Genomic DNA, 144,179 nt, shown 5'->3' on the forward strand with positions numbered 1-144,179 from the left:
GTGATGTACATATTTGTATTTAAAAAATAAAATAAAGAGGTTATTTTTCTATCAAGGGAGATATCACTTAACCTAGCATTTTGCCTTTTCTGTGACTGCTCTGAATTTCTGTGCTCACAGACCTTCAGGGGTACATCTACAGAGCAGGGCTTAACTCAAAATAAGGTATGCAAACTGAGCTACGTCAGTTGTGTAGCTTATTTTGAAATAGCTTATTTCGAAATTGGGAGCATCTACATAGCATCTATTTCAAAATAGAGCACTCTTCCTCCAACTTCCCTTATTCCTCATACAATGAGGGTTACAGCAATCGGAGTAAGAAGTCCTCCAGCTTGACAGAATTTCGACATCATTTCAAAATAACTGCCTGCTGTGTAGACATGGACTATGTTATTTTGAAATAACGCTAGTTATTTTGAACTAATGTTGCTGTGTAGACATACCCTAGGAAATTGCATGATGGTAACAGTCAAGTGCATAATTCTCACTTCTCAGATGAGAATGAGCTTCAATCTGCAAGGTAGTTGAAAATGGCCATACGCCAGTCTGATGTACATATATGTTTTATAAAATGATCCTGACAAGGAGGAAGGAACAGAGCTGTCCTTACCCATAGGCAGAATACACAGTTGTGTAGGGCACCTGAAAATTTAGGGCACCACTGGGTCTTAATGTCCACCCATCTTCCAATTCCTATTGCTGTTCTGTGGCTCTGCTTCCTCTAGAGAGGACTTAGTTAACTTAAAAGTGAAAGCCTGCTATAAGGAGAACACGGAACCTTTGAAAGAGCCATTCAAATGGCAATGAAGCCATTTAACAGGCATTTGCCAAGTCCAGGTATATACTGTCAGTTTTTGAATTTACTATGTTAGTCTACAGGAACTTAGTTTAAAATTTGTTTTAAAAATATTTCATTAGTGTGTTGCTGAAGATTATGAAATCACATCTCTCAAAGACTGTCATCGGGGATAGGGACGCCAATTTAACGGTATTGTGTAGGGCCCCATAAATCCTAAGGAAATCCCTGGGAAGGAGTGTGCCCAAGTGGATAGGGCACAAATCTCAGGAGATTTGGGTTGTAATCCCCATCTGCTGTTTCCACCCACTGTCCATTGTTTATGATCAACATCAGCTCTTTGGATCAAGGACTGCCTCTTCTTTTGAGTCTGAACAAAATAAATCTCCTATCACTGTAGGGACTTAATCTTGGTTATGTCCTCCAGGTGTCTACAAACAATTATTATTAAAACTAAGTTATAATAATAAATATAGAGATATATGGATTCATATACAGAATATATGTATCCATCCAAACATGTTACAATAGAAAGTAACATCTGCCATGTACCCTTGGTCAGGGCTCAAGTCCCGTTTGTCTTACCACAGATTTGGCCCGTAGACACCTATGCAAAAAGTACCATCAACGCAGCCTCCAAACATCAGTAACTACAACTGTGAATAACTCCTCCAGTGAATATGGCAATTTTTCCTCGCCTACATTATTATTATCATCAGCCAATCAGCTCTTTCAATACATAGATAATATTTAGGGAAGAGTTCCTTTGAGTATTTTCCTCAATCAAATCAACAATACACAGTGCAAAATACTAGTGTATTTGCTGCTTATTCACTCAGGTCACCCCAGTGGCTTCAACATTTGCTGGTACAAATAGCCCCTCTGAATCCAAAAGTACCACACGTGAGGATGACTTCCCCGAGTCAGAGTTTCAGTTTTAGACCTTGCTTGTTATTATACCAAGAGTTAATCTTGTGGAGACATTCATCTACATCTGAAGCCTGTCAAATATTATCATCCTGGTTACCTGTAAGTATGCCTTTCTTTCAGTAAATTATTATAATGCTGGAGAAATAAGTTTCTTTTTGTTTTAAACAAAAGCCATGTTCTGCTCTTGATTTTTGCCTTTCTTTTCTGAATGCAGCCTGCCCTGGATTTCATTAGACTACCGATGGTTTATTTAACGTTGGACTAATGGACCTTACGATGCGCTGGGACTGTTTTATAAACATCATTTGTGATGGCTTGAAAATAAATGTCGTTGTGCCAACATTTCAGACACAAGCCTTCCACTGACTGCAGTGCAAATTACATGATTGAGACTCCTCTTTCCTTGCTTAAGCAAAGATTTAGTACAGGATGGAACTCCCTTTGAATTAGTGAGGACATTTTGCCTGAGTAAGGACTACACAATCTGGCCCATTATTACTACAGAGGCTTCTGGAATCCTGTAACTCAGTACAAGACAGTCCCTAAATGAAGAGAAGGGAACTAAGAGCCCATTTCTTGCCTAACTATGTTCTTTACTGCCATAGCACGTGCTGGGCCATATATGTATGCAGGAACCCCAGTTGTGCTTCTTTTTATGTGTACTGCTTTAGTAGAGTGCAAACATGTTAAAAAGTTCACTTTCCCCTTTATAGGAGTCTATAAAAAAGCTCTTAAACTGGAGTCCTAGGGTTTCAGTGAGACAAATGAATGATCACCCTAGATGGAACAGTTCTTTCCTATGGATTAGTCACTTAGGTGTGAGAAATTTTAAGATGTTAATTCAATCTGGAGAATTCACTTGATTTTCGTGCTGTTTTCAAGCAATAATAAAGCCAGGAAGCAAACTTGATGCTGCCTGATAGAACAGACTGCGAGGCTCTACGAATAGATATCATTCGTCGATACCCGTTAGAGCTAAATTTTCAAATGTTTGCAGGCAATAAAGAATCTGTGTCCAGTTATAGTAGGCCCCGGGTGAAAATATTCACAATCAGCAATCATTCTAACCCCCACACAGTTACTCAAAACTCATTTTTGGTACAAGGTGATTAGGGGGTTTGACAGGGTTACGCTACAAGGATCCTGCTGCCATTTAAGTAAAATAGCCAATAACCTCATTGGTACAGAACCAGGCTGCAGATTACACTTAGGAATCATTTCAAGGGAGACAGATGGAACATGTGATTTCTGTAGATTATGCAACTGTGAGTGAAACCTTGTGAGTCACACTTTCAGGTGGGTACCTGTGTACCTATGCATCCATTTAATTGAAATCACAAACATTGCAGTTAAGCACATCAACACCCACACCCATTTGTGTGCTGAGCTTTGACTTGTGGATAACCCAGAGACCACCTCTTCTTCTCTTCACAGCCCTGAGATTGAAAGTCACCAGGGGCACACTTGCTAACAATTCTTAAATGCGACTGAAGACAGGACTTTCTCAGTGAAGGGCCCTTTTGTCTGGAACTCCCCAGCCCCACCTGCCCCACTGGTTCAGCACAACGCAGCATAATGCTTGTGTTCTCAGGCTTTGCTGGAAGGTGGGAAGACTGGTGAATGTGTGTGTATGTGAATGTGTGTGTGTGCACATGCACACAGTCTGTTAGAGACTGACCCTGTTCAGTGAGATGTTTCATTTAATTGATTCTTCCTGTTGAGAAATTCATGGCCAGAGTCAGGGGGGCAGGGTGGGTTTCCAAACTCCACCACTTCCCTTACTGTTTTCCTCTCGAATAATTTAATCAACGGTGTGGGGTCCCCAGAGATCCATGCAGCGCCAATCTCTCCTGTTCAGACTCCATGGCCTCTTGCCTTTGCTCGCTGCCTGGCAGGGTGGCTTCAGTGTGGAGTTCTCCAGAACAAAGGGGGCTCTATATCAAAGACAATGAAATCTTCGTCTCTTTTAGCTTTATGCGGCTGTACTGCTTGATGGCTAAGGGGGGTTATGTGGGTATCCCCTGGCATCACTCCTACCTTGTCCCAGTTCCCCCTCCCTCACACAGATGGGCACTCTGAGACAAGGAGATGGTGTGACAGAGGTACCTAACGCTCCTTCTTCCTGTTAGGAGGAATTTGGATGTAGAGTATGTTTTCTGAATCTGGGGTGGGGTGATAAGGAGATTCGGCCCAGAATTATGGACACACACTCAAAAGTTTGATGGGTGCAGTGTAGAAATCTTTACTATATATTTTAGAAATATACATCTGTCTGTCTACTCTCTGTGAGTCTGTTTGTTCAAGAACTGCTCCAAAACAGTAAGAGCTAGGACTACCAAATTTGGTATGCAGTTTTCTCTTATAATTTAAAACAAGGCCAGGGTTTGGTTGTACCAGGACAATGGGATGTGCCTGGAATTTGATTGTTTCTCATAAAATGGAAAGGGAGAGGTCTGGTAGGAGGGAGAATTATATTGTAGAATGACCACAGGGGAGCAGCAAGGGGCCAGAGCTGGGGACCGGGACAGCTATAACCTCGACAGGGGACGGGGATAAAATATCTTCTATATATTTCAGTGAGTTTGCTTGTTTGTATGTCTGCATATCTGTCTGTCGCGCAGTCGGGGAACATGCACCTCTCCTCCCGCTGTGCTTGCTGAAGCAGCCATGGACTGGTGCTTCTCACATGGCTCCAAGCTGCTGTAGTGACAGAGGGTTGGGATTGTCTCCTCTCCCTGGGGAAGCCTGCATACTGAACCCCTCATCCCCACCTCCCGCTACAGAACAATGATTAAATGAAGAAAAGGACCCAAACAACGCTGGGTAATATTTTAGTCTAAAAATAATTTTCAAAGGGAGTGGGTGAGTAAAGAGAAGAAAGGCCAATCATACAGTGCAAACTCTCAGTTGGGGTAAATCTGGATAGTGCCCATAAATCTAATCTCATTTGCACCAGCTGACGGTCTGACCCATGATATCCCAGTGGCTACGTCTACACTGGCATGATTTTCCAAAAATGCTTTTAACTGAAAACTTTTCCGTTAAAAGCATTTTCAGAAAAGCGCGTCTAGATTGGCAGGATGCTTTTCTGCAAAAGCACTTTTTGCGGAAAAGCGTCCGTGGCAAATCTAGACGTGCTTTTCCGCAAAAAAGCCCCGATCGCCATTTTCACGATCGGGGCTTTTTTTGTGGAAAACAGTACTGTGCTGTCTACACTGGCCCTTTTGCGCAAAAGTCTTTCGGAAAAAGACTTTTGCCAGAAAGGGAGCTGCATAGTATTTCCGGAAAAGCACTGATGATCTTACATAAGATCGTCAGTGCTTTTCCGGAAATTCAAGCGGCCAGTGTAGACTGCTGGCGAGTTTTTCCGGAAAAGCGGCTGATTTTCCGGAAAAACTTGCCAGTCTAGACACAGCCAGTGTGTTTACCATCACCAGATTCATTGTGAGAACAAACATCAGGAAAGGCTGTGTTAAAAAATAAAGGTCTGTAAATGAGGATCAGAACCCTAGCTCTCATCCTATCATCACCCCCATACTAGCCTAGTTTATTGAAGTCAGTGGGAGTTTTCTGTCTGATAGCACTGCAGGATTGGGGCTCTGTTGGTAAAAAAAAACAAAAAACCATTGTGTTTGTTGTTTCAAAATATGAAGAAAAAGCGTGGGCATCCAATTAGGAACAAACATGATCCAAGGGCTAGGAGAGCCCTGAAGGGATTCTCTTGTTACAGAAAAATCACAGTCTGAGGCGGTTTTAGTGCAAAGTGCTTGTCAAACCCATATTGCGTCCATTTAACAATTTTTATGCTGAGATCGATGGTAGCATCCTTCTGTTGCATTATACAGTCACAGAATCATCGACATGAAGAGCCGGCAGGGATCTTGAGAGGTCATCTAGTCCAGACCCTGAACTGAAGCAGGGCAAAGTAAACCTAGATCTAGACCAGGGCTATCACCTTTGGAAGCCCCAGGGGCCACAATGATACTCATAGCACATGCCGAGGGCCGCAACTTAAGTGTGGTTGCATATACATGCAGATATGTATGCAAACAGCTTCTTTCACACTGACAGGCATGAATACAAAGATGAAGGCAAGACTACACAACACACAGGCCCCATTTAAGTCAGTTCTGCTGATATTAATTAAATGCAATATTTACCCAATTTCTGCCCATATGACAGTACTTTTAATAAGCAATGACAGTGCAGGGATTTAACTACTAAAACGCATATCAACAGAAGACCGTTATATTGATTACTTTTTCATTTTGGCTCCCACCCATGGGTAACGTGTTGTACCCGCATAAATCCAAACCACACTGCGAGCTGCAAACAAATAGGCTTCAGCCTGCATACAGCCCACTGGCTGTGTGTTGAGTAGCCATGACCTAGACCATTCCAGACAGGTGTTTGTCCAACTTGTTCTTAAAAACACCCAGTGATAGGGATCCCACAGCCTCCATATTCCAGTGTTTAACTATATTTATACTTAAGAAGTTTCCCTAATATTAAATTAAATCTGCAATGAGGGAGATTTATGTTATGTCCCATCTCAGTCGTCTTTTCTCATAACTAAACACACTCAATATTTTTAACCTTTCCTCATAGGTCACGTTTTCTAAACCTTTGATCATTTGCGTTGCTTTCCTCTAGAAACTCACCAGTTTATCCGCAACATTCTTAAAGCATGGCAAACAAAATTGGAAACAGTGCTCTAGCTGAGGCCTCACCACTGTCAAGTTGAGTGGAACAATCACCTCCTGCATTGGTGCTGAAACTAGGAGTGTGGGGGGTGCTTTCACACCTCTGGCTTGAAGTGGTTTCCATTATATACAAGGTTAACAGTTTGGTTCAATGTCTCTAAGGAACCCCCTATTCAAATTGTTCCTGTATTACCTAACTCCTGTGTCTAAGACCATGTCTCCATTTACCGGAGGATAGTCACTATGGCAATGAATCTTTCAGGGTTTGATTTAACGGGTCTAGTAAAGACTCGCTAAATCGAATGCTGAGGATGCCCATCAACCACAGTACTCCTTGCAGTAAAGGAAGTCGATGGGAGAGATTTTCCCAGAGTCCTCTCACTGTGGGGTCTCCCCAGAAAAATGGATGCAAGGTATGTCCACTCCAGCTACACAATTCACATAGCTGAAGTTGCGTATCTTGCATCAATTTCCACTGCCACTGTAGGCCTGGCCTAACCTTCAACACTTCTGTTAACACATCCCCAGAATATTAGCCTTTTTAAAAAATACATAACATTGCTGATTCCTATTTAATCTACCTTGCACTATAATTCCCAGATCCTTTTCAGCAGTACTACTCCCTAGCTAGTTATTGCCCACTTTGAAGTTGTGTATTTGAATTTTCCTTCCTAAGCATGGCAAGTTGTGCTTCTCTTTATTGTGCATTTTAGAGCAGTTGTCTAATTTGTGAAGGCAGTTTTGAATTCTAATCCTGTCCTGTAGAGTGCTTGCGAACCCTCCCAGGTCGCTGACATCCATGCATTTTAAAACTGAGTGGGGAGAGAGCTTATACAATGCACTAATTAAAATACTGAACAGTACTGGACTATTTTCCCAGTAAGCTAGTTAGTGCCATGCAGGCTCTGAAGGAAGCGGGGTAGTGCAGTGACCTGCCATGGCCAGGGTCTCTGGACCAAGGGTGCCATTTTGGGAGTGAAGGATGGGCAGCAGCCATGCCTACTGGGACACAGCTTGCTTTTCTTCCCATTCCCTGGACTATTATGGAATGAAGGGAAAGCACTTGGATTCTGTGCATGCCTCTCACTCCTGGCTGGTGAAGGGAGGGGGCAGAGGAGTAAGTCACAGAATCTAAGTACTTTCCCCTCACTCCACATAGGGAAACAGGAAGAAAAGCAAGCCGTGTCCCAGTACGCATGGCTGCTGTCTCCCCATCTCCCCTGAAATGGCACCCTTACTCTGGACCTGGCTAGGACCCTACCATGGGCAGCGCAGTCCTGCTCTGGCCCCACCCTAATGGCCACAGCGCTCACTTGTCCCTCGGCAGCCTGGATCTGGGTGGCATTGAGAGATGGCTACCCAGCCCCGCCTCTTCAGTCTGAGGCCTCCTCACTTCTGGGAGCACAGAGCCGGCTTCCCCCCCCCCCACCTTACCCAGGGGCCTGGCAAGTCTGCTGTCTCCCCTGTTTGAATGTCTCTCACTGGTCACACTATCACGGATTTAAAAGTAGCCATTCTTCTACAAAGGAATTTCACTACCCAATTACAGAGGGAGACTCATGAACTGGAATTCATCTACAAATTTGACAGTTACACCCTGGGCTTGAATAAAGACTTAAACTGGTTAATGGACTATAAAGCCAATTTTTTTTGACATTCGCATTTTCACATCAAGAGCTATGGATGGGACACATCAGCCCATTTAATTAGCTTCATTAATACAGGTCCTACAATTGGCATGTACTTTTGCTTTTATATGTATCTTGGATTCTGTTCTTCCCATTCCAACTCACTAGATGAAGTGGGTTTTGCCCATGAAAGCTCATAATCCTATATATGTGTTAGTTTCTAAGGTACCACAGGACTACTTGTAATCTAAATATTCTGTAACTTGTTCTCTCTATATTTTGGCTTACAGTCCTTCCTTGTTAATTTTAATTGAGTCAAGTATCTGGATGCACATTAACTTTAAACACCTCTTTTCTACCTGAGCAGAGAGTCTATGACTTACTTCATCTTTCCCTTGCTCCTGATACATTTGCAGAACCTCTTCCTATAGCCTTTTATCTCTCTTGCTACATATAACTCATGTTTTCCCTTAACTTGTCTAGTTTTCCCTACTTACACTGTTCTTTTGTACTCGCAAGCAATTCATCCTTGTTCCTACTTTTTGGAAGATTCTTTTTCTATTTTCAAGTCATGAAAGAATTCCCATATTTGCCTCTTACTTCTTACCTGTCTTTCGCAATGGGAGAGCTTACAGTTGTGCCTATAGCATTGTCTCCTTGAGAAACTGTCAGCTCTCCTGAACCCCTTTAGCTCCTAGATTTTCTTCCCATGAAAATTTTTTTAAGCCCATTGTTCTTCTTGGATTGCTCTCATTCCTCTGCTTAGAAACATGAACCCTCTCGTTTCGTGTTTACTTTCACTCAAAATGCCTTCCATCCTCAGATTCACAACCAATTCCTCCTTGTCAGTTGGAATCAATTTTAAAATGGCTGCCTCCATGGTTACTTCTTACATTTTCTGAAACTGTTATCCCCAGTACATTCCAAGAACTTACTGGAAATTTAAGTTAAGCCACACTAGTTTCATACAGATGTTTGGGTAGTTAAGAGTCTCCCATTACTAGTTTTTGTTTTGGACATTTCTGTTTGTTCTAGAAATGCCTCCTGTATTCCTCTTCCTGATTTGATGGTCTCTAGTAGAGCCCAATTCCTCCCCTTTGATCTTTACCCAGAAATTGTCAACTGGCCTGCTTCTCACCTTGTTCTGATCTGAACAACTGTAGATATTCTTGAGGTACCACGTTACACTTTCGATTCCTGGTGAGACGTTAGCTCATCTACTAGTTTTCCTTCAATAAAGAGGCAAAGAAGGACTGGAATGAGGATCTGGAATCAATACTGCACTATATTTGTAATTGTGTTAAGTTTAATATTATTATTGATACACATTATGTGGATTTATGGTGGACACATGTATGCTCAGAATTTAAGGCAAGTGGCTGGTCTGAACAAACGTTAAGCACAGATGGGAAGGAAGAAGAAAACACTGATTTTCTCGTACTAGCACAAAGGAAGACAACCAGCCAGTTCTTGCTATGTTCCAAAACAGAATGATAATAGCGAAGAGATTGCCAGGTGCAATAATTCTCTGTCTTCTCATTTCTTTAGAGAAAGCCCATTAAGGAGCAACGAGCAAGAAAACAGAATACACCTTTGGTCCACTATTAAAATGATTCTTAAAAACCTAGGGGAAATTTTTCAGTCCTTGGTAATATTTTTGGGTGCTTAAAATGCCACAAAGGTCACAGGCCATTTGATCCTATATATTTCAGAAATGGTACTGGAGCACATATGTGATGAGGGGTTGCCATGGCAAATGGCTTTTGGCTCTATTTAAGGCAGAGTTTTATTGCACAGCAGAATAAATAAGCATGTTTAAGCCGCATACAGCAACTTGTTGGCACGTATGTTAATGCTCCCCTGGGCTGCAATAACTTAAGCACCCTCCCTTTTAAACATTTTTCAGCCCTTTTTTTTTCTTTTTTACTGACTACATGCATTTAGCATTAAGGTGAGGAATGCACCATTTCCACCCTGGTTTGAAGTAACTGAGGCAAAAAAAATGAGGACTGTATAATAAATCATAAAGGGACATTGTATGCATACAAAGGATGCAATTTTCTCTTTCCTAAAATACATGAGGCCAGGTAACATAATAGGCCCAATCCTGAAAGGATGTAATACCCAAAAAGCTGAATGGATTAAAACAAATAGTTTTGGATATTCATAGGGTGCAGCTTTAACACAGTCTGGGTGTCTTCACAAATCAAATGGGCCTTTAGCAGCATATTGAGCACGTTGGGGATACCTTTCCCATCCCTCTGTGAGGGCAGCGTTGGTCCCTCTGTGGCTGTACTCGACTCCTTACTCTCAGGGCAGCGTGGCCTAAAAGCTAGAGCCCATTACACTCTCCTCTGCCTCCGGGTAGTGTGGCCTGGCAGCCAGAGTCCAATTATACGTCCTTCTCTCTCAGCGTAGTGTGGCCTAAGAGCTAGAGTTGATTACTGTGCCCCTCTCTCTTGGGATAGTGGGACCTACTGGCCAAAGGAGTTGATATAATCCTACCTGTGGTCAGGGTTTTATGACCTAGTAGCCAGCAGCCGAACAATAGGTGTAGATCCACATATGGAGTTGGTGAGGTGGGGGTAAGGAGACCCAGGTCCTTCCTCTCCATCAGATTCCAGCCCAGGGCCCTGCAGCAGTGGAACTAGCTTGGTGGGGAATCCCATCGCAACACCGAGATCCCAGGGAACAATTCCCCACACTGGGATACTTCCAGTCTCTTCACCCCGGTCTGGGGGCTTTTCCTGCAGTCCCTCAGACTGGTTGCTATGGCTTGGTCCAACAGTGCCTCTTTCCCCAGCGGTAGTCAGCCCTGACTTAGCAGCTCCACAGGCCTGGAGCATGCCCAGCAAGGTTATGGGGGCAGAGCCTTCTCAGCCAGGTTAACTCTTTCAGGCTCAGTGCTGGATTGGTACGCCCCATCAAGGTGCATTTTCTGTCTTGTCAAACGGGGATCCTCGCCATGTTACTTCTGGGCCATTTCATTCCAGTGCAGTTACCCAGCTTTTACTATTTTATAAACTGCTTGTTACCCTCCTGATTCTGCGCCCAGTGATCCCCATAGAATCTGGAAGTGCAATCAGTGCATGTGTGTGTGCGTGGATGTGCACGTGCATGCACACCGGTGTAAGAGAGGAAAATCCATGCACTTAAGAGGATCCAGGCCTATGGTGCTTGAGGGTGAATACACGTTATAAATTAATACTTTATAATGAAAGCTTCAATTTTAAAAGAACGATTTGCTATTCCATTGGGCTTTGTTAACTGAGCGTGTCAAACTAATTTAGGGGGAGGCTTCTGCACGGGAGCGTTGATGCTAGCTCCCTCTTCTGTGAGCAGCAGTGACTTTTCTAGGTTGAAGAACTCTGGCGCTTCCAGCAATAGGTGACTCGGGTTAGCACCAGGAAGTGCGTTGCTCCCTGTGTCCCTGCCAAAAGTTTGATTGCTAAATAGGGTGCTCCCTCATCCTCCATCCCTGTTCCGCTGGGAGGGCCTTCCTGCACTCCCACCCCTCAGAGGCACGAGTTACTTATGCTTCCAGGAGTGGGCAAACAAACTTAAAAATCTCTTCTGTCTCATCTGTCCACATAATTTTTGTTAGCACATACAATAATTCAGATATAATCCTGTATTCAAGGTATCTGCCATATAAAATATGCCTTGCCCGTATTCCCCATAGTTTAACGAAGAATATGATTTCAATGTATTTTATCCTATCAAGGCTGGATTCAACTCTGACTGAGTCAATGGAACAACTCGGGAGATTTCAGTAGGATTGGCATCAGGTCCTTGGGGTCATCTGAATAGTATTGCTTACCTGAACTTTTTCACAGGTTCATTGTGAACTCCAGTTTGCTAAAGAACTGAATCCATTAAGGTGCGGTACTTCTATGTTGCTATTAAAAAAGGAGAAGAGACGAGATTTTCCTCCTATGGAATGTCTCCTGGACACAATCCATAGCTGAAGAACTACCATGTTCTTCCAGCTGTTTAGATTGGTGCTAATTAGAGGCTGGTGGAGCTGTCGCTGGCTGTTGACAAATATATTTCAACAAAGTTAGGTTAAGTGAAAGTTACTTAACATTAATCCAATCTTTGCGCAATATTCGTGTTTCACTTCAGAAGAATGTGCCAACAGGGATATGTACAATTTCTGACAATGTTCTGAAGCACCTCAAGGTGGAAATTTGCAAATAGGGCTACTGTAGAATGTAATGAGAAGCTGCAGCGCTTTCAATTATCCCATCTAGTCTGTCTCCTTGCAACTTGACTGACAGCTAATTATGCTGGTGCCATTTTTTTTTGGAAGTGGAATTTAATCTCCCAGATGGAAAGCAAATCAATCTTCCCATCCAGTACAGCTGAGGCATACTTTGGCTCAACTTTAATTTATTCTCCTAAGCCTAAAAAGACTAGTCATTTCAAGGTACAAAAATATCAAATTTCCTCTTTTAGCCAGGCTGGTGCAAAAGTGTGGAAGAGTGGGGATTTCTTAGGCTACACTGTGAAATGTTGTTACTATTTGTTTTAGAAAACAGCAATATCATCTGCCCTTGATTCCTATTTGTGAAATCCAGTAGAGAGCAAAGGCATTTATGAGCTGGCTGCTCGTGATAATGGTTAAACATGAGTTGTGGAGGCATTAAGTTGGATTCTATGGAGGAACGAACTAAATCTCTGAAGAGCAGAACACAAAAAGGAATTGGTGGCGATTTTCAAGTCTTTTAGTCAGTGTGCACTAGTCTAGTTCCCATTGGGTTTCATACTGGGGATATAAATGCAATCCTTCTACTTACCTGCACTCTTCAGGCCTATCAATTATGCTGTTTCTTCTGACTCGTTGCTTCAACTCTAGGTATTATTGCCTTCTGTAAAGAAATTTAGAGCAGTGCATCTGACTAGTTGCTGTAGACGGTGGGCCCAATCCTCAGGAATATTCAGCATCCGCAACTCCCCTGAACTTCGTATTTCATATTAGCAGAGCTCTCTCCTATTACTTCTGGAAACTAAGGCTGCACATCAGCTATTAGTAAGATTTCTTTCTGAAATCTTTATATATTTGGCTTACTAAGGAAGCCCTGCAGTGTTTCAGTCCACATCAGGTTTCTTGATGTTGCCTCACCTATTGTCTGTTACTTTTCAGCAGAAATTCTTCTCAGTTCCTAAACCAATTCTCAGTCTCACTAGACATATGCACAGGTGATGAGACATTTACAAAGAAAGAAGTGATGGTCGTAAGATCAGCAATTCAGATCTGATCAAGCTTTGCTCCAAAACAATGGGTCAGATTACAATCTGAGTCACAATTTCTGTGACTTCAGAGTAATTCTAGTCATGTCTGTGGGCTGAAACACGCTTTCCCCAATAAATATTTATAGACAGAGATAAATACTATCTATGTATAGTTTTAATATAGCGTGGTAACTGAGCCCTTAATGTGAGCGAGAGAGTTATTTATTATAACTATGGAATTTCAAACAACATATTCAAGCATTCATTGAATCCTTCCCCAGAGAGAGGTTTCTTTACCTCATGGTACTTAATTGGCATGTTGGTTCTGGGTGTGCTGTACCATATAAACACAACCTAAAAAAATAACTCAGGAGCCCCTCTCTGATATGCTCTCAGTTTGGAGACATTACATACATTTTTGTCAATTAATTATCTGATGTATAATCCCTGATCCTAATTGATCTAGTTGTGAGGTTAATAGAGATCAATGCTTGTTGACAGCGAGCAGAGGGAAGGGAAACAGTTGAAAGAGCTCAGTATACTCTGAAAATATCATTATGATGTAGCATGGATTTCTATTCATAATATCACTGTTAAAAAAGATGCTTACAGCAAGCTCTCAGGCCTTTCACATTTCTTTAAAAATGCACATAACAACCAACAGAAATCTAACACAGACTGGAAATAACCAGCTAAGCAAAACATTAAAAGAAAACCCATCATTCTCCCCATCTAACAGCCCTCCTTTCTCAAGCTCCTTTGAAAAGGTTCACTGTGGTCAACAAATTTCAACTATGTCAAGTCAGAAAGGTGAAGGTGAAAGTGAGGGTTTCTGGCCAAGTCACTCAGGGTGCATCTAGACTGTGGGATTTTTTTTTTTTTTGAAAAATGGCTGTTTTTCCAAAAAAAAAACTTCACTTACGTCCACACTGCTATTGCAGGGGGTTTTCCGACATTGGTAAACCTCATTCTACGAGGAAGAATGCCTTTTCCAAAAGAGCTCTTTCGGAAAAAGGCATATGTGGACGTGGAAGAGGTCTTTTTTCAAAAGAAAAGGTCTCCAGGAAAAAGCACAGGTGCCCTGGTGACTACTCCGTCCATAGTCATCACAGCTTAAATGCAAGATAGCATCCATTCAGTGTGGACGCTATTTTCGAAAAAAGCAGATGGCTTTTTCGATGTGCTTTGGCAGTGTGGACGCTCTCTTTCAGAAGTTTTTTTTTGGAAGAGCTCTTCTGGAAAAGCTTCTTTCGAAAGAAGCGTGCAGTCTAGATGTACCTTCAGCCAGGAGACCTTTGTTAATCATGCTGAGAGGGGCTCTAACTTTTGGACCAAATCTGATCTCAACTGCAGCAGCATAGCACAAGCAGAGAAGGGACCTTTCATGCAGAAAGACTGCAGGTAAGTTAGGGCTTTCCTAGGTTTAAAACTACAGCTCACACCTTCCCCAGGAAATCTAGGGGTGACCACTGCAAGTCAGAAAGCAATGCTCACAAAGCAAGGCTAAGCTCTTGTCCATACATATCCAGAGATCAGTGCTCTGGGGTTCAATTTAGCAAGTGTAGAAAAGACCCGCTAAATCAAATGCTGATGGCACCCACGCTGACCCCAGTACTCCACAGAATCACAAGGAGTAAGAGAAGTGAACAGGAGAGTTTTTCCCATAGACCTCCTGCAATGGGAACACCATGGAAATCTGACTTGAGGTGTGTCAACTCCAGCTATTCTGTTCTTGTAGCTGGAGTTGTGTATCTTAAGCCGACTTTCTCAAGTGGCCTAATGGTGAGATGCCTGGTTTTACAAGTGGGCTACTATACAGCACATTAGTGTCAGCATCAAATAGGTTTAGGATGTAGCCTCCAAATTGAATCTGTTTTCAAGGTTTAACCTGGACAGAGGTATGAATCCTGGAGATGAGCTCTGCATCTAAAAGACATGGCAGCAACTTCTGGGCTAAAGTGACTAAAAGCTGTCCTGTCCAACGCAGGTCTTCAGAAAGCAGTTGGAAATCTAACCTGATGCCTAAGTGGCAAACAAACAAGCTATGTCAGAACACACAGGCTACGTCTACACTGGCCCCTTTTCCGAAAGGGGCATGCTAATTTTAAACTTAATAGGGAAATCCGCGGGGGATTTAAATATCCCCCGCGGGATTTAAATAAAGATGTCCGCCGCTTTTTTCCGGCTTGTAGATAAGCCGGAAAAAAGCGTCTAGACTGGCCCGATCCTCCGGAATAAAGCCCTATTCCGGAGGATCACTTATTCCTACTTCGAAGTAGGAATAAGAGATCCTCCGGAATAGGGCTTTATTCCAGAGGATCGGGCCAGTCTAGACGCTTTTTTCCGGCTTATCTACAAGCCGGAAAAAAGCGGCGGACATCTTTATTTAAATCCCGCGGGGGATATTTAAATCCCCCGCGGATTTCCCTATTCTGAAGTTTAAAATTAGCATGCCCCTTTCGGAAAAGGGGCCAGTGTAGACGTAGCCACACAGTCTCCACCCTCTCTTCCATTTGCTTTTTCAACTCAAATATCACCTCTGTTTTCATCTGGATAGATCCTCAGCCACCTCACTTTCCTCCGTATCCTGGGCTCTCTCAAGATAGGATGTGCCATATTCCATTTGAACAGGATGTAAATGTGGGCCCATACCAAATCTTTAGCACAAAACATGTCCAAACACAGAGACCATTTCAGTCTAGATCCAGATGTCAACATTCAAGGCTCCCCACCTCTGTGATTTGATAAAATATATCAAGCCACTCTGTAGTCCTAAGTCAGAAGAGTGTTGTTACTGAACTCTATATTAATCATGACATATGGGGGGCTGTGTTTCATAGGCAGAAAGCATGCAGGAGAATACCAACAATTAAATCTGCTTGTCAATATCAGTCATATTCACACATTCCCAGTTCTGTTTCCAAAGAATCTTCCATTCCCTACTTGAGATTCCACTGTTTATGCATCCCAGGATTACATTAGCTCTTTTGGCCAGAGCATCACATCAGGAGCTCAGATTTTCTGCTCATTATCCCCTATGACTATCTGAATCTGTTGTGTGACTGATTCTCAGGCTAAAGCCCCAATCCTGCAAGTACAGGCTACATTCATTGCTCCTAGATGTATTCATTTACAATTAGCCATATTAAAATGCATACTTGCTTGTGTCCAAATAACTTAAGTATTCCAGATCGCTCTGAGTCAGTGGCCTGTCCTCTTCGTTATCTACCACTCCTTCAATGTTTGTGTTATCTGTGGACTTTTATCAGCACTGATATGTGTTCTTCCAGGTCATTGATAACAATATTAGAGTAGGCACAAGAACCAGTCTCAGGGCATGTCTAAACTACATCCCTCTTTCGAAAGAGGGATGTAAATTAGGCAGATTGAAAGTGCAAATTAAGTGTGAATTTAAATATCCCGTGCTTCATTTGCATAATCGCATCACAGCACTTTTTTGAAAAAGGGTATTTTGAAAGTGAAACCACTGTCTAGATGTGGTTCTTTAAAAAAAAATCACGCTTTTTTGAAGGATCCTGTATTCCTCGTTTTTGTCCCTTAAAAAAATTAATAACATTACCAAATTAATTTTAACTATTTAAAGTCTGTTGGGACATTTCAAACGTTTTATTGACATGACTTAGAATATGCTCATGGAAGAGGAAAGAACTAGGTTGGTACAAAAGTGTGTTCATCTCAGTACTGCCCAGTGTTCCATCTAATTTTTCCCATGCATGTGTGGAACAAATTTTATTATGCACATTGAGGAGTGTGTGAATGTTCACCACCAGTAGAATCACATGCTGCCAGCTGTGGGTGCTCTGTTAATCAGGTGGGTGGCACCTGAATCTCCCTGGGGTGGCCAGCCCAGCGCTCAGCTTACAGGGAACACTGGTACTGGCCCCAAGATAATTAATGTCAAAATTCCTAATGACTTCAATGAGTGCAACATCAGGTTCTGTAATTAGTATTGACTGGAGAGAATTAAAGAAAAGGGGAAATTTAGGCTAAAGTAACATGTGAGGGGAAATCTATCAACCTATGGAATTGTCCACCAAGGAAAGTAGTGGAAGACCAGTTATCTGGGACATGTTTAAAGCAGACAATCCAGTGAAAAATGTTTTCAAGGCAGAAATCTTCTGTTCACATGAAGACGGGACATTTTCCTATTAGAACTTTTTCACTGTGACTCAGTAACATCCTGTGTAATTCACAAAGGGCCAGATTACGATTCCCATTCTCATGATGAGGAGTGCCTGACTTCACAAACAGTTGCACTGAAATCAATAGGAGGTCAGGCAGTACTCATCTGGATATTAGATGCCAAGCCAAAGACAAACTAGCCTTTTATAATTGGACTCTTATTCCAGATTGTTCAGTAAACAGAAAAACATGTACTTGCCTTGATATTTTAGAAGTAATGGTATATGTAGGTTCACCACACTGGGGAGAAGAGGTATTTTAAGTAATTTTGAAACTATCTGATTTGTAATTGCAGTTGTATGTGCTGAATGAAAATGTTTGTGTTTTCAGTTCAGTTAGAAACATCATTTGCTCTGAAATCATTCAACGATTCTGGTGTTAAACATTACACTATATTAAACGTGGCAAAGAAAATGTGGCAATGGATGTTGTAAATATCACAAAGCACACAAATTTTGAAGTATACATATCAACTGGGATAAGGGAAGTCACAGACATACCTAATGTCCATGCAATTCACACTGACAAGTTCAACTTAGTCCTTGGCAACCAAACATCTAAATCAAATGTATTTTATGCATGTACTTATTGTTCAATCCTTTTAGTGACATCTAGTGGAGTCTGTACAAAATGCACTTCTAAAACAGTGATTAGAAGGAATGTGACTGCAGTAAGTAAAACATTTTATTTAAATCCCATACCAAGGGTTTTTTTCCCCCACTTTCACTTTCAATCTTTTTTTTTGAATGTGTAGCGTGCCACACTTAGGGAAAGATTAAAAACAACTAAACTTTCAATTATTTCTTTTTCTATCTTCAATTATCTACTTTATTTCTTCCCTCCATACTCTCCCACCTCCCACCCAAAAAATCACACTGAAAATGTATCCATTCTTCCTGAACCTTGTAACACTTATATAATCAGAATTACAAGCATACAGTGACAAAACACAAACGATCTTCAATAGAGGTCATATAACCATAAATTAGATCTGATAATTATTCAAATCCAATTCAAGCAGTATTAGATCCTGAGTTTGCTGAAGTCAGTAACAGCCATTCTGTCAATGGATTTAGATCAGGCCAGAATTGATTTGATGAAATCTGTTTCATCAGAAAATGTAATTCATGAACAAGGGTAAACAAATATTCTTTATAGAAGATAGACCAAATAAGCACAAATTTTCAAAGAAAAAAATCTTCTGACGCAGGGATAGAACTCCTATGACATTTAGTGTAGGTTTCCTATAACTTTTGACATTCCCCTCTCACCCTCAAAGTACAAACAAGTGATTGCTGTAAAGTAAGACTATCTACACTTGATTTGGGCCGTGTGAACAATATAACAAATGCAAACTGGATTAATGAGAAAGATTCATTTAAAAACTCTTTATATAAAATAGGTTAGTGTTCGCTTTCTGGAGCTACACTGGATTCTGTATATAGATTTTTAGAAACCAGTACTGATGATTAACAATGTACCTGCCTACCTCAAAAACACATTGGAACAGTGAGGGGGAGCTTCAAAAATAACAGCATGCTTTGGTTGAAATATTAGTGATAACTAAATGTCTACAGACTTTCAAGCTAAAAAAAACCCAAAAAACAAAAACTACAATGCAGTTAGGTTCTGCCTGGGAGACTTTTGAAGCACCCACCAGAAAATGAGACTGCTTATTTCAATGTACAAAGGCCTCATTTTCTAAAGCGTGGTACATCACTAGGGCACCTAAAATCAATGGGCACTGCAGATGTTCAGCAGTTCTGGACACGAGGTTTTAAGTATTCTGGTTTGGATTCTGGATGGAAGTCTAGTGCATCTTATCATCCATTCTACCCCCAAAACTATCGAGGTGCATCAAGCAAAGAATTAAAAAATAATTCAAACATGCCACCTGTAACAGTTCAAACATTTTACTAAATCAATTCACACAAATTCCAAATTGCAAATATAATTCAGGACGACAGGGCTGGGTTTTTTTTTGTCCCCCCCCCAGATTCATCATTAAGACAATAAACAAACAGATTAGTTTTGTAGCATGTGTGTTTTTTTTTTAAATGAAAGGAACGCCACGTGATGTATTGATAAAAGCACCACAACACAGTTACAAAATAGGGTCTGCCAGTTTCTTCCACAAGTAAAAGACTACAGACTGCTAACAACTCTCTGCATCAATCCATACTTCATTAAAATAAAATTATAAAAATCTCCTAGATTACACTAAAATTCAGACGATGCCTGGAATACAGTGCATTAATAGCAGTAATGCCAACTATCATCAGTGCCAACATAAAAACATTTTAGAAAGTAAAAAACCACCCAAAGAAAACCAAAGAAAACTTTATTCCCCTATATGAGCAAAATTTAAAATAAGGGGTGCTCTGCTTCACAATGAGTTTAAGGACTGGAGGAGGAAGGGAGTGGGTAAGAGGACTGCTATTTCGTAGCTTTCTAAGCTTAGTTGGCATCCAGCTTGGCCATTTCCTGCACATAAATCCCTATACTTTCGCTGTCAAAGAGCACAAAGTAGACTGTCTTGATTGAAGAGGACATTGTCGATACAAAATAGCTGGAGATGGCTTTCAGGATCAGCTGGGCAGCAGTTTGCTTGGGGAAGCCATTTCTAGGGGAGAGAAAGAAAGACGAAAATAAAAACGTGCATGGAAGCTTTCAAAAGACTAGCCTTGCACCTTGCAAACAATATCTAGGAAATCTCGTCTGTAGTATGGTTATTAAACCTCCAAAGCAAAAGTCTGCGAGTTCCAAATGGAATTTGGGTTTTAACACTTTTTTAGCTATTTAGACATAGAGCTCAAAAGCACCACTAATTAAAAAACAACAAATAGTCGGGTAGCACTTTATAGCCTTACAACACACGTACATTTCTGGAGAAAAATATTCCTAATATAATAATCATTTGCACTTTCACCCAAAGATCTTGAATCCCTCTTACACACCTTAATGAATTAAGCCTCACAAGGCTACCTACTCTCAATTTACCTGACAAATAGGAGGCCTAGTGAGGCCTCTCTGAAACTCAGAGTTAAAGTTATGCTACGCAGTAGGAGACGGGCATAAATGTGACACACATATCCATATAAATGAAACAGTACTTTGTTCCCTGCCTCCTATTTCTGCTCCTAAATTCTATAGTTACAGTAGTGGCATGGCTGGAAATGCCCAATTTTCAGAAAAATTGTGGAAAGCAGCAGCAAAGCTACTTTCTACTGGGGTGACTCTGATAGGCAAAAGGGGCTTGGCTGTCTGAAATCAAGATAATTTGAACCTTCTGCATTAGATTTGCTGAATTTGGTCCACAGTCTTCTAATGTAAACACAGATGTGCATAATAGCTATCTAGCAGCTGGATTAATCATCTGAAGCAGGTGAGAAAAGAAATGAAGAAGTAACGAGAAGAGCTGACTGGATGGAAGAAGTATTTTTACAGATATTCATGACACAGGAAACCGTAAAAATTATACTGACCAGCCATGGGTATTCAATGGTTTTACACTACACATTTGCACACATTTCAAACAAATGGTTTGCCCCACTCCAAGACACATCCTCTTCAGTATCTCTGGATTCCACTGCAATCCAATCTGTTTTATGAAAGCCATTTGGCCCTATAAAAATCTTCTAGAATTGGTCTAAAAAAACCCAACAACTCACAACCAAAACCAAAAGACAACCACATAATTACATTGCAACACCCAGAGAAGGCATCTCAGTGTTGGTGGTACTGACAAAATATATGACAAGTCTTCTGCAGTTGTATTGGGAAATATATACAAAAAAGCCAGTAACATTTTAAGCTCGCCTGGAAAAGACTGTTACCTGCTCCATAACTGGTGATCTTTGAGATGTATTGGTTATGTCCATTCCACAATAGGTGTGCGTGCTTACCACACGTACTGGCACTGAAAGCTTTTCCCCTACCAGCACCTGTAAGGGGAGCACTTCTAGCAACCCCTGAAGTAGTGCCTACCTGGAGTAGTATAAGGAGTACTGAGTGTTCTTCCCACCCTCAGTTCCTTTTTGCCATGGACTCCGACTGTGGGGAAAGAGGGCAGGATGGGGAATGGACACGAGCAACACATTGCAAAAAACTCCAGTTACAGAAAAGGTAACTCTTTTCTCTGAGTGCTTGCTCATGTCCATTCCATAATAGGTGACTACCAACAGTTTCCATCTGGGGTCTTACAACCCCGGGTCTTACAAATAAAGCAAGTCATCCAGGATTAATTGGATCAGAGCCTTTATTGGGGAGATGTAATGGTCTATCATGCAATGTGCAAACCTTGCCCGTTTAGTCATGTAGCTTTGGTGGGACAAGCATTCCTTGCTCTTGAGGAGAATGTGGCGAATGCACGCCAACCAGTCCTGTTCCTCTGGATTCAGCCATGCAGCATCCACATCGTGAGGTTGGGATAAAGGACACAGCCGTAGTCTTTGACAGGAAGTCCATGTGGAGTGGCAGTGGCCATGGGGGGGAGCAATGTCAGGCTCGACAGGGTTCCCAAACCAATGCTGACAGGCCCATGCCAGAGCTGTCATGACAACTGTGGTCTTGTTCTTCTTGATTTTCTGCAAGAATTTACTGATAAGCAGAAATGGGAGGGAACGTGAAAAACAGATCCCCTGTCTAGGACAAGCAGAAGGCATCTGAGAGGAAGTCCACACCTAAGCCCCATTTGGGGCAAAAAGAAGGCAATGTGGCTTTGCCTGGTAGCAAACATCTCCATCCAGGGAATACCCCACCACTGGAAGATGGAGTGAGAGACCTCTGCATGCAACGTCCACTCATGATAAGTCTCAGCTCAAGCAGTCTGCGAGGGAGTTCAGGTCTCCTGAGAGGTAATAAGCCTCCAGGTCAATCTCATGTGCGATACAGAGATCCCAGAGTATGAAGGTCTCCCAGCAGAAGGTCATGGAGCAGGCTCCTCTTTGTCTGTTGATATAAAACATTGAGGCCATCTGTGAGATGGGGACATAAAGCCTTGTACACGAGATGTACCATTCTGAGCTGTTTGACACTGATATGTAGGGCCATCTTGTCTAGGGACCACATGCTTTGGGGTCCTGGTATCCTTCAGATGGGTTCCCCAGACAAGGTTTGATGCATCTGACATGAATTTGACGATAGGAGTGTGGCGCTGGAATAGAGTACGTTCCCTCAGAACTGTCCACCACCGGAGGGAGGTAAGTATGAGATCTGGAACAGTGAGAACCTTGTCCAAGCAGTTCCCAGTCTGTGAGAAGCCCAATGCCAGCCACATCTGCAGTGGGCCCATGAGAAGTCTGGTGTGCTACGATGTAAGCACATGCCGCCATGTGCCTCAAGAGGTGCAAACAGGTTCTGGCTGACATTACCGGGAACTGTAAGACACTTTCAAGGAGGTGTGCCAGACCCTGGAACCTGTGTCCGGGGAGAGAAGCCTTGGAGGCATCCAATACTGCTCCTATGATTTCTGTTGTCTGTACTGGTACTAATGTGGATGTGTTTTAATTCACCAGCAGGCCTAGGGCTCTGTACTTGGATAGGAGGAGGGCGACACGGCTCCTCTCCTGATATGGAAAAATGTGGACGCCCCAACACCTGAGGTAAACTGCTACCACTGACATGCACTTGCTGCTGTTGTGAAGCCAAATAGGAAGACTGTGAACTGGCAGTGGTCATGACTTACCACAAAACAGAGAATGCATCCGTGGCCCTCAAAACTGGAGATGGGAAAGTATGCAACCTGAAGATGGAGTGTGGCATACCAGTCTCTAGGATCCAGGGAGGCGACGATTGAGGAAAGGGAAATCATGTGGAACTTCAGCCATGCTAAGTACTAGTTGAGGTGTCTCAGCTCAAGAATGGGCCTGAGCTCCCCTTTTTCCTCAGGGATCAGAAAGTACTGAGAGCAGAACCCCTTGTCTCTGAACTCAACTGGGACCACCTCCACAGCCCTCAAATGAAGGAGTTGGAACACCTTTTGTTCAAGTAGATGCTCATGAAAGGGGACCCTGATGAGGGATGGGAGGAAGGGGCAGGTATGGTGGGATGGAGAGTAACTGTAGGGAGTAGCCTTTGGAGATGACATTGAGTACCTAGCAGTTGGAGGTTATGAACACTTATGTTGGGGTAAAACAGAGGAGGTAGCCTGGATCTATTGTGCAGACTGGTTAAGTCACCCCGAAGCATTCCATCAAAATGGGTGCTTGCTAGCCTTGGGTGCTTGCTAGCCTGCTTGTCCTTGGATAAGCCCAGCTGCAGAGCTGACTGAGGTTGCTGGGAGAAGCACTTCTTATATAGCTTAAATAACGTATGCAAGGCTCCTGGTGGGGTTGGCTTCCCGGGGGAAAGGGAGGTCCACTGGGGCTTGAATTTGGCGCAGGAAGGGGGTGGGACATAAAGCATCATTCGTGAGTCCTTCAGGCCATGAAGCTTAACATCTGTCTGCTCTGCAAACAGGGCCTTGCCACTGAAGGGAAACTCCTGCAACAAGTTCTGGGCCTGGGATGAGAGGCCAGACAGAGGAAGCCATGACACTTTATTCATGGAGACCTTGGAGGTCATGGTCCAAGGAGCCCTGTCCGCTGCATCAGAGGCCATTTGGAGAGCTGCTCTGGCTGCTGCTGTACCGTTCTCCAGGGTGCCTGAAAGTCTTTCCTATCCACCTCCAAGAGGGAGGTCTCAAACCGACATGTTCTCTCATAAGTTGCAGTCATACCTCTCCAAGAGCTCCTGATGGTTTCCCATTCTCAGCTGAAAACTGTGGGATAAATACATTTTTTTACTTAAGAGGCCTGGTCTACAGGAGCTTTTATTTTTTAGGGATCACTGCAACCTTCCAGTGGCACTCCCTATCGTTCACAGCCTCCACCTCCAAGGAGTGGGGGCTGGGTAGGACTAAAGGTACTTGTGCGTTTTGACCTTTAGATGAAATACTTGTGTTCTGTCCACCTAGAGAGAGGGGGTCAGGGAGGATGGAGTTTTCCAGTGGACCTGGGATATGCATGCCAGCCCATCATGTAGTGGCAGTGCCACTCTGGATGCTGCTGCAGCTGAGACTATGTTGAACAGGGTATCTGAGGGCTCCTCTACCCTTACACTGAGGTTGGAAGTCACCCCTTTCAGCAGGTCCTGGTGGGCCTGGGAGTCTCCTGAGGCAAGGGAGGGGGAGGGGCCATGATTGTATCCTCCAGGGATGAGGAGGAAGGTCCCACATCTGGTATCCTGCCCACCACCATGGGTACCAGAGCTGTCCAGCATCTTGAAGATGTAGGGCCAAATTCACCCCTGACACTAACAGGTGCCACACAGCTTAGCACTGGGATTACACCTGCCTTGAATTTGGCCAATAAATACCATTTTATTCTTCCTCTTATTTTATGCTGCAAGAGGTAGGAAAGCTAGAAGACCAAGGCAGTTGCTTGTGCCATATACCACATATTACACATTAGCTTTACGAAACCTGCTCCGATAAGAGAGGAACAGTGCGTGCAATTTCATGTCATCAGTTTTGAAATATCCCAGGCTTACCTACAGCAGCGTACACAGTGTCTGTTAGAATGTATTTGATGGCAAGATAGTTTAGCTAGCTCACTGAGGCTCACCCCTACATAGGAGCAACACAATGGTGGTGCACAGCTGTCATGGGAGTTCTTGTCCACTTACACTCCTTGTTGCTAGTTTAGCAAAGAAAAGGGCACACAACAATTATGCTACTGAACTCCACCACTCCCTAACTCCCTTGCGGATGTTTCAGCTGGACACAAACTAGATAGGACTTCAAGCTATTTCTACTACATCAAAGAGCTATTTCTACAGGGCTACAGTAGGGGGTCCTATGCAAACTAGTGCGAGGAACAAAGCTAGTGCGAGGAACAAAGGAGTGTGATAGGGTGCACAGTTTTTGGCACACCCCAGGGATGTTGCTGCAGCCCACCCCAATGGTGTCCCAATTAGATGCCAAGACAGAATACAGAGGGATTTCTGGAGGTTTAAATCACAGGATTAAGAGAGCTCCAGGATTAGAAAGCACACTCTATTTTGACTTTAAACTCCTAGGGAGCAGGGACTGTAGGTTTTGTTCATTGTTTGTACAGCACCTAGCACCATGGTATCTTGGTCCATGGCTGGACCTTGTAAGTACCACAGTAATACAATTAAATACCAAGGAGGGATTCACATCAGCAAACTGAATCAATGCAAGACAGTTTATTTATGGTCATGTTAGAAAGAGCTGAGAGAGACATGAAAAGTGAGGTGCTGACCAGAAACCAGTTTAGGTGCTTTGGGGGAAACCGGAATTGCTTGTTTAGCTTTGTACTCGTCCTATTTTGAGCTTAATTCTTGTGGAGTTTTTTTGCCAAGCTGGGCGTCAATAGATTTAAAGTCACAGCTCTTGGAATAAAACCCCTTTTGGAGAAGGTGACTTTGTATTCACACTGAACCTCTACTGAACTGTTCTCCCTCACTGTTCTCCCCCAGGCCAAGCTAGAATGAGCTTAAGCCCCCTTTGCACAGCACCCCGACTTGTGCTCTCTGCAAGTTGGCTGCAGCTGAGCATTTCGATTTACTGATTGCCACAAGCAAGCTATTTTTATTTTATAAGCCCCTCAAAGTACAAAATGATTTATTGTAACTGCCCTCCTGTAATCCCATTCCTCAGCCATAAAAGAGAATGAAACTGTTTACATGGGTTTATTGGGTGATGCCTGTTTGGCAGATGTCTGTACCAGAACAGCTGCATGCATGTGCGGCCTTTGGCGCCTGTTGTCCTTAAAAGCTCTGTTTATTTTTTTATAAACATCTTACTTTATAAAACAACAATAGTGACAGAATTAACATATTCTCCTTTCCAGAAATGAATTGCTTTCCACTTACCCACTTTAATGAAAGAAAACACCTAGGCTACGTCTACACTGGCCCCTTTTCCGGAAGGGGCATGTAAATTTCACCAGTCGTCGTAGGGAAATCCGCGGGGGATTTAAATATCCCCCGCGGCATTTAAATAAAAATGTCCGCCGCTTTTTTCCGGCTTTTAAAAAAGCCGGAAAAGAGCGTCTAGACTGGCCCCGATCCTCCGGAAAAGGGCACTTTTTCCAGAGGATCGGGGCCAGTCTAGACGCTCTTTTCCGGCTTTTTTAAAAGCCGGAAAAAAGCGGCGGACATTTTTATTTAAATGCCGCGGGGGATATTTAAATCCCCCGCGGATTTCCCTACGACGACTGGTGAAATTTACATGCCCCTTCCGGAAAAGGGGCCAGTGTAGACGTAGCCCTAATGTGCACATGCTGAGAGAATAAACCACCAAAGCTTGTCTGTCAGATTTCACAATGTGAATGGAATGATTATTGTGGATTTCATTCTATTCGAAGGCAATACACTTACATGTCACAATGGCTTCTGCAACTCATCCAGCTAAGGGAATAAAGTTACCATATTCTGCTTTGTAAGGACTGCCATGTCTAGGAGTACACTTTGCTTAAACCTTGTTTTCTACAGTCTCCTTGAACCTGCATGATGTTACATCTCCTTAAAGTGACATACTCCATCATTCTTTCTGTATAAGCTATCAGCTTGTATTTTTAAATCTGCTATGATATCTCCCTTCTGTTTCAATCAAATGATAGGGATAATTTACATTTTATAGTGCATATTATCCTGAAGGATTCAACAGGGTTTTACACTGTAGGAAGGAAATGCAAGAATCAATTCCTCATTGAAAATAGAGAGCCTCTTCGAGGCGAGCCATGGGGGTATGTGGAGGTGTCCCAGCCCCTGGACTCCAGCCCAAGCCTCAAAGTCAAAAATTGAATTTTATAATCTCCCTCTTCCCCCAAATCTGAGCCCACAACCTGAATCATCTGGCACGGGCCAGACTTGGGTGTTTTATTGCCATATAGACATAGCTTAACTGTCTGAACCTTGATGCTTAGACTAACACTAAGCCAAGTCTTCTTGCTATAATATGACGTATTTGGAGATGGGGTTAACTACATGCTAAATCTTGGTAAAGTAGATTCCTTTTGTTTATTTTTCAAAGTTTTTGTCAGACTATTAAAAATGTGTTAAATTAAAATACAGTGAAAGGTTTGTTATCTAGCAGTCAGGGGGAATGGCAGTTTCTGATTAACTAAATGTGACGGATAACAAAGAAGCCCTTCCTGGCTCCGCTCCTGGGGAAGAAGCCTTCTCCGCAAGAGCGAGGCCAGCAGCCCATCCGGCACTCTGTCCCCAGCCAGTTAAAGTTTGAATTTAACTATGTGAACAGAGTTTTCCAGTTAACAGAGTGCCGGATAACAAAGTTTTTATTATATTTGAATGCACTGATAAAAATGCATTTTATTCACCCTAGGACATCTATGTACCTTATAATTCTGCAGGGATCAGTGTTAAACCTGCTCAAGTCTGAATTATGATTCACTGGAGTATTCCAACCGGGATTTACTGGCTGTATAAGTCTACAAGTGAAGGGCAATTTCATGAAAGAGATCTGAATTCAGTGGGTGAAGAATAAATCAATATTGTAACAATGGGAGTTACAGTCAGGACTGGAGGAAGTGCAGTTGAATTAAAAATTTGGCCTATGCAGTTACTTAACAGTTTGCATAACAATCTTACCTGCCGCTTCCAATTGAAGGAAATGCAATTGACTTCAGTTTCTTTTCATCTGCCAGAGCCAAGCAGTTCTTCACAGTCTTTTCCAGCAGCTCCTCACATTTGTCTGAACCCCAGCCTGGGCTATTACAGTGGATCACAAATTTAGCAGGCAGTCCATGGCCTGCACTGACAACCGCTAGTAAGAAACAGAAAGTAAAATTTAATTGCTTTCATCTTGTCAGGATTAAAAAAAGTAAAACAGTACATATGCGGAAGTGTGATTAAAACTACACACAGCTGACAGACACAGCTATAATCCCAGTGGATCCTTTAGCACACAAATCAAATAGCCTGAAGAGATAACATAATTACATAGACTGTTTTACATTTGCAACTGTGTTTTGTTGGGGTAATTTGTAAATTACAACTATAATAGATCTCAATGAACAGAGAGCAAAATCTATCACTGCCAGTTTAGAGGACACATAAATTTGTAGAGAGCACTTTATTGCAACTTTATTCTCATTTTATAAGATAATATGTTACAAAGCTGGGTAGTCTGTTGGTGTGTAAAACTGTTACAGGGCCACTATTGCTTTATTTGAATGTTACTGTCAAGTTACAGTAAGTGCCAAGATGTTGTTCTAGTCTCAGATTTACTACATTTGTGATCTTTAGAGGTTTGGTGTTAATGTACATTTTGCTGAGCCAGCTTTTGATTAGACTGCAGCACAAATGAGATCAAATGCAAAGATTATGATGTATCTATAAATTGAAAGTCAAAGCTACAGTTATTATACAACTGTTTTCTTTTATTCCCTGCCAATGAAGCACTCTGTTTCTAATTTAGTATGAGTGAGTCTATTTTGTCTAATTTAAGAGTTTTGGATTACTGTTACTCTCCCCGTGCTGTGTGTCACCTCATCTTTGATTACTGATACAATGTTGTTTTGTAGTTTACTTCTTTTGTTATTTAATGAGATGTTCAGTATGGATATATAGCATTTTATGTACTTTTTTATCCATTAGAGGGTATGACTTTGTGTGTGCCAGGGAATGGGACAGGTCATTTCATATGTTAATTACATGATGGCAGTCCAGCCCTAGCACAGAGATGCAAGGGACACAAGGACACCTCATAAATGTACTAGTGACAATCTTACATGCGCAGGGACTTCAGGGAGCGCAAATCATCCAAAAGGATGGGGCAGAAAGCAGAGCTTTCACTTTCCCTTGCACAGCTGGGAGCTTAGAGCCAGACTGCGTCTCTATTCTGCACCTGCAGTTCAGTGGTGGAAAATACAGGAATTTTATTTTACTTAACTTTGAGCCATTAAAAAATGGCTATTCATAGGCTCAAGTACAAATTTAGTCACAAACTTGAATAGCAGTTCACAGTCCGGCAGACATCTAATTGCATCTGTGGCTGAAAACATTTGTGCCCACAAAATTGTGGGAATGAAATGGGAACTTGCTTCTAACCATCAGACTGGCAAATGTTCTTATTTGCAAAGAATTCTCTGTTCTATTCTGGAATGTTTATGGAGCATTTTGTTATTACAATATGGTGGCAATAACTCCTGGAGCCATGTTATCGCATATGGATATTATTCCTGTAGGTGCTACAGAAAAGAGAAAATAGACCTTGGCATGTGGAATTCTGACTGCAGAAGGGTAAATTCTAAAGGGCAATGGAAACACAAGCATCTATGCACTTTGGGGCCAGCAGACCCTCAACATATTGTATAGCTTTAGTGCAAAGCAATTTTGTCATAATTAACTCTAAAAAGCTGGCAGATTCAGAATACAACATAAATCCAGAAAAACCTAATAAGGCCAGCTGACATCTCTAGGCAGTGGAATTTAATGTATCGTGCAACTCTGATGTGGCCCCTTCAGTACTTCTCTTCACTTGTAATATCTTCATTCCGCAAGAGGAGAATACTATGCTGACATGCCTCCCTAGTTTTACTATTTCAGAAATGGAGATAGTCTTATGATAAATCTATGGGGACTCTGGAGGATAGCTGTTAATTACCCAAAGCAATTTTCACTTATTTCAAATTCAGGTGCTCTGAAAGAAGTATTTTACAATATTCTCTAAAACATATAAGGTCTCTGTGCAGAATTCTGCTGTGGTTACACTTATATTCCAGGAAGTTTCCATTATGACACAAAACCCCTATATTTTAGTAGTTATTAATGGTTCACAATCCTGCTGGAAAGGCATAAAAAGTGGGGTTCCGCAGGGGTCTGTTTTGGGACCGGCTCTGTTCAATATCTTTATTGACAATTTAGATATTGGTATAGAAAGTACGCTTATTAAGTTTGCAGATGATATCAAGCTGGGAGGGGTTGCGACTAATCTGGAGGATAGGGTCATAATTCAAAATGACCTGGACAAATTGGAGAAATGGTCTGAGGTAAGTAGGATGAAGTTTAATAAAGACAAATGCAAAGTGCTCCACTTAGGAAGGAACAATCAGTTTCATACATACAGAATGGGAAGCGACTGTCTAGGAAAGAGTACGGCAGAAAGGGATCTAGGGGTTATAGTGGACAACAAGTTGAATATGAGTCAGCAGTGTGATGCTGTTGCAAAGAAAGCAAACATGATTCTGGGATGCATTAACATGTGTGTTGTGAGCAAGACATGAGAAGTCATTCTTCTGCTCTACTCTGCGCTGGTTAAGCCTCAGTTGGAGTATTGTGCTCAGTTCTGGGCACCACATTTCAAGAAAGATATGGAGAAATTGGAGAGGGTCCAGAGAAGAGCAATGAGAATGATTAAAGGTCTAGAGAACATGACCTATGAGGGAAAGCTGAAGGAATTAGGTTTGTTTAGTTTAGAAAAGAGAAGATTGAGGGGGGACATGATAGCAGTTTTCAGATATCTAAAAAGGTGTCATGAGGAGGAGGGAGAAAACTTGTTCATCTTGGCCTCTGGGGATAGAACAAGAAGCAATAGGCTTAAACTGCAGCAAGGGAGGTTTAGGTTGGACATTAGGAAAAAGTTCCTAACTGTCAGGATAGTCAAACACTGGAATAAATTGCCCAGTGTGGTTGTGGAATCTCCATCTCTGGAGATATTTAAGAGTAGGTTAGATTAATGTCTATCAGGGATGGTCTAGACATTATTTGGTCCTGCCATGAGGGCAGGGGACTGGACTCGATGACCTCTCGAGGTCCCTTCCTGTCCTAGTATTCTATGATATACAAGGGACATGACCAGTGAATACTTGTACCATGACTGATGCCTGATATTTTTTGTTGGTCAGTAGCTGGAAATGGCAATTCTTGCCTAGGTTGCCCCCAAGGCCCTACAATTGACGATTTGGAATGGAGAACTGTACTGAGCACAGTGTGTGGGGCTGGTTTGTACAGTAATAAAGAATATAGTAGAGTGCTGTAGTCGATCCAGACAAATGAGAATAGTTTATTCTATAATTTTCATGAAAAACGAACCATTAGTAACAAAGTAAACTGCATGTTTAAATGTATGTCTCCATTTTCACGTTTAAACAACTGAGACTAGTGCAGTGAGTGTGGTATGATAAAAACTGAACAACAACTGAAAGAAAAAAGTAAAAATAAATAGTCATAATTTTTCCTGTCATCACAAGCCATAAATTCTGTCCTAGTTGTAGTCAGTATTCATTAGGTAAACTGCAAGTACTGTATTTATTTTTACAGTGTAAACACAGATGGCAGAATCAGAGTTCTTTATTCACAACATATATAAAAACTTTTACAGATGGCCTAATATTATGTTTTGCAATTCATCAAACTTTATTGCCTATATATGAGATTTACTCATATTACTGAAATACTGATAACTGGGCATCAAAAATTCATAAACTGTTTTAAATAATCACATTCATACAGATGACTTAGACCCTAATTCAGCAACACCCGTAAGAAGATGCTTAAACTTTAAGCATGTTCTCATGTCTCATTAAAGTCAATGGAGTGTATGTATGTGCTTTGCTGAATAAGGACGGCACTGAAAATGTGTTTCATATTAAGCACGTTTCTCAGATGCTTAAATTCTTTGCTGTGTTTACGCCTTATAGAGCAAGACTATTATCTTTGAGGATAGATACACAGACGTGTATGATTTATCATGTACATCAATATATGTTTGTGAATAATGAACTTTTAGTTTTTGCTATCGCTACTACACTGCTCAATCATCACTTCAGGGAGGATTCTGTTTTTTTTTTTCTTTTGTTATTTTTATTTTTGAACACTCAAATGCTTAAAGTGTGCTGATGGGATTCATAGAGGAAGAGAGAAACCCTTCAAGTGTTATGTTAAAATGGGTACATTTGTGACTGAACTTTACACATTAAAACCAAATTTACAGTCAACTAGAAATCACAATGCATGCAGATGCTTTAATGGTCCATTTTCGGAGATTTAAGCCTCACCTCCTGCCACGTCCAAAGGCCCATTCTTTTTGCGAAGCTCAATGACGGCCTCCACAAATTCTTTGCCACCTTTCTTCTCCAAAGTGCTCCCTGAACAAAGACATTGTTTAGTTCACCCTTCTGTTCCTGAGCTTCTAAAGCAGACGTGGGATTCCTTGTTTTATGCGGTCATACAGCCTAGATTTTTCTGCCCAAACATATTTTTGGGGACTGCAAAGTAAGATCTAAACCTTTTGGGACTTTGGAGTTAACTAGTCATTTAAAAAATAAATCCCCCCAAGACCTCACATTGGTATCCCTTCCCTAACACTTATATTCTACTTCCAATATCAACGTATGTGGTGATGACCCTAGTTGCTTCCACACCATATAGCTCCTGGTAGCGTGCTGTGTTTCAGGAATACGTGCTAGTTAAATGATGACTGATGGATTTATAATTCTTCCCCTAGGAGTCAGTTCCCCTTTCTCTTAGAAATGCTTTTAAAGTGCAATTTGCCACAATAAGAACTTGAAACTCACCTGATCTTGATCCCTGACCCCAACTGGTGGCACCAGGAATGAAACAGTCTCGTGAGTGCAGCGGGCTGCTTTACTTGGCAACTGCCCAGCTTGTTGGGTCACCTTTAACCAAGAGGAAGAGCCTCAGAAATAAGGAGAATCTCTAAGGAACATACTCCTCCAATGAGCTTCTCTAACTACTGCTAAGGAACTGGACACTGTCGCTCTGGGAGGAAGAGAGCTGTACAGTGTGTCAGGGCAACAAAAGGTGCAGTCTACAGAGGCAGTCCAACGCGAAATGGTTTAGATCTTATTTTGCAGCTCTAGTTTCATACATTAATATAAAAATACCCCAAAAATCATTTTCCTAACTATGTATGCATCCCAAACCATTTAGCTCTGTGTACATTTATAAGATAGGAAAAGTAAGAAGTGGTATCAAAATTTCTGATTTGTGATATTACTTTGAAAATTGATTTAAAAAAATTTGAATTAGAAACTGTAATAGAGTTATACATTTATTTGGTGAAGCCCATTCCTTTTACTGCTCAGGAGGGGAAAAACGCATTTTCTGATGGAAATGCACATATTGTATGCTCAGTGAAGCAAAGACTCTCCTAAATGATTAATTTTGCTAAACATGGCTACAATTCTAAGAGCTAACAGCAGGACAGCAGCCTGTTTTCCTTTGAAATCACTAGACTTCTTTCAAAATTAATAGTTAAAAGTTTGTTAAATAACTATTGTCTATTGGATGTTTGGACTTTGATCCTGCTTTTGTTAAATGCAGTTTATTCTACTGAATTTGGTTGTGAACAATGCTAATACTTTTAGAATGTATGTTTCCTATGGTCTTTTGCTGTAACTAGCTGACACTATGCATTTTGTCCAAGTATGGACTGCACAATCTGACCTTATCATTCAGGATTTAAAGTGTTCAGAGTAATCATCTCAACTTTTCACCTCAATATTCTGGTCAGTTCATTTTCACAAGTGAGTGCAACTTTCTTGATTAACTTCATGATATCTCCCAAGTTACCTTAGATATGTTCCAAATGGCATATTTTTATAGCTATACTTGTAGAAGCAGAAGGACTCGGCGTCTGAGTCATCTGGGACTAAGGGGAGTTGCACCACTTGCGTAAAAGTGCTTGGAAGTATTATGCCTTTGAAAAACATATTGTGATAGGACAGGAAGATGGAGGTGGTTTGCTACTTAACAGAAACAGCTAGTGCTGTCCTCTGTGCAGCCACTCCAGCATGTGAAGGAATAGAGGAAAACTGGCTTTCACTCCACACAAAATACCCCATTTGAGGTTGCTGGTAAACTTTGACCAGAACTGGGACACACACTGTGCATGGACCCTGTACTGTCTAGCACAGCCACAGGAAAGAGGAGCCAAAATTAATCTGTATGGAATCTACAGACAGAAAAGGTACATTAGGTCATTGGATTGCACTTTGCCATTATATGTAGACTTGTTGTACATGTAAAGGCATTTTGTCTGGATTAGTTTTAATTATCTCAAGAGATGGAGTTTCTACCTCTTCTGATGAAGATTCATTTACTGTTAAAATAAATCTACAAAAACAATAATTTATTTAAAACTATGATTTAACTTTTCACATACCAATCCAAATATTATCTCCTGGTAGATGTGGTGAAAAGAAATTACACAGATCATTTCTGCATTTATTCCTAAATTAAATTTAGCCTTTTTAACTGAGTGACGTTGTATTTTTGCATTATATTTCACTACCTTTTTGTACAATCATTAGCTGTATCTATAAAAGACCATAACTGTATTTAGCCATTTTTCATTACATTGATAAGGTTCTTGGTGAAAGTCTAACTTCACAGCTTCAAGCTTAGTGGCTCATTTACTCACAGGCATGAATATGTGTTACTTCCATGAGAATACGGTCATTATCTCATGCTTTCCAAGCAGGCACGGGTATCAGTGTTGGAAAACAGCCTAAGTGGAAATTTAGGCTTGTAAAACTTTCAGGATAAACCCACAGTACATTTAATTGTTAGAAGGATGGTAAAAGTTAATAATTGGAAGCTAAGCATTTGTGCATTTTTATTCTTTCTTCCAGCAGTCAGATATAATTAGAATATACATTAAAATATGATTAGTTCAGTTTTCATAGAAGTTCCTGTGTCCACTAGTTTCAAAAGCATCTCTTCAAAAGGTCAGAGACAAGTACATTAGCTAGCTGAACCCTATATAATTTAGAAGTATATTATTCAAAGAAAATATTCTTACATTTTACTTTTGATACTTCAGCATGATTTACTTTAGCCAGCCAGTCTACAGCTGTACCAGCCCAGGCTGTTATCTCTGCTGCTCTATATAAGCTAAGCAGAATTGAGTTTGCCTGGACATTGCTTAGAAGAGAAGTCTCTCAGGAAAACCCAAGCTGTTGCAGGAAGTGCTAATCCTGTAGGATACACTCTTCCCTTCGAGCCAGTAATGAAGTAATGCCGGGCATATAGAAGCATTAAGAGGACAGTGGTGAGGTGATTAAGTTGGTAGGTAAAATGAGGTTGTGATCCTATTGTCACATTGTATTATTAGGGTAGGTTACTACGCTTAGCAGCAACTAAATGTCCAGTTCAAGTTCCAGTCCGAATAATTCCATTCTGCCTTAACTTTCCTAGGCAATTTCAATAAGATCTAATACTCTTTTGCTCCCTTTTCTATCTTCATTTCTATTCTAATATTTGAGAAATGCTTTAAAAGTAATTGAGATACAAGATGCTTATAAATGAATTATATTGCTACAAATAATGAGAGCTACACATGTGAATCTTAAGAATAAAAAAAATAAACTGGACTACATTAGTCATGTTGCCTTCCATGCATGCTCTTTTTGGTGTAGCATGTCTATGCATGTGTATATGAGAATACAGAGATCTCTCACTAGAGCCACAAATACAACTGGGCTGTATGTAAAACATGACAAACTGACTGAGCTTATGAGCTTAGCAATTCCGGATAAGCTATCCCCAAAATGTCAAATGTGAACACCTCACACTTAGGGGGAAGTGGGGAAACTCTATTTAAATAAAAAATCTGAGGATTTTGGCCCAACTTTATTCAATTTTAGGTAGGTACACAGCCAAAACAATCCTGTAGTACACTTTAATTGGGCACACATTGGCACCACACCTGTTTCCTTAACTTTCATTTTAATTGTGCAGTCTAATTTTGCTAAAAGTCTGATCTGTCCAATGACTGTGCACTTGCTTGTTTTTACAATCAGTCAGGACTGCTGGAAGCGAGAAAGGAATGCAGATCTGCATAGCTTGGACAAGCTTGTTGCTGCTGATTGACCATGCACACACATACAAACTCTGCAGCACTGAACTTTCCATTACCTACTTCACCACCGGTGTAGAAGTCAGAGTTTGTCGGGTGAACGACAGCATCACTGTCGATCGTGGCAATGTCAGCCTGTACAACTTGCAACTACAACAGGTAAACAAATGTATATCAACCACGTTGGACAGAGACCGAGGACAGGCTCTACATTTACACATGTACCAACGTCCATGTTTTCCTACCTTTAAATCTCCAAACCTTGTGCCAAAAAGAGTATTCTGAGTGGTGTGTGCAGGTATGTGTAAAGACGGCGGTGTAAAGAAGAGGAGGAGGAATGTTGAGTATGACATGTTTAAATAAATGTTTGGATGACAAACCAGAGCAATCACATGAAATCATTTTGAAAGTTTTAAAACCAGCTAAAAACCCCATTTCACGTTGCAGAAACCTATAATACCAGCACCCCACAGAGCATGACACTAAAATATGGTATCTGTTTAAAAAAAAATCTGGATCATCAAGTCAAACAAAATAATTAGTTTCTCCATTTTTTGCTACTGTCAAACTGGTAGGCTGTCACTTTTACATTTGCAAGTCTCATCATCTCATCAGCTTCTAAAAATAAAGTCACCTTCATGTTGGGGGGAGAGGAAGAACAGTGTATTTTCAGGCAGAGTTGTCTGGCATTTGCTTTTTTAAATAGAATGGAGTAATTTTTTTTAAATCCACATTTTATCTAATTGTTATATTCTTTTTAAAATATTTGTTTAAAAATAGAGACACGATGTAATATTTTACTTCCTATAGTCCATTTTTTAAAATAAGATAGTGTTTGAACAGGTAAAATATAAATATTATTCACACACACTAATATAATTAGATGAACACTGACTTACACTCACCCTTTTTATGTCTTTGTTCTGGTAATTTACATAAACACATTCATGTACAAAATGCAGTGAAAATGGAATTAAATTTACTAAATCCATTAAGGTGATCAGAAAAGTAATAAAAAGAGCAGGTTTAAAGCAGATATTTTAAATAGTATTACTTAAAGAGCATCTAGATCAGTGCTTTTTTTTAGTAGACTGACTTCTGCTGAAGAGTAATATTTTATGTGGAACAGAGTAGAAGCCATAAAAGCAATACACCATACAGTGTAATATATTTTCAAGTTTTATATTGCTATAAAATCAGCACTGGATTTCAACTGAATATGAAGGTGATGGAGAGGGGTAACTGAAGACTAATGAAAACATACAAACCAGATGATTGAGTTTAACATGAAATCAGAGCGAAAGACAATTTGGGGGATTATTTGATCATCCCTCTTTACTAATTTCTGTGCCTGCTTTAAAAAGAAGGGATTGCAGGTACAATGGAGAAACTGTTTATTTTGAAAGTAACCTGACAAAGAATATTTTGATCCTTAATGAATCCACATAAGAACCCCCCCTTAAAGTAGCTAACAGTCAATTATGAGCATTATGGAAAGGAATTTAGAGGACTTCTTATTTTAACTGGAATCATCTTGAAGACCATCTCTAATAATTATTATAACAATATTTGGATTGAGTATAAATCTTGCTTCTTTACTGAATTTTCCAGGTTCTACTTTCTTGAGTACTTAAGAATTTGAAGTTTTATTTTAATATTGAAGTCCAGGAGAATAAATTCTGGGTTCCATAATTTTCATGTGACTATTAGTTGTGTCAACCCATTCCCCATTTACCTAGGTCATCTTTAAGGTCAATGTCAGCATTGGTAGGATTGATAATGGCCTCCACCTCAAAGCCGGCTAAATTACTGATTTCACTGTGAATAAGGTTCAGCTGAAAAGAAAAGCATGAGGTGGGAAATAACAGGACAGCTGGGAAATCAGAGAAGCTGCAGAAAAGTAAGCTTTGCAACACAGATGGAAATAGCATCACTGCAAATAAATACGCAAAATAAAGTGCAGGTCATAAAAGGGGTTATTGGTCAAACAAAGAATCAATTTCAAAACACAAGACTCAAATATCATTCTGTTGGTGGATACGAAGTCAATGTTCTTGTTAATGAGCTCTGCTCTTACACAGTGTATGTTTTACGTTCAGAATTGTTTGGAATTCCAGTGTTGACATTATAAAGGATAAACTATTCCCCCTTGAACTCCTGGCTCAGACACTCTCATGACTTCTTAAGCATCAATTTAACCCTGGAATTCTTTTGACAGGCCAGAACTTTGAACAGTGTACGTGGTAATTTTAATGGGTCTCCCCTTCTTTGCTTAATTCATTAAGTGTGAAGATGGTTTTGAGAAATCAGGCATTTATTTCCAATGACATTGCTAGTCTTAAAAAAGAGGCATACTTCCTTTTCAATCATAGAAGCAGACATCATGATCTGTACCTTAGTATCTTAGATTTTCATTTGTCTAGGATTATCTTAGGTTAATAGAAGGGCTGGGGAAATAGCATCACTGAGTGAATTTAAGGCTCTGTCTGTATATCGGCAGTCTTCATGGTTTAGTGATGCATGCTTGTGCTGCAATTCAGTGGAATATTTTTTTTTGGGGGGAGGTCTATTTTTTATTATGGTCATATATTTTTTAGAAAATAATCTGCGTACAGTCTGAACTATATCTGTACAGGGCTGTCTGTTAGACATTCCCACAGCTATCTGTATTACAATATTAGGAAGATTTACCATTGGCATGTATCAAAGTGATGAAAATCAATTATATCATAGACATTTGGAAATTAACCTCATTTATATCTTAAGTTATTTAAAAAGGGAACTATCAAGTGAAATATCAGGAAATATAATTTCTCACTTCTAACAACATATGTTGAGCAAGACATATAAAGTGTTGCATTAAATTATAAGCCATGCTCATGTAAGAAATGTACATAATATCAAGAACAAAGAAGAGGTTCTTGAGATGTTCATCCCTATGGGCACTCCGCTGTAGGTGCACAGTGTGCTTCTCAAGCCTGGACTGGAGCTTTGCCACTAGCAATATAATTTGGCTCACACATGAACTTGATACAACCTCGTACTACACAACAATGGGATGCAGAGCAGTGTGGCTGAGCCATTCTCAGTTCTCCATCTCTAGTTGAATGCTCAACAAAGCAAAGCCAAAGGGAAAGCTGGCCCGTAATGGAACATCTTTGGGGGAACACATCCCAAAAAACCACACAGTTGAAAAGAAGTAAGTAACTTCTTCAAGTAGTGTTGCTTTGGTGCTCCAGTTCAGATGACTTCCAAGTAGTATGACCAGAGAGAGGAGGAACTATGTAACTGATTCTAATATTGAAGACAGTGCAGAAGTATCAAGCACTGCATCAGATCTGATTATGTGGACCAAAACACAGTGTTTGGAAAAAGTAGGCACTGAGGCTCATGCATTAGCTCTGCATATTACGGACGCTGGAATGTTGTTGATTAAAGCCGCAGATGTTGCCTGGCCTGATAAGGAGTGCTATTATCCACTGGGAATGTGGGGCTCCATCGCAGCAAGTGACAATACACTTAGAGATGCAGCCTTTGGGTACAAATCATGGACCCCTGGATCTTTCTGTGAGAGAGACAAACAGTCTAAGATGATCCCTGACATTGTTTGGTCCAGTCTAGTTAAAAGGCCAATGCCTGTCTCAGGTGTAAAGTATGATAGGAGGTCTCCAGGTGAGATTTATATGGTTTGGGAAAAAATACTGATCAGCGAAGATGCGAACTGACAACACTGTAGGTGAGAATTTTCGGTGCAGCCATAAAAAGACCTTGCCCTTGAAAAATACCATAAATGGGGGGGTCTGCCAGTCAGGCACCAATCTGCCTAGCCCTGCTAGTTGATATAATAGTTACTAGAAAAGCCATCTTCATAAATTAAGCAAGGCGCAGACTCCCATAGGGTGAAATGGAGGTCCATGAGATGTAAGGACTACGTTGAGATCCTAAGTAGTATCCTTAACCAGGAGGCAGAGATCCCTAAATCCTTAATATATCTTGAGAGCCCAGGGTGAGCAAATATGGAAAACACCTCTGGTGGGTGATGAAATGCTGATATTGCAACAATATGAGCCCTAATAGAGCTAATGAAGAAATCGGTGTTAGCAAAGTCTAGCAGGTAATCCAGGATGGCTACCAGTGAAGAGAATTCAGGCACATGCCTGTGACTGTAACATGACTGGTTAAATCTTTTCCATTTCTGAAATAATTAATTTGAGCCGACTCCTTTCTGATGTTTAAACATACCTGTTCTCTTACTGAGCCCTCTAGAAGCCATGCTAAGAAGGTGGAGGAACCCTACCTTTGGGTGAAGCATGTGACTTCCATTCTGGGAGATCAGATGAGAGACTGTAAGAAGCTCAAACACCAGTTGAATACATGGGTGAAGTAGGGAAAGATTCTAAGCATGTCTCAACCAGGTTAGTTCTATAAAGGAAAGTTCTGTCTTTTCCTGTCTAATTTTGTTAAGAACTCTTCGTATTAGTTGTGCTGGAGGGAATACGTAAAACAGGCCTTCTCTTCCAGGGAAGGAGAAAATCAGCCCCCCGATCATGGTGACCTAGGCCTCCTCTGGAGCATTCTTATTTTTGAATGTGGCAAACGGATCCACCTCTGAAGTCTCATCCTTTGGAATACTTTGTGAAGGATTTGAGTCCAACCCTCAATTCACAGTCCAGGGAGAAGCACCTGATGAGCAACTGTGATATTCTGTGTTTCAGGTAGGCAAACATCTGAGAAATGAATCTGATGGGTTATACACCAGTTCTATATCCACACAGTTTCAGTGAACAGGGAAGGAGATCTTGCTCCTCGTTTGTTGATACAGAACATGCCAGCGACATTGTCTGTCACGATCCCAATGGATTTGCCACTGTGAGAGGCAGCAACTGAAGGCAAATGTTCCTGATTCCTCTGAGTTCCAACATGTTGATAAGGAGAAGCGTTTCCCTATGTGATCATCAGCCCTGAGTTGTAAACAGTGTTCTGTGCAAGCTGTGGACTTGTGCAAAGGCTCAGGAGAGAATCCAATGCTGCCCTGCTGATGAGCAGTGTGCCCCTAGCTGGGTTTGGTTTCTACTGGTTCTATATTTGCACATTGCTCAGTGCACATTACAAAATTATTTTGCATGTGGATGGAAAGAATCTGCACATGGATGAAAAAGATGTGGGGGGACATTGCTTGTGAGAGTTTTGAGGTGTACTCCCTAACCTACAGTGATGTGTCTGTTGTCACAGTTACTGTTGAGGCTGGATGTGGGTAGAAGGAATGGCCATGGAGACATTGAATTTTCCCAGCCGCCTAGAGAGTTTGTCCAAGTTGCCTCTGGTTGAGCAACAGAACCTTCTGAACCATCCCTGAGAGCAGCAAAAAAGCAAAATCTTATACGATCGGTTACAAAGGTGAATGCTGGCATGTGACCTAGAGGCTGGAAACAGTTCCTTACTGTGGATCAGGGATTTCCTTGAATTGTCACGACCAGATCTGCCAAGGTTATGAATCTTTCCATGAGAAGGAAGGCTTTGGCTGCCAGTGAATTGAAGTTTGCCCTATAAATTGCATTCTCTGTACTGGAGGGAAGATGAGTTTTTTTACATTCAGCTGGAGAGCCAAGTCCTGGAAGAGAGCAAGAGCTGGCTGGGTGGAGGTCAGTACTGCTTTGTAAAACTGGACCTTGAGTAGTCAGTTGTTGAGATACAGGACAACTAAAACAGACTCTTATCAAAGGAAAGCAGCTGCTACCACTAGAACTTTGAGTACACTCTTTGAACTGAACAGTATGCAAAGGGAAGTACTTAGTATTGAAAATTCTCATGGCCCTGGCAAAATGCATGTATTTCCGGTGAGCTGGTAGAATCACTATGTGGAAAGAGGTGTCCTGTATGCTGATAGCTGAAAACCAATTTATTATAGCTGCCAGTGTCCCCATCCTGAATTTCTGAGACTTCACAAAATTTTTTTGTCATCTTAGATGTAATATGGTCTCCACCCTTCTTGGGCACGACAAAATACTTGGAGTAAAACCTTTTATTCTTGTGAAGGGATGGAATCAGTGCTATTGCTCCTGAATGAAGGACAGAATATATTTCTTAACTCAATATAGTCTTATTAGACGAGTCTTTGAAGAGGTACAGGAAAAGGGAGGGAGGTACATAAAGTGGATATTGTAGCCTGATGTGATAACCTTCAAGGTCTACCTGTGTGTTGTAATACACTAACAAGCCTGCTGCAAGCGGGAAAGGCAGTCTCCAAAAGTAGGAAGTTCAGTGAAGTTTGCAGCTTGTCTGAAATAGGAGAGGAAGAAATCAAACCCTTGACTAACCCTCAACATTCTTGTGATGACTGAGTACTTACTGAAAGAGGGGGAGGTGCTCTCTTCCTCTAGAATCTTTGTCCCTTTCTCGTAGGCCCAGCAGTCCAGTGAAATCCAGAGAACTGGGCCAGGCATGATCTCTGAGCAGCACAAGATCTGCAAAATCTCCTCTTGGTCTTACAAATTTATATATCCAAAGACCTCAGCATGGCCCTGGAGTCCTTCAGTATGTGTTGGGACTTCATCTGTAATGTCCAAGAAACACTTCTGATCAAACAGGAGGCACTCAGAAGTATTCTCATACTCTCCCGGAAACCTCAACAGCTGAAGCCGACAGATACATCCTGAGCCCCGGAGAGATGGATCTGGTGGCAGTGTCTGTAGCATATAAGGACCCTTGGAAAGAGGTTCTGGCTTAAACCTGATCCTCTGTGATGATGTCATGAAAGTGTTCTTTACGCTCATGTGTAAGAGGGTCAACAAAAGCAGCAAACTTCTTGTAATTTGTGAAGTCATACTTGGTCATGATCACCCAATAGTTTGAGATCTGAACTTAGAGGGTTGGAGATGAGTAAGCCTTTCAGCCAAAAAAGATCTAACCTCTTTGGGCCCTTATTGTACATAATGTTTGCCCCTCCAATTTACATCCACTATCATGGAAATAGGTGAGGGGTTGGGAAACAAAAATCCTGAGTTCCTGGGAGGAACAAAATATTTCTTACCCATCTATTTGCAAGTGGATGGGACAGTTACAGTAGTCTGACAGTCTTTTTTGGATGGACGAGAACTTCATTACCAGGCTGGTAGCTGTCGACTGCAGAATGTCCAGGAGCCAGTGCTCCAGAGGTATCTAAAGGGTGTCAGTCATCCTCTTCTAAAGATCCTGAAACTGACAAAAATCGTTGGCCATCAACAGTAGTGGAAGACTGCCTTGTGGGAGACAAGGAACAGAGGGATGATCTCCAAATCCAACCTAGTCTCCTATTCTTCAAAAGTCTCTGTGTTGTGGGCAGTGTTCCCTGTAAGCTGTGCACTTGGGAGACTGATTCAAATGCTGCCTACCTGATTAGCAAAGCTCCCACAGCCAGCAGCATGTGTTTCTACTAGTGGTGCACATCCATACAGGCCTGGAAGCAGATATCATTTATTCCACAAATGCTGAGGAAAAAAAATGAGAGGGAACACTGGTTGTGCATATGGTAGAGGAGACTGTGTAATTCTAGCACCTCAGTGCAATGGAGCTGGGGATCTGGAAATTATTGCCAGTATACCATTCAAAGACCCCAGTATGGCCTTTGAGGGAGCGGGGGTCCATCCAGGAGAGGGGATTGATTTCACCATTCTTGTCATGCTTGAGGACTCTTGTCAAAGTATGGGTTCCTGGATGGAGACAGAACTCTGCACTAATAAAGAGGAGGCTGATTCAATGTCAGAGAATCTTGTGGTACCAGGAACAATGGTAATCTGGAGATCGGGATCTTGGTAGAGAGAGGTTTTGTACCCATAAGCAGTGGGGCTCCAGCTCTCATAAAACTGACAAGTCCCTGAAGTAATGGAATTCCTGTGGTATCGAGTGGGTCGGTATCAATGCTGCAGTTGAGGTGGACAGTACCATTGATGTGGAGCATGTAGGTGTCTGGTGCTTTGATTTTCCCAGTACAGACTGTACCAAGTGAGAAGACATTGGTGATAAATCTGATGTAGATTTTGCCAATCTACAGGAGTATTTCCTGGGCTTCCCTGTCCTTCACAGACATTATTGAGGGCCTGCTGGAGCTATGCCTCTTTCAAGTGCTCAGGGATCTCCCAGCCCCACCAGTACCAGAAGAAAAGTCCTTTGCCACCATGGTACCAGCTGAGAGGTCAACGTCTCTGACACCATAAGGATATCATGCCTTTTTGGCAGCTGGTTCCTTTTTGTGGAAGAAGGAGCTCCTCTTCTTTGGAGCGTTCCTTAAGTCCTCTGCAATCTTCCCGCTCTTAGGTTAAAGGGGTGCTGAATCTTTTCAGACACAGATGTATGGGAAGGAGGGAGTATTGCCTAATCTGACTCAGAAGCAGGTTCAAGGGAATACTCCATTGATCTATGGTCTTTCGATTCTTCCCTGCTCCTCCATTTGGTCTTCTAATTCTTCCATGCTACATTTGAGAGGTTGGTGGAAATTGCCCTTTTGGGCAACATGAGACTCTTCAAAGCAACATATATTTGAGTGACTATTGCTGACCAGGACAGCTTCCTGACAAGAGGCAGCATTTGAAACCTAGAGCGCTAGGCATGCCCAGCCAAGCCAAATAGGCTCCCTATTTGGGTACAATCCCCTAAAATCCTCAAACTAATTCTAACTAAAACAACTGTAGAACACGCTGAGGCTTATAAAAGGTAAACATGCTAGAGGTCTGTCACAGGATGAGGCAGCAGAGAAGGGACTGCAGGGTGGTTTGGCTGTCAACTCTACAACACACTCAGTGTGCAGTGGTGCAGAGTGCATACACAGGCCAAACAGACACTGCTAATGAAACTCCCAAATCAAGGGTTCGAAAGGTGTATGCACTTTTGAAGTAGAACACCTTAGATATATTAATCAAAGAAGAATTAAAATTATACTACCATACCAGCAAGAGCATATTTGTAAAACAGAGCTCAGGGATACAATGTATTAGTGCAGCTCACTACTGAGCACAAGTTTTTTTTTTGGGGGGGGGGGGGGGGGGGGGAAGGGGTCTTGACTCCCCAAACTGCTCTATAGTCTGGGACAACTGAATATGGAATGTCAGATTCTGCCTCATGATGTACCCACTAGGGGTACAGAAAGAGTGGGGTACAGAAAGAGTGTAGTGAAGACAGCCTAAGTAGATGTGATCAGCATGGTGCTATCCATGAACCTAAAGAGACTTTTTTTAGTCTGACACTGCAGTACAGAAGGCCACCCAAATATGTATTTGAGCTAATTCTAAATTTCAATCAAATATTTATAACAAAAACTAATACATTTTTCATTTCCTCATATAAGTCCAGTTTTAATGCCTCCTTAAGTAAATGGAAAGCTTCATTTTGAATTCAATGGGTTTTGGATTTGACCTATGAAGTACTGTGTAACATTTCAGTTTAATCAAGTATATTGAGACCCAGAGACTACATCCACCAATTGCTGAAAATGGTCTGTTGTATTTTAATCCATGTTACTTAATTTTATCTGCACATCTTTTTCCGGTGTGAGAGTTAATTTACTGAGACGGAATATAGATGTTCCAATATAGTGAATGACTGATTTTGTGTAATGTATGATGTAGATGTCAGTAAAGTCAACAGGTCATTCCTAGAGATGTGCAAAATGTATAATTTTTCTGTGGAGTTTTTAACAAGAGCTATTATCATTTCATGTGATTATGCATATAGACACAGAAATTTTGCTTTTAAAAAACTTGCAAATACATAACTGTTTGGATGAACTGTAAGCAATCTTCATTCAAAAATTAGCATGCTTGAACATTTGTGCAAATATGGGCCTGTTTTTTACTTTGTAATAAAATCTGGAAAAGTTTGACTTTCAAATCGAATTTGAACCCGATAATATTTCACGCATTTAGTTACTGATTATTCACATTATCTAGTTTGAGTCTTCAGTATAACTACAAGCAACTGCTGTTTTTTTCCTTTTTAAATCAAATCAAACCAACAATGAAATAACTTTGTGTACACGGAAATAAAAAGCTGACCATATAGGATTTAAATTGTAATACACACCTGAGAATATATCTGTTTCATTTTAAATGTAACTCTTTTTGTTCCCTAGTTCCCAGATTTCTTGTGGGTTTTCCCCTCTTATTAACTCCAGACCTTTTTGGTTTTGGCGGGCCCTTTTCTGTTCATGCATTGTGTTTGTTATTAATGAAAGTCCCAAAGGAACTATAAAAAAATCTGTATACAAAAGACCCATCATCCATAGTTTTTTGCTTTTTATTGTGCAGCAATTAAATTCTTTTTGCTGAATTAGGCTCTTACTGTGCAGTGTAAAATAGCTGTCATATTTACGAAAGATTTCGTTGAGAATTAAATCCTGAGGACTAATGGCTCAATTTTACCGTTCAATATGTGAGCATGCATCATATCCTACATACAAGTATGCATATCAAACAAGAGAACTGATCCCTAAAGGGCCACATTTTTAAAGAGAGACACAAAGTGCACTTGCATGTGCAACACTGAATAGGCCCCTAATTAGTTAAGATTTAATTAGATGGATTAGTTAAAGTCTTCTTAGAAAACGGCAAGTACCACTGAAATGCTAAGTATTATTATTTGGGCAACCACTGCAGTTCTTACTTCAGGCCTCTGCAGTTTTGTCTGAGAAAGGACTAAGTAATTATCTAGCAGTTTAACTCATACAAAACTGGGATGCTTGCTTCAGGCTACTTTGAAGGCTCTTTGAAAAGCCAGACCCAGATGCTTACCACTATGTTTTACAATCCAGCAACAAGTCAACAATTCCAGAAAACAAGTGTTAGCCCCTCTAGTTAATGTACAGAATATTTTAATAAAGCCTGGGTTGCCACAGAGGATTCATCTATGGAATGCCACAGTAATTTTAAAACCAACTAGATTATTATTTTAAGGCTTGCATAATATTAATAAATAGATTTCTATGTGTTTAGAAAATGGCAACACCTCAATTTTTGAAAGCCTCTGAGTTTAAATGAAGCTTAATACGTCTGCTTAAAGATTTTGTTCAAAATCAACAATATGTTTTAGAAATGGACTGTACCCAAGCCTACTCTCTGTGCTACAACATACTCAGTAATTAAATCTTCTGGGGATACTGCAGTGACACAGCCCAGTTCTCGTTAGTGAAACCTTTCCTTTCTCCAAACATGGAGCCGGGAAAAGGGATTTTTCCCATTAAGGCATCATGGATGTCATGGTAGTAAGTACAGGATTACTTCTTTGCTTCCCTTTATGTCTGTCATAGTGCAGATTTTCAGATCTAGTGAATGTGCTTATAGAGCCATTCAGGGAGGAGAAGGGTTATTTGAAGGTTGTTGATTATGGGTTTTAGAGAAGAAAAGTAATCTTTTGGGCCTGTTATTTATTTGTAGTACTGTAGCGCTTGTTCTTATTACCAGTGAATAAATTAAATTTCTAAAAGGCAGTAACAGTAATCTGTATGATGCTTCGAATGTTTATACGGCGTATTTTTGTAAGAGAACCCAGAGCAATGAAATTTGCTTGAAATAAACTAAAATCAATCAATATTTGAGGAAGAATAGTCTCCATCACAAAATGTAATAAATACTAATGTTTTAAGACTCCTCTCATCCCTGTGAGGAACATATATATGCATCTCCATTTTACAGATGGCAAAACATATAATGTAAATCATTTTTTCTTTCTGTATATCAATAGCACAGTCAGAATTAGAACCCAAAAATCTTATTACCAATCCCTGAATACACTGCTTCCTCTAAGTATGATGGTAAATGCATTTTTAGAGAGATGAATAATTTGCCTTTTGTACAAAATTCCCATGACTCCTCTTTTCAACTTTTTTTAGACACCTCCCTTTTCCTCCCCTCCCCCCCCCACTCTCTGAAAATACTGGGCAGGAAAATTTCTAAAAGTTACAGTGTTCATCACATTGTTGGGTTTCATTAGGGATTTAAAATAAATATCTGCTGTGCCAAGAAAATCTAGAAAATTTAATTAATTAGGCAGTATCAGACTATGTCTGAATGTCTTTAAGACAAATATTTTAAATCAAGATTGGCTTTTTAAACAGCAGCTGCATGTAGAAAAGACTTAGAAGCATTTAACTGATTCCAAGATAATGCGCTACCTACAATTAATTTGTAAAATTTTCAGATTAAAGGAATTATTTGAAATTTCAATTTGTCAAGACAAACATCTTTAACAATAACAATTAGCTCCCAGTCTGTTAACCTGCTTGCCCTCTTCAATAAGTAGCTTAGCAACAGACATACTGTAACACACAGGAGCCTTTCTTATTCAATGGAGCCCATGCAGAACAGACCTAAAACCTAGAAGACAACAACGGTTGTTAACTCCCACTAAATCAGTGAGTTTTGAGGGATCAGCACTTCATTCTAGGTGCTCAGCATTCATAGATCAGGCCCAATGTTCTTCCCTTGTTTGTTCTTAAGACAGCAACAAAAATTTGATACGTTGGATTATTAGGAAAACACACTGAGGCATGGTTGAGCTGCTGAAAAAAAATTCTGGTGAATGCTTCTGAAAATATTCCTAAACCATGAGCGGAGGAAAAACTATTTTATCCTGTTTTCTTATGAAATGCATACATTAAAGAAGTGATAGCTTTGAAACACTACCATGCACTGAGCTTTCCATGTTTTGAGGCTTAAAAGGAATCCATGAAAAATCAAAGTAGTCCCCAAAATGTGCTGTTTCTTTTAGGAAAAATATCATCAACATAATAGATTTATTATTTGTCACTTCACATAAGGTAAAAATGACCAACTTAAAGATGGAGAGGAGGATTTAAGGAATTCTTAGATTCACAAATAATATGGCATTTTATAACCTTGATTTTTGCACTGAGCACTCGTGCTTTTCAAAACAGTTCTCTAATATGGGGCAAAAGCAAAATATGGCCTTTAATGCTCGTATGTCAACATGCATCCTCTCTATGTCAGCAGAAATGCACATTTTACTTGGGTTTTTCTTCATAGGAGGTGTAATTTGCATCATGTTTGCATTTTTTTTTTTTTGCCTTATGTGTGCTGTTAAAAATATGAGACAAGCAAACTCCCATTAATGTTATTGTGACCACGACTTGCCCCATCAAATACCAGCCACTGGAAAACAGCTCCTTTATGGATTTTTTTTTTGTGCTCAACTTATATGGGCATTTTTAAAATGTAACTTCAATTTGAAAATAAAGGAACACGACTGCTCCCTTTCGCTTGCCTAGGCAGCAACACTAGGCAAGGGAATTTAAGAGTGAGAGCAGCGAGCTGTTCTGTCCAGGAGTTAAAGCTGCTCCGAGGGAGAAAGGAGCATGGCTGCACGGAGTCCGAATGGCAGTATGCTCCCCGGGGAGCCATGTTCCACATGAATAAGGAACCAGTTGTCTGGGTTCTATTGCGTTGCTAGGTTGCACACTTTCACCGGCATAAGATTAGAAATCCCTCACCATTAAGGGGACAAAGGAAGGTAAACTCTGCAAAGTAACCCATTATATTTGTGATTCAAATCAAAACAGTGTCGGGGTCCAGAGCTGCTTATTGTTAATTACTGTTATCACTTAAGCGACCCAGTCATGGATCCAGACCCCATTGTGATAGTTGCTGTATAAACAGCAAACTAAACGCCAAAGAGCTTTCTCTCATTGAAATGGATAGCAAAATCCTACTATCTTGACATCAGGGTCAGGTATGTGATAGGATGACATTAATTCCTACTACAATATCCCTATTTTGAACAACAAAGAATTCCATATCAATTCCAAAAGAATTAAGGTGGTTGCCCTGTAGAGAGAATATTTAGTATACAAACTTTGCATTTTAACTAATCAAAATGCTTTAAAATTTGAATATTTTCAAAAACATTCCAATGGAAGCAGCCAATGTCTCCCCTTCAAATGACAATCTGACTGCAAGTGTAAATTGCAGGTAAAATACAGAAACCATCTGCAGAAAATAAAATAAAGTTGCTTGCATGCATAATGAACTTAGCAGACAAGCTGTGCAATAATAAATGGAGTACAGTCTCAATATGAAATAAAAATGAGGAGTCAAAGGAGACATTCCACGATGGGACAAAAATGATTTGTCACTTACAATTTACAATACAATGATTTAGCCACTAAATGATAAAAGAAAGATGCAGTATTACTTCAAAATAGTGTATTGCATAAGTTAAAGACAGGTTTCAAGAAGAGAGACCAGGTTCCTGAATTAACAATGTCTCTTCAAAGCACTATTTTAGCTTAAAAGCCTACCACACCCAATTCCCAAAGTATACTCAAAGGGCAAATAAAATTGTTGATATATAGCTTTTTATAAAAGTGTCATTTCTTATTGAACAACATTAGTTTTTGTACAAAATTAAGTATTTTAAATCGGCTTTGATTAAGTATTTTAAATTGGCCTGTATATCATTTATATTGGCAAGAAAGTGGACTGCCCTTTTGTTCTTAGCAAAATGTCATAATTGAGAGCATAGCTATAATAATTGTGCTGACTAATAAAAAAAAGAAGTGGAACATTTCATAGGGAAGCAAAATTTCACTGCATCAGAAAGTTCGGTTAATTATGTATATGAAGTCCATTTACTAAAAAAAGTTTTCAAAAATTATTTCAGGGGATTTTTTTTAATTAAAAAATGCATATCCAAATCTGCTCTGTACTGCACATGCCAATGAACTAGATTAATGATAATCAAGCACAGGACTTTCTTGGGGTGTATCTCCTAAGCATAACCACAAGATAGGTATCGGTTTATAATTGCACAAACATACCTTCTGGCCAAGGAAAAGACTTTTGGTAGACAAGACTGTGAATCCATCTGCAGGAGTACCTTCTGTTGTACTGTCAGCACTTGCTGATTTGCTGACTTCTCCCTGCTTCTTCTTGCAAAAATATAGTTAATTAGTTAACCAGAGGCTGAGAAATATGGTTCAATAATGCTGATAAAGATGGCTATGCCATACACACACCCATATTTATTATTTTATAAACAACAAATACAAACAATGGTATTGGAATCTGTCCTTTAGTCACATATGTGATGGATTAGGATTAACGTTTACAAAGGCAGTGCATCCAGAGGAGAAACGACCTCAATGATTTTATGACCACCAAGGTTCCTTCTTGCCTATGAAACCACATACATTAGAAAACTCATTAGTCTTCTAAAATTTCCCAAAATATTTTTAACAATTTTCTAAAAATGCAACTGCAGAAGGGAAATGTACCCATTTGCATGTGCAAGTGGATATTCTTGGCATTTCTAAGTATCTTCTTCACAGACAAAACCCTGTATCTGTACAAGAAAGTGGTCATTTGTGAATTTCACAGCTGTGTTTTTAGGCACCCATTTGAAAATCTGGCTGTTACTGTAAATAACATCAATAATGTACTTCATGATACCACATGCCTGACGAGGGGTGTTACAGGCACTGGCTGAAAAAATCAGTTTTTCAAACTTGGCCCCACACATCTTCTGTAACCTGAAGTAAAATTACAGGATTTATTCTAGCCATTTAACTGGATTATTCATCTAGAACAACATGAGTCTGGACTGCACCAAACTGTTGAATATAAATTAGAACTGTATCATTTTGAGGAAATGTCAATGATGGCAGTGAAACATTTACTGTATCAACTAGCTTAACTGCTGCCAAACTAAGAGGTAAGAATATTTTAATGAATATAAATAAAATAATGATAATGAATAATAATGTAATTTATCTGAAATAGGTTCTGTTTCCACAACTACAACAATATGCCTGCAAATCAAGCCTTTATTTGGGACACTATATTAAAACTTCTGTTGTGTTATACTCCCCACAAAAGTATATCATAGCATGTGAGTAAACAAATAAGATTGCAAAGATACAGGAGTAGATTTTTGTTTCTCGGAAATATAACCATACTTTATACAAATGCTTTGAAAATTTGATTTTCGTGGGTCCTATTTCAATTCCCCTGGGAGTTTATTGCTAGCCAAGCATTAGTATAGTAATCAGACAATGATGTTTATTGTGTGGAAGAAAAACAGAACCCCACAACAGATTTCCTGTTTTTGTAATAAAGAAAGAAAAAAATCCAGAATTACGGAAATTATTAGTGCACAGTTATTAGACGTTCTGCCTTCCAAATGCCAACAACTAGGTGTTTTACAGAAGAGAGAAAATTCAGTCATTCAAAAAGTTACTTAAAAATTAGGAGATAATCTGAACCTACATAACAGAGCATACAAAACAAAGATACTGCCTTTGTTGAACTCAGAAGACAACATTTTCAAATGGAGCACACTAAACACCTGTGAACTTTTGTCCACCCAGAATTCTGCATGTGCAATTTTTATCCATTTTTTTCCTCATGCACTAAACCTTTCCTATATGCACATGAATTAAAAATAAATTTCTAATCTCTATAAATTGAAATTCTAGTAAAAAGAGTTAAAAAATGAATTTCCCTATTTTATTACAAGAAACGATCTGGATGCCAGCCTTCCTCCTCCCTTCCTCTCTGAGATTTCTTTTTTCCTTCCTCAATTTTTGAAAGTAGTATATATTTAGCCTTTAGGAACTAAAGAAGTCTCCAGCTCAAAATTCAGAAAAGTTTTATTATAGAAACTGAAAAAATGAAGAATTAAAAAAAAAGTCTCTGCTTTTGCTGAAGAATCTGTAGGTAGACAAGCTAAACATCACAATTCCTCCATGCAGAAAGAAATCTAATGATTTGCTATGGTAGAATCCTATCTCCATTTCAAAGACAAAACAAAACTTCTCTCTGGATTTAAACAAATTCATTACATGAAAGGAACCTTATTAAATCTTTTTTTCCTCTTTTTAATGCTTGACTTTCAATGTTATTGATAAGATATACTAAAACCCTAGGAAAAATCCATGTAAATTTAATTTGCCCCCTTAGCCCACAGCAGATCACATGCACCTGTGCAACCACGGCACATCTGCCATTAGAGCAGCTATGTGAGACATCTGGATCTGCTAGCCACAATCTAGTCATTCCACAGCCACAAGTTCCACCTTCTCAGGCCTACAGAAACTGCCTCCACACAGAGGTTGCAATAGTCACAGCTTGAACAACTCAGAAATGCCAATTTGACAGACTTCCATGCTTTGAGAAACCTTGGGCAGAGGGTTGTTATTTGACCTTTGGTAATTTAAGTTAAAATTTAAGCTGCCGACCCTGAACTGGAAAATATCCCTTAGCGTATTTACTATATAGGTCTATGCTGTATAGAGACACACATATCTAGGTCTCTCTGATTCTCCCATTTTTAGCAGCTCCTGCCCTGCATGATTCAGATTTAATATATACATATTACTCTACCTTGGATTTCCTTGATCCTTTCTTGCCTCCTGCTTTCTTTGATATAGTTTTCTTCTGTGATGGGGACTTTGCCTTTTTAGCTGGAGGTGGAGTGATGATAGCTTCCAGTTTTCCTTTAGACCCCCGTTTCTTGGCCAGCAGCTCTGGGTGAATATTTGGTAATACACCTCCACTGGCTATGGTGACACCTTTCAATAGCTAAATGCAAATAAAATAGAAGATCATGAAATTCAGCATTTACATACTGATAAAGTGCAAGAAACTTTTATTATTATACACTGTAATCTGTCTGGTTTAGTCTTAACTATATAGATAGATCAATAAATATCTCCGAAGAGGAGAAACCTTTTCCACACAACATGAAGTTAGTTATATACTGAATTTAAACTGGACAGAAAATGTATAGATTCTTGCATGTTGCTATGTGCTCACACACCATTAATTTTTCACCGCTGCTGTCAAATATGCATAATGAAGACTAAATTATTCAGTTACAGATTTAGAGGGAAAATAGGACAGTCATATCTGGGGACTCAGGAGTGTTGCAGGGCACTGTGTGTTCAAAAGGGTGCCCTTATTCCATGTTGCAGGGAGTTCTTGGGTCACATGGGGACCATGTGAAGTTCTTGAACTCTGCATTTCCTTTAATATTCATAAAGTAAAGAGATTAACAGACAAGAATATATCTAGAAATGTTACAGTTAAAAACAATCTAAACTTTTAAAAACATGGAAACAGAACAAGCAGGAAAAGGTAGATAAATATTCAAATATACTCAGAGTCCATTAACTGAAAATACAGGAAATACACCCAGCTGCATATTCTAAAGATAGCCTTAACTCCATCCTCCAAATTATGCCTGGACTAGAACATCAAGATTTCTCTTCGATTTCAGAGTTCCTTTTATATTCCCCCATTTGATTTGTGCCAATTTATCTTTGCCCTCCCCCCCCAGGATCTTGAAGACAAGACTCCGCCTCACAAAGGGGGTGATGAATAGGGCAGTATTATGGGATTTCTAAACATTAAAGGAAGATGGGTGGGGTTGATAACGTTTGCAGTTAGTGGAACAGTGGACTGCAGAAGGCATATTTTCTTATTATGTGTTTGTACTAGGGATGTTAGATATCGGTAATAGAATAGTCATGTAACCACATGAAATCTTACCAGTTACATGACTATTTCATAGTCCCTGGGGGCAGCAGCCAGTGTGCTCCTGGCCCCATTCCCACGGAGCCCCTACCATCCCACGCTGCTGCCTCCATATCAGGGATGGTAGGGGGAGCTGGTGTGTGAGGGGAGCCAGTTTTAAAATTAGCTCTATGTGCAGACTGGCTGCCTGATGCCCCACGCTGCTGCCTCTGATACAGAGGCAGCAATGCAGGATGGCAGCAGCCCCTGTGCATGGGGGAGTCCGCATGGAACTCAGATCACCACCACAGGATAGGAGCTGCTGCCACAAAGCTGCTGCCTGGGCCTGCTGCAGACATAAGCTGCTCCACACTCCCCTGCCCTCCCCCCGCTACTACTGCTTCTGATGTTGATAGAGGCAGCAGTGGGGAAGGCGGGGGCAGATAGCACTGCAGAGCTGGTGATGTGGGGAAACGGCTTTTAAGTCGGCTACCCCCAGCACTGGCTCCTGCTCCCCCTTTTGTATCAGCAAGAGGGGAGGGAGATGATAGAGGCAGCAAGGGGAGAGGAATATATGTAGTCGAGGCTTATCGGTAAATCATATAGTCGATTATACGTTGACATCCCTAATTTGTACAAGACTTAATACAGCTGACTGTGATCCTGCCTAGTACTGGTGGGTGATAAATTCTAGTGCAAACAAATGATAACCAATAAATACTAGTTATGTCTGGCCCCCAAAGAGTTAAGAAAGTTTTAGAACAAAAAAGAAAAATACATAACTAGGATATTAACTCAAAGGAACGGACTGACAACTTCATAGGAGGCTTTATCTTGGTGTTTCACGACACACGTAGGTTATATCTCACAGAAGGCAACTGTTGTGTTGTCTCTTCTATGCCCTACACATTTTATTCACTGTAACATGTAATGAAGCTGAGTACTTCAACTAGTTACACCGTGAATGAATAAAAGAGCAGCTTCCCAGCGGCCGGCTCCAAAAGCAGAAGTCTTGAATTACAATTGGAAGGACAATGTAAGAAATCCTAAAGGTAATCCTAGAACTCATATAATGGAGATTTTTCTTACCTGATTTAATTCTTCATCATTTGCTACAGCCAACAGGATGTGTCTAGGAGTGACTCGACCCTTTTTGTTGTCCCTCGCTGCATTTCCAGCCAATTCAAGAATTTCCGCTAAGGGGAAAATAAACCCTTCTTAATTAAAATATGATACTTAAAACTCTATGGATGCTTGATGAACAGGGCTATAAGATGTCAATTCTCTAGCAGTTAAACATATATATTGGTCCAATAAAAAGATATTACCTGACCCATCTTATCTCTCTGGCACCAACATTGCTACAAGAACACTGCATATAAACAAACATTAAAGTACGAGAAGATTTACACAGCATTGCTCGGGTCCTTAATTCATTTTTTAAATAAAATGAAAATGTACGTGCTTCATATAAATTGCTTCTCTGGGGTGGGGCTGGTGATGAGAGGTTCAGTATGGTGGCTGCTTCAGGGTGAGAAGAACACCCCAGCCCTGTCTCACTATAGCAGTTTGGGGCCAGGTGAGAAACGCCTCTTCTTGGATGCTGCAGCTCTAGCAGGCAAAGCTGGAAGAGGGCTGCTTGCCTCCTTGGCTGGGGCAGTTCCATGTTTGTCTGTTCCCTGCGCTCTCCAGTCAGAGCGAGGTATAAAGCAAACTGCACTTACTCCTCTCTCCCTGATGAAGAGAAACAGTCAGCAATGACCCCATATGAATCAGGGGAGGTAGGAGCTTCAGACCCCTCCCACCTTCCCTAAAGGGTGCCATGGGGGTGGGAGGCTCAGAGTTTGGGGCAGTACCAGAGAGTGGTGGAGTGTGCCCCAAGCCATCTCCTTTCACTTTCTTGGTGATTGTCTCTTTTCTGTATGGGTTTCTGAGAAACAATACCATTCCAGGTACATCCTGTTTTTCTGGCATAACCAAACCCTTACCTTCCTTTAAGATATGGTAAGAGGAAGCTATTTACCAAATTTGGTGGTCCTAGCTCTCACCATTTAGGAAGAGTTCTGGAACAAACTGAAAGACACACTCACTCTCAAATATACAGTAGATTATATAACAACTTTTAAGAACTCTTTGCAACAATTGGTTAGGGAATGCAATATAAATCAGAAGTCGGCAATAAGCGGCCTGTGGGCCAGGAACAGTTTGCCGGGCCACCTGACATTTTATTTACCTGAATGTCTGCAGGTACAACCACTTGCAGTTCCCGCTGGCTGGGAACAGCAATCTGCTGCCAATAGGCACTGTGAGTGGGAGTACCTGCGGACGTGGAAATAATGAGTCTGGCGGTTTGACAGGGGCTGACCCTGGTAAACCAAGTCTGGCCTGTAAGCCGTTTATTGCCCACCTCTGATATAAATGTTAGAGAATGGACTCAAAGCTTGGAGGCATAGCACTGAAAGTTTCACAAAGTCAATTACTGCACTTACAGTGACTATTTCGCAATACATGCCACATATTTGAGATGAGTGTAACTCAAAGGGCTGGATTCAGATCTTTTCTTAATTTTACCCTAATGTAGCTCCTTTGAATCCAATGGAGCTCCTCCTAATTTGCACCAATGCAAGTGAGAGTAAGCCCAACATATTTTAAAGCGGTACTAAAAAGCGGTCTCATGAGAGACCGAACTCAAAAGTTCTTACTTGCTCTTTTTATATCAACACCAGTGAAGATTAAATGTCTGTGTGTAGTCCTATTATCTAAACTATATTTGTAGATCATGGCTGCCTAAATCAGAAACCCTGATTCCTGATTGTTGTGCTCCCAGAAATAATTTTTTGTACATTTTCTAGGATTTTTCTATTTCCAGCCTTCAAAGTACCATGTGTACATAAAACTGGAACTTTTTGCTGCCCTTCTGGGTGATGGCTTTTATTCCTTCTACATTTTTTTCATACTAGAATGAAATGTTCATTCAGTGTTTCTCATTTGTAGCGCCATTAGGTAGACATATAGATATTTAAATTAGGTTATAGGTAGGCAGGCAAAAACCTCTTTGCTGCAGCAGTGACAAGGATTTCTCTCCTCAAGGACAGGCTTCCCTCCAAGAGGAGAGATAACTGACACATCACATTTGTTCACTTCTAGAAGATTATCTCCTTAGAAGAGATTACCAATCATGTCAAATTGAATTTAGCTACACGATATATAATGGTTTCTTGATTGGAATTAGGGGGGATTAACTTGTTTCCGGGTAGCTGTCAACAACATGAAAGGCCAGCACTTTATCCACTAATTTATCTACCTTCAGCTTAAAAAGCTTCAGGCAAAAAAATGCAAGGGAATCAGGTGTAAACAAATAGACTGTGGGACACAAATACAGAAATTAGAGCAACCTGCTCATGCTTATCTGGTTCCACAAATACCATTGCTATCTCCCACATTTAGATTGTCAGTACTAAGAGAGATGAAAGACTCTGCTTCTCGAACACTGGTTTTGCAACCCTGTGAGTGGTAATCTTTGAAAAGGAGAAATTAAATGAAAACTTCTTTTTTTCAGTCTCACACACACAATTATATTAAAGAATATCAAGCAGTAGAGCTACTGTACTTGACTCTTTCCCTTAACATGTGACAATCAAAATGGATAAAAAACACAAATAAAAGTTTTAAAATGTAAGTCAAATAGTTTAAGACTAAATCTGTTTTAAATTAAATTTGAAATTATGATGACCTATATTAAGGTCTAAATTCAGCATCATCTATTAAAATAATTTAAATTAAAACATGGAAAATAATATTAAGCAGTACATATTCGGTTTTAAGTATTAAAGAAAGTAAAATCACTGAACCTGTGGGAAGACAATGACTAAGCACCTAGAACCAGTGTAAGTTAAGAAATCAACTCAGAGCTGTAAAAAAAAAAAAAAAAAAAAAAAAAAAAAAAAGCAGGAAATCTTGACCCTTCCAATGTAAGATAAAAAGTAGTCATACGAGACACCCACTAACTCTAAAAGCTTGAAGGACAGTTACCAAAAATAATTAGTGCAATTCGTTAACTGTAGATAATCTTTTTTTAAATAAATCAGTTAATTTAAAAACACAAAACATTATTTTTATAAACTTGGATAATTTTTTCTAATGTATTCTAAATTATAAAGCAGATGTATTTAATAATAAAATTTAAATGATATTTTAGTGTATTTTAACTGAATTTGAATTTCCATAGTGCTAGACATGAATCACAATTAAAAAAATTAAACATCAAGGAAATTAAAAAAAATGCACGATTCACCATTTTCTCACTTAATAAATGTAAAAATTAAGACTCCAAATAAAGGTAAATTAAGCTATACCTTTGCTTAAACAAATGTATATAACTATAGTATATTCTACTGGTTAGTAAAAAGCACCAAAACTAGTATAAAGGCTGTATTTAGTTGCAAACAAGTTTTTATGGTCACCTACTAATGAGAATCAACCTTTCTTTAGGAAAGTTACTAAAACATACAATTGCAAAACAAAATTAAAATAGGTGATTGAAATCAGTCCATGCTGCTAACAAATGAACTGAAGAGACAATGAGGCCGTTATATAAACATGCTTTAATGGGCACGTGAAAGCGAATAAAGACAGTATCCTGGAAATGAAAAAAAAAAATGTTAAAAAAAATTAAAGCTCTCATTATCTGATCCCTTTCCTCTAATACTGTATAAATCTTGAGAAATCAATACTAGATATCCACAGTCCATGGTTGTACAGTCTACCGATTTTAAATAAGACTCCACCAGCTACTTTTAATCACAACTTCCATGATAAGCCAGTTATGACACCTACTAGAAAACTTGTAACAGCTTTTGGCCTAATTATGATTCAGTTTCATCAATGATTTCAACAAATTTTCCAATATCCTCATGTTCTTAAGGAGTAGATTATTTGAGTGGTACAGACTAAGAATATACATGTCTTTGGACTTAGGTTTGGTGTTTCAGTATGAATTAATATATTTCATACAAACAATAACCAGTTAAAGAAATCAGAACTAGTAGAATAAAGCACCTCCCACAACTGGATGCACCGCCCAGATCTCCATAGAGCAGACTAAAGGCTGCATAATCCTCTTGTTATCCACCCACCATGAGCCAAAGTTCAGACATACAACACTTAAGTGCATCATTAGAGAATTCAAACATATATTGTGATATTAGAAAGCTGTTAAATTCCAAGGGATTCTGGTCTACGTGACACTCAGTGCATCCCACTGGATGCCTGCATCACTGTAGTAAAGAATAGAAACACCTCGATCCAGGCATAGTGATCCTTATTTGTGAGGGCATAGTGTTCACTGAAAAGCAAGGAAGAAATTCGCTGTAACATAGCATGCCACTTTTTGTTTGCTCCTTCCAACACCCTGACCTTCATCTCTTTACAACATCAGCCATGGCTAACACTTGTGTCATGTTATTTTCTGCATCAGATCAGCATAAGTATATAGACATGTCATTTTGTAACGAAAGAGCTCAGAAAGTGTTAGGCCTGTACACCATAGAGGAATATTTTATTTGGTCCTCATAAAACTAAAATGTCTGCCTCTCACAGTGGAGAACTGTTCTTGTAAGTGCTAAGCTCTCTTCCTTGGACAGGAAACTCATTTTGAAATTGCAGTTTTATAATGGTCCTTTAGGGAAGTTAAAGACGGTACCCCACTTCCTTTTCAGGCACAGAAGGCAAGGAGAAAGCTTTGCATTGGAGCAGAGGACCACAAAATGGGGGAGAGGAAATCTTTTCTGTTTGCTTCCATCTACTCCTCTCCCATCAATCCAGCAAGAAACTAGTGCTGCCAGTGTACTAAAATGGCCCATAGCACAGCAAAAGTAAGCTGCAAACAGAAGTTTCTTCTCAAGCACTGATGCCCACACCTCCCAGACCCTCATTTAATCTGAGAATTATCAATATTAAATGTAACCACCACAGGCAACAGCATAGGTGCCGGAACTAGAGGTACTGGGGGTGCTGCAGCACTCCCTTGCTTGTAGTGCTTCCCATTATATACAGGGTTGCAAGCTGGGTTCAGCAGCCCTCAGCACCCTACTATAAAAATTGTTCCAGCACCTCTGGGCAACAGAACATATCCAGTAAATACAATTCCTGAAGCCAGAGCCAAATTAAACCTCCAGATTACACCACCTCCAAACTTGAGGGGTCAAGAAAGTGCAAAACCTTTCTTGGATCCAATTATTTGGCTCGAGTCATTCTCTAACTTCCATTTCATGACAACTGTAAGTTGCTGGATTTCAATGTTTTACACAATTCTAAGTGATATGAAAACCTGGTCTTCTCTCCATAGGAAAATTAACCACATTTCTGAACTCTGGGGTTTCCATCTGAACTTCTATGTCAGGTCCATCTCCAATAGTAACCTACAGACAGATTTGAACCTGGGACCACTGTAGCTTAGTGAAGGAGCCTCTACCAACTGAGCAAAAAGCCAGCTGGCTCTCAGCAAGGATGTAGAGCTCTGTTGCTCTTATCTCTCGCTGCAAGTGGTGTAAGTGCCATTACATGGGACAGTGAACCGCACTGTGTGTGTGTGTGTGTGTGTGTGTGTGTGTGTGTGTGTGTGTTACACTAGGGATGTAAAATCCCATTTAATTAGTTAACCACTTACATGTTAAGATGGAACAGTTGTGCAATTTGGCCCAGGAATCCTGGTGGGCTAGGGGGGAGGGAGCTGTCCATTCCCATTCCCCAAGCTCTGCCCCTTCCTCCTACTACTGCACCCCCTTCTTCCCCGGCACTCTGTCGCCAGAGGATGTGGCTTCAGGGATTACTGGGGGATCCTGGTGCGGGGCGGTAGCAGCAGTCACCCTCCCTCCCAAATTCCCTGCAGAGAACATAGAGATTCATTCAGCTAGAAAAACAACAGAATTAGAGCAGCTTTCAAAAGGGAGGGTCAACAAACAGGACTGAGGCTTTAGCTAGATAATAACAAGAATAGCTGTGTTGCATAACTCAAGCATTTTGTTTCCAGATGGATAGTTACTATAGTAACATTATGTAAAGGGCCACAGGATGCTGTAAATCTGAGATATATCTTCTAACAGAAGCACACATCAAAATATTTATGGGGGGGTGGGGTTGTAGTAAGGTGGTGTTTAACACTTAAGAGACTAATTCCCTTACACATGCTAAGTGCAGTTAAAAAAAAAAAAGGTCCTGAGACATAAGACCCTGTATCAGAGGCCTGGGAGCTAAGGTAGTGGTCAAAGCTCTGCTGGCATAAAGCAATGTCAAGTTGTGAGCAAGAGGCAGGCCCTGCTCATAGCACCTGGCAAGAACAGGGATGATATTCCAAAAATGTATATATCAAAGTAGTGGTAGGCACAAGAATACACATGCAAACATTTCAGAACACCTCGATAACAACACATTCCCGCAAGATAACAGGAACACACTGACCCATCCTAAAGGTTGGATGATAGCATGATGGATCAAACCATTGTTGGATCAAACCAATAGGTACAAGACAATGGGTGGCACCCCAATAAGTCAGAGGTGAAAAATATAATTTGATTGCATCAGTGTATTGTTAGGCAAGGAAAGTACAATGGAAGTAAGACATCAGTTTGGATGTCATGTGGCTCTGGTTTTTAATGGTTGGTTATAAAGCAAAAGTGTGGAGTACCTTCAGTGGCAAGTTATAAAAATATGTTCATTTATCTGAAGTATACTTAGATTTTGTCCATTAAGATTTTTAAACAAAATGGGAGAAAATGGAGTCTTGCAAGTTGGAGAGTTTCTCTGAAATAAAACCCACCTACTGTATCAACTGAAAAAAAAATCCCTTGCAAAATTTAGAAATGGGTAAACGGAAAACTGGTCTGAACCTGTTCCTAAAACTGAACTAATTTTGGGGGCTATTAAGGTTTGCAAAGGTTCCGTTAAAAACAAGTTTATGAGAAAACAAAAAGGGTTGTTCACCTCTGCACTTCAGTCAAAGATAAGACCACAGGAAAAGCTGCTCTCTCGGCATTTCCTACTGAACCACAACCAAAGTATATTAGAAATCTTCATAGAAAATATGTTCTAGGATGATTTTCAGAATGATTTCTCATTCTATAAGGTACAGTTGAAACTCTGAACACCTGAAGACTCATCTAAACTCAACATTAGTAACCTCTTGAACACTTCACAAAATACTCACTTGAATTACAGGTTGAAACTCTGGAATCTGGACTTGCTTAGCCCGGCAACACCACTGGTCTGGCACAATCAAGATGACTCCATGGGTCCAGGAACACTGCCAGACTAGGGAGTTAAGAGAGCAGAGCCTGGGTGGCATCAAGCTGCTGGGCAGAGTGTGGCACTCCAGATGGCAGTGGGGCTGCTGGGGAGAACCCCTAGAAGAGCAAAGCTGCCAGGCGGAGCCTGGAGCCCCGGGCAGAGGCAAGGCCCCCCGTCCGTGGCAGCAAAGCCACAAGGCAAAAGCAGATCCCTGGGTGGCAGCAGAGCGGCGGGGGCGGGGAGGCAGAGAATGGAGGCTCACGCTCCCCCATCCCCCCCATGGAGAGAGCAGAACCCAGGGTGGCCAAGGCGAAAAGTGGAGCCCCTAGTGCATTGACCTCCCCTGGTTCAGCAAATACCCTGGTCCTGGACCAGTCAGGTCCCAAGAGTTCCAGACCTGGGAGGTTCAACCTGTAAATTCATTTATGTGTTCCACAAACGTAGTGTGTGCTTAATATGCTTTTCTTCACTGTAGTGTTTCACTGTTCTACCCTGGTCTAAAAAATTTAGGAACAAGCACTGAACTTTCTGAAATTCAAACAAAACAAATCACTGCAGTACTAAATGAAGTATGCACAGTAACATTTGACCTGCATGAAACACATGATTCCATTCCCCTCTGTCTGATAGACAGCGGGTGGTTTCTATATTTTCATCTTCCACAAAATATTACTGCTCCTTATTGAATGTGATTCTTCTGAAGTCTTTTCTAGTTTAAATGACAAAGCCTTTCCATTTGGCGGGCTTTCAGGGCTCTTGCCTTGCTTTTTCGAATACGACGATGGCTGACGGGTCTGCTCTCCAAGTTCTTTGGATGAATGATTTTTCCCTTTGTTTGGTTTATGTCTCTTGAACTAAAATGATTTGTTGTATGGAAGCCTTTTGTGCACCTTCTCTTCAGGGAGATGAAATCATAGCTTTGAAAATTCAGCTTGTAACAACTAACAGGTGACATGTTGAGACAAAGCCAATTTTTGAATGCAGGGCTCCCAACAGAAAGAAGTCAGAGCCTTTTGAAAATTGTTTGAAGCCTCTCTTCTGGCTAAAGGAAAATTAAAAACAACACTGAGAAATCAAAGAAAAGTGAATGCTTGTATAATCCCATTGAGAAAACATGTCTTTGCTACAAAGCCAACTACATAGCAAGGATTCTGTTTATTGTATTTCTGTAAATTAATACTTCCATCAGCATTTTACTGAGTTAAGAATTGTTTTACATGGTTCCAGAAATCTTTACCCCAATCAACCCCAATCAAGTATGATTGTTAAGAGTTTCCTGAATTCTTTCCCCTACATATTCCATAAAGTTCCCCATGGAATCGCTAGTCTTAACAGTAATGATAGAGTTATTAAATGATTCTTTCTCCCATACACATTCCTATAAAACAGTTCTCAGCCTTGACTCAAAGTCATTGAAATTTGATGCACTGAAAATATATTAAAGGATTTTTTTAACTCAGTGCAAGTCTTGGTGTTCACCCACTAACCACAACCAGGCAATTATACTCTTATGAACGTGATAAAAAGCCTTCATGCACTGGTGTCTGGGCTGTATCAAAATTGGGCACTGGTGAACAAAAACTGTTAACTCTGTCAAGTTATTGTAAGTTTTGAGAGGCAAATGACAGAGTGATGTTTACATAAAATACAAGCTGCGGCCACAAAAGCCACTTCCACTTAAACCGTTCTGATCTGACTCACACTTCTGTTCTCTTTTCTCCTTTCTACATGCTGAAGTTAGTCTTTATTATTCTTTGCAAACATCAGTATCATTCAACTGTTGGGCTCTTTAAAGTTCTACATTAATTACTTGAAAAAGGACAAGGCATTCAGTTTTTAGGGCACTCTGACAGTGAATTCAAGCTTAAATGCAAATTGATGTGCAACGTTCAAATTCTGCCTACAGCACATTTCCTTTTCCTCAACTTGGCAAACTCCTAATTAATGCAAACTGAAAAAAAATTTTTTTTTGTGCAGTGGTGCTTTCTCTCCCTAGTACTGTAGTTTACACTTATTCTTAACAGTTTACATATGTTTAAAAAATGTATTCAAACATGATTAACCTAACTGCTGCCAGACGTTACTTGATCAAGTGCAGCAGTATATTTTGCCTAGATAGTTCAGCATACAGAAGATTACTAATGTCTGAAGAGGTGGTCTTGGTTAAGCCTTTTACATATGTCTGCAAAGGTCATGTACCTACATCTATATAAATAAATAAAAAAAATAAGGTATTGGGTGCCAATCACCCACTGAAGCCCTAAGTTTGGGAAAACAGCTAATGCCAATGAAAGAAAAGCAGATGACCTTATACTGAATGTCTGGTTTTCAGCTCAACTTATGCTAAAGGGAGAGTTTCCATATTCTGTGTTTGAGCAGAAAAAGGATGCATGGAATGTGTTTGTATACGGAAGGTGTGAATATCTGTATGTTGAGATAACGTACAAGTATGCTAGGTGCAGCAAGGCATTAACACATAGTAAGATTCACAAGACAATGCTTAAGACTTCTCTAACCTAACAGAGTTCTTTATAGATATAAATTCAAGATTTATCTAACCAAGCCTCGTACTGTTTTTACTGTTTTGCTGTCCAAGTCTCATACCATTCTCCACACCATAGTATCTGCTTCATTTTGGTGAAACATTGGCACTACGATTAAAAACAAGATAGATCCAGTGACTGAGAATATTTTGATTTTTTAATATGTGATTTTTAACCCATCGTCGTTTCCATGCCCCAAATCTTTTCTATATCAAAAGATACTCTTCTTGGAGGCCATAATATAACACACATTTTTGCAGTCAGAACACATTGTGTGTACTATGACAAAGTAAATGTTAATGTGTTATAACAGGATTTTTGTCCTGTTCAGTTTGGACAAAAGCCTTTGCAGTGGTGACAACGTAGCATATTTAATCCATCACTTCCACAACTGGTTTCTATTAGAGTTGAATTGCAAACCTCCAAATTTTACTGCATCGGATTTTTTTTGATTGGTAGATTACAATTTATTTTCTTCTGAATGAAATTGATGCTCATGGTAAGCAAGTTCAGGACCAGAGAGTGTAGTCTTCTTACTGAATTCAGGGGACTCCACAGGCTTTTAGTGTGGAAAGATTAAAGCCCAGGAGAGAATTGGTAGGGTCAGTGGAACTCAGAGAAGTTTGGAGATTGATGGTTAAGGAAAATGACTGGAAGTTTTTTTTAAACCAGAATCCTGAATCTGAAAACTTGGAGAAAGTCTGGCTAGAAATTAAGATATCAATTGTGCAACTATCCCCTTTCTCTATAATGTCACCAAAAGCCCAAGTTAGAACACCTCAAACTTTGATGGAGGATTCAGAAACTGTACCTACCTTCTGACCTGAACCTTAAAGTTAGGTCCTCTCATCATTATGATGATCTGGATCCCCAAACATTGAACTAAGTACCCTCAAATGTAGGGTAAATTCACATCCAGATTCCAACTTTGCAGAACAAATCCATCTGCCATTAAAAAGTTTTCATTATCACAGACCGTCAAGAACGTGCAGGTGATGCAGCAACAGATTTGAGGGCCTTCACAATGTGGGCAGGTAAAGAATTTTATTTGCACAACAGTACAGGCTACTTCCCTACACACAGAGATTCAATACACTTTTCTCCAACAGGCTTTTAGACTTCATTGGTTCAGAAATACTTTTATTGATTTCTTCAATACACTTTATCAACATTAACAATTAATACTAACACGACCCTTGTGAATTTTACCCCTGTTTTAAAAGGCAGGGAAGTTGGGGTTATTGTAACATCTTCATTCAACATGTGCCATAGGAGGGATTACAATTCAGCTGTTCTGTTCTTGTGTTCAGTTCATACTTCTCTTTAGCAGCCTAATATGAGGCTCAGACCACAAATTAAAGTACGTTGCCCTGACAGAGTTTAAATATTGACTTATTCAGGGCAAATTTAATTGGGAAAATGACATGTTGACTTAAGTTGCATTTGCACAAGCTGTCATACTGATATCAAATTTAACCTGTGACTAGGAGCTATCTAGCCATCACCTGAAGTATGTATGCAGCTTTCCATACTCCCATATGTGTAAACTGAATGAGATTCAGAAAAAGAGTTTGTCCTCTTAGTCACAAGTCAAAACCTGAATGTGGCTTAGCTTGAGCACTGCCTCACAAAAGGCAGGTGGTGTAGATTAAGGGAAAACTTTACATTGTTCACAACAACAGTGGATGTCCTCCTCCTTCCTGCTCCTCTGGCCTGAGATGATGGCAATCCCACATGGGGAGGGATGAAGGGAGGCACCATAAACTGTATGAACAACAGATGTCTTCAGATTTCTCTTAAGAGACACCCTTTTCCCAAGGTCAAGCAGGGTTTCAGAACAGGGAAATAGAACGTACAGCAAAATTTACCACAATCTTCATTTTATGTTGTGGTTTTACAGAAATAAAAATGAGAAAATAAGTAATAAATGTGATGCTACCATGAAAATAAATATCAAACTTTTGCTCCTGTCAATACAAGGATTTATTGACTCAAGGAGGTAAATATTAATCAAGGTTAATATTTATCAAGGGAGGAAATACATCACAATAACAATAATCAAAAATCAACCAACTGTATGTATTGTCCTATACACCGTTCCAAAAAGACTCCCGTCACAAATCAGATTTCAATTTAAGTTTATACTCTGAACTTAGCTTTGTTTACTAGCATTTTCTATTGTTTACCATGAAGGTTTAGTAGATGAAGCTGTTTTGTTTTCATTGTTTTACTTAACAATCCAAATGACACACTGTTCTGGGAAGCTGAAATTAGCTATTGCTGTGTGTTAAGCATGTGCATAAGTATTTACAGGATTGGAGCCAAAGTGAACAAGGCTTATAGGAGAAAGGAAATGCTTCATTTATATAGGTCCGAAGCACTCTGATTCATGCATTTATAGGGCTAGAAGGGAAGACAGTTAAACATTTAATTGATAATATTACAAAGTTTTAAAGTTAAACAGGCATGTTTTACGAGTATAAAACTTTTTAAAGTAACTGTGACAGTCTCACCTCTGCTATGAGGATGGCACAGAACCAATGCAAAAAAAAAGTGCAATGTGAGAAAGAACAGAAAGAAAGCAGAATGCTAGAAAGAACTTTTCCACTGCAGTTCTCTAGTAAGCCCACTGCCGGCACTGATACAGCTCAGAGACACGTCGACTTAAAAAAAATTAACATCCATTTGTGCATGGCACAGCTAAGGTTACTAAAACTAAAGGGAGAAACATGGCAACCATCATCCAATCTTCTCTTAAGTGCTCCAGCATGATCAGTGTCATCAACCTGATGTCTGAATGCCAATCGCTGGCTTGGTGGTCTAAAAAGCTACTCAAGGAACAAACATCAAAAAGCTCTTGAGGGGAGACAAACTTGGACAACCACCTTTAAAGGTACTTTTCAAACTGACATTCTAAATGAAGAACTCAAAGTTAGAGAAACATATTTTTGTTTACACTGTGCATTAGATATCACTTTGTGTATAGTCAGTGACACTGTTACCCTTGGATACTCAGTTTTTCCCATGCAGTGAAGGTAGCACTAGGACCTAGAAATCTCTTAAATTGATCATGCTTAATTGCATGGGTTATCACAAAAGAGCCTGGAATGGGAATTGTGTCTAAAAGTTACCTGTTTCAATGGAAGAAAATGAATCATGCTAGAGATTAAAGTGTTTTAATTGTTTCAAAAGAACACCATCAATGGATAATTTTCCTGATTTTAAAATCATATACCCCTCACATGCTATGATTATATAAAATAATGCTTAGAAAAGTTGGAACTTCAAGCTGCTTCTAACCAATCGATACTTTTATATTGTGGAATGCTTGGCTGCCCACTTTCTTTCTCCACCCCTAGAAGAAAGTTCAATGAGGTATCTGCTTTGAAAAATAAATATATTTAAGTTATATTCCTATTTTATGAGTCTGTACAGTTTTTGAACAGTAAGCAGAACACAAGAGGTGAACAGCAGTTCAAGTTAATGAATCTGGACATCATACAAAGTGCTCATTGGGGGCGAGCAGTTAAATATACTGGGTTTGAACATGACTTATTTTTTTCAACTAGTCAAGGGCCTGTAATAGTTTTCAACATCTACAATGAATCAAGGAGTAATAGCAAGTAACTGACTTGGCGTACCTAAAATTCCACTGAGAAATTCTACTCATGTCATAACACATGAGAACAAAGCTCAAGTCACCAGAAACCCAGAGATGTAATTTTAGCTTTGGAATTCAAAAGGTACTTGCTTTATATTTTAACAAAATATATGGATGGACAATAAAATCCAGTTTAAAAAAATGTAATGGAAAAAACAGACATTTCAAGTTCTCTCCTACCTGATTTTGGTAAGAGCAGAACAAACATAAATCAAAAAGTCCTATTTTTTTTCTGTATTCCTCTACTATTTTATACACTTCTCCTTCTCTTCCTATCCTGTAACATTTTGGCAACTGAATTTTTTTTTCTGTGTAGAGGAGCCAGTTAACCATAAAAAAAAAATCATCTAGGCAGTTTCTTGCTGCATTTCAAGCATGTTCAAGGGACTTCTGTTTTCTTTCTCGGGGATCTTGGGTCTTTCTGTTTCTGTCAAAATATTCATAATACAAGTTGAATCTCTCTAGTCTAGGCAAAAAATGAAATATAACTTGGAAAGCATCAGGATAAGGGAACGGGAACAGATAAAAAATGGATGTAAATACAGTATGTTACTAGAGTATGACTAAGGTGAAACGCTAATGCAAACATGGTAAAACTAAATTCTTCAAGGTGCCAGCAGGACTAAGAATAATCTCCTAACCAGAGTAGGATCTGAATCAGAACCATAAATCTAAGTAGTTATGAACTACAGGAAATTCATAGCCCGGACTGAACTTTGTAGCTGAACCCTTTCTCTTCAGTAGGCCAACCCAAAACCTCAGATCTGAGCCACCGAATTTTGATCTAAATTCAAAATTAGACTTCACAGCCTGGGCCCATGTCTACTATGCTTTAAAAAGTCTCAGTGCTAAAGAACTGAAATAAGAACCATAAGAATTTCAAAATTTCTTGAACCTTTTCTGTTGATTGTCTGTGCCCTCTTTATATAAGTACACTTGCTGAAAGCTAATAGGATATACTGAAAAGTTTCTAGGCATTCCATTTAACTGAAAAAACTCTTTAGCAGCAATCAACTTTTTTGTCTTATATTTCTCTTCTACTTTTCAATAGACAACAGTAACTACCTTTAACGTACAAAGGGTATGCCATGAAATTTCTAGAGTTCACAGAACAATTAATGGATTATAAGAACAGCCACACCTAATGTAAACTGAAATAGCAAATACAATACTATTAAAATTCAAAGGGGAGAAGAAACGTATAGGATTAGATAACAAGATTATCTACCTCGGGCAGCAAGAAGAAATCTAAATCAGCAACAAAAGGATTCTAACACCATCTACATCAGGGGTTGGCAACCTTGGCTCGCAAGCCAAATAAGGCTCACCAGGGAGCCAGATATGGCTCTTCTGGAGCCCCAACTCAGGCCCCCCACAAGACTGGAATGCCAGCACCTGCTTGCTGCAAGGAGGCGGAGGGAGAGGGCAAAGAAAACCTGGAGCCTCCCTGCTGCATGCAAAGGACAAGTGGAGTGAAAAATGGTTCCTTGTGCTTCCCTTTTTGTTCCCCTGGTGTACGGGGAAAAAGCAGCCAAAAAATGCATCCTTGCACGCTGCTTTTTCCTTCCCGAGAAACACTTCCTCAAGGATTCCCCTGTGAATCCTTCCTGCAGGCTTCCTTCCGACAGCGGGAGGCTGTGTTACAAGGTGCCTGCCATGCGGTGCGAAAACAAGTAAGCACCACCCCACCCCCTCATGCCCAGACTCCCACCTCCTCTCCCTGCACCACACAGCCAGCCTCCCTAGCCAGACATTCTGCCCCCAGTCCTCCGCCAGACACCCTACTCCCAGCCTGCTCCTGCAACCTTCCTCCCACACAGACGTCTCACCCTCCTCCCATTCACTAGCAGTCCTGTCCTGCACACTAAACTTCTCATTTTTGGCCCCACCCCAGAGGCTATGGGGGGTCCACAAAATCGACTAACTGGGGAGCCCTAGAAGAGTAAATCTGGCCTGAGGCCTTAAACCTCAATCCTCTCTTCCCCACCCCCCACCATGGAGTTGGAGCACCAGGGGAGTGTGGTATTTCAGTTATGGGACATCAGTGAGGATCGGGGGATTATGGAGATTTGTTTGTTTTTTTGGCTTCTCACTTGTGTGGTCCCCAACTGATTTTTCTGTAGTTCAGTGGCCACTGATCCAAAAAACGTTCTCCACTCCTGCCATAAATAAAGACAATGTAGAAACCTTTTGTGTTGACAAAATATTTTACTTAATTAAAAATGAAGCCTGGCCAACAAGGCCCGAATAGGGGCCTAGCCTCCATCTGGCTGCAGCGTCATAATACTCCTGCACCCCTACACATCCCAACCCTGAGCCCATCATACACCTGAGCCCCCTGCCCTGAGTCCCTCAAATCCCCACATCCCCAGACTTCCACGCCACCACTCCACAGTCCTCTGCCATAACACTCCTGCACCCCCTATACACTCCAATCCCCTGCCCTGAGTCCCTCACATCTCCAAACTCCTGCACCCTCAGATCACGAGCCCCATAAAAGATTGATAGAAGACAGCCTGAATGCATGCATGATGCTGGATTTGACCAGTTATGATGCAAATTTCACAGAAATGTGTGAAAAGATGCAGCAGCAGAAATCCCATTAAATAAAGTCTATGAGTACAAGGTTTCATTTATGACATTAATAATCATTATGTCAATTATCAATAATATTAAGTTGTATATTTTCAGTCATGCAAGTGGGCATTCTTATATGGCTCTTTGTTGACCACTTGTCTGAATTTTGATGAAGTCTGAGTCTTTGGTTTGAAAAGGTTGCGGACCCAATCTATACAATGTTTATTGTAGAGCAGTGGTGGGGAGCCTTTTTTGAGTTGGAGGCTGCTGACCACAAAAAAAACAAAAACAAAAACAAAAAAACCCCACACACCCACAGTTGGGGGCACACAAGTGAGAAGCCAACATCACACAAAAACACCCCTCACTGATGTGGTTCCTGATTGAGAAGGAGACACTCGTCACATTCCCCTTGCGTACCCAATGCCGGGTGGGGGAACCTTGAGCCTCTGGGGCTGGATCCAGGCAAGCTGGGGGCCACATCCGGCTGTCGGGCGTGAGGCTCCCCACCCTTGGTGTAGAGAATGTAGTTGCTTTGGAATAAACTGGTCTATCTCCTATATATTTATGTGTTTTTTAAAATGAAAAAGCAATTTACATGAGCATACCATTCTCCCTCCTACGATCACCTCTGTGGGAGTTGGGCTTTTATTCACTCCCCCTTCCACTCAGTTTCCCAGAATGCACAGATGTTATAGAGACAGACTTATTTTTCACTCTACTGTATTCTCCATTTCCCAAGCTCTCTCCATCCTGGAAAGCCTTTACCTCAAGCGTTTAAATGGTAACATATGTTGCTTATTAGCACTACCTTAAGCACACCTGTATTTCTTTGCTTAAATGGACAGCATTCAAAGCAGTTTCTGTCTTAAAGAGCATGTCAGGCAGGAGTATGTTGGGGAATTTCTTTTCAAAGGGAAACATCAGTCTGGGATACATTAACGGGAGAGTTGTGAGCAGGACACAAGCACTAATTCTTCCGTTCTATTCTGCGCTGATGAGGCCTCAAGTGGAGTACTGTGTCCAGTTTTGGACACCACATTTCAAGAAAGATGTGGACAAATTGGAGAAAGTCCAGAAAGGAGAAACAAAAATGAGTAAAGACCTAGAAAACATGACCTATGAGAAAAGATTTAAAGGACGGGGTTTGCTTAGTCTGGAAAAGAGAATACTGACAGGGACATGATAGCAGCTTTCAAGTACCTAAAAAGGTGTTACAAGGAGGAGGGAGAAAAATTATTCTCCTTAACTTCTAATGATAGGACAGAAGCAATGGCTTAAATTGCTGCAAAGAAGGTTTAAGCTGAACATTAGGAAAAAAACTTCTTCATTGTCAAGGTGATTAAACACTCAAAGAAACTGCCAAGGGCAGTTGTGGAATCGCCATCACTAGAGATAATTAAGAGCAGGTTAGACAGACATTTGTTGGAGATGATCTAGATCAGGGCTACTCAACTTTGGAAGTTCCGGTGGCCACAATGATACTCACACCACATGCCAAGAACTGCAACTTACGTGTGGTTGCATGTACATGCAAATAGCTTCTCACACTGACAGGTATGAATACAAAGCACTTCCCACAATGCCCTGGCACTCTTGGCACCACCTTCTTCCTGAGGGCTAGAAATGCTGACACCCTTTACCTGTCTGTTCCAGCCAGCTGTTCACTTGCGCCTTTCAAAGCTCACCCTGCCTGGGAGACGCCTCGCTGTTGTGGAGCCTATTCCCAGTGGAGGCCATGTTCAAAGGATCCCACCTGCAGGCCACACATTGAGCCCTGCGTAAACCCAAACCTCCCCGCAGGCAACAAACAAATGGGCCATGGGCTGCGTATTGAGTAGCCCTGATCTAGCTGGGGCTTGGTTCTGCCATGAGAGCAGGGGCCTGGCCTTATGACTGCTCAGATCTAGTGTTCTATAATTCTACAAGGTTTAAGAGCTCTTTTAAATAAGAAATCCATCAAAAAAGAAGACAATCTACAAAGAAATATAGAAAAGTAGAGAAGGTTTGGTGGCGAACAGAAAAACAAAGTAATTGAAAGAGTTTCTACTCACATGAAACTGGCTGACTACCAATCACCTCCTTAAATTACAAGTCCTTATATTTCTTCAATTCTTAGGGGCTGACAGGCAATATGCCAAATGAATTACCAGTGAAAAACAACAACTATGATCTGTTCAAACAGAAGCTCTAAATCAACAGGAGCCACAAAAAATTGTTCTAACCTGACTTAAAAGGCTGTTTGTAAGAAGACACATTAATACAATCATGCTCCATTCTTTTTAAAGAAATGACTGATGTGCAAAAAGCACCTAGCATGCTCTCTGGAGTCAGGAACTTACAGTTGACTAGTACACAGCATGCTGCCAGGTGTGACGGCGCGTTGGGGGTTCCCCGTCTCCTGCACCCCGAAATGGCACAAACAGACTGCACCAGCCAGTGGAATTGAGGGTGGTTTATTGCTCCTCCAGCACAGCGCAGCACAGATGTAATCTGGTTACAGGAACTGGGCTAGGATGCCTCAGGCCCCCTTGAGATGGGGGAGACTGGGCCCCTAAACTCCAGCCCCTTCCCCTAGGCTCTCCTCCATGCTCTCCGACAGCCAGCAACCAACTCACTAACTTCCAGCCCTGCCCCCCAGCCAAGGCAGCATTCCACCTTCCTTTGTTCCTCTCCATGGGGGGTGTCTGGCCACTGGTTTGCATAGTGACTCATCCTGTTTTGCTGGGTCGTGGTCCCCACGACAGCCAGTGGGGGTTACCCCAGAGCCAGCAGCATAGAAACCAGCCAGGTACCCCCACTACGTCACAGTTCTCCCCCCTCTGAGAGCGAACTGAGCAGGGTCACTCCGCTCGTGACCTAGGGAAGTTCGGGTCCTCTGCGTGGGAACCCGCCCTGGGGACATGGGTGCTCCCCTTGACTCGGGCCGGCCGTGGCGAGGCCCCACATGAATTGGCTTCCCTCTGTCCACTCGCCGCCCCGCTCCAGGGCGACTGGCACAGGCCTGTCCTCGGGGGTCACACCCACCCTTCCACTGGCCTTGATCTCTGGCCAGGGTCTCTTGGGCCGGGGCCATGAGCCCAGCGAGCCTTCTCTGGACAGCCAGGGCGGCTTCCACCCCCGATGCTCCATCCAGGGAGGACTTCCCCTCCCATAACTCTCTCAGCAAGCCCAGAGGGTCTATCTGGGGTAGAGACCCCCAAGCCGCTTTCCTACTGTCTTGGGCCTTCCCGCCCCTCTGGCAGGAGTCACAGGACCGGCAGTACCGCTGCACGGCTGCAAAGATTCCCGGCCAATAGAAGTGCTGGAGCAGCCTCAGCCGGGTGCTCCGGATCCCCCGGTGGCCCCCAACGGGGGAATCGTGGGCCAAATACAGCAGCTTGAGGCGATACTTTCGGGGGACGACCAGCTGCCGCTCTACCCTCCATGCCCTCGCCTTCCTGGGGGGGAGCCACTCACGGAACAGGAGCCCACGCTCCCGCAGGAATCTCTCCTGGCCACCTCTCCCCCGGGGCTGAGCTGCATGGAGGTCAGCCTGGTCCCTCAGCCTCTGCAAGGAGGGGTCTGCCTGCACCTCAGCCTGGAATTCAGCTGCTGAGGCAGGGATCGGGACCTGTCCCCCACCTCTGCCTAGGTCCGGAGTCCCAGCCTGGCTGGACCCCGTGTCCACTGGGATGGGACCCTGAGGATGCTGCCAGGAGTCCTTCCCTGGACCCACGTTGTCAGCCCCCCGCTGGCTCTGGCTCCAGGTAGTGACTAGAGCCCGCTGGGATTCATGGGGCCACTCCTCTAGGTCATTCCCCATCAGCACCTCGGTGGGCAAGTGCGGGTGCACCCCCACTTCCTTGAGGCCTTCCTTCGCCCCCCATTTCAGATGCACCCGGGCTACAGGCACCTTAAACGGGGACCCGTCTATGCCCTTCAGGGTCAGCTGGGTGTGGGGTAGTATCCGCTCCGGGGCCACTATGTCGGATCGGGCCAGAGTCACCTCCGCCCCCGTGTCCCAGAAGCCCGTCACCTTCCTACCATCCACCTCCAGGGGTATGAGGCACTCGCTCCGCAGGGGCCGTCCTGCCCCCACCCGGTACACGGAGAAATCCGCCTCCTGAGAATCAGACCTCCCAGGGGAGGTGCACTGAGCATCCTTCCCCTGTCTCTGAGCTGAGGTTTGCCTGCCAGCCCCTGCCTCTGGGGCAGCCTGCCCTTCCTCCCGCCCCAGCCAGTTAACCCTGGAAAGTCCCCGGTCCTGGGACCTGGTGCACTGAGCCCTCTTGTGGCCTTTTTGCCCACAGCGATGGCAAGTTAGGCTTTGGGCTGTCTCTGTCCCGGCCCTGGCTGGTTCTCTGGGGCACAGATGACCTGTTCCTTGGTCTCGCCCCGTAGTTGACTCCCTCCGTTGCTCAGCCGAGATCCGGTCTCTGCGCGGTTCCCTCTCTCTCCGGGACTCCCGTTCACACCCGGACCGGCTCTCCGTGAACTCATCCGCCAGTCTCCCGGCCTCCTGGGGGTTCTCTGGTCTCCGGTCCTTGAGCCACAGCCTCAGTTTGGGTGGGCACGCTTCATAGAACTGCTCCATCATGACCAGCTTGAGCAGCTCCTCTGCGGTCTGGGCTCCGACTCCAGACACCCACTTGCGGCAGTATTGCGCCAGGCGGGAGGCCAGGTCCACATAGGTCTCCCGTGGCCCTTTCTGTACCCCCCGGAACTTCTTCCTGTACATCTCGGGGGTCAGCCCGAACTTGTGCAGCAGGGCCTCCTTGACTCGGTTGTAATCCCCTGGCTGTAGGTCCTCCAGCTGACTGAGCACTCCGGCCGCCTCCTGGCTCAGTGCGGGGATGAGCTCCTGCAGCCAGTCAGCTGGGGGAACCCGTTGCAGTCCACAGGCCCTCTCAAAGGTACTGAGGAACCCGTCTATGTCACCCATGTCCTTCAATTGGGCCACCACGGGCCTCTCCAAGCATCTGGCAGTCCTGGGACCCTGGGGCCCATCCGCACTTGGCGCAGCCAGTGCCCCGCCGGTTCTCCGCTCTGCCATGGCCAGCTCATGCTGCCGCTGCCTCTCTCGATCTTGGCGCTCCCTCTCTCGGTCCTGGCGGTCCTTCTCTCGGTCCTCTACTTCCAATTCCCTGATCCGCAGCTGGATCTCCAGGCGCCGCAGCTCCGCTGGGCTGTCCCCTGCCCTAGATGGGCTACGGCTTGCAGGCCTCCCGGGAGACGCTGTCTCATCTCTCCGTTGGGTTCCAGCGCTCCTCCCCCTCTCTGAGCCTGACACACTCTCAGGGGGGGTCTGGCTGCTTCCCCTGGGGACAAGATCCTGGCCCTGTGGCTGGTCATTATCTTCCAGCTGGGCAATCAGCTGGGCCTTGGTTGCTTTCTGCACAGGCAAGCCCCTCTCTCTGCACAGCCCCACCAGCTCTGCCTTCAAGAGTCGGGCGTAGGCCATCTGCCCGCTGGGCCCCTCGGTGCAGACTCACCAGTCTAGTGCTGCAGCGCCCCACAATTCCCAGGAACCGCTTCGCTCTGTCTCCAGCACGCCTGGCTCCAGGGCTCTTGCTTCTACAGCGCCTTGTCGCTCACCGCTGGAAGCTCCATCCACGGGGTGCAGTGCATCCCACTTCTGACACCAGTGTGACGGCGCGTTGGGGGTTCCCCGTCTCCTGCACCCCGAAATGGCACAAACAGACTGCACCAGCCAGTGGAATTGAGGGTGGTTTATTGCTCCTCCAGCACAGCGCAGCACAGATGTAATCTGGTTACAGGAACTGGGCTAGGATGCCTCAGGCCCCCTTGAGATGGGGGAGACTGGGCCCCTAAACTCCAGCCCCTTCCCCTAGGCTCTCCTCCATGCCCTCCGACAGCCAGCAACCAACTCACTAACTTCCAGCCCTGCCCCCCAGCCAAGGCAGCATTCCACCTTCCTTTGTTCCTCTCCATGGGGGGTGTCTGGCCACTGGTTTGCATAGTGACTCATCCTGTTTTGCTGGGTCGTGGTCCCCACGACAGCCAGTGGGGGTTACCCCAGAGCCAGCAGCATAGAAACCAGCCAGGTACCCCCACTACGTCACACCAGGTTCATAAAAAGACAAACTAATTCCTCCTCTCCTTGCCTACTTGATCAACTTTATTCTAGAGATGACATATCTTCCTTTAAAGCAACAGCTGCTGACCACTGCCAGAGGACCAAATAAAGCAACTGCTATGTGGAAGCGTTGCCAGCGAGAGCGGAGAACCAAAGCGAGTTTTTTATTTGGCCTTACTGCTAAAAATTCAGAGCTGTTTCACTAACTTGGAGAATTTTTATTATAAATTTTTATTCTTTTTGAAGTTTCTAATACATATGCACAAGATCCATAAGTCAATCTGAGCATGTGATTTATTCTCGACTGTCTAAATTCAATGCATAATGTCAAATGTATTAGCCCTAAAAACCTGAAATCATGCCACTTAAGATTCATTTTAAGTTAATGCCTGAAGGAGAATGTTTTTAGAAGCAAATATGAAACTTCTAAGACTTGTGGGATAGAAAGGATTATCATGTAAGTGAAGTACTCTACTTGGATGTAAGGAGATCCAGGTTCTACTTCCTGTTTTTCAGGATACAATGAAACCCTAGGAAAGTTATGTAATCTCTTTGCAACTCAAAGCACTAATCTGTAAAATGAGGAAAATACTACTTGCCTACGTTGGCAATGTGAGATCAATTTAACTGCTTCTCAGATACTTCAATGATGGGAGCAATAGAGAGACTATACATGAAATTAGCTGATGGGGTGCAGTTGGAGAGCACACACAAGCACAAGTTGGCCAATTTAAGTCTATTGGTAAATCACATCTCAACTTCATAATCAGTAAAAGTGATCAATTCACCTACAGAAAGTAATGAATTTGGAAGGTAAGGAAAATTTCCTATTCATACAATGCTGTAAGTATACACAGCATTGTATAAATACAGAAGACAAGTTCTCTGCCCAAAGAAGCTTACATTCTAACAAATACAACATGTACAAAAAAAAATGAGAAGCAAGAATAACAAGGAGTCCTGTGGCACCTTAGAGACTAACAGATTTATTAGGGCATAAGTGAATAGCCTAATAAATCTGTTAGTCTCTAAGGTTCCACAAGACTCCTTGTTGTGTTTGCAGATACAAACTAACACGGCTACCCCCTGAGACTTTTCAGATGCCAGAATGTGAGTAAACAGGAACACAGCATTGAGGGCTCAATTAAGGATTCTCACAGACCTCAGTGAGTGTTTAGAAAGGCTATATGGAAGATGAGACTTTATAACAGGCGAAACTAAAACCCTGGATTGGAAAGCCTGTAAAATAAGGATCTAGGTCTGGAGAGGGTAGTTTGGGCCTATAAGTATTATCAAGCTAGCTTTTATTTCAGGCATAGTTATTTTAGCCTAGCATAAATCAGAAGAGCCATTTTTTTCTGATCATTTGTATATTGTAGGAACTCTATTTATACATTATTAATTCTCACTGCTGCTCTTTTGCATTGTTTTGTTAAACTTACCTGTCAGGTATTCGAGAACAGCGGCCATGTACACTGGGGCACCAACACCAATTCTGTACTTGGGGTGACCTTTCTTAATATAACGTAGCATTCTTCCTACAGGGAATATGACTCCAGCCTTTGCTGAGCGGGAAGTCTTGGTAGACTTCTTCTTTCCACCTCTGCTGGACATTTTGTCTATAGCAGGTCTAGAACAGTACACTAAAAACAAAAGAAGAGATAAGATTACCAGTGAAGAGTACAACCCACAATGCTTTCAGATGACTATTGTACTCTTTCTATAGATGCAAGAATAACTCATTTTTTCCATCAGTGACAAATAAAATCAACAGATTATTTTATTTGCAGCTGAACTTTAGTTGTGCTGGGATGCTACTTTGAGGTTGGCATTGTTAAATTATGTTGAAGGTGCCTAAAACATATGGGGAGGTAGCTTTTTATACACATACATAAGATTTTACAAGTTGTTCTATAGTGGATATTCTTTAATAAAATGGTAACGTTTACTTGCCATAACTTTGTTTATAAATACAAAATGTGTGATACAGAGGTTGACTGGTGGGAAATATGACCTTTTAGTATTTTAGAGCTTCTTCTAAGATCCTAATGCATTTTATCATAGATAAGTATCACTGAACACAGTCATCTGAGGAGTGGAGCATGGCAGTCATTGTAAAACAGGGCATGAGAGCAAAGAGGGGATAATTTTGACCAAAGACACTGAGCAAACTTCTATTATGGAGTTATGGAAAAAAGCCATTAGCTAGGTTTTCAAACTACAATGGTAAACAGTACAACTGTGCTGCTAATGTGCATGTTGCAATTACCAGGAACCAAAAACGAGGTAATGGCCTGCACAAATGCCTATCTAAATAACATTATTTTAAAGACCAGATATAGAAACAACATGTGTCATGGTATTCAAGGTCCTACCTCAGCACAGGGAGATGCATACGTGATCTTAAAGTCCCTTCCAGCTCTTCACTTGTACTATATCCCTGTAGAAGAGTAGCCCTCAATAGTTCCCCAAAAGATTAATGTATAGTAAACTCTAGCTCCTGTAATTTAACTGTTTTGAAGAATAAAGAGCTGAGCTGAGTCTAGAACAGGAGTGGGCAATACTTTTTTTTTTTTTGCCGGGGCCACTTCAGGAATTTTTGAAGTGGCCCCGGGCTGCTCCGGAAGGGGCGAGGCCACAAGCAGAAGGAGCAGGGCCAGGATACTTCCCTGCTTCCCCATTCACCGACCATGATTGGTCTAGGGACCGCCTCTGCCCCGCTCCCATAGGTTCCCCCTATGCACCCATTCCCCCAGCGGTGGGAGGATACTTCATGTGCTCCTCCTCTATCCCCAGGCCAATATTGGTGGGGGCTGCCAAATTCTGTTTTACCTTTTGATATTTGCAAGAATCTAACTTCTGAACAGAAACAGGCAAAGCTTCACAGTGCCTGAGCACTTTCAGTTTCCCAAACTATTTGTGGGTGAGGGGTTGGGTTAGTGGTTTGCAAAACCAGTTCATGATTTTCTCCCCATCACCATAATATACATGGAGTGATGAGATGTTTTTTCTCAGAAAGGAGATTTAGTTTTAAAAAAATTATTAACCAAAGGGAAATCCACGAGGCATTAGCAATAAACCTCCTAATCCTTCCATCTCCTGCCTCAATCTGGCAAAAATGGTTTTTCAGTGCAATTTTTTTTTCTCGCGCCTTTTCTCACAGTTTGAATTTTCTTTCACTATGCCAGTTCTTTGCTCCATTTTTCATTCTGTTTTTTTTTTCCTACTGGATTTTTTTCCCATGCCATCTCTTTATAGTGAAACACAAGCCTAATAACATTTGTGTCAAACTTGTGAACAAACAATGACAGAGTTCAAAATTAGACAAAACTAGTTTGACCAACCATATTTTTGAATTCTGCAACTTTGGCTATGTGACTTCGGATGTGTGCCGACATGCTTCACAGACTTTCAAATCTCAAGGAGTCACTGAGCTCCAGATTGCATAAGTCTCATATCAGGATCACTTCTTATGACTAAGACCTTACTTAAAAAATCTAATGAGTATTCCCTTTTCCTCCCACTTTCACAGAGGGCTCTCTTCCTCAGCAATTCAGTACCTGGATGAAAGACTGTGGGTGATAAATCAATGAATGTTTTATTGCCTGCTAAAGGCAAACACAATCTAGCTCTATTATATTAGCTTTGACATGGTTTATATTGGCATTGTTTTTGAACAAAGACAGTTTCACACAAGTCAGACAACCTTGGAAGGGGAAAAATATCTAAACGTTTCTGCTAGCTCCCACCAAACTGAGTCAGCTGCCATAGCAGCTCATCAGTGAATATGACAGCAAAAGCTGGTGTTGTTGCTTTGGAAAACTGCCCATATTAGTTTACATACTCATTTAAAACAACAACTTCAAAAATAATCAGAGCATGCAATGTGGTGTGGCTTCTTTGCAGCATAAACATTTTTCTACCTACTGTAGCAAATATTTTTACGGTCAATCTCAATTTGGGTTCCCATCTATGCTACAGATGCTAACTCCATCAAACCCCTAACAAAATATTATCCATGTGTTTTCTAAACCAAGGAACTGGAAAAGTGGGAGGGGAAGATTTAAAAAAAAAAAAATCTATGTGGGTTTTGGTTTCTCTCATTTTTTTAATTGAAAAGCAAAAGTAGAAATAATTTTTCTTCCCCACAGGGGCCCTTGTGGGAGTGGAAGCAGTAGGTCTCCTTTGCCAGCTGGCTTATTATGGCGTATAAAAGAGACGGCCTTTATTGAAAACAAGGAATATGAAACCCCCAAAGTGTATGTCATGTCCTAAAGTACTTCTAATGCAATAAATGATGCTTTCATTGCTATGTTATTCTATGCTGGAATCTTCAATAGTTTTCAAAGTTATGGGTGGAAAACAAAATACCAGCTATTTTACAAATGCAGGTAGACTTTGCTAATTCACATAATTTAAAATATGCAAAGACTTGACAGTCTCTTGGCAAGGATTTCTTAGCTGAGGCAGTAGTGAGATGCCATACCACCAGGATGTCATTTTTCCAACTTTACAACAGAACATTTACGAGTGAAGCAAACAGTTAATAATGAAGCACTGTCAAACGAAAACTGAACATTGTCACAACAAGTGGGAAAGGTGCATCTTCTGATGCACCATCCTTGCTTCTAAATGCTAATTACTTAGAGGCAAATATAGCTGTGGAAGAGCCTAGAGAGAGGCCCCATGTGAAGCTGAACATTCCATGAAGTCTACTTCACCCATTGGGTTGAACTTTATTCTGCAATGATACTCCACAGCACCTTTTATGAGGAGCAGCCCCCCAGCCTGCATCTTTATGCCTGCGTCTCTCTGGTTTAGCAGGTTAGAGTTTGCCTCTTATTCACCAGCTTGAAAAACTCTAACCTGCAATGGGACTTCTAGTTATTAGTGCCCTTTAAAGTTTCTCTACTTATGGTCTGAAGAGGGCTATACCTCTCTAAAGGCTGGCATATCTCAGTGTAGGAGATTATTTCGCCAAGTATAAAAGTTAATTTCAAATGCATTGTCAGACATTATATTTTTCAAGGAATTTCTAGAAATCTTAATTCTTATGTCTGTATAATGTTCCTACAGCTCCAACACAGAGAAGGAGCAGAAGAATTCAGGTAGGACCATGCTTCCAAGATTTCAATGCATGGATATGTCTAGACTGCAGACTTCTTTCGAAAGCAGCTTTTTCAGAAAAGATCTTCTGAAAAAACTTCTTTCAAAAGAGAGCACCCACACTGCAAAAGCACATCAAAAAAAGAGATGTGCTTTTTCTAAAGATCGCATGCAGACCACCTGGATGGTATCTCACATAAAGCAGTGATTGCTATGGCCAGAATGATCAACAGAGCACCTGTGCTTTTTCTTCTTCCCGGTTCTTTCGAAAAAACTCCCTCTTCCACGTCCACACACACCTTTTTCCGAAAGAACTCTTTCGGAAAAGGCATTCTTCCTTGCAGAATGAGATTTACCAATGTTGGAAAAACCCCTGCGTTCTTTCAATTTTCTTTCAAAAAGACGCAGGTGGATGCAGGTGAAGTTTTTTTTGGAAAAACGATTATTTTTCCGAAAAAACACCCCTGTAGTATAAGGTGCACCCCATGTCTCACCTCTCCCATGTGGAACAGGATAGGTTGTGGGTAGCAATGAGTTATCGGACAGAGGAGCACGTCTTCCCCAGTGGTTTCTCAGGGAAACTTAATCCCTTTGGGCTATGTTGTGTGTCTTGCCTGAGCTGACTTGTAAGAGATGCTGGAGTAATCATGTCCATGGAAGCCCTAGAAGCTTGGTTCCTATTCTCTGGCAATGTGGCTTCACTGAAATGGATTCCAGAGTTCCTATAAAGCCTCTCTGCAGTTGACCCCGGTCTCTGGATTAATACAATCTGTCAATTTAGTCCATGGGACAGTCTCCCCTTCAGACTGGGGGAGAAGAATCTGAAAGAGTCTGTTTTCTTTCCTTTAGTGCTCCTGTGGATTTTAGCATGAGAGGGGCTGATCTAGCCCTAAGTGGTTAACATTTGGAGCCCAAATCATAAGAGTAAAGTATGTAGCAAAACAGAATTCTGACTTTTTTTTTTGACTGAATAGACATTAAATACAACATATCTGATTTTAAAAATACAAACTGAAGACGTACATGGACTAGGGATCATTAAGAAGTTGGTATCTGATACATGTTTAGTTGATAAGGGAAAGCACTCAGTCCCAGCTTGTGCCGGGTCCGGGAGCTACCCCTGCTGCAGCTCTGTGGTTTAAATGTAGCAAGAACCAGGCTACTTGCCCACCCAGCTCTTACTACATTTAAAATGCAGAGATGCAGCAGGGGTAGATCCCAGACCTAGCACGAGCCGGGACTGAGCTCAGTTTACTCAGTCCCTGCTCATGCAGGGTCCAGCAGCCCATTGATGGAGGGGTCTGTTCACGGCCAACCTGGGCCACTGCAAACAGGGGCTGCTTCATGGCAGTAGCCCCTATCCACAGAGGGTCCCAGATGTCTACTCAACTACTCATGTCCCTAACATGGACTGCTGTGGTAGAGTGCTGCAATGTACGGTACAATGGGGCCACATGGCATTTTAGTTTTATTTCTATCACCAAGCAAATGACTCAGTTCATGAGAGGGGGAGATGTGAGTTACGACAGTCATTCCTTCATCTGTGGAAACATCATTGTCTGCTGACACAGATACCGTAGTCTATTTGAGTGATACTAAGTTTGTTAACTTACTGCCAATCATAATCAATCTTATTCAATTGAATTTCCATTATCAGGCTTGAGCAAAGACAGCAGGAAAGAGCCAGGCTGATCCTTTCCAACCCACCTTGTAGTATCTTGATCAGTGGGATAATATTCCCTTTTATGTACTGTATTTCATATAACCCATTCAAAGCTTCAGTGCCAGTAATAAACACATTCAAGATGCAATGTATATAACAAGACTCTGGGATTGTCACTCTGTGGCTAAGTCTACACTGGCACTTTACAGCACTGTACCATTCTGACTCAGAGGTATGAAAAAAAAAAAAAAACCCTCCTGAGCACAGCAAGTTACAGAACTGTAAAACTCCAGCACGAACTATGCACCCAGGCTGGGAGCTAGCAACCTTATCCCGGGCCAGAAGTGGCAGCTGTGGGATTCCTCCTCCTCTCCCCCCATTTAATCAGTCAACTAATTAAACTAAATGTTTATCATATTAACTAATTAAACAGGATTTTACATCCATAATGCTGAACATTGCCAAGTTTGGTCATCACTTGGATCTGTGGTTTGTTGCCATTTCATTTTAAGTCCTCAGCCATTTTAACTTTGATTTACAGCTGTGCAAAAGCAAGGCATATTTCTGTACCACACCAAGGCTATGTCTAGACTGCAAGCCTCTTTCGAAAGAGGCTCTTTCGAAAGAGAGCGTCTAGACTGCATGTTGAACTTTCGAAAAAGCGGCTTGCTTTTTCGAAAGAAAGCATCCAGTGAGTCTGGATGCTCTCTTTCGAAGAAGCCCTATTTACATTGAAGAACGCCTTCTTTCGAAAAAGGAACTTTCGAAAGAAGGCGTTCTTCCTCATGAAATGAGGTTTACCGCCATTGAAAGAAAAGCCGCATTCTTTCGATTTAATTTCGAAAGAACGCGCTTGAGTCTGGACGCAGGTGAGGTTTTTTCGAAAAAAGGCTACTTTTTTCGAAAAAACCCCCTGACTCTGGACACAGCCCAAGAGTGCTCGACCACTGTGATATCAGAAGTAACTTAACTAACCACCACATTACTCCATACCTACTTGGCTTGCAACAGTTTAATTGGCTATAATGAAGGGCAGATGGAGTGTAGTTTGGCCCAGCTGCCAAATCAGCTACAGCATAGAATTTCAGCTATTAGTGATATATACACAACATGGAGTATCTTTTCCATACTAAGCTTGCTTTAACACTACACTTCTGCATAATTACAAGTAGCTTCTGTTAACATTGATGGCAAACATGGACCTACACTGAGAATCAAAAAAAATTTATGCACTGGGAGATTATTAGATTCAGAAAAATATAGTGCGAACCAAAGAGGAAGGGTGTAATTCTGTTATGTATACACAGAATTACACAATTTGTAAATGCAAAACAGCTTTAGGGAATTCCAGTTAAAGCTCTAATACTCATTCTGCCACATTTAACTTAAAAGGGATAAAAATAAGACTTAGAACGGAAGGGATCTTTAAAACTATGGATTTGTAAATATCGGGGTGCAGAACTGTACATTATCAGCAGAGAAGGCATTTAACTTGCCAGAGCCAAAATATACTTGTTTTTAAAAATAGAGCTATAAAGAAAATGAGCATAGTCTGATGATGAAGATGATTTTATTTTACTTTACATGGTGCTCACAAACAACCTGACCTTAAAACTACAAACTCCGAAATACTGCCCACTTTCATGAAACATATGGCAGTTTGCTGAGTCACTGCTAATCAGTGGTCATACAAGGTAAAGCTAACCAAAAGGAACTTCAGTGTGAACAACAGTTGTTACAAGATTTGAAAAAAAAAATTCCAAGAATACATAATATAAGCCCTCTTCTTTCTCTACTGCCTTTCCATTGCAATATCTGGCAAGTTTCCCTAAATGTGTAGGATCTTCAAGGAACATGGCATACAGCTTTCTATTTTGACTGAGACTCTCTGGCAGAGGCCAAAGTATAATTCATATTAAAGACATTTCTGAATCAAGGATAAAAGCAGACTAAATGAATTAGATCCCTAATAACGTATGAGATAGAGGTTCTGCAATGAATTTTCTTAAAGCTTAACGTTTACACTAACCACCATGAGAAGCAATCACGAGATTTGCAATGTTAAGTGAATGAAGGCTCCAGTAAGGAGAATTCCATCACCCCTTCAAAATAACTAATAATAAAGAAAAGAATAAAACTAACTATGGGCCTTATTCTTCTCTGACCTACACCATTGTGAATCAGCTTTAAGTTCACTGAAGTCAATAGGCTTAATGCTCAGCAAAACCAATGCAAATCAGGATAAATTCAACTCCATGGGTGCGTCTAGACTGGCAAGATTTTGCGCAAAAGCAAGTGCTTTTGCACAAAAACTTGCCAACTGTCTACACTGGCCGCTTGAATTTGCGCAAGAGCACTGACTTTGTACTGTACAAAACCAGTGCTTCTTGCGCAAATACTGTCACGCTCCCGGTCAGGGATAAACCCTCTTGCGCAAGAATACTTGCACAAGAGGGCCAGTGTAGACAGGCACCTTAGTTTTTTGTGCAAGAAAGCCCAATGGCTAAAATGGCCATTGGAGCTTTCTTGCGCAAAAGCACGTCTAGATAGGCACGGATGCTTCTGCGCAAAAACAATTTTTGTGCAAAAGCATCCTTGCCAATCTAGATGCTCTTTTGTGGAAATACTTTTAATGGAAAAACTTTTCCGTTAAAAGTATTTCCGCAAAATCATGCCAGTCTAGACGCAGCCCATGTGTTTAAATCCTGCTTGCAACTGACTAGGATATTCTTGGTTGGCTTTAACACTATGTGAAGAATGAATAAATTACAGTAAAAGGTAAACTTTTCACGCACTCATTGCTATCTTCTTTGTTTGAAAGCCTAAGCATCATACAATTCTTAATAGTATACATTGAACATCTTGGTAAAAGGTATACATATCAAGTAGCTGCAATACACTGCATCTGATACTATTTTAGATAATACTAAATTAATATCTGGTAAGAGGGTCAAGCTAATAACTTGCTATTAATAGTCATCAGATGCTGACTCTAAATGATTATTTTAGTTGAGCAAGTGGCATTCATTCTAATCAGGACAACAGTCTGATTAAATGCTTACATCCACAAGTTAATTGCATTCACCATACAAAGACGATAGATTTCACTAGATCTTATATAAGCATATAAAGGGGAATGTTTTCACTGGAGAATGTTCTCCTGCAACTGGATACTTGTCAAGCTGAAGCAGAGGCATTTGCCTTTTCTCTCTTCCTTCTCTCCTTCATTTTTTGCATCAGCAAAAATTAATTCTGTTGTAATACTATTCATTTTCTTTCCAATGATTAACAATGTAAATGCTGTCATGCTATCTGATGTATACTGATGCATTACAGCAATCGTTGCTCCCTGTACTACTTTTGAAAAGCTGCATTCTGATAATCTTTGACAGAAGACTTGCTCTGTGTGTTTCAGCTAATCATGAGCTATTTAGGAATACTTTATACAGTGTCTAAAAGCATGAATAAAATGGTCTCTAATATGTGAACCAAGTACAGTAGATTCCTGGTCCTTAACTAAGACTTCTAGGAGCTACAGTAATACAAATAATAAATAGGGTTATATCAGCAAGTAAACAAGTAGTGATTTGATATAACAATGTAATTTCAGATTAATCTAAGTGCTTTATTGAATCAGTAATTTTATGTTCTGCCTGTAAAGAGGCAGCAATCAGTATAGAAGAATCCAGTAACAAGTATGGGCACAAACCCCATGTACTGCTACTACTACATTGACTTCTCATCTAAAAGCATTATATCAAAATGTACAGCTAAAAATGAATACATCAGTAGAAAAAACTATCAAGACAAATTCTCCTTCTCAATTACTGTATTGCATGCCTGTCCATTTTACTCAGGTTCTATAACAAATGAAAGTATACAAGTATTTCCAACAATGGTAATTTACTTTTTTAAAGCTAATGGTCATTTTATTTTCAAAGTGCGTCTGTGCCAAGAATGAAAATAGTTACACAATTTTTATGTATTGATAAAAGGACTTTTTACAAAGCTCCACTTTTTGCAAAGGTGACACCTGGGGAAAAACAAGCCTCTTGTAAGAGAAACACAGTATGTACATACAATTAAGACAAAAAGGGTTTTAAATCATTGAACCATTTAAGAATTAGGAATGTATGTCCAGAAAGACTATGTGTAACCACCACAAAGGTGGATTTGGACCTAAGACCTCTGGAGCTGACTACAGGAACCTACAGGAAGCCAGCTCCCAGCCCATGCTGTAGAGGTCTCTTGATCTTAACTATTGCAGTGGTCTAGGTGCCACTTGCAGTACTCAGTAACCACACTAGGTGTGTGGGTTACATATGCATTTCCATGAAAGAATGTTTCAGAAATTCCACAACCAGTATTTTGTAAGCTGACAGAAATGCAAACAAACAGTCGAAGTGGGTGTTTTCCAGCCACAATCCATATGTAAAATAAGTTTAACAATAGACAACAATGCTGCCTGGTCCTTGTGCAGGTGAACAAATAGGAAAGAGGGTAAAAGGACCAGGCTAAGTGGATGCCAGGCACAATGACATCCTCACACTTAACTCCTTTGACTGTAAAAACAATGTCAGCCCATATATAATGTCAGTCTTTCCAATGTGGGCTGGCAAGGGAGAAGGCACTATAGCCATGGACCATCCCTCCCTCATATTTAACTGAGCAACATTCAGGAAAGAGGGATGACCCCTCTTCACAGGAGGTGCAGTAGTTATGCTCCTCTCCTCCAACCTGGATATCTGGGAAGCGCTGTGAGTGCTTTCAAGCATAATGCTGAGCAGATGTTTGGGCCGGGTCCCCTCTTCTCCACAGTGCTCTTAAAATTCTGAGGCCTTCTCCTTTCCTCCTACTTTTGTTACTTGTCATATATTTACATTGTAAGCATGCAGAGCAGGGGAGATGTCTTTTTGTTATGTACTTACCTACCATAATGGGCTGATTGGGGCCTTTAGATCATAGTGCAAAATATATATCACCTTTTCCTTATTTTGAAAGGAAGGGGAAATTTGGATCCAAACTACTGTTCTGGAATGTTACTATTCCATCTAAAGAAGAGGGCTGTGCCCACAAAAGCTCATGATGCTACATTTTTTGTTAGTCTCTAAGGTGCTGCAGGACCATTCGGTCGTTTTTAAAGTTTTTTCACTATTCCATTTGTCATGCAGAGAAAGGCTCTTTTTAAGGAACTCCTTGTTATTCAGTAGAAACTCTGCAGCACCAAGACAAGTTTTCTTTTGTTTGCAGCAGTTATACTTTTGCTAAACATTGAGCTAAAATCAGGAACACCTGAGTGTACCTTTCAGTGTTAGTGTTAAATTCTCCCAGTTTACATCACTGCAAAGGTGGAACACAATTTGGCCTGGTATGAATAACTTGCATTCAATTCAATGGAATATATATACATATTCATATATACACACTCTCTCTCTCTATATATATATATACACACACACACACACACAAAATATACATATATTTATATAGGTTTTCATGTAGGTGTTCAAGTAGCCTGAAAGGTTTCACTTCTTTACACCATTTTTGCCATGTCATCACATAAGAACAAAATGCCTTGGAATTAAAATTTGGATCTAAAATATTTAAAGGTAATTCCTTCAACTGTTTAAACAATAAAAAACAAAACAATAATAATCTAGGTAAATTGGATGCTCAGTATAAATTCTCCCAATAACCAAATGCATCTAGAAAAACAAAACAGGGATTATCAGAGAAACTGTAATTGTTGTGTTATGCCTTTTATTTCCATTCTATGCCTCAGAACCCAGGGGTTCATTCTTTAATTAAAGACTAACTTGCTATTTGGTTCATCTATTTCTACCAAACACTTAGGCAGGTGCCTCAGCTATAAAGTTACTTACATACCTGTTGCTTTGTGACAGTCATAGTGTAATCTTAGAAAAATATTATGCTCATTCTAATGGTCAAAATATGAAATCATAAGCCATAATTCAACAAGTCAATGTAATATCAATATAAATAGACACATTTTACATTAGTTTGATTAAATGAAATCTGGCCCCTCATGTCTGCCACAGGTATAAATGGGGACCTTCTACAAGTAACTTTTAAAGACTTCACAGTAAACAAAAAAACCAAGAGATTAGCTACAAAGAACTTGTGTGTACTTGTTCCTACTACTTTCTTCTTTACATACACACCCTTCAGTTTTCCAGCAAATCCATGTTTGGTCCTCATACTGAGAGAAACCTGTATTCACCTGCAGCATGCCATACCTGCAGCTAGGGTGCAGCTCCTGCGAGAAACACCCACACGCTGCCTAGAGCGTGATGTGTTTGTCGGAAAGAACCGCACAGGCTTTAAAAATGACAGCCCCAAAATAATGTGTGTGGCAGCCATTCCTTTGCCCAATATTTACTTCTTCCACTGCGAGGCTGCTCTGTTTTCAGAAAATGTCAGTTAGTTCTTCCTAGGCGTAAGTCCTTCCCCCTTGTGCAATCACACACAACTTTGCACTTCAGCACGAGGCGACAATGGCAGAGTGGACCAAAAATGTCCTCCCGCTGTGCTCCGGCCATTCCTTTTTGCAGTCGCTACACATTATCCTCTCCTGTCCAATGACCCGGTGGGAGAGAAGAGGAAGCGGGGAGGGGAGGGAGGCAAAGCTGGTTTCAACACAGACTCCTCCATTTACATCTCTGTGCAACATGCTGCGACTGCTGGTACTAAGTGGGCTCCGTCCAGCCTCAGCGCCCTGCTCCTGGGCGGCAAGGGGACCCCACTGCCCCTCATGCTGAGAGGGGAGCGGAGTCCCGGGAGACAAACCACTCGGAGGACCCGGGGGGGGGGGTCCCCAGGATCCCTCCATTTCCCGTCAGGAAGGGGCCAGCGAGCTCGTTTCTGCCCAGACCCCGCTGGCGAGGCGCCCGGTGCGTCCCTGGCTCGCAGCGCCCAGGAGCTGCCCGCTGGGCAGACCCGCCCGGTGCTCCAGAGCCCCTCCCCAGAGCGATACGGGGACGGGAGCCAGCCCCCCCCGCCCCCGGGACAGCCGGCGAGAGCCGCGCCCGGCGCCGACCTACCGGCAGCGGCAAAATGTCTCCCGTCGCCCCGACCGTCCGCTCCCCGGGCTCGGCCGCCGTGTGAACTGGAACAAGTCCGCCCCTGAGCGGCTGGGTGAGGTCCCACAATGCACCGCGAGCGCCTCGTCACATCCCCTCCCCTCCCCTCCTGGGCCAGCCCCGCCTGGTGCTGCCGCCGCGTGCTGGGAGCGGAGCTTGCCCCACCCTCCCCCTCCCACCGTCGCGCGCCGCCTGGTCGGGTTCATCGCCAGCGCGCGGAGCCCTCTGCCGCTACCCAGCCCCTCCCTCCCTCCCCTAGTGCACAGAGTCCCCCGCCCCCAGCTTCTCATTCCCCTAGTGCAAAAAAACCTTCGGCCCCTCCCTCCCCTAGTGCAAAACCCCCTCTGCCCCTCCGTCCCCAGTGCACAGCTCCTCCTTCCACTAATGGAAACCCCCTCTGCCCCTCCCTCCCCTAGTGCACAGCTCCTCCTTCCACTAATGGAAACCCCCTCTGCCCTTCCCCTCCCCTAGTGCAAAACCCCCTCTGCCCCTCCCTCCCCAGTGCACAGCTCCTCCCTCCACTAATGGAAACCCCCTCTGCCCTTCCCCCCTAGTGCAAAACCCCCTCTGCCCCTCCCTCCCCTAGTGCACAGCTCCTCCTTCCACTAATGGAAACCCCTTCTGCCCTTCCCCTCCCCAGTGCACAGCTCCTCCTTCCACAATGGAAACCCCCTCTGCCCTTCCCCTCCCCTAGTGCAAAACCCCCTCTGCCCCTCCGTCCCCAGTGCACAGCTCCTCCTTCCACTAATGGAAACCCCCTCTGCCCTTCCCCTCCCCTAGTGCAAAACCCCCTCTGCCCCTCCGTCCCCTAGTGCAAAATCCCCTCTGCCCCTCCCTCCCAAGTGCACAGCTCCTCCTTCCACTAATGGAAACCCCCTCTGCCCTTCCCCCCAGTGCAAAACCCCCTCTGCCCCTCCCTCCCCTAGTGCACAGCTCCTCCTTCCACTAATGGAAAACCCCCTCTGCCCCTCCCTCCCCTAGTGCACAACTCCTCCTTCCACTAATGGAAAACCCCCTCTGCCCTTCACTCCCCTCCCCTTCCCTAGTGCAAAACCCCCTCTGCCCCTCCCTCCCCAGTGCACAGCTCCTCCTTCCACTAATGGAAAACCCCCTCTGCCCCTCCCTCCCCTAGTGCACAGCTCCTCCTTCCAGTAATGGAAAACCCCCTCTGCCCCTCCTTCCCCTAAGTGCACAGCTCCTCCTTCCACTGATGGAAAACCTCCTCTGCCCCTCCTTCCCCTAGTGCACAGCTCCTTCTTCCCATAGTGCACAGACTCCCTGGCCCCCAGCTTCTCCTTCTTCTAGTGCAAAAAAACCCCTGTGCTCCTCCCTTCCCTGGTGCACAGCTTCTCCTTCCCCTAGTGCAAAAAAATCCCTCTGTCCCTCCCCTAGTGCACAGCTCCCTCTTTCACTAGTGCAAAAAAGCTGTCCCTCCTTCCCCTAGTGCACCATTCCTTCTTCCTATAGTGCAAAAAACCCTTCTGCCCCTCTCTCCCCTAGTGCCCAGAGTCCCCTACCCGAATCCCTCCCTTCGCTAGTGCACAGAGACCCTGGCTCCCTGCCTAGCTTGCAGAGCCCCCACTTCTCTCTCCTCCTCCTCCCCCGTGCACAGAGCCCCCCTCCGCCTCCCACTCTATGTTCAGTCCTTCACATTGACAGAATAGCCCTGTGCCCTCTTCCCCTGCAACTCCCCTACCCACACTGCAAACCCAAAGGGCCCCCCTCTTTTTTCTCCTCTCCTGCCCCCACAGCTCCTCTGCCCACAGAATGTGCAGCAGCAGAGACCAACCCCCTCTCCAGCTGCTTCTCTTCCTGCCTGCCACCTACACTGTGGGTAGAGCCCTGTGCCACGTCCTGCTGCTTCTCATGCAGACTAATGACCACAGCAGTACTTGCTGCTCCCTACAATACAACTCCGTCCTGTTTACCCCCTCCCCTGAGACAGGGCCCAATTCAGCACCTCAACACTCTGCTGGGATTCTCCCCGCACCTCCTGTTGTGACCCACTCAGCGTGCATTGCCCAGCACACTGAATTCTCCCAATGCCTCTCCCTCCATCATCTGAAAAAGTATGTAGTGCATAATCCAGTCCTCATGACAACGCCTCATTACCTCTCCCACTCAATGCCAGGCAGTGAGCGAAGAAGAGCAATTCCCATAGAGAAGGGTATGCAGCACACAGCTAAGTGCATCAGCCCTGTTCCCTCACAAGATTGCCTCTCTGGTTCTTCCCTGCTGCTATCCACTCCTTGTGCTGCAGCACAGTGTGTTCTGGTCCCTTTCCCCTGCCTGGCTTCCTGACTCAAGAGGCTGGGGAGGTGGAAAACAGGGTTACACTGAAACTGAGAGATCATGTTTTCTTATTGGAATAAAGTTCCTTGTTCAGTGTTAGAAGAAAGTGATTCTCTAATTCTCTCCCACAGTTAAATGATACATATGCTCTCACCCATGGCTGCTATAGCCACCCAGACTTCCCCACACCCTCTGCCTCCTCACATAGCTCCCAAGAGGAATTCTGTCTTAGTGATGCAAACATGTCTACATATGCCTCCGTGGTGGGCAACCTGCAGCCTGAGGGCCACGCATGGCCCATTGGAGGTTCTATGTGTGGCCCACAAGATATTTTGTTTATTGTTGCCCACGCACAAGGTTGCCAGATTCTGCTGGTTTTGGTCTGCAATTTTTTTTTTTAACTGGTCATACTCAAGTGGCATGCACATAAAGCAAGGGCATGTGAAGTGCAGCATGTGCTGATCACACACAACGTTGTGAGAGCCGGGTGCTCCCACTGCATCCAATCAAAGTGCTGCTATCTTCAATCATCACACCTCACAAATACACGGTACGCAAGTGCCCAAACTACCCTATCCTGGGAGACTGTCTTGCTTACAACAATCTTGCAGCCCACTGAGATGAAGGAGGGCTACTCATGCAGCCCACTCACTAGTCCAAGTTGACCCTCACTGAAATACCTTGTCCTGAAAGAGGAGCATTCCTGCTGCTGCTCTTCCTCCTAGGGGACAGCCTGCTCCCCACTGGATGCCTAACCATCTCTGCTGGTTAGCACAGGGAGGCAGTAGGGTCATAGTGGCTCTGTCTCACTATTTGATATCCTGAAGCTTAGGAAATGCTTAGGAGGAGAGAAGTGATACACTCATGGTGGTTGTGTCCTGCTGCTCAGGAGCACGGAGAGGAGGGGAGGCAAAGCTTCTTTCATCCTCCCTCCTGTCTATGCCTGTGATGCAGCAGTAAAGCACATGTCCCCTCACCATACCGCCTGCCCCTCTGCTGCCCAGCTCCTGCTGCTGCTCCCTATCTCTCTTGCAGCTGTGACAGGTCTTTATGGAGTAGGAGGGGGACGGGGTCGTTTACGAGAAATCCACTTCCCCCTTCCTTGCACAGGCCTCCCAAAAGGCCCTACTCCCTGTGCCCAGCCAGGCCTACATGCTACTCTGATGGAGTGATAGCTTGTGGCTGCAGAAGTCAATGGGCAGCAATGCTGGGGCTCGCTGGGCATTTGTGTGCAGTGAGTTGAGAGCACCTGGGCTTCCCTCCTCCCTGGCTGTGCGCCCTCTCCCATTCTGACTTCTGCTGCATGGGGATCAGGAAGCAAAGGGGCTGCTGGCTCAGCTGGCCCCTCAGGGTGTATCTACACTGCAGGGCTTAACTCGAAATAAGCTATGCAAATTGAGCTATGTTAATTGTGTATCTTATTTTGAAATAGCTTATTTCGAAATAGGGAACGTCTACACAGCACATTTCAAAACCGAGCACTCTTCCTCCGACTTCCCTTACTCTTCGTACAACGAGGGTTACAGGAGTTGGAGTAAAAAGACCTCCAGCTTGACAGTATTTTGACACTATTTTGAAATAACTGCCTGCTGTGTAGACGTGGGCTAAGTTATTTCAGAATAGCGCTAGTTATTTCGAAATTGTGTTGCAGTGTAGACGTACCCTCAGTGGCCTTTAGCATGGGTAAGAGCAACTGAAGCGGAATTCACCCTGCTGGTGTGTGGCCAGTGGGATATGAAGGCAAGGAGAGTTAGAGCCCCTTGATGGCCCCTTGATATCCAAAACTCCGCAGCCTGCTGACAATTTACCCTCCAGCTGCTGCCACTGCCTTACCAGCGTACTTCCTTTTTTGCATTAAAACACCTATTGCCTTCTGTGGTCCATGGCATGCAGGTAGCCCTCCTATGTTCTCTCCCTGGTGCTATGATTTCACGGCTGGACTAAGGTGAGGCAGACACTGCTAGCAGCACAGGTTCTGTGACACATTTATTAATAGGGCTCTTCCAAATTCACAGCCATGAAAAATGCATTGCAGGCTGTAATGTCTGGTCTCCTTCTGTGAAATCTGGGCTTTTGTGTGCTTTTACCCTACACTAGACAGATTTCATGAGAGGGATCAGTTTTTCTCAAATGGGGGTCCTGACTCAAAAGGGAGTTGTACGGGGGAGGGGGGGGGAGGTCACAGTTTTGCCACCCTCACTTCTGTGATGCCTTCAGAACTTCACAGCCAGAGAGTGGCAGCTGTTAGCCAGATTCCCAGTTTTGAAGGCAGCACCCTGCCACCAGCAGCTCAGAAGTAAGGGTGGCTATACCACAGTATGCCACCCTTCAGCACTGCTGCCTTCAGAGCTGGGGAGCTGAGAGTGGTGGCTGCTGAGGACCACTGCAAAAGTAAAGGTGGCAGTGGCATACGATACCATTCCATCCTTACTTCTGATGGCAGCTTTGCTTTCTGAGCTGGGCTACTGGACAGCTGTCTCCACCCTCCAGTTGCCCAGCTCTGATGGCAGCACTGCCACCAACAGCAATGCAGAAATATGTACTGAGCCCCTCGCCTCCGGTACAATAACCGTGTGACACCCTCCCTCCACACACACACACACACACACACACACACACACACACACCCAAACACACACACACACACACACACACACACAAATTCCTTTTTCAGTCATGATCCTTACAAATACAACAGCCTGAAATTTCAGATTTAAATTGCTAAAATAAATAAATATACAAATTTTAAAATCCTATGGCCATGAAATTGACAAAAATGGACCAGGAATTTGGTAGGGCAACTTTACTTATTAGAGATATGGCACTTGCCAGCCCCTACTCCCCCAAAAAATTAAAGCTCTTTGGGCCAAGACACAGAAGAACATTCATGCCAGTTTCAACTCGTGGTCCATATAGTCTAGTGTCCTTTGTCCTATATTAGCCAGTACCAAATTTATAAGAAACCCTGCACACACACACAAAAAAAGCAGGGAAGGATCTCATTGCAGCTGATGGGTGCTTTGAATGCTGGGCCTGGTGATAAGATCTGTAAGATGGCAATTTGTAAAATGGAAATAATGATATTGATTTCCTCTGTAAAGTTCTTTGAGGTCTACTGATGAAAAGCTTTATATAAGAGTTAGGTGTTATCAGTATTAATAATAAGGGGAGAACTCAGCGGTAGCTATTTCTTCTGTTGCCGGAAGCTAGGAATGAGTGACAGGGGATGGATCACTTGATGATAATCTGTTTGGTTCATTCCCTCTGAAGCACTTGACATTGGCCGCTGTTGGAAGACAGGATACTGATCTAGGTTAGTGTTTCTTAAACTATGTTCCGTGGAACACTGGTGTTCCGTGAACAACTCGCAGGTTGTTCTTTGTTTTTTGTTACTTCTTTGTTTTTGTCTTTTTTTGTCTGACAACAATTTTTTGGAAGAACATTTTCATAGGTGTTCTGCGTAAAAAAAATTATTGTTTGGTGTTCCGTGATCTCAGAAAGTTTAAGAAACCCTGATCTAGATGGACTGTTGGTATGACCCACTATGGCCACTCTTATGTTCTTATACACGTGTGTGGCAATATTAAAATGAAACTGAGTTCATTTAGACTTGACATATGGCACTAGGGAGTCTAATTTCTGGCCTCAGGGACAATGCAAAAGAGGCTTGTTCTTACTGAGGTTGGGGAAAGAAAGAAAGAAAGAAAGAAAGAAAGAAAGAAAGAAAGAAAGAAAGAAAGAAAGAAAGAAAGAAAGAAAGAAAGAAAGAAAGAAAGAAAGAAAGAAAGAAAGAAAGAAAGAAAGAAAGAAAGAATTGTGTTCCATCTTCAGCATATTCCATATTTGTCATTCTTATGTTCAGTCACTAATACAACAACCAGAGAGATTAGTTTGCTAGCATGAATTGATAATCAGTGCTTTATACACATATTTTTAATGTAAAGTGGCAGGGAATATTTCAGTACTATTCCAATGTGCTTAAAAAAGTATAGAATGTAAGAGCCAGCATTTAATCATAATTTAAGTCAGAGCTTCCCAAACTGTGGCCCATGGATCTATGGTGACCTGCCATGCAATTGCTGATAGTCTGTGGAAAGCTGGATGGTCACATGGTGCCAGCTGATATTTCTTATTTCAGCTTCTAAATCCTATTAACTGACAATTAAAATACATTATTTCCCTGACATTAATTTTCTATGTAAGCAATAGCTGAAGTTGCCACAGGGATTTTACATGGATTACACGTGAGAAGAGAGAGAGAGTCTTAGGGATAGCAAATGCAAAGGAAGGCCTCCAGGAAGCAATGCGTATTCAAATGTGGTCCCTGATATGAAATATTTTGAGAGACCCTGATCTCAGTTTAGGCTCAGTGAGCTCTCAGTTACTTTATTTCAGTTAAGAAACTACCCCTCTGATATTATTTAAAAGTGACTCATGTATTTGCTTGCATGAGCAAAATCAGTTCTCCTTTCTCGGGAGCAGTAAATTTTAAAAAAACCATCAGTACTGGACATCAGTTATTTGATAGAACATAACTCATGAGGAAGTCAAGATAATTGCAGCAAGCCCCACCAAAGTGTGAGCAATGAAACTGAAGGGTTTTCACATTCATCCCATGAATCTAACAAACCATTCTTGAAACTAGGCATGACCTTTCTTGCAGACATGAATGTCACTAACTGGCACAGAAAATGAAGTACACAGAGCTTATTTGAAGGCTAATGCCCTGGGATTAGACACAGTGCCATAAATTCATCACATCCTAGAGGATGTTTTTATGGTTTGATGAATTTTTTTCCTTTGGAGAGAGATGAAGGGGCACAGTAAGAATGAATTTAATGGGGTGTGAATCTGTTTGACGGGGAGATTATGATAGTGGTCCAAATTGTGCCTGAATCATGCTGACTCCAGGGGAAGGGAGGAAGCAGAGGAGCCACCCTACCCTTTAGGAAGGTGCTTCCTGGAAATGCTATGCGGGGGAAGGGTTGAAAAGTGGAGGAATACCGGGGGGGGGGAGGCTAAGTTCCCTCTAAATTGCATGATCACACGTATTAAGCTTCATGTGCCTTTGCCCCAGCATGACGCTGCTGTGGCTGGGGAGAGAGGCACCCCTCCCCTGTTCCCAACCCAGCTTTCATCCAGCCTACCTTGGACCTACCATTGACATGGAGTGGCACCCGTCCCCAATCCGGCACCACTGGAGCTGCCACAACTATAGAGAGTCGCCTCTCACCTGGCCCTGAGCTGTTGCAGCGAGAGAAGGCTTGGGAGGAGAGCCTCTTTTCCCTGGAGTCTGCACTCCTAACCCTTCATCCCCAGCCTCAACCCAGAGCCAGAACCCCCAGCAAGAGACCTACATACCACAAGCCTCTATCCCAGCTCTGAGCCCCCTTCCACACTCTGAACCCCTCAACCTTCACCATACGCTATCCATGTGCAGAATGAGTTTTGTGATGGGCACCAATATGGATGTGGTGTGTCACACATTACCTCCACATTGGGGTGCAGCACAAAATTAATTCTGCACCCAAACACAGAAAAGTAGAGGGAACGCTGATGGTGGGACCAGAGAGGAAGAACATCAGACGCTGTTGTATATGAAAGGAAAGCCTGAACTTGAGGTCTGAAACAGGACATTCTGGGGCTTCAAAAGGCCAGTGGGCACTGCCAGATGGTCAGCTCCAGAGTTCATTTATAGGTTTGTAATTAGTTGTAGATTGCAAATAATAAATTACAAGTTAGTTAATTCAGTCTGGAGTGGAGCTGTAGTGAATGGGATCTCTTCAGTGGCCTTCAAACACCTCCCAAGCCTATTAGAGGACACCTGCCTCAGGTGGCAGAGTTCTTGTACCAAAAGAGCAGAAAGAGAGGTGCCCTGAGATAATCTTTCTAACTCAGAAGCTTGGTGGTGGCAGCATGTATTTGAAACTGGGTCATAGGAAACCCAAGGTCTGCATGGCACTGTACCCTCCCGTTACTCTCATATAGTTGTACAAGCGATATCCACAATGTCATCCTCTGTGTAGCTGTCTTCCATGCAGGGTTAAAAATATATATAAAGACTTCTTATTAAGAGACTGAGAAGAGCTGAATTAATGAATATAAATGAGATGATGTGATCTATACAAAAAGCTTTGGTGCTGTACTTGGTCTGTCTCCAAAAATCAGGATGGTGTAAAATGTCTGTCTGGTGGCTACCGATTCCTTCCACCCTACCACAAATTATATGGAAATGAGAAAATAAAATAAAATAAAATAAAATAAAATAAAAAGAAGTAGGGTTGAAGTATCTTCTACCTGAATAATTGATTGTGCTGCATTGCCCGACCTCTCTTTCCAGCTAAAACTTCTTGCAATGCTAATTAACTGTTCAGCAGGTCCCAGTAAATTACACTGTTAATTTAAAACATGGTGTGTGGACTGACGGCAAAGAGATGGGTCAGGGCAAGAACCACAACCAATTATTTCTGAAGAAAAGCCTTCAAAAATTTTACCTGATCAAAATTTGTTTTAAAAGAGTTTAGGTTCATAAAGCAATCCAAAAGATTTAGATTTCTCTCACAGATTTAGCAGTAGCCATATATTTATATGGCCTGCTTTTGTTGGGCTAGCCCCGGTGTTACTCTTCAGCAGTGCAGTATGTTTGTTGACCATCGTCAAGTAAAGTTGCCCGATGTCCTATGTTTTGACCCTGCCATCCTGCATGACTTACTCCTACGCTGCTCTACCTGTTCCAAAGAGAGGAGAACATCACCATGGTGAATCTGTGCAAAAGGCTGTTGAGGACAGATGGAGAAGTGTTGTTTTTTTTTTCAGTTTACAACTTCTTATCACATGGCTTTGGCACATTAGGGACAAGTAGGTGTATGTCACACACCATGTAAATACAAGAGTTAGGCTAATGCAGTAACAAAGTATTTGTGATTGCTTGTTTAAATTAAGCCCTCACATTCACTTTAGAGTGTACAGAAGCAATGGGTGACTTAGGCTAGTGACAAGGAATGCATCTGATGAAGTGGGTCTTTGCCCATGAACACTTATGCTCCAATACATCCGTTAGTCTATAAGGTGCCACAGGACTCCTTGTTGCTTTTGCAGATCCAGACTAACACGGCTACCCCTCTGATACTTAAGCTAGTGAATGGGTCATGTGAGTGACCTTCTAGTGGGTCACAAGACTGTCATAACTGAGATGGTGTCCTGGGATAAGATAGTTTTGTTAACTGTGCTTGCGTACCTCGAATGTGCAGGGTATGCCAATTAAACCACAGCAGTGCTTTGTGTGCAGAGGGAGCCAGGAGCAGCCCGAGGCTGGCTGCAGCAGCTGGTGCCCCAGGCGGAAGGCGCGATCGGCGCCCCCACCTGCACGGCCATCAATGGCAATGACGTAATCATGGGGTACCCCAGCGCCCATGACGTCATCATCAGGCGCCCGGGCGGTGGCGCCCTAGCCAACTGCCTAGTTTGCCTAGGCTCACAGGCCACCCCTCAAGGGAGCACATGGCTCTCACAATCAATGTTGTGTGCAATCAGCACGCATTTCATTTCATGTGACCTGGCTTTGCGTGCATATCACTTTAGTAATACCAGTAGGAAAAAAATACTCAGAAACCAGCAGAATATGGCAATTCTGCATGTGGGAAACAGTAAACAAAATGTCTCGTGTCATGGACCACACATAGATCCCCAATGTAAATCAACCAAACAGAAATTAGAAACAATCCCATGAGATTGTGGCACCCAATCCCAGATAATACGCAAAGTAATTTGAGTAATAATTTGCAAACAATGCATAGGTTGATGTAAACCATTCATTGGAGAACTGTATGACTATGTCTACACTGGCATGATTTTCCGAAAATGCTTTTAACGGAAAAGCACTTTTTGCGGAAAAGCGTCCGTGGCCAATCTAGACGCGCTTTTCCGCAAAAAAGCCCCGATCACCATTTTCGCAATCGGGGCTTTTTTGCGGAAAACAGTACTGTGCTGTCTACACTGGCTCTTTTGCGCAAAAGTCTTTCGGAAAAAAGACTTTTGCCTGAACGGGAGCAGCATAGTATTTCGGGAAAAGCACTGACAATCTTACATGAGATCGTCAGTGCTTTTCCGGAAATTCAAGTGGCCAGTATAGACAGCTGGCAAGCTTTTCAGCAAAAGCAGATGATTTTGCAGAAAAACTTGCCAGTCTAGACACAGCCCTCAAGTAATACTAAAATCTAAATCTATTCTCAGATAATTTTTTAAAAGAAAAAAATAATTAAATTATCCACAGTGTAGTTCCTATAGTTCAATTTCTAAATTTCCTGACATTTGTGTGTTTCAAGTTGTCAGTCTTGTATGTCTCAATAGCATGATAATGTTCTTCTAACAAGAATATTAGAGCCAATTTTCAGAAATGGGAGGTGTGCAATTGGATGCTAAAATTGCACATGCAAATTGCTTATTTGTACAAATTCTCCTACATGTGCATTTTGGATGCCTAACATTTTAAAGACTTCAATATAGATTATTTTTTCACTGAACTTCCTATTTTGAACTGATAAAAAAGATTTAAAAAATTCAAATTGATCTTCAATACAAACAACTGTGGTCTTGTAAAAACTACAGGTGTGTGTAACCCCAAGTATATTTCTGTTTAAACACACAAATACCCAGGCTACCATCACTAACACATATATACAGACACATGATGTACATATATATCATGCGTCTGTATATATGTATCTGATATATATACACATTAGTAAGAAATTATATGTAATGCATTTGGAGAAAATGTACTTGGCAAAAATAGCATTTTAGTTTTTAGATACAAACATATGTTACTCACACTCCTATCTCACAAATTCATTAGCAAATTCATGATTATTTGTATAACCAGGGCTCTTCCTTCTCCTCAGTCCCATAGGATTTTCAAAATATTCCTGGACAGTATGACCAAGATTTTCAAAAGTGACTATTGATTTTGAAAATCTGGCCCCTCTAAAGAGTCTCAAGTTGGGTATTTAAAGTCATTAGTCAGTTTATAAAATCTTGCCCTGTATGTTTTAGATGAGATGAATTACAAAGCCATCCTTTGGGGAGGTAGGGAAATGTTTGTTAACAGTTTCAACCAGCAGGTGGCATCTAAATGGAGTAAACAGACAGAACCATACATGTTCTTCAGCCCTGGCTCAGAAGTTTAGCATTAGAGTACCTCCTTTGCTTTAGACATTTTCAAAGTTTTAAAGAACCCTAAAATGACTATACATTCCATTAGCTGTAAGCTCAAAAGGGTGTTTCAAAGGATTGCATGAATAATGTATTGCTCTCACATATATGGACTTCATAGTAACAGGTGAAAGGATCAAATAATTGTATTTCTAAAAGGAAAAAGAAAGTAAGTGTCCAATTAATATAGTTCTGTGAACAGATAAAAGGGAAGGAAAGTGCTTAATGATTCTGCTAAACTAACTTTCTGAGGGTACGTTTTCTTGTTGGTTCCTAATAGGGTTAACTCTGAGAGAAGAGAAGAGACCAAGAAGGATCCACTGGCAATGCCACATAATGAAAGTGTTGAAAATTCCATGTGTGTTGCAAGTGAGCATAAGGTACAATAGGTATCAGACAAAAATCATGGTGCTGTGCTGGTAAGAGTGGGAGGTGAAGAAGAAAGGAATTGCTGCATGTCTTAGTACCTGAAAAGGCACTGGAGTTAGCTCTTTGGTAAGCATTCTAAACTAAGAAGTCATGTCATTCGTTGGTGTTTGCCCAGGAATGGGACCAGACTTCAGGTCTTGCTTCATTAATCTAAGAAAAAGCTGTGTGGTCTGGTTGGACCTTTGTCATGTTCTAAAGAAGGAGAGGGGGAAACCAGGTTTGATACACATGCATCTTACCTAATAGAATTAAAAAACTTTAAAACATTTCTGTTCCAACCTCAAACCATGTAAACCAAAGGCTGACAGTCCTCATTTGTGTAATAAGTGCTGATGCACACTATGGTACTATCTCCAGAGAATGAGCATTTTGAGTTTTTGCAGAATAATAATTTTCTAATATATTTTTCAGCTCAAATTTGACTACAAACACCAGGCTTTTACAAAACTTAAGTCTAATATTTGCATCATTAAAAAAAATCATTCTAAAAAAACAAATGGTCTTCTGTATTTACAACTGAATCTAAATTTCAAAGTGACCAGGAACCATGTAGAGGGGAGGCCCACATTTTGGATCTAGATTTTGAACACTTTGTATTGGTATCTGGGGTTTGGTTTACTGATAACTGGTTACAAATAACAGTGATATGATTGTTCTATTACTGTTTTCCAAGCCAAAAGAAAGGCAAACAATAAATAGTAGAAATAGCTTAAAGTTTAGATTTTTTTAAAGTTATGTTCTTTGTATTAATCTAAACGTCTCAGAGGGGTAGCCGTGTTAGCTTGTAACTATAAAAATGGGTATTTTATGCACCATTTGGTATCTGTAGGTAATCGTGAAATATGACTTTATTTTGCACAAACAAATCCACAAACAAACTCACTCTCCAAATTATATTAGATAGTATCATGAGCTTTTGTGGGCAAATCCCACTTATTCAGATTAGATTCTCTCAAGCTTATCTTATCTGAAGAAGTAGGTTTTGCCCATGAAAGCTCATGATACTCTGTTTCTGTCTCTCTCTGGGTACGTCTAGACTACAGGCTTTTGTCGACAGAAGTTTTGTCGACAGATACTGTCGACAAAACTTCTGTCGACAAAGAGCGTCTACACTACATTCAGTTCTGTCGACAAAGCAAGCTGCTTTGTCGATATGGTAGTGTAGACGCAAAGGACAGTTTACATGCAATAACACCTTCTGTCGACAGAAACTCTGTCAACAGAAGGCGTTATGCCTCGTAAAATGAGGTTTACCAGCGTCGACAAAACTGCTGAGTCCCATATTCTGCACTGCATTTTTTTTGGATTAACAAGGTCCATGCTAGGGATGGCCCACAATCATCTGAACCTTGAATCTGATCCTTTTTGGATTTCATGGAGTTTGTTTTCTCTATTTTTTCCATCCATGTGCAGATTAAGTTTTGCTATGTGCCCCAAGATATGTGCAGATGTGCACCATCAGTAGAAACATATTGCCATCTGCAATACAATGCCAATCAGCTGGGCAGCACCTGAATCTCTCTTTGGTGGCTGTCCAAATGCTCAGCTGATAGGGAACAATGATCATACTAGAATTCTCAGATCCAAGCTCACTTCCACCCAGACTTGGTTCTCAGCTAGAGCTAAATTACAAGCATCCTGTTTGAGACTTCCTTCTTCACATATAGCAAAAATTAGTGAGAACAGTTCAAACGATTTTTGGTGTCATTGAACAAAACCCAGTTTCCCAATGGCTAGCCTGAACCTCCCCAGGACTGGAGTCACACTCCAATTCTTCAGCTCATGTCTATACCAATTTTATTACATAACTTTTGTAATAACAGGATCTAAGCTGGGCAAGAAATATCATAGCTTTTTAATCACACGGAGAAAAAGGTGCATCTAAAAACCCCATTCTCTTCCTTTACCCCTGGACAGAGAAAAATTATCTTCCACTCACAGAGTAACTGACTTGTTTAGCATAACATGGGGCAAGGCATGTCTTAAACGAAGATATTACAGCTTCTTCCAAAATTGTCATCTGCCCTCCTCAAAGTCATTTTATTTCCCAACAAAGTTCTATTTATGTCTTTTATGAACCAGTTGGCACTGCCACTCATCCACCTCCTCACAAACCCTGCCCTTAGCAGTTAACAAACAGGAGTCTACCCACCTAGCAATTAACATGTTTTTCTAGATGTATCTGTAGAGATGTACTGTACACTACAGTAGCAACTACAGCTTGTGTAAAAAGTGTAAAGGAATGCAGCCTCACCTCTAGGACACCTCCTTATGCATGGATCCAGCATTGCAGGGAACTTCATCTCTCATATTCATTATACCCTACTGGGATCAACAATTAGCCTTTACACTGTCAGCCCCTTGAGTGAGGCTAAAAGAGTGTTGCAGAGTCCTGGAGGAGGTAAAGTCCAGCTTTTGGCAGACGGCCAGCCAGCCCATGACAACAAATTTGTAAATCTTCTGATTCAGCCAGTCATGTATTTTTTCATGTGATAAAGTATGGTCAAGGATCCATTTTCCTAGAGGGAAAACTACATTTTATTGTGGGGCAGTTTTCAGGCCTAATAATTGAGCATTCCCAGAAAGCACTAAAATACAGAAATCAGACAGGATATGTTGTTTTGTTTTTAAAATGCATAGAGATGATGTGTCTTTCCTTGCATTCTAATCCAAGCTTGGTCTTCCAGCCCTGTTTTCTGGCTAACAGAGAGGGACATCAGTTAATATTTGTCTTTCAAGCAGGTCAGAGACTAACCTCAGAAGAGCACAAGTCCAGTGTCAACCTCCACCTGTGCCATATAACCCTCTCCATCCTTTGTAATTTAAAGAAATCCTATTTTATGGCTATCTGAGGTATAATTTTGCCCATGTCCTCCAACCATTTGGTTTGAGTTAAATATCAAACAGATGTGGATCCATTTTTTAAAAAAATTTAATATTTGAGAGCGTTGCTTTATATAAGAACAGGAAAGCCTGCAAGAACTAGATAAAAAGGCATATTGGTAAATTTTGAGCTGAGCTTAACTATATACTTTTAAACATTAAAGGAAACAATCCAGAAAGCCATAAAGTGACAAGTTGTGGGGAGGGAGAAGATACATAGTTTTAGCTTGACATGGAAATTAGACCTGGGATAGGGTGGAAAAAACTTCACCTGGCAAAGTTTTTTTTAATCACTTCAGAATCACAGGTTCGGAGGTAGATCAGTTGAAGTAATTGAAGAAACAGGAAAGAATAAAGGGCATATAGATATGCTTACTCTTTCTTTAAAACAATCGACTGCCCACATATCTTCATGGATAGAGTGGCAGATTTCGACTGCCCACATATCTTCATGGATAGAGTGGCAGCTTTCAGGCTCCTTTTATACCCCATGACTAATGAGCAAACTGCAGAGGGTTTGGATTTTTCAAAAACAGTTCTCAGCATTTCCATGTGTCTAGCTGACTTTCTTCACGTGGAGTAAAGAACATTCTTCATTGACACATGACTTCAAACTACACTTCCATTTCCAAAGGTGGTTTGTGGCACATTATTCCGAGGCTGTTTAACTGGAAGTCTGTGGCACTAGGGAAGAGAGCTGACTGTTCAGGAGCTGCAGGGCCATCTGCTTCTTTAGAAAAGTGGGATTGTCTGCTTGGGCAATCCACAGCTATGCTGCTAGTTATCATTCCATTAGTCGTCAGTGGCAGCAGGGCCTGAAACAAGTAATCTGAAGTAATTTTACTAAATGACTGCTTCAAGGAAATGATCAGAGTCCACCTCATTTGGATAGTGCAACCAAGCACCAGAGTCTGTATGAATAAGAGATGGGAGAGGATCCTGCTGTGTCACCCTAGACAAGTCTCTTGGCCACAATCTTTAGCCCTATATAAAATACCAATAAGGGCTCCCTGGCATAACAAAGACTCATGTGAAATTTGCCATTTCCTGACTATGTGCTGCTCCAGAGGGCATGGTCCCCAGGACAAGATATAGCAGCTGGTATCTATGACCTGTTCTCTTTGTACGCTGCCTCCTCCCTCCCACGCCAACATGCCTCTGACAAGCCTCTCCAATTAAAGGATAGGGTTGCCAGATACTTTCAAAAAAATACTGAACATGGAGGGAAAATTAGTTGTCAAAAAAAAAAAAAAAAAAAAAAAAAAGAGAGAGAGAGACCAAAGTTGTTGAGTGGAAAAAAAAGGGAGACCGAGTTGTTGAGCAAAAAAAAAAAAAAAACCCGCACACAAAAAAAGAGTCACTGCACCTTTAAATCCCCACACGGGGGAGGAATGTCCCAAGCGGCCCCCATTTGAGAAAAACAGAAAATACCGGACATGTAAAATGTCCGGTATTTTCTGGGGTTTTTTTTTTACCGGACAGAGATTGAAAATACCGAACTGTCTGGACCAATACCGGATACCTGGCAATCCTACTGAAGGAGAGCCTGATGTGGGGACAAAGTAGGGCTGCCTCTATTGGCCTTGTACCATGCCTGCACTCAAGATATTTCTCTGGAGACTATTATGTTGTTTAGGGGAGGAATCCCCGCTACGACCCTTACATGGCATTTATATGCATTTTAGCAGTGGTCACCACAAAAGCTGACTTCAGCTCCCCTTTTGGTCAGAGTCTAGTAAATGGACTTGAACTGTGTAGCGACTCACATTTAAACAGGAGACTCCACCATGCATTGAGGGTTTTATTTTGAGAGCGAGTCTCTACCCACAGGTCAGGGGGATCACACAGGCATGAACACAACTTCATGATGACATTAACATAGTGTCATTCGTTCATTTTACTGTCCTAACAGTCAGTAAATCCCACACAACAATAAAACAGTGGTGCAACTCCTGATTTCCTGATACCTTCCTCCTTCCTGTGTAATGAATTACTAGAAGATGTACCCAGCGTTGCTCTGGTTCTTAACTCAAATAACCTTTGTTGTTCTTTGTTTCAATTATTGCTTTGGGGTGGGGTTGGGGATGAGGAGTTCAGTATAAAGGCTGCCCCGGGGAGAGAGAACTACCCAGCCCCCTCTCTCACTGCAGCACCTTGAAGCTAGGTGAGAAGCACCTGCCCATGGCCACTACAGCTCCAGTGGGCACAGCCGGGGGAGGGGTTCATATTTCCCAGCTGGGGAACAGACACACAAATAGACAAACTCTCTGAAATATCTAGCAGACAGCTGTCCCTTTCTCCATCCCTGCCTCCTGCTAGTCTAATGATGTTATAGCTGCTCCAGTCCCCATCGTTGGTCCCTTGTGGCCCCACCCCACCCCACCGTGGTCATTCTGCAGTACAACTCCCTCCTGCCAAACCCCTCCCTTTCCATTTCTGGAGAAACAATCAAATTCCACACACATCCCATTATCCTGACACAACAAAACCCTGAGCTTGCTTTAAGTTAGGATAAGAGGAAGCTGCATACCTAATGTGGAGGTCCTAGCACTTACCATTTAGGAGTTCTTGAACAAACAGACTCAGACTCACAGACAGACATTCACATTTCTAAAATAGATAGCAAGAGAAAGCTATTAAGGATACATATGTGGATGCATTAGCAGGAACCACAAGAATCTGTGTCGCCCAGCCTATATCAGTGTGCCCAAATGGGTATATGTCCACACAAGGGGGGTGGACCATCTGTGCAGTGAGGTAGTTAAGTATATAGTTATCTAGTTTGCATGCTCAGATTTAGTTACAGGGGGTGCACATATATGTTGTAGCACATTCTTTCCCAATAATAAAACTTTGTTATGAGCTTGAGCATTTTAATTGTTTTTAAAACATAATCTGAGTGAAGTTTACCTTTTAAAAACCTCTTCCTAAAGCAATACAATTACTTGTGAATACTTCAGGAGGGAATCAGGTGGTTTTAACTTTTTGTGAAAATAGATCGTAAGCTGTGGGTAAGGAGCACAGACTGTGGTGGATTTGGAGCTGCTATACGATGACCTAGTCATTGGGATGGTCACTCTATGAACACATTGTTTACTGCATACTGTGTGTGTGGGAAAACAGGTATGAGAGAAAAGAATAGCTGAAGTCAGCCAGCACTCAGGAAACTGTGTCATGAGTATGAGCATTTTAATTATTTTTAAAACATAATCTGAGTGAAGTTTACTTTTTAAAAATCTCTTCCTAAAGCAATACAATTACTTGTGAGGGCAGGGGAGGAGTTGCTGAGTGCAAGGCCCAACATTTTTCCTGTGACTGCTCCAGTGTGGGAGCACCCCGGGGAATGTCGGATCACAGATGTTGACGGACGAGGGAAGTCCTGACTACAGAGGTCCAACCTGTACAAATATACTTATCGAAGCTCTGGCAGAATTCCAAACCATATTATCCAAAGTGGAACCTTCCATCATGGCATTAATCTTGGTTGTGGATTTCTTCACTTGCATAAGACCAGCTCAGTTTTTAAGGTCTTCTCACCTCTCAATTAGAACACAACCCACCTCCCAGTGAATAACCTAGAGCTAGATCAGGCTCTTGAAATGATAGGCCTGGAGGAAAAATTAGCCAAACAGGAACACAGAAGACATGCAGCAGAGTATGCCATTGATCAAGGGAGCCAAAAATACAGTTCACCAGCATCTAATGGGGGGTTTTAAATTCAGTTCATTAAATCAGGAGGATTCCAATAAAACTAGCTTTTCGCCCTTTCCCCTCACTATTGAAATAAAACAATGAAATTATCGCGGTGAGCCATACCTGTTACTTAGCTCAGTAGGGTCTTCCTGACCTTTGCCAAAGAGAACAGCTGCCAGATTGTCAGTGTGTGGCACGGAGCAATGAGCGATCATTTAGATTCCAAACCATCCTGTCATAATCCTGGCCTCCTCACTAGAGGAGTTATTCGTCGGATAACCAGAAACACCTGGGTACAAGGAATTTCCTGTTGCAATTCAGCCTTAATTTCCTCAGATAGTAAAATCCTAAGGCTCGCAAAGGTGAAAGAAACCAGCAGTCAATCAAAGTAATCACACCACCCCCTCCCCAGCAGTGACAGTACATTCTAAATTAAATTTTAATTCCCACCTGATGGTTCACTATGGGTTCCTTTTATTCAAACCAGTCATCTCACCCACTCTGTACTTCAGATGATTTGTTGGGGTCCTCTTAGTTATTAACACCATTCCAAGAACCAGAACCGCTGTCTTTGTATTTGTGATCAGAACTGAAGTGGGAACCAAAGAAGAAAATTTACGTAGCTATTAGCCCTGAAACTACAATAAGACTACACTGACAGACTACCATTGTGGACCAACAAACTATTCCAGGCCACTACATGGGCAGAAAAAAACTATATCACCAATGTACAAAGGTCAATCCTCCATTTAAAACATGAACTACATTGGGATAGAAATGAGAACATGTGTTTAAATCTGGAGAAATGAGCTCCAGTCCTGACTTAGACTGAAAATTAGTTTGATCATCATGTTGTTATCCCTGGTAGTATACACCATGAAACTATCACCTAGTTTAGCACAGTTCTGCATGACTCTGGTTTCTGCTTAAATGAATCTTAGGAGACATTGTAGATCAGGATTGAGATGTGTTGGCACAGTGGTCTAGAGGAAGTTTGTATAGTGCTTGTTTCACACGAGTGGGTTTAGTATCTCATTACTTTAATAAGTAATATAAAGACTAGGACGTATTAAAAGCCATGTTTTCAAGGGATCTCAATATTATTTCTTGCCGTGTATGCTCAAACCGGCAAGCATAATCATTCATATACCCAGAATTAGAAGCTGTGTTTGGAAATTTTTCCCCTAAAAAAGTTGAAGCAAACAAAAGCAAAACAATTTCAATAATTCCACAGGAACTTGAACCAAAAATTGCTATCTCTGTTTTTTGTTGAAAGAAATTTTGCATCTGTATAGTTACAAAGTCTAGAGAAAAGAAGTTATTTGGCCTACATGATGCTTGCTAGCAGATGATGCTTTCACCATGCAAAGTTTGCAGTTCTGAAAATAATTCAGTCTTTTTCCTTTGTTATAACTATGGAGACTGGTAGAGCTGCAGACACATTCTGGTATCTATACAAAGATGCAAGGCAGTGACACTGTCTGGCATATTAATGGATAGCTGTCAATTATTCATCAAGACAGTGAAACACCTACTCATTTTAAAGACATTCCTATGTCTAATATCTAGTACCAAAAGAACACATATTTTTAAAAAATAGATTGCAGTGCCAGCAAACCCACAGATCAGTTTAATATGGCCTTTCTGGTACAGGGGGTTTCGTGCTTATTGGGTAGAAAGCAGGTACATAAATCTTTTAACCTTTATTAAAATCACATTAGACTGAAAGATACTTGACAAGTTAGTAGCCAGCATGTGGTACTTTAAACAAAAATCTCTTAAGAGATGCTACAGTGCCAAGTTTTGAAGAAAAATGATTTAACGCGGCCAATTTGAAAATCAACTGTTAAGCAGGTGGAATAGCCATTTTCAGTCACTCACTTGATTGCTTTACAACATTTGAACTTGTCTTAGTGGTGTTTGTGCAAGGCAATTGAGATTATTTTCAAATATTAAGACAAAGCAACAAGAACAAACACCTATGGAGACAACATATGCAGTATCATCCAAAACATGATGTCTGTCAAGATCAACTGAGAATGTCTGAAATAAGATAATGGAATCAGCAACGTAAGGAAATTGCTTAAAATATTTTGACAACAGTACAAGTATGTTCATAAATGACATGAAATTCATGTTGGAAAATGGAACCTGAAGTATATAGAGAGAAAGAAGCTAATACACAGACACAGGTGTTTCCTACTTTTGATTTCTATTGGTTACTGCAGATTAAAAATAGAGGAAAGAAAGATTTTCAGGGCCACAATGATATAAAATATTTATCTACAGGAAATCTGTTAACCCACTTCACAGGACGGGAGGGAGAAGGGCCTTATTCTCCATTGCCGTGCACACTGTGCAGTCTTTTACATGAAGGCACCAGTGAGTGCTACCAACACAGAACGGTTGCATTTAAACACACTTAGCACACATCATTACTGGAACAAAACACATAGGGACATTTGCTGGGTCAATATCTGGAAAAAAAAAGTATTGAAAACAAGTGCATTTCCCACAGGTCACGCGTGTGCAACCAACAAGTCAGTGATAATGTGATGTTTCCATGGGATGTCCTTGCGGATCTGTAATGCATATATATTAAGGTGCCTCTTGTGTATTCAGCTCTTTTTTTCTTATTGGTGCAATGACATACAGTATGAATAGGTAAGCATCTTCACCAAACAGTCTGTAAAAGGGAAAAACTTAACAGAGGGTATGAGTTGGGAAAATAAGGAGCAACATGATAGGAATGCCAAGTACAGTAGTATGCAAAGAGTTAGGGCCTTTTTAAAGGTCAGGAAATTTTTCTCCCTTCTGCAAGCTTTCCTTCCATGTCTGGTGAGTTTTTTAAAGGAAAAAAATACTGATTCTCTGGGTAGTTTTTTCCAAACTTCTGGAAGTTTGCCTCCAATGAGACCTTGTCTATTGGAGAAATGTTTATCCCTCGCTAGTGCTAAACAAATTTCAAAGCATGTGTGAGTTGCCAAGCAACAAAAGAAAGTTGGCTGCAGTTTCTTGAATATTAGCACAGCGAATTAGGTTTGTAATTGCTCAGTGTCAACTCTCCTCACTGATAATTTGGTTCATTACCTTCAAGGAAATGTCTGATAGTAAGACCACAACAATCACTTCAGCTTCCACAATCCAGGATCAGATCACGGTTCCTTCCTTGTCTTCTTTCTTCCCTTTCCTCCCTGCTACCTCCTTTGCATCTTGCCTGTCACTCAGGCCTGTAACACTGGGCATCACTATAGAGCATGTCAACAGGTATGTCTCCCCTACTCCAGGGACTGACACAGCAGCAATTGATCCACCGGCCATCAATTTATTGTGCCTGCTTAGATGCGATAAATCAGTCTCTGAGTGTTCTCCCACCGATGTTGTTTCTCGGCCAGGATGAAAAAACAGGACAGCAGCTCTCACAGTGTTGACAGGACAGCAGCTCCCACTGATCTTACTGCACACTAGTCTCTGTGGTAAATATGTTGACTTCAGCTACTCTATTTGTGTAGCTGAAGTCACATATATTAGATCACTGGCAGTGGTTAGTATACACAAAGCCTACACTGCAATTAGATACCTATGGCTCTTTAGCTGCGGTGCAAACCTTTGAATTCTAGAGTCCAGGCTCCAGCCTGCCCCAAAATATCTATACCAGAATTAACCAGCCCCTTAGGCAAAGCCCTGTGAGCCCGAGTCAGCTGACACAGGTCAGCCATGCATTTTTAACTGCAGTGTAGATACAATTTGCACAGACCTCTCTAGGACCTCACCTCTAGCCTATGTCTTGCCGATTCTTCCTCCATAACAACACTTTGCCCTGGTCTACGCTAGGGAGTTATTTCGAAATAACTCCCCTTACTTCAAAATAACAAATGGAGCATCCACACTACTAAGCCTGTTATTTCCAGATAAGGAGCTGCTTATTTCTAAAGAATAACTCCTACTTTCCATGGGGAATGACGCTTATTTCAAAACAGTTATTTTAAAATAGCGGCAGTGTGGATGCTCTACTACTGCTATTCGAAAAAAATATTCCCCACAGTCATTCAAAGTAATTACGCCCCAGTGTTTACAGGGGCTCTAAGTCAAGGTAGTGTGTCCACATTAAGAGAGCCTGCCTCGGACTAATTTTGAAGCTTCTCTGTAGTGTGGACATGCTATCCATCCACACTGCTAAAAAGCTCACCTAGGCTCTCATCATCTCTTGTCTTGCCTATTGCAACAGCCTTCTTTCTGGCTATTTGCCCTGCTCAGATCTATCCAAAATGCTGCTGCAAAGATTATTTCCTTGCCTGTCCCTTGAACACTGTCACCTCTCTCTTTGCAACCCTATCATCTCTCATTCAATATCCAGATGTTGACTCCTGCTTCTGATTGGCCCATGATGCAACATCTGTTGCCCACTTGTTAATTTTTCAGTCAAACATGTTCCTGATTTTTCCCTAGGCTGCCCCTCCCTCCTGCATGGAAGGCATTTCCGGTAAACATCCTCAAAGCAGATTGTTCTCCCTCAAATCCCTGTTTGAAACTCTCATTAGCCATGACGCCTACACATAACTGAACAGCAGTTAGGTTGCTGGGGTGCTGAGATGATCACCTGTCAGCTGGCTAACAGTGTCTCATTGTTTTTTCATATCCTTCCTGCCCCATCTCTATCCAACTTAAATTGGCTTGTACTTAGATTGTAAACTCTTTGGGGCACTGTCCATCTTTTTGTTATGTGTTTGTACCGTGCCTAGTACAGTGGGGTCCTGATCTCTAGGACTCCTAGGTGCTATGGGAATAATAATAATAAATAACAATAATAAATTGCACACATAACATCTAGTGCAAATGTAGCCCCCTGATCACAGTTGAGATGTCTAAACTCTGCTGTAATACAAATATCATGAACAGGGTGAGGCACAGGGCTCGGGGGGCTGGAGTCAGGATGTCCACATTCAGATACCACCAGAATCAAAACGAGAAAACTTTAAGAAATACACAGTTCTTCAGACTGATGCCCATTCACTATATATTAGTATGACTAATTATAGTATTACAGGTTGAACCTCTCTAGTCTGGCACTCTCTGGTCCAGCAACATCCATGGTCTGGCATGATTCTACACACCTGGATGTTGTGACGAAGTGGGGATTGTAGTTATTCCATTTGCTTTGTTATGTTGTGTGTGATTTCTACTGTCCTGTGGTAACCACAGGTGTGCGCCTCAGTTTCCTTGGGCATTGCTCTACCACCTAACGGGGAATGGAGGTTTCTGGTGTGACTCACTGAGAGTGTATGCAGCCCATAATGTAGGCAACAGCCAGGCTCACTGTAACCTGAGCCTGGGAGGAGTGTGTGACATGGGAAACTTGACAAAGGAGGAGGCAGGGCTGCCTTCAGGCTGGGACAAGTTGCTGAGTGTGTGGGTTCTCTCAGCTGGCTTGGAGCACGATAATGGTCAGGGGTAGGGGCCTCTTCTTCCCAACATGAATGATGCTGACTGCTCCTGGTTCATGTGCTAACAACAGGTCTGTGCTACGCTGTATCCCTGTGAACCAATAAATCTTCTGGGCTACCTGCTGGCTGGGAGTCACATCTGGCTGAGGATGGGGATTCAGAGCCCAGTGGCTCCCCAAACTTGGGTGACAGATGTCCATTTATCAGGGTGTGGCCAAATTGTTTACAGCCACCAGCCCTGGCTCTCAGTGTTGTATGCTATTATTTAACTCTAATTTACCCCAAGTGTCTTCCAAGAGGCCAGTAAGCAGTGGAAGTGTTGGTAATGTTGCTAGACAATATTGACCTCCTGTGGTCCAGCACTGGTCAGGTCCTGAAGATGCCGGATTAGAGAGGTTCAACCTGTACTGGAACAGCCTGAGGCTCTAACTGAGATCAGATCACACAAGGAGCCTGTGGTAGAGCTGGAAATTGAACCCACATCTCCTGAAACCTAGCCCAATGTCTTAGCCACACCTCTATTCTTCCTCTCACTACTAGGACTTCTTGGAATACATTTCTTTCGGTCTTATTGTTCTTCTCTGTTTCCAGCAGAATGGGAGCTAAACTACTCAGCCTCACTTTAATTTCCTGTGTAGCCAGCCTGCTCACCAGATGGCACATCATTAATGGTACATTAGCCTCCCTTCCCCGCCACAATGCTTCTCTTAGTTTTAATCCACGTGGAAGAATTGTGAAGTGCCTGGCATGTTATTGGTGCATCACACGTTAATAACAACTATTATTGCTTCATATGAGTTGTCCCTGCTGATAGTCCTGGTGCAACCATTTCCTATGCTCTGAAAGTGACTACTTTTTTTGTCCTCCATTACCAATGTCACTGCCCATTGTAAAAAGATGAAGTCAAGGGCACCCAGAGCTGCTCAGAACCTTTATAAAATCTGAACAATTAATTTTAATCTACTCTAAAGGGTGCAGAGAGTCAATAAAAGTCAATCACTTGCTCACCTACCAATGGACTCCTCGTGAAAGTCATTCTCCGAAAACAGCAAGCTCTAAACTGTCTAGCTTTCCTCCTGCGAAGCCCATGTGCAAATACATGTGTCTTGTAAAACCCTAGATAGAGCTCCAAGATTTATCTCCATTTTGGGGTTTGTACCATCACCCAGTATATTAACAATGCCCGAACTATTTTCTCGGCAGCTTAAGTAGACTTTAAAACTTTCTTGGGCTGAGAACATCTCTTCCTATGTGTCTGTACAGCAGAGAGCACACAGGCAACACTGGAATGATGTTAATAATGCCCCTATGGAAATGTTCTACAGGATTTAACAGAAATTTGAGAGGAAATGACGTATCTTCTATATGATAGGATAATTCAAAAGCTATATAGAAACAATATAATTCGCAATTAAAATCTGTTAGTAATTTCTGTTTGAATATTATGACTTCATACCCACTTTCAGGATTCTGAATCTCTGACCATTAACTAAGAGCTTTGCTTTACCATGGACCAAGTATCCAGTGTCAATGAGCAAATTATTTAGAAGAGTGTATGATGCACATGAGGTCTTGCTTTCTCAAACATAAACACATAGTGGCATGTACAGGAGACCCCCGACTTGAGACACGATTAGTTCCGGGGGAAGCATCACAAGTCAGGGGTGTTGAAACTTGAACCCTCATTTAGAATAGGTGCCGTGTGCCATCATAAAAGCAGGCCAAGAATATAAGTCGGAGGTTTTCAGTCCCTTCCGCACTTACAAAAATGGTTGTAAATTAAGGGGGTCAGAACTCAGGCGGTCACAAATCAGGGGCCTACTGTACATTTAAAAACAAAACCCTACCAGAACAAAACCCTTCATTGCATAACTCTCTCCCTGGGAAAGGATGAGACAGAATGAATCACACATGATTCATATTTAGCCACATAACTTGATGCATGACAGGATGGAACTCAAATGCTATAGTAATGGCATAAGAACTTAGACAAAATAGAATGCAATTGACCTAGGAGGCTTGCAAGAAAATCAGGAGTGCAAAAACTATTAATGGAAAGACCCCTCTCTTTGCAATGCTACCTTCTGTCATAAAACAGTGCTCCAGAATATCTAAATCTCTACAGTTCTGAAGAGTTTGCAGTTCTCTAACGCATATCAAATCCAAATAGGGATGATGAACCAAACAGGAGCATTCATTATTTTTATATTGTCATTTATTCTGAGACATGTAATGAATGTAATAACAATACACACACGTGCGTGCATGCACACACACACTTTTAATAAAGAGTTCAAAGTACCACAATCAAAGATCTTTTTTTTTTTCACTAGGAAAAGAACTGGAATTCAATTTTTTAAAAAGACTTAGGTTTATCCTAGATATAAATTTGGTGCAGGCAGCAATCTTGGGAGAGGTTAAATGGTACAGAAAACTAATCTGTTAAAGGAATATGAATCATAAAAAGGAGGTAGTGGTAAAGTGATAAAATCACACCTGTAATTTTTTTGCACACAACTGATGCCAGCTGGCTGATATACCCCACTTGTGATGCTTCAGTATTACTGTGATGGGCATGTTTTGCCTGTTTTTGAGTTGGAGCCTGCAATTTCTATTGGTTTTGCTTGTGAAATGAAGATGAGAGACAATGCAATCTACTCCACAATAAGCAATTTGGTATGGCCTTTGACCACTGCCAATAGGCATAAATCCCTAAAGTGATACCATCTGAGAAAAATCACAAGCCACATTGCCTATTGATATAAACTGATGCATCTCCATTATAGAATCATAGAATATTAGGACTGGAAGGGACCTCAAGAAGTCATCAAGTCCAGTCCCCTGCCCTCATACCAGGACTCAGTATTGTCTAGACCATCCCTGATAGACATTTATCTAACCTACTCTTAAATATCTCCAGAGACGGAGATTCCACAACCTCCCTAGGCAATTTATTCCAGTGTTTAACCACCCTGACAGTTAGGAACTTTTTCCTAATGTCCAACCTAAACCTCCCTTGATGCAGTTTAAGCCCATTGCTTCTTGTTCTATCCTCAGAGGCCAGGAAGAACAAATTTTCTCTCTCCTCCTTGTGACAACCTTTTAGATACCTGAAAATCACTATCATATCCCCTCTCAATCTTCTCTTTTCCAAACTAAACAAGCCCAATTCTTTCAGTCTTCCTTCATGGGTCATGTTCTCTAGACCTTTAATCATTCTTGTTGCTCTTCTCTGGACCTTCTCCAATTTCTCCACATCTTTCTTGAAATGTGGTGCCCAGAACTGGACACAATATTCACACTGAGGCCTAATCAGCGCAGAGAAGAGCAGAAGAATGACTTCTTGTGTCTTGCCCACAACACATCTGTTAATGCATCCTAGAATCATATTTCCTTTTTTTTTTTTTTTTTTTTTGCAACAGTGTCACACTGTTGACTCATATTCAGCTTGTGGTCCACTATAAGCCCTAGATCCCTTTCTGCCATACTCCTTCCTAGACAGTCACTTCTCATTCTGTATGTGTGAAACTGATTGCTCCTTCCTAAGTGGAGCACTTTGCATTTGTCCAGATCATTTTGAATTATGACCCTGTCCTCCAAAGCAGTTGCAACCCCTCCCAGCTTGGTATCATATGCAAACTTAATAAAGGTACTCTCTATGACAATATTTGAATTGTTGTAGAAGATATTGAACAAAACCGGTCCCAAAACGGACCCCTGCGGAACCCTACTTGTTATACCTTTCCAGCAGGATTGTGAACCATTAATAATTAGTCTCTGGGAACGGTCATCCAGCCAGTTATGCACCCACCTTATAGTAGCCCCATCTAAGTTGTATTTGCCTGGTTTATTGATAAGAATATCATGCAAGACCATATCAAATGCCTCACTAAAGTCTAGGTATACCATGTCCACCGCTTCTCTCTTATCCACAAGACTCGTTATCCTACCTAAGAAAGCTATCAGATTGGTTTGACATGATTTGTTCTTTATAAATCCATGCTGGCTGTTCTCTGTCACCTTATTATCTTCCAAGTGTTTGCAGATGATTTCCTTAATTACTTGCTCCATTATCTTTCCTGGCACAGAAGTTAAAGTGACTGGTCTGTAGTTTCCTGGGTTGTTCTTATTTCTCATTTTATAGATGGGCACTATATTTGCCCTTTTCCAGTCTTCTGGAATCTCTCCTGTCTCCCATGGTTTTCCAAAGATGATAGCTAAAGGCTCAGATACCTCCTCTATTAGCTCCTTGCATATTCTAGGATGCATTTCATCAGGCCCTGGTGACTTGCAGACATCTAACTTTTCTAAGTGATTTTTAACTTGTTCTTTTTTTATTTTATCTTCTAAATCTCCCCCTTGCCACTAGCATTCACTATTCCTTCATCAGACTTCTTGGTGAAGACTGAAACAAAGAAATCATTAAGCATCTCTGACATCTGCAAGTTTCCTGTTACTGTTTCTCCCTCCTCACTGAGCAGTGGGCCTACCCTGTCCTTGGTTTTCCTATTGCTTCTAATATATTTATAGAATATCTTCTTGTTTCCCTTTATGCTTGTAACTAGTTTGAGCTCTTTTTAATGCCTTTGCCTTTCTAATCTTGCCCCTGCATTCCTATATTGTTTGCCTATATTCATCCTTTGTAATTTGTCCTAGTTTCCATTTTTTATATGAATCTTTTTTTATTTTTAGATCATGCAAGATCTCCCAGTTAAGCCAAGGTGGTCTTTTGCCATATTTTCTATCTTTCCTATGCAGCAGAATAGCTTGCTTTTGGGCCCTTAAAAATATCCCTTTGAAAAACTGCCAACTCTCTTCAATTATTTTTCCTCTCAGTCTCTGCCTCCCTTGGGACCTTACTCTACCAGCTCTCTGAGCTTACCAAAATCTGCCTTCTTGAAATACATTGTCTCTAATTTTCTGTACTCCCTTCTACCATACCATAGAATCACAAAGTCTATGATTTCATGATCACTTTCACCCAAGCTGCCTTCCACTTTCAAATTCTCAACCAGTTCCTCCCTATTTGTTAAAATCAAATCTAGAATAGCTTCCCTGCTAGTAGCTTTCTCAACTTTCTGAAATAAAAAGTTGTCTTCAATGTAGTCCAAGAACTTATTGGATAGTCTGTACCCTGCTGTGTTAGTTTCCCAACATATATCTGGATAGCTGAAGTCCCACATCACCACCAAATCCTGCGCTTTGGATGATTTTGACAGTTGTTTAAAAAAAGCCTCATCCACCTCTTCTGCCTGGGTAGGAGGCCTGTAGTAGACACCTAGCATGACATCACCCTTGTTTTTTACTCCTTTTAGCCTAACCCAGAGACTCTCAACACGTCCATCTCCTACGTCCAGGGTTCAAAAAGAGCTAGATAAATTCATGGAGGTTAGGTCCATCAATCCTTTTTTTTTTTTTTTTTTTGCCAGGCTGGGTAGGAATGGTGTCCCTAGCCTCTGTTGGTCAGAGGCTGGGAATGGCTGACAGAAGGCATCACTTGATGATTTCCTGTTCTGTTCACTCTTTCTGGGGCATTTTGCAATGGCCACAGTCAGAAGACAGGTTATTGGGCTAGATGGATCTTTGGTCTGATCTAGTATGGCCGTTCTTCTGTTCTTATAAGAATTGCATGAACTCTTGGCAGTGGTAGGTATGCAAAATTAATAAGTGCATTTGAATAACTTGCTTGACTCTGTAAGACCCAAGCAATTATACACCTCATAGGGTTATTGCCTACCAAATAAACATTATATTCCAGTTAAACATCCCTCATATAATATCCCCACTGCAGTCAGCATTTCAAGAAAAACACTGGTGTTACAACTGCTGTTTCTTTGGTACTAATGAGTTAGCTTTGGCCGTGGATCAGGGGCTTTGGATTGGTGTAGTTTACATTCACCTATCAAAGAGGTTAGGGATTCCAGGCCAGACCTTGTTGTTTAATGGTTTGAAGCTAAATTGGGGCCAGTGGGAGTGTAGTTAGCTGGTGACATCAGTACTAAGATACTTTGCATCAATAAACCCTGTTTGGTCAAGGCTGTGAATTGAGTTCTTTCAGGATTTGTCTTGGGCCTTGTCCTCTTCTTGGAATGGTGCAGACATGATGCAGGGGGGTGGAGGGGAGGATTTGAAGTTAGAACTCTTTTCTTACACTGAGAGAAACCCCTGTGCATTAACTGGGTAGGGGGGCACAATGGGGATCCAAAATCAATTACAAAATAACTTAGCACTTTGAAGAACAATAGCTGTATTTTATATGGTACTCATAGACTCATAGACTTTAAGGTCAGAAGGGACCATTATGATCATCTAGTCTGACCCCCTGCACAGTGCAGGCCACAAAATCTCACCCACCCCTCCTAGAATAATCCTCTCACCTATATCTCAGATTTTGAAGCCTTCAAATACTTTGAAGACCCCAAGATGCAGAGAATCCTCCAGCTGTGATCTGTACCCCATGCTACAGAAGAAGGCGAAAAACCTCCAGGGCCTCTGCCAATCTACCCTGGAGGAAAATTCCTTCCCGACCCCAAATATGGCGATCAGCTAAACCCTGAGCATGTGGGCAAGACTCGTCAGCCAGGCACCCAGAAAGTTCTCTATAGTAACTCCTATCATCCCTTCATTGACCTATTTCCCACTGATAACGAATGGTCAATTAGTTACCAAGATCATGTTATCTCATCAAACCATCCCCTTCATAAATCCATCTAGTTTAATCTTGAAACCAGATAGATCTTTTGCCCCCACTACTTCCCTTGGAAGGCCATTCCAGAACTTCACTCCTCCAATGGTTAGAAACCTTCGTCTAATCTCAAGTCTAAACTTCCTACTAGCCAGTTTATATCCATTTGTTCTTGTGTCCACATTGGTATTAAATTTAAATAATTCCTCTCCCTCCCTGGTATTTATCCCTCTAATATATTTAAAAAGTGCAATCATGTCCCCCCTCAGCCTTCTTTTGGTTAAAGTAAGCAAGCCAAGCTCCTTGAGTTTCCTTTCATAAGACAGGTTTTCCATTCCTCGGATCATCCTAGTGGCCCTTCTATGTACCTGTTCCAGTTTGAATTCATCCTTCTTAAACATGGGAGACCAGAACTGCACACAGTATTCCAAATGGGGTCTCACCAATGCCTTGTATAATGGCACTAACACCTCCTTATCCCGACTGGAAATACCTTGCCTAATACATCCCAAGATCGTGTTAGCCTTTTTTACGGCCATGTCACAATGGCGGCTCATAGTCATTCTATAATCAACCAGGTCCTTCTCCTCCTCCGTTACTTCCAACTGATGTGTCCCCAGCTTATAACTAAAATTCTTGTTATTAATCCCTAAATGCATAACCTTACACTTCTCACTATTAAATTTCATCCTATTGCTATCACTCCAATTTACAAGATCATCCAGATCTTCCTGTATGATATCCCGATCCTTTTCTGAATTGGCAATAGCTCCCAACTTTGTGTCATCTGCAAATTTTATTAGGACACTTCCACTTTTGGTGCCAAGATCAGCAATAAAAAGGTACTAGAAGACTTACCCAGCATGGGCCAGGGCCAGCCCAAACAGGCGGGGGGCCACACTGCCTGCTCACCTGGCAGCTTCTCCCTGGGTGAGGGGAGCAGGCAGGAGCTGATACAGGTGGGGAATGAGCTTTTAAGCCAGCTCAGACCCTCCATGGACAGGGGCTGCTGCCTGCCCACATGGAAGCAGCATGGGGTGGCAGGCAGGAGGTCTGTGCAGGGTCCAGCTCCCTTCGTGGATCAGCTCCCACCTGTTACCCTGCATTGCTGCCTCTGTATCAGAGGCAGCAGCATGGTGTTGGAGGAGACTCCCTGGGAGTAATGCCGGGAGTGCACTGACTGTCCCTAGGGGAGGGGCTGGCAATCAAATACTTGTGCAACTGCTGATATTTGATGCGGTTACACAACTATTCAATAACATCCCCAATTTATTTACTGGCTTTATGAATTCTTTTTGCTTATTCCCCATGCTTCTTGCATTAGTATGCAGACACTTAAGATTCTGATTTGATTTTACCCCCTAGTTCTGTCTTGTCTCTCTTTTTATCCATGCTATTACAGCTCAGGCTCCTGCTCCCCACCTTGGATTCTGACTCTTCTCCAAGGTCTCCATGTTTTTGACTCATGGGTGGCCTTTGGTCACCTGCCCTGTCAAACCTAGTCAAAAGCCCTCCTCACTAGGTTGGCCAATCTGGGTATGTCTAGACTACATCCCTCTGTCACCAGAGGGATGTAAATTAGACATACCGACATCGCAAATGAAGCGGGGATTTAAATCTCCTGCGCTTCATTTGAATAAAAATGACCACCATGTTTTGCCAAGTCAGCAGTTTTGTCGGCAAGAAGTGGCTGTCAAGACAGGGATCGGGCAACAAAGAATGCCTTTGTTGGACGATCCTGTAAACCTCATTTTACGATGCATAAGGGATTGGCCGACAAAGGCTTTCTTTGTTGCCTGATCCCGGTCTTGACAGCTGCTTTTTGCCGACAAACTGCTGACTCGGCAAAACACAGCGGCCATTTTTATTCAAATGAAGCGCAGGAGATTTAAATCTCCGCTTAATTTGCAATGTTGGAATGTCTAATTTACATCCCTCTGCTGACAGAGGGATGTAGTCTAGACATATCCTCTGGCTACGTCTAGACTGGCATGATTTTCCGGAAATGCTTTTAACGGAAAAGTTTTCCGTTAAAAGCATTTTTGGAAAAGAGCATCTAGATTGGCACGGACGCTTTTCCGCAAAAGCAATTTTTGCAGAAAAGCGTCCGTGGCCAATCTAGACGTGCTTTTGTGCAAAAAAGCCCCGATCGCCATTTTCGTGATCGGGGCTTTTTTGTGCAAAACAAATCTCAGCTGTCTACACTGCCCCCCCTTTTTTTTTTGAGCAAAAGGGACTTTTGCCCGAATGGGAGCAGCATAGTATTTCCGCAAAAAGCACTGATTTCTTACAGTAGGAAGTCAGTGCTTTTGCAGAAATTCAAGCGGCCAGTGTAGACAGCTGGCAAGTTTTTCCGGAAAAGCGGCTGATTTTCCGGAAAAACTGGCCAGTCTAGACACAGCCTCTGTGTCCAAATATGCTCTTCCCCTTCCTTGATAGGTGGACCCCATCGCTGCTTAGCAGTCCTTCTTCCTGGAACAGCATCCCATGGTCAAGGAAGCCAAAGCACTCCTGGTGACACCATCATAATTATGCCATACTTATAATGATATTACTATGAAGAAAATGGAGCATAATGCCATGTCCCAATTTTTATAGAGACAGTTCCAGTACCTGGGGCTTTGTCTTATAGGTATTATATATTCCCCATCCCCATCTTGAGTTTTCCCCTTTTGCTATCTGGTGTGTGATGGCATTGTTACATGTAGCAATTCTCTCTGTCTCTAACGGTGTGTCTAGACTACATGGCTCCGTCGATGGAGCCATGTCAACTAGTTTACCCGGCATAGGCAAAGAAGTGAGGATTTAAATAATCCCCGCTTCATTAAAATAACCATGGCCGCCGGGCTGTGCTGACGATCAGCTGATCTGGCACAGCACGGTAGTCTAGACGTGGATCGGTCGGCTGGGGGAGCCTTTGCTGACCGATCCCTTATGCCTCGTGAAATGAGGCTTACAGGTTCAGTCGGCAAAGGCTACCCCAGCTGACTGATCCATGTCTAGACTACTGCTCTGTGCCGGATCAGCTGATCGTCCTCACAGCGTGGAGGCCAAGTTTATTTTAATGAAGCGGGGATTATTTAAATCCCCACTTCTTTGCCTATGCCGCGTAAACTAGTTTACATGGCTCCGTCGTCAGAGCCATGTAGTCTAGACATACCCTAAATATAGTTACCCTGCTTAATGTAAACACTCTCTGGATCTTTGACTGAGACCTTCCACGTGAACCCCATTATAGTCAATAGGGATTGTGCCACTGACTTCAGTCAAGCCAGGATTTCACTGAATTGGAAGGGAAAACTTCACCGAGAATGTTTGTGGCCAGTTTCCTTTCCTTTTCTTTTTCCTGACCCTAAAGTGTGCATGAACTTACAAAAAATGTGTGAAAAATTCCATCTGCAGTTTGAATGATATTAGAAAGGGAAAATTGGAAGTTCTATCCATTTTTAAGTTAATTTTTTTTTGGCCCCTGGACAAACAGCTTGTTCTTGCCACATGATTGCTATGTAATTGAGCCCTTAGTGTCTCAGTTTCTCTAGACCATGTTTGTATGTTGTAATTTGAGTGATCTGGGGTGTTTGAATACTAAATAACCATAATTAATAAACAAACTAAAAGCACCGTCTGGATTCTGAAATGTTCTTGCTGATTGATTCCAAAATAACCTGCTGCTTATTTTGCTATCTTAAACGGTGATTGTAAAAACCAAAAATAAAATGGGAGCAATTTATTCTCCAGATCAATTTTTCTCTCAGCAGGATTAAAACTGCCACAGCACTAAAGAGTTTACAAGCTCACTAAAGAACTATAATAACTTCCCTTCTCACTGCCGGGTCAAGCAAAGGTAATACATGTTTCCAATCAGCTTTGAATTGAACTCAAATTGTAGGTTTTATTTCACTTTAATCCATATGTGAGTTCACGTTAAAGGTAAGAGAAATCACAGGGCTGCGGACATGGAGCAGAGTTAATTAAATTCTACAACTCGTTTTGGAAGAAGCACTGATTGACTCTAGTTTTATACAAAGGCTTGCAGATACTTAGGAGGGCAATATGAACTATGAAATTGCTGTATTGATACATCAAGGAAAATAGAAAGTGAAGGAATAGGGCTTGAGTAGAAAACAACAGCTTTAAAGTGATGCATTGACATTTTTGTCACTTTTTTTTTTTCTTCTTTTGGTGAGCTATCTGCTGGAAGCCACTATAGCAAAATGAGAACTGCCTTCCACCCCACAAAAAGACCTCTGAGATGGCTTTTCACTGGCAAATTCAGCAGTGGATTGCAATTCAGTTCTCAACTTTCTCCAGGTTCGTTCCTTGTCACAAGGTTTCAGTTTCTCCACAGGATTTAAAAAAAGAAAAAGGCCTCTTCAATGAGCTAATCCATCTCCCCGTCGTGGCAAGGACTGCTTTTACTTCTTAGTCCTTCGACCAGCCTCCATTCTAAATGAACTCTGCAAAGGGGCTTCCGCCAAGTAAGTGGAACGATTCATGTATTTTAAAATTGAGCCTAGGATTAAGTGCATTGCAGAATTCAGCTCCAGGAGTTTTTGTTTGCCATATAGTTTTCTCTGCAAGTGGCAGTGTTCGTACTCAAACCCTTGTCCAAAAGTACCCAATATTCACAAATAGCATTGCACTCCTTTTTTAAACGGAAAAGGAAATTAATCTCACTGCAATAACTTTTTTATCTCTTGCCTTTCAGTTTATTTCTCTTTCCAGTTGAGAGATGCTGTGGTTGGCTATAAGACTATTTGGTGCAAATCAACGCAATGGTATGGCTTGCACAAAGTCTATATACCGTATAAGCCAATTAAGCCACAGTTTATATAGTTAGTAAGATATATTCCTAGCTTTAAACACGCAGATAGTTCCACTGAAGTTGATATGACTACTCATTGTTTAAATGTAGACATGTGTGTGATGGGTTGGCTCACAAAAATCCCATTGGGGTTGTCACCTGCTATGCTGATCAAGTCACTGATGCCCACCTTCCTGACCTCGAGGGCCCACCACCACCCTGTCCTGCTGGGCTAGAAATTCTGTTATTCCCCCAGCCAAGACACAGAGTTGGGGTGACTGCCCCCTTTATCAATGAAAGAGAGAGATGCACAGTGATTGTTCCCACTAACAATTACTTATACTGGACTTCATAATAAGTAAAAGTGTTTTTATTAGGTATAAAGGATTTAAACGATTGCAAGTGCAAATAGACAGATCAAAGTCAGTTACTAAGAGTACGTCTACATTACAGAGGAAGATCAAAGCTGCTGCTGTCGATCTTCCAAGGTTCGAATTAGCAGGTCTAGTTAAGACAGCTAATTCAAACTGAGAGGTGTGCTCTGGTAGTTCTGCTTTCACAAGGAGTAAGAGAAGTCGAAGGGAGAGTTTTCTCCCTTCGAAGGGAGAGTTTTCTCCCTTCGACGGCCTGCACTGTAGACAGTGCCAAAAGCCAAGTTAAGGCACTTCAACTTCAGCTATGCAATTAACGTAGCTGAAGTTACGTATTTTATGTCAACTTTGCCCCATAGTGTAGACATATCCTAAGTTAAAATAAAGAAAAAACACCAACTAATTTTAATACTCTAAGAAACTTGTTACAATTTTTACCCTAAACTGTTGTTCTTATCTAAGGTTAAATGCTTCAAGTCAGATTTGATCTTTACTCTGGCCTGGGTCAACAACTCTTCAGAGTTCTTTGTTTTCAGGTTTCTTCATGTGTACCCTCTTAGGGTGGGCAAGGAGGTTTCAAAGGCCAGCTGAAGACAGAGAGCTGATTGCTTTCCATTCTTTAAATAGACATTCCCCCAGTGTGGCAACCCTTTCTTCAGTCTCCCATCCTCATGGAAAAATACAAGATTCAAGATGGATTCCAGTATTAGGTGGCATCACATGTCTTTCTAGGACCAACCACAGATTGGAATTACAGGAAAAATAACCCCATTCATGGGTCATTGGTTTGAGAACTGAGACATTAAGTTCTTAAATTATCATGAATTGGCCTCATTAGAAAATTTAGAACTAAAACCAGATTCACCCTTCATATTTCTAACTTCATTTACAAGAATGTTACATGCACAAAAATAGGATATATGGAGTCAGTAGTTTGCAACTTTTAAAATGTTACACAATTCGTTTTGCATAAAGAATTGTGAAGTTTTGCTTAATCATAAGGCAATTTTCATAAAGCATGGAGAGGGGCATGTAAAAATGTGTTTAATTGTGTTGCTGAATCAGAGAGATAAGTTCAACAGGCTAAATTTCACACATTCTGGACCATTCAAAACATTTAATGTCCCTAAAGCCTTCCCAGGCCAGTCCTGCTCAGTCTCAAGTATTTTAATTCATTTCTTTTCTCTACATTGTTGCTGCACGAAGATAAAATAATGAACTGAAAATCACACTAGGTAAAACAAATTTTCCTTTCCTCAGAAAGCTGGTGGTTTTTTTTTTTAAATCAATAGCATTCCAAAATGAGTTATGTGATGGAAGTAAAATGGAAGAGTTTTCCAATTTCAAGTGTACATTTTCAGTTAAGGAATATGAATGAAAAAGAATACAAATAGCAGCTAGCCCCAAGAAAAAAGCCTCTGTGAACAGAATTTATCATACTTAACCACTGCTGCTCAGCTCTATCCTTTTCTCATCCAAGGAAAATTGACAGAATTAAAAAAAAAAATTCTTCTGAAATGGGATGAAAAGTCAATCATTTCTTGGTCTGATGAGAGGGAAAAAAAACAAAAACTTTTCATTTAGATTTTGATCTTTTGTATAGTAATATTTTTACTCTAATTACCTTAATTTTATTGAATACAATTTTGGCTTGGAAATTATATCCTGCAAAGTTGGGGGAACTTATAAACCTATGAAAAGACAAGAAGGGGGGCAAACTAAGGTCTTAGGAGAGGAACCAACTTCCTTTTCCCCATAGGAAATGACACCCCTGGTTTAAAGTAATGTCTTTGATTATTACATAGAAGTACAGGTTTGTGGAGTTTCTTTAGACCAGCAGTCTCAGATAGTAATTTGGCTGGATCAATCCCTCAGTGTTTAGAGATTAATTCAGTGATGGGCACTCATCCAAGCTGAATTGCACTTCTAATTCTCTGTGTGAATATACTCCATAATGATTTCAGACTGAAATATTTGCATCTATATCACAGGTGCTCTCTGACAAGCTCATCTTACATACTCCCAAATGCTAAGACATTTGGTTTAATTTAATTTATTCTGATATAAAAAGCACTTTTCTAGTAATTTCAGAAAATAAGTTAATTTTACTGAAAACAAGCTCCCCCCCCCCCCCTTCTGGTAAACCTCCATATTATCAGTCTTCTTTACATCAGTTTCCACTATTAAAACCTGCAAGTGTTGACATTGTGAATCTTTCCTGTACCTTCTAGTTTTGGAAAACCAGTTATATTTCTCTCCATTGCTTTAGTCTTGGGAGTTGTCCCCTGATTCAGAAGAACTTGGAGTCTGGGAAAATGTGTTGCTTGCAGAATTCAGACATTGCAGAAAGCTAATTTAGCTCTTGGTTTTTCATTTTATAGCCAAGTTATTACTAGAATGGGCTGCAATTTTTCAGCCAAAATATTTTTTGTTGCAAATTGCATTTATTGTATTTATTCATGTGAATTTCCGCAAATTGTTTCATATGCAATGAAAAAAAAAACCCTGGGGAAATGTCAAAATGTTTAATAAAATGAAAGTTTGATTCATTTTGGCAGGGGAGGGGTCTAGATTTATAAGGGGATTTAGATGCCATTCACAAAACAGAAAGAGCTACTGCTCCTTGTAACCTACAGATATAGAGTTATTCTCTGTCTCTCTCTGCCTCTCTGACTATTGCTGTGTAGTTTATACAAAGTGGAACAGCTTTAACAGGAGAGATTTTGGGGGTGGGTCTTTTTCAATATCCTATAGCTTGGTGGCTAGGGCACTTATCTGGAAAGCAAGAATTGTGTCCAAGTGCCCACTCCAGGGCAGGGAAAGGCTTTTGGGCCTGGATCTCCTATCCCCCAGGTACTTGTCTTCCCCACTGGCCTACAGGAAAGCACCTCTTTCTCCTTTGGATTTTTTACTTAGCCCTTTGTTTCCTTTGCCTTGAAAAACTAAAGTTAATGTCTCAAAGCAAAATGTGGTGGTCTATTTTTGGTCAAGCAAAAATTTATTCTGCCTTAAATAAATGTTTTTCTGACTTTTTTTAGCGTTGCCAAACATGTAGGCTATGTCTACACTGCAGGCTTCTTGAGCAAGAACTGTTTTGTGCAAGAGTTCTTGTGCAAAAGGTCTTGCACAAGAGCACATTCACACTGCCATGTGCTTTTGCACAAGAGCATCCATGGCAGTGTGGACACTGTCTTGTGCAAGAAAGCTCTGATGGCCATTTTAGCCATAGGGGTTTTTTGCGCAAGAAACCCCTGTTGCTTGTCCATACTGCCTTCTTGCACAAGTGGGTTTATTCCTCGTGGGGAGAGGAATAACTCTTGTGCAAGAAGCCATCTGTTCCTATGCTTTACTGTAAATTTACTTGCACAAAAAGCCTGCAGTGTAGACATAACCATAGGATTTGGGATAGGGAACAGAATGGAGCCTAGCCTAGCCTAACCCAACCCAGCCCCTCCTTCCCTTGTTGTCATTAGCTCCATAATTCTAGCTCCACTTTTTTTTTTCTCTCTCTCTCCAACTCCACACATGCACACACACTTTTAAAGGCCTCCAGCAGGCCTTTGGCAAGTCTGAAGTGGAGTCAGCTGGCCCCAATCTGCCTGGGCCAGATCCCTGCCAGCTGTTCTTAATAGTCCTGAAGTGCTATGCCTCTAATTAGCAAGCCTTTTACTCTTTTGGGGCTGCCATTCCTCCCATTCTGTAGCAGCCCTCTGGCTTGAGTTTGTCACACAGCAAACTAAAAATTGGTGCTTCTCACAGCTCTGCTTACAACTATTGTCTTGCACACCAATCTCCTCCGCGTTAGTTACAAAAATCAGTGGCCAATTATGAAAATGCAGGGTTGGAAGGAACCTTTATATCATCAAGTCCATCTCTTTGTGCTTTCTCCATCTCTGAATTGGGGATAAAGCACTTTGAAATGTATTGATGAAAAGTGCTACATAAAAGCTAGGTATTATTAGAAGGTATGAATCTGAACCAAAACCTATATCCAAACACATCCATAGTTTAGATTCAGATCCAAACATTGTCTTATGACAATGACTTAGCTGTATCAATTGCCAGAGGATGTGGTGAAGGCTAGGACTTTAACAAGGTTTGAAAAAGAGCTAGATACATTCATAGAGGGTAGGTACATCAATGGCTATTAACCAGGATGGGCAGGAATGGTGTCCCTAGCCTCTGTTTGTCAGAAGCTGGGAATGGGCAAGAGGGAATGGATCACTTGATTACCTGTTCTGTTCATTCACTCTGACATTGGCCACCATCAAAAGACAGGATACGTGGACCTTTGATCTGACCCAGTATGGCCATTGTTAAGGTTAGGCTCAAATCCTAATGTCGGAAACAACCACGCTTCACCTTTTGCTTTTTAAGAAAGACGTGTTACCGTCATTTGTCTTTTGTAGATCATCAGTGGTATTCTGTGGACAGTTAGAAACATACAGGGCATGTTTAGACTGCCTGCGGCTTTTGAAAGAAGAAATGCAAATTTGGTGTGAATTTTCATATCTTCTTCTGATCCCGTTTTCGGAAAAGGTTTTTTATTTTTTGAAAAAAAAAAAAAGCAGATTAGATGCGGTTCTTTCGAAAAAACCACCCTTTTTCAAAAGAACCCAGCACACCTCGTTTTTTTAGGAAGAAGGGTTCTTACAAAAAAGTTTTTTTTTCAAAAGAGCCGTGTCTAGACTGTTGGTTGGTTTTTTTTTTTTTTCAAAAAAACTCTTCCGAAAACAGGATCAGAAGAAGATACGCAAATTCATGCCAAATTTGAATATCTTCTTTCAAAAGCTGTGGGCAGGCTAGACGCTAATGTATCTCTCCAACAGATACTGGAAAGAGAGGGATTGCTGATCTCTTGGAGGGGCTGCAGAATCCCCTTTCCTCCTCTTCTGGGAAAGACTCTAAGCAAGGAAATTAAATATATTTCCTGCAAGTTAGTTTTATTGTCCAGAAATATGCTTAAAAATCGAGAGCTGTCAGGTGCTTTTTAGGCCCATGAAGGCTATTAGTTGCCAAAATGATCAGCTGTCAGCCAGGTCATTTCTTTCCATCTGTGCTTGGAAATACAAACGTGGCCATTTGCTTCAGAGGTGCATGATGCTACCTCTGTTCCAGCTTCTGTCACCTTTGGGCTGTATTACTGTAACCCAGTTGCACGGGGCTGCTTCTTGAGGCCGCTTGGGACCTGGAGCTAGAGGAGAATGCACCTGCCCACTTGCTAAGTGGAATTTCACACCAGGAGCACATTACAACAGAGCTCTGGAGTCTGTGTGGGCTGCCAACAGGTTTCCGGATGAAATCAAGGTCTTGGCTGGAACCTGACTAGCTGAGAGGCTCCCTCTCTGCTGGTGCTATGCGGCTGCACTTGTGATCTTCAGACAGGCTTAAGCTGGAATTCACAGAAAACGGGAGAGAAGCAGCAGCCAGGGCATTCTCATTAAGGTCCTTTAATGTGCTTCCCCTCATTTGGACCCCCAGACGTATTCAACTCCTAGGCATGCTGCAAAGCCCATCTGTTTTCTAGGGACATGGAGAGTGGGGATGAGAGAGGCAGTTTAAGCAGATAACGGAGATTCGTGTAATGTTAGGTGCTCTAGAAAGAGATTTTAGGTGAGGTGATATATTTCAACATATGCTATTTAAGACCTTCTGGGCAGTGGTAAGTGTCTATTAGCAATATTTCAGGTATCTAAATCTCCTCCTGCGGCACAGCTATCAGAATTCCAGGGAGCACAGGATACCTAGTGTGACATTACACTTCCATATTCTTTCTGAAAATATTCTTAGGAGATGAATCTGGCATAACTAGGATATGCTTTCTGCAACTTATCTCATGTAAGGAGGTCTCATTGGAAAAGTTATGCTGCACTGAATACGATTTTCCTATTTGTAGCCTATATCTTTTATATATGAAGTTAGGAATATTGACTAGGTATTTGTATTTCAACTAAGCTATTAACTAACTCCTAACACTTCAGGTACAACAAAGGAAAAGCCAGATAAGGTTCATGGCCCAGAACAAGGCAATGGATAACGAAAATACTTGGCCTTCCTGTGGACACTTCAGACTGTCAGACTACATCTACACTGCAAGGTTTTTGCGCAAAAACCCATGGAGTGTCCACACCTCAAATGCACTTTTGCGCAAGGAAATCAAGAGTAAAATGGCAGAACAGGGGGCTTTTTCCACCATAGGTAAACCTCCTTTTATGAGGCATAACTCCCTTTTAAAAAGGCAAATGTGGACATTCCAGAGGGGTTTCTTGTGCAAGAAACTCTATGGGAAAAAGCACAGGTGCTCTGATGGCCATTCGCAGAATGGCCATCAGAGCTTTCTTGCACAAGAGCATCCATGCAGTGTGGACGCTCTCTTGCACAAAAGCACATTGCTTTTGCAATGAGCTTTGAGGTGTGGACGTGCTCTTGTGCAAGAAGTTTTTGTGCAAAAATGCAAAAGGCTTCTTGCGCAAGAACCTTGTAGAGTAGACGTAGCCTCACTGACGCATGGATGCTGTGATGCTCCAGGTGGGTGACATGATCTCCACCCTGGACTGTTGAATTGTTCCACAGGGAGGTGGGGGAATCAAACAAAAGATTGCCATCTTATTGAAATCCTGTATGAAGCAGAAGAAGAAAACAATCAAAGATTTTGAGTTTGCTTCTCCTCTGACTTGCCACCCAAAGAAATCCTTGAAAATACCTGGAAACTAAAGGGCTGGAACTGGGAGAGGGGGGAGGAGAATTGCTGGACCCAAGCTGTGAAGATACCTTGTCTATGAAGGAATCTACCTAAAATAATATCCAGGGTGAAGAATTATTATTATTTGAAATCCACTTCTTTGTGAATCTAGCTTAGTTTGCATGCTTTGCATTATTTTCTTAGTAATCTGTTTTGTTCTGTTTATCTCTTTATCCATTTGTAATGCACCTTCTGTGGTTAATAAATATATTTCTTGTTTTAATAAAACCCAGTTTATGTAACTTCTAACAGGGGGTGGAGTGGGTGAGCAGTTGTGTATATCTTACTCCACATTGATAGAGAAAGGGAATTACATATAATTTTGGATTTGTACTCCAAGGGAGGTCAACATCTGGGTACTGTGGCAAGTTCCTTAAACTGAGCCTTCCCAGAGCTGATCTCAGTGTCTATATCATTCTACAATTGGGTGTTGCTGTGATAGTACATGCTCATATTTTTATAGAAATATGTTTTGAATGTGAATATGCATAACTCAAATATGCTTTATGCAAAACGTGGCATGTAACCTCATAAAAAAGCTTGCAATACACAAAATATATATATTCTATTTGTGTGCCTGTATCATTCTTGTATGTGAAGATAGAAATATGATAGAAATAAGTGAAAACCTGCTTATTAATCTAGGTCTTCTAGTGAAAGCCATTAGTGGTACGCTAGGAATTTAATGGCCTGGTGCTCAAGACAATGATCTTGAATTGTCTTTTTTTCCCAGTAAGCCTGGATTGTGGTTGGTCCTACAAAGATATGTGCCCATGCCACTTGGTGCTGGAATCCATCTTGAATTTTGTACTCTGCTGTGGGGAGGAGAATTGAACAAAAGATTCCTGCACTGGGGAAATTCTAGTTATGGGATGAGGAGCAAACAAGAGGGTCTTCAGCTGTTTTAACTGACTGCTCCCCACCTCAAGGGAACAGGTGAAAGGACCCGGAAAGAAAAGAACTTTAATGAGGGGAAAAGCTGTTAGACCCAAGTCAAAGAAAAGATCAGCTCTGGCTTGAAGAATTTTGCCTGGCATAAGGACTAGGATGAGAAGTTATGACTGGTAACAATTTCTCTTAGGGTACATCTACACTAGCCCCCTAGATCGATCTAGGGAGGCTAATGAAGGTGACTGAAATTGCAAATCAAGCCCAGGATTTAAATATCTCGCGCTTGATTTGCATGTTCCTGGCTGGTCGCCATTTTAGAAATTGACTAGCCCGAAGTACCTGCTTGCGTCGACACACGGCAGTGAAATGGGATTCTGGAATAAAGCCCTAAATTGAATTAGGTGGTATTCCTCATGGAATGAGGTTTACCACCTAATTCGATTTAGGGCTTTATTCCGGAATCCCGTTTCACTGTCGCGTGTAGATGCGGGCAGTTACTTCGGGCTAGTCAATTTCTAAAATGGTGACCAGCCGGGAACATGCAAATCAAGCACGGGCTATTTAAATCCTGGGCTTGATTTGCAATTTCAGTCGCCTTCATTAGCCTCCCTAGATCGATCTAGGGGGCAAGTGTAGACGTACCCTTAGTGTATTAGTGTTTTGCTTTATTTTAGCTTAGTCACTTTAATCTGTCATCACCTGCAACCACTTAAATTCCACTTTTTATACTTAATAAAATTACTTTTATCATCAAACCCAGTGTAAATAACTGTTACTGGCAGGGGGAACAACAGTGGTACATATGTCTCTTTCACTGATAACGAGAGCAAACTTTATGAGCTTTTTCTGGGTGAAACTTTTATACTGAGTAAGACGGGGTTTTGGTCCCTTTTCGGGGCTGTTCTCCTGAGTGCTGTTAAGTCCCTGGAACAGAGCCTTCCCAAAACGGAGCTGTTATCAGAGTCTGCGGGGTGGTTGTTACCCCAACTCTGTGCCTTTGCTGGGGAGACCAGAGTTTCTGGCTCAGTAGGACAGGGTTTGGGGCACTCTGGGAGGCAGGTTCGGGGGTCTGATCAACATATTGGGTCATCTCAAAGGGATCTCTGTGATCCAACCTGTCACAGTGGCCCTGCCTGTGTGCTTGGCTGGAAGAAGCTTGTGAGCTGGCCAATCAAGGCCAGGTAAAGGAGCTCAGGCAGGCAGACCAGGCTGATGTAGTGGTATCTCAGCACATCAGGTACCTCCCCAAGGTCGTCTAGCCCATGACACCTAGCAAAAGCTGGACACAACATTTGGCCATTAGTAGTGATATTTCTCGTGAGTCCAGATGCTGTTTTGGCTTTGAATTCCATCTCAACTGGTAATCATACTCTGTGCCATACACTAGGAGGGGGAAAAGCAACAATAGCATAGAAGCAAAATGGATGACAAAGCACTAAAATAGGAGACCGGCCAGGGTGGGAAGAGTAGTGATGTCAATTGCTCAAAGAAATGCTAAAACATTTAGACTTTCCGGTGTCTTTCCATTTAAAGCACTCTGAAGCTGACAGTGGAGCTAAGCTGGGTATGTTTTTTTCTGTTTTCTGACCGAGACTATTCCACTATAGACTGATTAAAAACCTATGTTGTATTAATTTCCATGTCATTTCACCTGAAATGGTTTTAAATATGCTGTGATAACCAAGCAAGCACTCTCCTAGCTCTGCCTGGTACACCTTCAAAAAGGTTTTATAGACAATGTTAGGAGTATTCATATCCAACCTGGCCTATTGTTCATGCTGAACACGCCTGTGCTGAGAGAGGATTGTATTTCCTAATGCTCATCCACATATCGTGCTGTAAATCTGTCATGTACAACTGGTGCCAGCACGCATACAAACTCAGCTTTTTCACTAGGCTTAATGTTTCTTTTCATTATTAGCAGCTACTCTTCTTACCATTCACATTCAAGCCACTTAGGACTGGATTCGATCTGTCCCATATTCCCTGCTTTGTCTTATTGGTGTGGAATAGTCCCCTGCCTCTAAGAACAGTCCCCTTGACTTTAGGGAGTTTCTTGCAGAGTGGGGTTCACAAGGTATTTAGGTACCTAATTCCCATTAAATTCCCTTTGTGATTCTCACCTGTGGAGTAAGGTACTACTCAGTGTGAATAAAGGAGCCAGCTTAAGGCTCATAGTTTTCTTTTCAAAATAAATTCTGCTGGGTACTCACAGTGTACAAACTCCTATGTGTCATTTCCTGCAGCTGAAAGCTTTAGCATAGGGATTCATGGCTAATAGTATCAATGTTTAACTGATCGTGAATATTTTTGCCGTTATTTGTAAGGAGAGCAGGTTTAAGCCATTGTTTACCCAAAAGTCAAATAGGCAGGGCATTAAAGAGCACTCTGCTCTACTCACGAGTCATGCAGGTAAAAAAATCTGTGGTAAAAAGTTACAGTGCAGCAGATGCAGTGGGCTATTTGCATACTATTAAGGATTGCCAACTGTCTCAGGAATAGCTCAAGAGAAATACTTGAAATCAAATGTTTGTGGAAAGGGCATAGCTGCTACTCCGCAACTTGTACCCATGCAATATCATGTGCCTTCACATGGAAAAAACTCTTCTACATTCTTTCTGTAGTTGTCCACAATCTACATGTCCATACAATTGCCACTTCTTCATATTGAGAAATTTTATAATAGGACTTTCATAATCACAGATATGAGGCAGCATACACCATCTTTGCCATAATGTAGAATCCATTATTAGCATGTTGCCAGAACTCTGTCTCACCTCTCTATCAATTACATCTTAAACATTGATATTTTAGTTTAAGGCATCTGGGAGCTGGAGTACATCCTATTGTAAGAGGCTTTCCATTGACGGTTGGATCAGGCTTTTCGTTTCCTCTTTCGAAAAATATAAAAAAGCCACAGCGCCTTTATGTGACTCTCTGATCCTTAGTTCACAGTTACATGTTCAAATAAATGCATTTGCATGTTGATATGAATGTACAATCTGGTCCCAATGGTACAAGCTCTCCATCAGGCAAGGCGGAAGTGTGGGAGATTGGTTATTCCAACTGAAGTGGTGGGTAATTATTTTGACTTACATAAAGCATCCCACAGTCATTGTTTCATGGTTAATCACTGCTTATGTCACTAATCAGTGGTAATGCAGAGTTATAGAGCAGCTCTCCTTGGAGAAACAAATTTAATTCCTAGGCCAAAATTACCCCCAATTTGACTGCACTGACCCTAGAGAAACAGAGATGGACCTGGCTACCTACAGGGGCTGTCCCATGTGCTGCAGATGGAATGCTTGGGAGTATACATTTAGGGCATGTCTACACAGCAGCGTTATTTTGGACTAATGGACGTTATTCTGAAATAACATTGTTAGCATCTACACAGCAAGCCTGTTATTTCAAAATAATTTCAAAATAATGGGCAGCTTATTCTGGATTTTGTAACCCCCATTCTACGAGGAATAACGCCTATTCCAAACTAGCTATTTCGGAATAGTGTGTGTGTGTGTAGGCAGGGCAGCTGGAGTTATTTCAAAATAAGGGGCCTCCAGGAAATTTCACAGGTATCTTGCTGGCCGCTCTGTCCACACACTTTAGAACTCCATAGCTTCCCTTCCCCTGCAGCCCTTAAAGCTGCAGGCAGAAGGGAAAGAGTATGTGGCAGGAAGCAGATCTTGCTCACTTCATGCCACACAGCAGGACCCAAGATAACCTTCTCTGCTGCCATGGTCAAGCCCACTGCTCCAGCCGAGCCCCCCACAGCTGCCTCGGGCAGCTCCCAGGACTCTAACAGGGACCAAAAGAGATGAGCACTCTGTGAGACCTGCCAGGAGATGAGTGAGCAGGGCTGGCTCATCTGCACTGCTCTACAGGCAGCGATGGCCACCATGGTGCCTGCTCCTGCCCCAGCTCCTGCTCCTCCTCCCAGCCCTCCCCCATGGCTGCCAAGGGCCCCACACACAAGGTGGTGGGACCACCAGAGCCAGACCATTTCTCCAATTTGTCCAGATCATTTTGAATTATGATCTTGTCCTCCAAAGCAGTTGCAACCCCTCCTAGCTTGGTATCATCTGCAAATGCCGATATGTAAATAATTGATGAAGATACTGAACAGAACTGGTCCCAAAACAGACCCCTGCGGAACCCCACGGGCTCGTCTATACTGGCCCCTTTTCCGGAAGGGGCATGTAAATTTCATGAGTCGTAGTAGGGAAATGCGCGGGGGATTTAAATATCCCCCGCGGCATTTAAATAAAAATGTCCGCCGCTTTTTTCCGGCTTTTAAAAAAGCCGGAAAAGAGCGTCTACACTGGCCCCGATCCTCCGGAAAAAGCCCCCTTTTCCGGAGGCTCTTATTCCTCAAAGTAGGAATAAAAGCCTCTGGAAAAGGGGGCTTTTTCCGGAGGATCGGGGCCAGTGTAGACGCTCTTTTCCGGCTTTTCTAAAAGCCGGAAAAAAGCGGCGGACATTTTTATTTAAATGCCGCGGGGGATATTTAAATCCCCCGCGCATTTCCCTACTACGACTCATGAAATTTACATGCCCCTTCCGGAAAAGGGGCCAGTGTAGACGTAGCCCACTTGTTATACCTTTCCAGCAGGATTGTGAACCATTAATAACTACTCTCTGGGAATGGTTATCCAGCCAGTTATGCACCCACCTTGTTGTATTTGCCTAGTTTATTGGTAAGAATATCATGTGAGACCATATCAAATGCCTTACTAAAGTCTAGGTATACCACAACCACCACTTCTCCCTTATCCACAAGACTCGTTATCCTATCAAAGAAAGCTATCAGATTGGTTTGACATGATTTGTTCTTTATAAATCCATGCTGGCTGTTCCCTGTCACCTTATTATCTTCCAAATGTTTGCAGATGATTTCCTTAATTACTTGCTCCATTATCTTTCCTGGCACAGAAGTTAAAGTGACTGGTCTGTAGTTTCCTGGGTTGTTCTTATTTCCCATTTTATAGATGGGCACTATATTTGCCCTTTTCCAATCTTCTGGAATCTGTCCTGTCTCCCATGATTTTCCAAAGATGATGTGAGTGCCATCACTAGTTCCCCCCACCACACACAGTTGGAGAAGCCCATGGTGGCAAATCCGGCGATGACGGAGTCCACGTCATCCAGGTTGATGATCCTGCGTAGCAGGATGGTGTTGATGGCCCGCACCACCTGTAGAAGGAGACAAACAAACAGAGAATCACAGGGTTGCCAGGGCCTGCGGAAGGTCCACAAGCCCCACCCCCCTTCCTCTCCATACACCAGGAGCAACCCCCTACTGACCCCATCCCCCGTCAGAGCTTTGTGACGGTGGGACTGAAAAGCTTCCCAAGGAGGGGGCTTCTATCACTACCATCCCCCCCCCATTCCAGCAGTTCTCCCCACTCCTGGGACAATAGCCTGAGAGCACCACACCTTCATGAGCACAGCCCCCATGGTTGATCTCCTCATGCTGAACAAGTTCCCGATGGATTGGTAGCTGTCCAGTGTGGTGAGCTTCCAGATGGCAATGGCGACCTGCTTCTGGAGGGGGATGGTGGGTCTCATGTGGATGTTCCATCACCTGAGGGCAAGGGTGAGCCATTCACACAGCTCCAGGAAGGTGTCCTTCTGTATGCAGAAATTCTGGAGCCACTGCTTATCGTCCCACTGCTCCATAATGATCCAGTCCCACCAGTCGGAACTGTTGTCCAGTCGCCAAAAGCGGTGGTACACGGTGTGCAGGGGAGGAGAGGTGGGGTCATACTGCATGAGCAGTGCCCTCAGAGAGATGAGGAAGATCCCCATAATGAGCTAGAGGTTGTGTTCCTGCTGGGCCTGGAAGGCAGCCCACAGGAAAGAGCTGCAGGAGGTTCAGCACAATCCGTAAGAGCTATCAACTGCTGGGAGGCAGCTCCAGCTCCATGGCTAGAGAGCTGAGGTGTCCGCAAGGGCAACCATAGGAGTCAGAGCTTTGCTGTCCCATAGTGAGGTAGGCAAAGGTGAAGAACCTGACACATCGCTGTACGGGGGGTCCCTTTAAGCATGAGCCCCAGGCAGCAGCTCCAGGAAGTAATTGCTGCCCTGATACCCTGCCTGAAGTGGCCTGAAATGCAATTCAGCATCCAATGAGTGTGGAAGCTCTATTTCGAAATAGCTCAGTGCTGCTTGAATAGGCATTTGCTGTGTAGGAACACTATTTTGAAATAAGTTGTTTCAGAGCATTTCTTCCTGAATAGCTTATTCTGAAATAAGCGTGCAGTGTAGACATGCCCTTAGGGAAGGTTTGCACAGCAACATTATTTCGAAATAACGTAGCCCGCGTCTACACAGCAGGCAGTTATTTCAAAATAGTATTAAAATACTGTCAAACTGGAGGACTTCTTACTCCAACTCCTGTAACCTTCATTGTATGAGGGAAATCGGAGGACGAGTGCTCTTTTTTGAAATAAGTGCTGTGTAGATGCTCCCTCTTTCAAAATAAACTATGCAATTGACATTGCTCAATTCGTGTAGCTTATTTTGAGTTATGCCCTGCTGTGTAGACACATCTTTAGTGGCCAGGGTTTCCCAATGCTCTTGTACCAATGACTAGATGATTCATTATTCATTTATTGTATTGTGACTGTGCCCACGCTGTGGGCTGCTACCAGTGGCTCTGAGGTGGCAGAAGTGGAGTCCTGTTGTGCAGCATAGAAGTTAAAATGGGATCCTACAAGGCATACATGCATCCAGATGTGATGTATGCTACATGTGGAGGACACTGTAACTGGAAGGCTTTCAAGTGGAAGACAGAGAGCACTCTAATTACAAGACCAAAGATGGAGGGACAATCACTATGCTCTTGACTATGAAGAAACATCTGGCAGCAGGATTTCTGTTCTGCTCCCGCAGGGTTAGAAAGCCTTAAGGATACATCAAACTGTAAGAGCCCAAGAAAACATTAATTTATGGGTGTGTCTAGACTACACCTCTCTGTCGACAGAGAGATGTAGATTAGGCACATCGAAATTGCTAATGAAGCAGGGATTTATTAGCATAAATGTGGCCACCGCTTTTTTCGAAACGGAGCTTTTTCGAAAAAAAGCAACAGTTTAGATGTGGATCTGTCGAAAATAAACCCTTTTTTGACAGATCCTGTAAAGCGCATTTTTTGAGGAATACAGGATCTCTCGAAAATGGTTTATTTTCGACAGATCTGCATCTAGACTGCCAGGGTTTTTTTTTTTTTTTTTGAAAAAGCTCCGTTTCTATGCTAATGAAACGTGGGATATTTAAATCCCTGCTTCATTAGCAATTTCGATGTGCTTGATTTGCATCTCTCTGTCTACAGAGGGATGCAGTATAGATGTAGCTTATCTGTCCACGCAGGAAAGCCATTTCTACTGAAACAGAGGGAACTGCACACACCATCTTTTTCTTGGGCACCATGTAGGATTAAAAATAGTGACAGAACTGGAGTTTTCCTGAGAGTTTTAACGTCTTTGTGGTGCTGACTGACTTCCTGAGGAATAAGTAACGTAACACATGTGTGTCTCCTATTTCACAGTAATCCTGGCTCTTTGTTGTTGGAACTCAAGCCAAAGGTGCATATTTTTCAGGGCATTGTTTGAATTACTTTTCTCATCGTGGTTACTTTTCTTCAGGTTTTTTTTTCTTCATCAGCCATCCTTTGGGTATTAACCCAGTATTTATGCTCACATTAACCAGGGTCAGCATCAGAAACTGTTCTTGCTCTCACTCTTGCTCAGCCACCTGGAGAAACAGAGAAAGGAGACAGTACCAGACATGCACTAATTTCTAACATGTGTTTCCTGCCAGTGCTGGCCTCAGCAGCTCAGCTACATAAGTCACTCTTGGAGCAGTTGCCATTCAAGTGCAGTTTGGGGGATGTGCACAATTTTGGGAGTGTTGTACTAGGGAGTCAGACTCTTGCTGAAGACAAGAAGAGCAAAGGAAAAGAAGGGAGCCAGTTTTAGTATATACCAACAGTGAGCAAAGCACAAAAGGTTCATGGTTTGGGTTCATTTTGGATACTTACAAGAGCTGGTCATATAAAGAAAAGATCTCCATATGACTATAAATATATAACCTATGCAGTATTTAAATACTGCAATTATGGAAGCAGTGCTCTTGTGCGGCCCCCCAGAAGAGATTCAGATATTGCCCACCTGATTAACAGAGTGCCTGTAGCTCGGTTTTGTTTCTACTGGAGGTGCACATTAGCACATGCCTTGGTGCACATAAAAATTTATTCCACACGTGTATGGAAAAAGTCTGCACGTGGATGGAAAAGATTAGAGGGAACATTGGCTCAGAGACCAGGGACAATAATAATTAGGGACATGGAAAGTTCCCATATGAAGAGAGAATGAAAAGGACTAGCTAAGGGAAGAGGCAAACAGGAAAAGTGGCTGTGATCTCTCTCGATATATATGAAAAAGTTTTTCCTGCAGGAGGACAGAGTGACATGATGATGTGATCATGTCATGCTGCATCCCCCTGCCTCCTCCCTCTCTCCCAGCGTGAGCCCAACCTTGCTGCTTCTGCTCGCCACTTGGAATTGCTATTTTAAACCAAGCCCCTACTCCCCTTCCTCCACTCCACAGGGCGTTACATGCCAAGAAACATGGCACAGTAGCCGGCAGACCCCACATCGCAGCTGTGACAGCCCAGGGGCAGGGTGGGTACAGTGGTCAGGACAGCAGCCGGTGGACAGGGGCTAGGAGCAGGGCTCCCAGCTGGGCTTATGTGCCAACTGTGGGCTGTTGGGAGTTCCCCTGCTGCCAGGCTGTTGGAGAGCTGGAACCCAACCACCTGGAGTCCCCATGGAGACTCACCCTCTCTCCAGCAGCTGCACTTACCGCAGCTGCCAGAGCACCCA

At 42.0% G+C, this 144,179-nt stretch overlaps 1 protein-coding gene and 1 long non-coding RNA gene across 7 annotated transcripts in view; one reads left to right on the forward strand and one right to left on the reverse strand.

The window, feature by feature from the left end:
• The window catches only part of LOC142818671 (uncharacterized), a 2,687-nt gene extending 615 nt beyond the window's left edge, over positions 1–2,072 (forward strand). The window contains exons 2-3 of the long non-coding RNA XR_012896254.1: positions 1,636–1,825; positions 1,941–2,072. This is a non-coding gene — a long non-coding RNA (uncharacterized LOC142818671). The remainder of the gene's footprint in view (positions 1–1,635; positions 1,826–1,940) is intronic.
• A 17,320-nt stretch (positions 2,073–19,392) lies between these two features.
• Positions 19,393–91,967, reverse strand: MACROH2A1 (macroH2A.1 histone). 6 transcript variants are annotated; one of them, XM_075900416.1, is made up of 9 exons: positions 91,813–91,967; positions 79,425–79,625; positions 55,929–56,035; positions 53,709–53,906; positions 51,146–51,253; positions 38,081–38,180; positions 32,522–32,611; positions 28,113–28,287; positions 19,393–20,118 (listed from the first exon to the last, which is right to left on the reverse strand). In XM_075900416.1, the coding sequence occupies exons 2-9, from the start codon at positions 79,594–79,596 to the stop codon at positions 19,953–19,955; spliced, it is 1,116 nt and encodes a 371-aa protein (XP_075756531.1). In that variant the 5' UTR covers positions 79,597–79,625; positions 91,813–91,967; the 3' UTR covers positions 19,393–19,952. The 6 variants fall into 6 exon arrangements, with proteins under 6 accessions (XP_075756531.1, XP_075756530.1, XP_075756533.1 ...); XM_075900415.1 differs by having other exon boundaries at positions 51,146–51,256; XM_075900418.1 differs by lacking the exon at positions 38,081–38,180 and adding an exon at positions 36,405–36,495 and having other exon boundaries at positions 91,813–91,966.
• Between the last annotated feature and the right edge of the window lie 52,212 nt (positions 91,968–144,179).

Source organism: Pelodiscus sinensis, chromosome 17, assembly GCF_049634645.1.
Source record: "Pelodiscus sinensis isolate JC-2024 chromosome 17, ASM4963464v1, whole genome shotgun sequence".
NCBI classification, from domain to species: domain Eukaryota; kingdom Metazoa; phylum Chordata; order Testudines; family Trionychidae; genus Pelodiscus; species Pelodiscus sinensis.

What these genes read in the sequence shown, in the direction of transcription:
- MACROH2A1 (XM_075900415.1), bottom strand. Translation starts at nt 79,596, where the DNA reads ATGTCCAGCAGAGGTGGAAAGAAGAAGTCTACCAAGACTTCCCGCTCA. An exon ending in GCCTTTGGACGTGGCAGGAG is followed by an intron (nt 28,288 to 32,521) that starts GTGAGGCTTAAA and finishes GTTTCTTACTAG; the next exon opens with CGGTTGTCAGTGCAGGCCAT. An exon ending in CCTTCAATTGGAAGCGGCAG is followed by an intron (nt 20,119 to 28,112) that starts GTAAGATTGTTA and finishes TCTCTCCCCTAG; the next exon opens with AAATGGCTTCCCCAAGCAAA.